The sequence below is a fragment of the Microcebus murinus genome, chromosome X (genome assembly GCF_040939455.1).
Source record: "Microcebus murinus isolate Inina chromosome X, M.murinus_Inina_mat1.0, whole genome shotgun sequence".
Lineage (NCBI taxonomy): Eukaryota > Metazoa > Chordata > Mammalia > Primates > Cheirogaleidae > Microcebus > Microcebus murinus.
The window spans coordinates 37,339,061-37,483,239 of NC_134136.1; the positions used below are offsets into that span (position 1 = coordinate 37,339,061).

General features: G+C 40.0%; 1 protein-coding gene across 1 annotated transcript; it reads right to left on the reverse strand.

Annotated features, from left to right (window-relative positions):
- Positions 1–19,006: 19,006 nt before the first annotated feature.
- GUCY2F (guanylate cyclase 2F, retinal) lies at positions 19,007–120,449 on the reverse strand. The gene is made up of 20 exons (XM_012751368.2): positions 120,229–120,449; positions 111,977–112,791; positions 101,536–101,837; positions 88,919–89,273; positions 87,429–87,513; positions 83,088–83,184; positions 78,753–78,884; positions 69,966–70,055; positions 54,652–54,828; positions 51,944–52,100; positions 46,253–46,402; positions 43,073–43,221; positions 40,645–40,808; positions 39,681–39,873; positions 35,855–36,029; positions 32,354–32,452; positions 28,869–28,963; positions 22,739–22,827; positions 22,210–22,298; positions 19,007–19,097 (listed from the first exon to the last, which is right to left on the reverse strand). Exons 2-19 carry the CDS (start codon positions 112,704–112,706, stop codon positions 22,211–22,213), a joined length of 3,327 nt encoding a protein of 1,108 aa, XP_012606822.2. The 5' UTR covers positions 112,707–112,791; positions 120,229–120,449; the 3' UTR covers positions 19,007–19,097; position 22,210.
- Positions 120,450–144,179: the final 23,730 nt, after the last annotated feature.

Below are 144,179 nucleotides of genomic sequence, written 5' to 3' on the forward strand. Positions count from 1 at the left end.
AACATTTGGCACCATTGAGCAAGAGGGAACCCTATTCTTAAGATAGAAAATAGGAAAACTCCTTTCTGCTAGGGAAGATTTAAAAAAAAAAACCCACACTAAATGAGCTACAAAATTGTTTCTATTTCAAGGGTTTGTTGAATATCAGCATCTGCTCAATCAGGATGCACTTAATACATGAGCCTGATCTAAGACACTGGAAGTGTTCTCTCTCAGCATTGCTTTGTCCTTCTAGATGGAAGAACACCTTCAGTGAGAGCTAAAGATGAGGTTTCTTCTTGCCTGAAACAGGAAACATAGAGTACCAGGCATCTTGGAGTTGTTCTGATCATTAGTCCACGAAATCTCTACACTGGCCTCCCAACCTATGTTCCTCCTATCCATTTTGTCATTCGTTTATTCCCTCACCCCTGACCTTCCAAATCATTTTCTCTGCCATTTCCCTCTTGAGAGCACAGGACCCTTATCTGGGTCTCACTTTGTATACAGTTTCAGTTACCCGTGGCTAACCTCAGCCTGAAAATATTAAATGGAAAATTCCAGAAGTATGCAATTCTTACATTTTAAACTGTATGCCATTCTAAGTAGCATGATGAAATCTCACACCATCCTGCTCCATCACACCTGGGATGTGAATCATCCCTTGTCCAGCATCTCCATGTAGTCTATGCTCCCCACTCATTAAGCTAATTAGAAGCCATCTTGGATATCAGATCAAAAAAGCATAGTATACATACAGGCGTACCTTTTTTTATTTTGTTTCATGTTATTGCACTTCGCAAATATTGTGGTTTTTACAAATTAAAGGTTTGTGGCAAGCTTGCATCAAGCAAGTCTTTCAGTGCCATTTTTCCAACCACACGTGCTCACTTTGTGTCTCTGTGTCACCAGTTTTTAGCAAGAAAGTGCTTTTTAATTAAAGTGTGTACCTTGTCTTCCAGATATAATGCTATCACACACTTAATAGACTACAGTATAGTGTAGATATAACTTTTATACGCACCTGGAAACCAAAAAATTTGTGTGACTAGCTTTACTGCAATATTCACTGTATTATGACAGTCTGGAACTGAACCCTCAATACCTTCAAGGTATGCTGTATAGGGTTTGGTACATTTCAGGCATCCACCAGGAGTCTTGGAACATATCCCCCAAAGATAAGAGGGGACTGCTGGATGTGTGTATTTCTAACTATATATGACTGATATATGCATTAGTCAGAATAAGATAGGCTGTGTTACAAATAGGCTTAAACCCAAGTGATCTGGCACAACTAAAGCCTCTTTCATATACACATAAAATCTAATGCAGGTCATCAGGGGCTCTTCTCCAAATTGGGTAACTCTGGGATGCAGGCACTTTATGTTCTGTGATGGCATATCTCAACATGAGGCTCCATATTCTCTGCAGCAGGGGAAGAGAGGGCCGATGATTCCTGTGAGATATTTTAAGGGCCAGGCTGGGGAGTAGCTTACATCATTTCTTCCACATCCCAATGGCAAGAATGTAGTCACATGGGCCCCATGTAATTACAAGGATGGATGGGAAATATAACTTTCCTGTGAGCCCAGGAAGACAAAAACATAGGACTTGGTGAATATATAACATCATCTCTGCCAGAGTGTGTGCCTGTGGTTTTGTGCTTCCTTTTTCATCTTGATGTTATCAGTCACATGGGGGAGTTTGTTACCTCCCAAGCCATACATACAGAAGGATGGATAGAACAAGATAGCAGTGGACATGAACGTTACCCCAGAGCTAAACTAATTAATAGGTTAGAGAGTGGCACCCCCAAGGCCACAGTAGCATGTGAATCTAATTTGTGTCTCTTTCTTCAACAGTAAAATGAGGATGTAATGCTTCTCTTGCAGTGCTGTCAAAATTAGAAATACCATATACCAGACACAGGCAGGAAAGGGACACAATGAGGAAAGTCTTTACTTTGCCCCATGAAGATTCATGGCCCCCATAGTGCTTCCAGAGGCTTTCAGGCCGGCTTCTCCAGGATGTAATGAGGCTTGGAGCATCTTACAATGAGCTAGCTAGCTCGTTTCACCTTGCCAAAACATAATGCAGGAAACCAGTGTTAGGAAAAGAAGGGGTGTCCTAAGTGTGTGCTCATGTTTGGAGGGGTTGGGAAGGGACCATGCTTTGGGAAGTCCTCTGGTGCGTCTTTGCTCTATTTTAGAGCTGTACCAGATTGTTGCTGGAAAACCCTCTATTTCTCTGCCCATAGGACATTTCTGCTTTTGGCATACCCTCATGTTTTAGAAGGAGAGTAGAAGGAACCATTCTTCCATCTTCTTGCCTTTTTGACTCTGAACCTTCCTATGCTATGTTTTCACATCTGACTGTTCTGGAGAACTAACCAATGTCACCCCAGACCAGCCAGTAGATGCTTCCATAAGGCTGAGATTGTTAGCTCTCATGCAGACGAGAACTTTCCAAAAGGCAATGTGTATACCAGTTCCAGTTTGTGACCATGTTTCCACTGGTCTGTGTTGAAAGTAGATGAATTAGGGCAATGCAGTGAATTTTTTACAAATTAAATCCAAGTCCATTCTATCCTTTCTACCTTTTTGGAGTTAAGATGTCATTTTTAAATGAACGATGGTGTGTGTGTGTGTGTGTGTGTGTGTGTCTGTGTGTCTGTGTGTGTGTGTATAATTTTATTAATCCATTCATGAACTGATGGGCACTTGGGTTGATTCCATATATTTGCAATTATGAATTGTACTGCAATAAACATTCAAGTGTGGGTGTCTTTTTGATTAAAAGTTTTCTTTTCCTGTGGGTAACCTAAAACATTTGTATCCCCTTAATATTTTGAAACTGAAAAAGAAAAAAATGAAACAATGGAGATTTTTACTTGTATGGGTTTTTTGTTTGTTTAACAAATAAAATCTAGCCACCTATGCTATTCCAAAATTTAGTGATTTTTACTCTTCCATAACATTCTAAATTCTGAGGAGCACTGGAATAAGATACCCACCCTGTCTCCAACAATATATCTGCCACCTCTCTGGGCCTTATTATCTCTACTTGCTGGTTATTTACTCAGCTTTGCTTCCTGTCCTGAAAGGTAAACCTTTAGATGCAAGGAACACTGCCAGTGTCAGGTATTAGTGATGATAATGCTAATCACTGCTCTGTCAAATGCTTAATGAGGTGCCTAGGGGAAGGCACACACACCATGTATGTTTGTTAATGGAACTGTGGGTAGCCACAGCATTATTAATAAATTAATTGTCTCATGATGTGAACCTCACACACCCCTCAGGCTCATCTGTCTAGTCATGTCCAAGATGAAAAGAAATGATTTGTTCCATTGGGGACACTCCAAGGGAATTTTACAATGGTAGGGGGGAGTTACAAAGTTGCTCAGGTATGTCAAAACATCATGCTATATACCTTAAATAGATATAATTTCTATAAAAAAAGTTTTTCAAAAAAGAAAGTTGATCAGGGTTTTTATGACCATTGTCATATTCCCACCTCAATGCACTTCTAGTTTGTATAAAGGTAATTTCTTCTCATGGTAGAGCTGGAAAACAAGACAAATACCAAGCCCTTAGAAAACTGGGACATGAAAGTTATAAGGCAAAAGGACTATTCCCCTGACCCAAAGTCACTCATCTCTGAGTGACTTTGAGTCACTGACTTTGAGTCAGCGGCAGCCACAGAAGAGAATGAATGACATGCCTATGGTCTGATGAGATAGAAACAGAAGTATGTGCCCTGATGTTTTCGGGGTTAGGGTAAAATTAGGGGGCTTGACTATATGTTTTTGGCCCCTTCCATTCCATGCATTATAGGCTGCCCACTACAGTGATCTTTAGACCTTCTGATTAGGCTAGGTCCTTTCTGAACAAGGCAGCGTATTTTGTAAATTAGTGAGTATTATAACTTCTTGAGTTCTACAAACCCTAAATACAACCCTAATGTGTTACTTGGGGGTTATCCAGTTTGAAGAGGAAGGTGTGGCATTCCCCCAAGAAACACTTCCCACTGTGCAGCAATTTTAATGTAGAATAGAAAGGCTGAGATTCATAACTTCCTCCAGTCCTTGGTAAAATACAAAATTATTCACAAGCTTGCAAATAATCTGACTCTATTGACCCTGGTTCTGAGAAGCAGAGGTCAGGGAATGAAAATCCTGGATTCTTCTAGTCTTTCAGTTCTTTATCTTATTGCTGGGGTTTCCACTGTCCTTATCAGAGGCTAAATGCCTGACCTGCACTCTTGCACTGCTTCTTCACTGGTGACCCAAGCAGGACAACTTAAGTTACAGCTCATGACATTTCTGAGGAGATGGTAGGGAAAGGTAATTAATGGTGCAAGGCTAGAGGGTGCTCTGGATGGAAGAGTAAATGTAAAGATTTTATACATTCCATAAATCTTTGACTCACAGCTCTTCATCCCTTCAGAAGCAAACTGCCTTGGTTAACCCCTAAGCCATGAATCCATCATATGTGTGTTATTTACTTTGGTTGCATCTGGGAATCTTCTACTAAGAGCTTTTGATTGACTAAATTGACAAACTTTATTAAGCTTTTTTATTTCTGAGGCCAGAGTAACACAAGCAGAAGGCAGAAAAATAGCCAAGAAAAGTTCAATTTTCATCAAAGACTTTGGCCTTTTACCTTCACCAAGACATCATATCTCTCAGCCTGGCATGGATGTTTGGCTTCAGCCACAACCCAGGAATTCCCAGGGAAGCTAGGAAGGTTCATCCTGGATCTAGGCTGCTCGGTATATTTTGCTGGAGTAGAGATGTCTCACATACATCTCAACAAGCACCCCAATGATGGGCAGCCAACTCATTATCTATGAATATATTGCCACTTCCCAGTATGGGCCTCAAAAAGTCATGCCACCCAAGGCTTTTTCACCTTCCCTAATTGCCCTGTGGTCTGAAGCATCTTGCATTATCAAAATTCAAAATAGACTTTTCCTGGAATTTTTAATGATCTGGCTGAATTTCCTGAGCATACAGTATATAGAAAATTGTCTGGAACTATACATACCAAATGTTGTACAGCATTGATTCCTGGGATGGAGATCGGGGGATCAAGGGGCATCTTTCAAATTTTAGTCTATATGTCTATGTATTGTTGAAAATCTATCAATAAATATGCATGACTTTTGTAATTTAAAATATTTTAAATAAGTTAACCAGTGATTGTAGATTTGGTGCCAGTTTAAACTGGTTGACAAGAGGGCAAGCTAAGGTCATAAGAGACCTAAAAGGAAGAGGTGCCAAGAGCACTTAGATCTCAGAGGCAGGAGTTGGTGTGGTCAGCCTGAAAAAAAGCAGTGAAGGTCCCTTCCAGGTTGAGCAGGGGCTAGGAGTTGCAGTTTGCTCCTAGGGGTACTGATGGATGAATTTGCTTCACCATCAACACCTCACCCTCCATCCCTAGAAACAAAAGTTCAAAGTGGTGAGTGGCCAAGCACAGCTGGAATGGGGTGAGTTGTGAACAGCATGGAGACTGAAAAAATCTATTTCCTGCCCCCTTTTCCTTGTCTCAAAACCTACTCTTAAGTTATCTCAGACTCATAGGCTTTAGAGGACAGAGGACTCTTCAGGCGTTCCTCTTTTTTTCTTCTTTATTCATAAGGCAGCCTCCCCTTCTACCTACCACCACTCTACTGCCTTTAAAGCTCAGAATCCTTCTTGCAGTGTGGGGTAGTCAGTCTCATTTGGGGAGTTAGCCAATGGCTGTGCAGTCAATTCATTTGAAACTTTGGGGGAAAGCAGATTTGTTTTTATATTTCATCAAAGTAACCATGCCAGACTGCAATCCCTAAAGGCATGCCCAGGTGATGGATGGAAAATGAATAAGAGTCTTTGTATGGACAGACTATAGCACCTTTCACATAAATTTAATTCAGAGACTTTATCAACAGCTTGTTGTTTAGCTGTATTGGATTTGGGCTTGGAGTAGGTGGACACCCGCCAGGACACCAAGATATCTGGTGACTTCTGATGACTTATTCAGTGTGTGTCTGTAGCAAGCCAGAGGAGGGAAGAACAGGATGCTAGGAAAGAGGTCAACTGCTTATTTCCATGGGTCTAGTGGTCCTGGGCCATTTGAGAGACTGACAATTGATCAAATCATGAAGGACTGAGGGGCCTCTAGCTTGGTTCATGAGATAGCTGAATCCAATGGGCAATTGGTCTGAGTCCATGTCTCAAATGTGTATCCTGTCCCCAGGACCAGTGCAAGTTTTGGCTAAGAGAATCAGTTAAGATTCTGGCCTCAGACTGGCTTTTTGAGCTTTAGGCACTCTCTTCCAAGGAGTGAGATTGGCTAGGCCAATTGACAAGTAGCTTATTTGCTTTTGGTCCCCAGGCACTTATCTTAATTTAGGAATATGAGAAGACAACATGATGCTTACATGGGGTTAAGCCAGTGAAAATGGTTTCTATCATAATACCTGGCTTCAATGGTCTTGTAGGAAACATACACAAATCTAGTACATTCTTCTTTTCCAAGGACTTCCGAATATATTATCTCTTTTGACTTTCACAACATAATACAGGTAAAAAAAAAAAAAAACAAATAGTCCCATTAGATCAATGAGGAAACTGACCCCCAGAAAAGTAACATGATTTGTCCCAGATTACAACAAGTTAATCACAGAGCTTGCAGTAAATCTAAGATCACCTAACTCCCAAAATTATCTTCTTTGGACTATGCCAGATTATCTTATGACATGCTTTCCTTTTTTTTCCAAATATTTATTGATCACTTACCACATGGCAAGCATTATTCTAAGAACTGGGGATAGGACAGTGAACAAAACAGTCCCTGCTCTCAGAGCTTACATTCTTGGCGAAGGGAGATACAGTCAATAAACAACTAAACATAAAGGTATAATTTGTCATGGTGTTGGGTGCTATAAAAAAGAAAAGAGAAAAAGTGAGGTGGGTGCTATTTTTAATAAGGTGATTGCAGAAAGCATTCTCTATTAAGGTGACATTTTAGCAGGGACCTGAAAGAAAGGAGTCAACAAATTAAGTGGTGGCAAAGTATTTCAGGCAGAGGGAATGGCATTTGCAAAGGCTAAGGGAAGGGTATACGTGGTGTGTTTGAGGAGTAGAAAGGAAGGCAGCGCACATTTTATAGTGACATCCACACACATCCTATTATATTTCAAAGAAGACAACACTCTTCCACCTTAGTCTGCTACTGATGCTCTCTCAAAACATGCACATGTTTGCGGGTAATATGACCCATAGTCTTCAGATGGTATGGCTGAATTGCTCAGTCAAGGCAGAGGTAGGCCCTCCAAACAGAGAGAAGGACTCTAATTCTGGGATCTCAGTGGCCCCATTAATCAAGGACTGAAATTCACTGGACTACATGTACATCAATTCAGTTCAGGCTCAATATTAAGATTATTTTGAAGTTCTGTGTTAGTTTGGGTTCAATCATTTTAGAAAATACACAACATCGGCTCCAGTTTGAATCATTCCACTGTATGTTAAGAAAAAAAAAAAAAACCAATAACAACAAACATTGGTTCAGGTCACCGTTCAGTGAGAATATTTGGCTTCAATTGGTCTGGGGTTAAGGCTGTTAAGCAAGAGAGTGTGGCTAGTTCTAGTGTTTGGTTCCTGGTTTGGTTCCATTCAAATTCCAGTCAACATTCAATATTCACCAGGGGCCCCTTCTGTAAGCAGAGGTAGACCTTGTTGAAGCACTGATGGTATCAGTGATGTGAAACTTTTTTAAAACAATTCATTCAGTAGATAGTTTTCCCTCTGTGAAATGTTTTGAAACAAAACTTTTTTAAAAGGCTGAAACTTCAGTTAATAGCAATGTGATTTAATGGTTTGTTTTTGCTTATTTCATTTTAAAATTAGAGGGAACTTACTTCCACATACCATGCCAGACAAAACCCAGAGAGCACATGCTCTGACTCTGGTTGCTGAATATGCTTGCCCCACCCCACTCCCACACTTCCATGATCTTCAGCAGCTAGCTCATCCATCAAGTATCTGTTGAACTAAGCCTCAAAGCTAAGAAACTGTTTCCTCAAGTGGGAAATAAATTCTCAGAATTCAGAATTCCAAATAGTCCAGTGCCTTGCAAAGTCTGCAGTGAAAATGTTATTTCAGTCTCCTCAGATGATTTTATATCGTGTGACTATAGTAAAATGATTATAGTAAAATGAGAATGAGCTTTGGAATCAAGATGAATCTGGTTGCAATTCTGCTGACCTTTGTGGCCTTGAGCAATTTGCTTAACTCCTCTGAGTTCAGTTTTTTTGGTTTGCAAATTGAGGTTCATAATAGTACCTGCCTCCCTGGACTGTTGTGAGGATTAGAAGAGATCGCGCATGTAGTCTTTGCTGTGTAGCAAGTATACAGTGATAGCTTTAATGATGATGATGAGATTATCTGCTAAAGAGAATAGATTAGCAATTTCCTGATTTGAAACTGACATGCTGCTAACTGACTCTTCAGAAAATTAATGATGCCTGGAGTTAATAGCCAGAGTTGATGTTTATTCAAAGGATGATGAGCTAAAAAGGAAATGAAGATTCGGAAATTCCACCGTTACTTGATTTCTCATAGATAGACAATCCAGATCATTTCAGCACCCCTACTGCAAACAAAAAATCCACTTTGGAGATCATTTATCTGGTTTGGCTTCTTCTCTGGATCTGATTAACAGGGTATTTGCCAGATATCTTTGCCATATGTGTCAGCCTTGCCTTGATTCCTTGGCTCTTGACATGGGATTGGAAGAGAAGCAATAAAGAAACTCAACCCTTGCCCATCTGGCACTGCCTCTTTAACATTATGATGAAAAAATGTCTAGAGAAACTTCCAAGTATATGCCAAGGATTGCCAGGCTGTATGAATACCCAACTGGTCTCACAGAATGCAGATTAACCAAAGAGTTACTCCAATGAGTAACAACTTGGATAGAATCTAGAAGGCAGCCTATTCTAAATTGTTCTATTGCAGTAGGCTAGGTAGATGGTATATTAGACCTCTGGTTAATAGTCCATTTTACTGGTTAACATTCAACATATTAAATCATCCTTCCAGAAGCTAAGCTTATCTCTGTATAACTGGCCAGAAAGAGAAACAGGTACAACAGGTCAGAACTAAAGTTCCCCTGAAGCTGATGTTTTCATTGCCTACAACTGACTTCTAGTACATTCAATTCTCTCATTTCCAAGATAGAAGACACCACTCCAGTGAGCATCACAATTAAGTGAATTAGCCCTCATTGATATAAATACAACATGGATTTTTAAACTCAGTTAACCTAATATCATAAAAGCATTATTTTAATAAGTTAAACTGAAAAAATATTATCTAACAGATTTGACAGTTCTTAGTAGATATTTGTCCTAGTTGTAACTTTTCATGGTCAACAGATTTGAGTCATTAAGGGAGACTCTGTCTCAAAAAAAGAAAAAATGATTTGAGGCAGAAGACTTGGAAACTGGTTGGTCGATATGTGATTCTAAACTGATCATAGATTGGCAATTTCAAGCCTCTCTCCCATGAGGGAGGAAAAAGCTGAATAAATATATTATTCACATAAGCATGTGAATAATATGCTTACTTCCTTGTAAGGTCTAAAGACTAAGTCCATTTAGAAAGTATAAGTCATGAAATTCTTAGCAGCGTAGACTAAATAATCAAAAGTTGAGGCCTTTCCTTCCTACTGATGTGATATAGCTAACCAACTGAGCTCATCCAAAAAACAGTTTGTGTAGCTTTTTCAATTGATGCCAAAGAGGAAGGGAGAAAATGCAAGTTCGTGGAGCAGGCTAGAAATGATAGTGAGACACGAAGACCTAATTAATCACTAATGATTCATCAGCTTCATAATGGAAAGGAATCAGAATATATTCAACTGAATTGCTGAAGTTATTAAGGACACTTGGTGCATTTTCAGTAGTGGATATTCTGCCGGCAACCAGTGTTTGAATTTAATAGCAACTATGCACCTGAAACAAGGAGAAAGGAAGTTCTAGTCCCAGTTCTGCCAGTAGCCAGCTGTGCAGACTTTGAGAGGGTACTTTCTTTTCTGGGATTAGTTTCACAGTCTGTGAAATAAGAAAGTTGAACCAAATGATCTTTGAGGTCCCTTTCAGCTTTGAAATTCTATGAATCTATTTATTGGACCATAAAATGGAACAAGGTACAAAAACTGAATATTTGAAGGCCTTTGGGTGGGACACTTGGGTAGATGACTAAGGATGTATATCATTGTTATCGGCCACTAAGCTTGTCCTGCTTTTTTATTAATACATGCCAGAGCCTTTGCTAAGTGCTTGAGACATCGTGCCAACGCTACTATGAATCACTGAGTTATTCTCATTGCTGTGTTTATGCCAACTACTGCTCTCCATATCTATAGTCAGAGTGTATATCCCATCTGGTTTCGGCATCTCATTACTTATATGAAATAGCAAGGTTACAATGATCACTAAAGTGATTTACTTTGTTAATCTATGAGGAATCTTAAAGAGACCTAAAAAATTTAGGCATGGTATATATTTCTTTACCTTTTCTGCAAGGTTCAGAAGTTGGCATTTCTTTAACTCTAAAGTTAGTACTTTAGGACCATAAATGACAGGATAAAAATGTTATCCCCACATCTTTAAAGTGCTTTCAATTCAATTTTCTCTCTTAACCAGAATTCCTGTCAACTGAGATGAATGTTATAATCAATTATCAAAATATTTACATTTTGCTTTAGAAGTTTGGGTTGGATTTTTATTTGAAAAGGTGTTTCTAATTCTTGGGGACTTCACACCATAAACCAAATCCAATTATCCATTGCCTAATGATGGGACTACATTCTGAGAAATGCATTGTTACATGAGTTCATCATTGTGTGAACATCATAGATTGTACTTACACAACCCTAGGTATAGCCTACTACACACCTATGCTATTATATGTGGTATAGCCTATTGCTCCTAGACTACCAAACTGTATAGCATGTTACTGTACTGAATACAGTAGACAATTGTAACACAATGTTAAGTATAGTTAACCCTTGAACAATGCAGAGGTTGGGTGTACCAACCTCCCTGTAGTTGAAAATTCCCATATAACCATTGACTATCCCAAAATTTAACTACTAACAGCCTACTGTTGACCAGAATCCTTACTGATAACATAAAAAGTCAATTAACACATGTGTTGTATATTATATATATTATAAACTTTATTCTTACAATAAAGCTAGAGGAAAGAAAATGTTATTAAGAAAACGATAAGAAAGAGAAAATATATTTACTATTCATTAAGTAGAAGTGGATCATCATAGAGGTCTTCATTTTTGTCATCTTCACATTGAGAAGGCTGAGGAGGAGGAGGAGAAAGGAGAGATTGATTTTTCTGTCTCAGGGATGGCAGAGGTAGAAGAGGTGGAAGGGAAGGCAGGAGAGGCAGGCAAAATCAGTGTAACTTTTATTGAAAAAAATATGCATATAAATAGACCCATGCAACTCAAACTCATGTTGTTCAAAGGTTAACTGTATTTGAATATCAAGACATATCCAAACATGGAAAAGGTACAGTAAAAATGCAGTATTTTAATCCTATGGGACCACCATTGTATATACGGTCTGTTGTTGACTGAAATGTCATTATGCAGCACATGACTAATGAAACTTCACCAGAAAGGGTAGACTTAGGGAAGCATTGGGAAGTCTAGCCAGACTCTCCTTGCTCCCTCTCTGCATGCTGAAGATGGCATCTCTCAGGAGTCCCAGCGCTTCCACCACGCTCACTGCCTTTTCTGACCACACTTAACCACCAAGTTTTGCTATAATTAACTATTTGTTATCAAAGGTTTTTATTTCCAATTCCTTGTGGGAAAATCTAGTCTATAAATTGGAGTGAAAAAGAAAGTGATTTAATAACAAAAGGGGGTGAAATTGAGTGATGCCGGTAATCCATCTGTCCATAATGAAGAATAGACAAAACTTTCATGTCATAGTGTGATGGGGTGAAAGTTATTAATGTGTATATGTTCACAGCCTTCTCCCTCCCCCAGGGCATCAAGGAGAAGATTCTGGAAGATTCTCACCATTCCAACCTCTCCCTCCTATCTTTGGCAAAACTGATCTTTGTTCTTTTGTGGTGCAGAATCAAGAAGAGATAATAAGAACACATGAGGCACAGAGAGGAAGGATGTAGGCTACAGTCTAAGCCAGTATACATAATAAAGTGCTCAGAGACATGGGAGTAGAAAGAAAAGTGAATTGTTTAACCTGAAGGTCAGGAAAAGTTCGGGGATGGTGATGGATTGAAGAGAGATGCTCTGGAAACCTGTGGAATATGATGCAAAAAAAAAAAAAAAAAGCACAGTAGAGCAAAGGGGTTTTAATGAATTGTTCTAAATGCACTTCATGACTTTTGATTAGTGCAAGAATATGAATTATTTTAAAATTACTTTTGGTTGCTAGACTATGTCTTTGATCCAGACACTACTCTGACACTGGTCAAGGAGGGTCCTTACTCCATAAAAATTTCATTAATTTCACAAAATCATCTTTCTCTGAGGTTGAGTGCCTTGCCCCTGTCGATATGCAATGACACTTCATAGCAGATCTGACAAATTGGCTTTTCCCAATAGCTAACCACAAAAAACCTCCTCGGGGCCTGAGCCCTGGTGAGATGCAGTCTGGTGGCAATAGCACTATCCCTCATCCCTGACGTTAGGTTAGAAATGTAACTTTCCCCAATGCTTTGACATCAATTTTCTCCTCTTCTATCCCCACAGCATCCCTATGAGGTAGGCAGAACTGGGATGCATATTTCTATTGTTCTTTGCCCACAAGTAATTGGCAGAGACAACAAATTCACCTTGAGACAGCCCTCAGAGAATTCTACAATGAATTGTCTGTGATCCAAAAGGATCACTTGATACAGATGATACTTGAGAGCAGAGATAAAGGTCATGTTAACTGTCCATTCTTCTAGGTTCTCTGTGTCTGGTTGCTATATTAAGCCAGATCAACAGAAAACAACTTACCCAAACCATAATACCTAAGCTTCCTGGGGGAAAAAGATCCTTACTGGCTTAAGATTTGATGTTCTATAGTCTTTTATTTCTTTTTGAAGAGGAAGAAAAGACATTTCAATTTGAAGATGATGTCTGTATCTTTTGTCAAACCACATTGTCCATTATAATAAGCGATATTTATTATACAACGACTTACATGATAAATTCCTCCTAGAATTCAGTGGCAGGAAAAAGAGATCTGTCTGGGCAAATGTACTCATAGGTATTTTTTATTCTACAGAGAACCATACAACTCAAGTTTTGTTGTTTTCTTCCCTTTTTGCTTTAACTGCCAAAAGACTCAGAGTGAGATTTAGTGGTCAAATACAGTGATTTATCATGAGGCTCTCTGAAGCTTCTAGTTCTGTTTCTTATAACTTTTTTCTGGTTTTTTGTTTGAATTGACCTGTTCTGATGTGTTCTTAACATTTGAAATGTAAGGGAATTGTAGAACCCAAAATTTTCAGAGTGGAAAGGATTTTAAAATACCATCTATCCCAACTCCCCATACAATGCTCAAAATATTATCTAGTCTCTTCCCATTACATGGTCATTTAGTCTTTGTTTGAATATCCCTAATAACAGAGAACTCACTATATCTGAGGTGCAAACATTCATTTTCGGACAGCTCTGACTACTAGAAAGTTCTTCCATATGTTGACCTTATGTCTCTAATTTCCATTATTTGATCCAGATTCTATCTTCTGAGGCAATATAAAACTAAGCAAGACCCTGTTCATCATGGTATCTCTTCATATATATCAAGAGAGCCATCATGCCCCTCCTTTGTCCTTTAGTGTCCATTTCTCTTGGCTAAGTATTATGATTCATAAAATTGGTTCCCCTCAATGCCACAGGTGAAGATCATAGTAAACAATAACTGGACTCTTTTCAATGTACAAATGGAGAAAGTTTTTGCTACCAAAAGTCAGTAACCATTAAGAAAAAAAAGTTAATCAACTATGTCATAATAAAAATGTGACTTAATTTAGCTCTTTATAATTTTATGAAGGGAGTATAAAAGCACTTTACTACTTTTCAGATAGAAAGCAATGTATGTATAGGGTATCCCAAAAGTCTCCATACAAAGGTAAAATTCAGTAAAATTTTGTAATGAATATTTTGTAAATAAAGGTACATTTAGCTATAATTTCCCATTTTCCCTATGTATGGTGAATTTGGGGACACCCTGTATATATGTGATGAGAAAGGTGGTGATGGTAGATAGATAGATGTATGGGCATACAGTAAAAACATTAAGTAAAGAAAGAAAAGAAATGAAAATGCCCAGAGGAAAGACACACACATACGGAGACATAGAAATATTCATTATTTATTCAATAAATATTTATTGGGTGCCTCTTTTATGTGTCAGGCACTGTGCAGAGTATAAAGATGAATCAACATGGTTCCTGCCCCAAAGAAACTTGTAACATTTTTTTTCCTCTAAAGTGTAGCAGGGATAACAAGACAAATACACAAACAGCTATAAAACAAGTTAATATTACATATCCATTAAAGAAGTACAGGTAAAATTATTATAGGAATTCAGAAATATGGACATAAGATTAGCAAGAACAAGGGAGGCTTATAGAGGAAGTAGTATTTGACTAGACTTTGAAGGGTGGGGAGAATTTGGACATGTGGTGGTGGGAGACAGAGAAGGAATTTCAGGTGGAAGAAACAGCATGATTAGAGGCATGGAGTCAGAAAAGGTGCAGGAAAGAGCAAGTAATAGATTTGGGTTAGAGAATAAATTGTAAGAAGAAGGGTAGGGAAAGCTAAATTGGAACCTAAATAAGGAATTTACAAAAATAGAGGAACATTGAAGTTTTTGCAATAGCAAAATGACAAAATCTGAACTGTGATCCCAGAAAAATACACCTAAATACAAACAAAGATATGCACACAGAGGAAAAAGATTACTTCTCTGGAGTGACGTAACCAACTTGTTACACGCTTTTGTAATACTATCACTAAAAATCATTTAAGTAGTGTTGCACTTTCAAATTATAGGCATAAATGGGGATATTTCATATATTAGTGTTTGTCCTGCGGGGTCAGTCACTTAAGTCAACCCAATCTGACCAATGAGGCAGGTTCTACAGAGTCACAACCATCTTTTTTCATTCTATTTCTCCTTACTATGGTGTCAGTACAGTCACCTATCTGAAAATACCCTGAACCAGAGTATTCCTGCCAAGGCTGTGCTTGTACATACTGTTAGGAAACTTATCTGAGGGTTTCTAAGAAGTAGTATTCCTAAGGGTCAGGGATCTGGGATTTTCCTTGATAATTCAGATCTCTTTCTTGATTTAGTATTAGCAGTTGCTCATCTACTAACTAGATAATGACTTCAGAAAAATGGCTTCTCCTCTCTGAACTCCCATATTCTCCTCCATACTGTGATAGGTGGGGTTGATAGTTTCCAAAAGACCCTGCTGATTCTCTAATTCTACTTGTATATTTGTTTGCTTGGAATTAGTCACCTTTGAAAAATCTTTAGTGGCATCTGGAGCCACTCTAATTTGCAGTGAGCCAAAATGCATGTATAGATTAATGGTCACCCCTGCTCTCAGTGTCTCTTTGAAAGAGATCCATGATTGCTTGGCCTACAGCAAATCCAAGCTGGAAGAGAGGTAAGATAGCAGGGTTTTTACAAACTAATCCAGGACAAACCCAAACAACACACAAATAACAGATGTGTCATGTTTTGCAAAAGGTAACTCATGTTTATATCTATGGTAGACCTATCAATCATCTTTACCTGAAAAGAAGGCATAGACCACAGAAGGGGTGAAAGAGGATTCTATTGCACAGCCTCCCTTATTTTAATGGGTTACAATCAACCAGCCAGCTGGGAAATGAGCTTGATTAGGTCCATCAGCTTTGGTGAGAAGGGGTTAAAGTAAAATGGTCAATCCATTGTGGCCTTTCAGCTAATTAATGCTTACTTGATTCAACTGAGTGCTTAAGTTACATACAATTGTTTGATGTCACATAGATGTGACCACCCAGTACATAAAATATTACTGTTTGGCTGTTTGCCACCTCCCACTCCTTGCAAGTTGATTCTATTTGGATTAAGGACAAGAATGTGATTAAATGAGTAGCTTAGTAATAAAGTTGTTTATACTAAGTATAAGACAAGGTAGGCAAAATGGGAGTCCTTGGAACAATACTTCTTGGTAGACTAGCTTTATGTAATAAACCAAGTTACGGCCCTCTGATGAGGTAGATAGCCATCTGTTATCTCCTCCTGCTTCACTATGCCAAGTGAAATAAAGAACGAGTGGATCACTGACAGCTGCCCACAATCTAAATAGATTCAGCATCTGCCATCAAAAATATGAATAACACTGCCAACAATAAAATAAAATAATAAAATAAAAGCAAAGTGGGCTAATTTGAGAATCAGCTGACTTAAGGTATTCTTTGGCTGGGTGGATGCTATAATAATATGCAATAGTCTGTGAAGTGAACCCAAACAGGAAAGGTAGAATAAAGGTCTAAAGGGATTTTAAGCAATTCTAACTTACGTTGTGCCTTTCTGTGTTTTCTAAATTTTCAACAATGAATATATATTGCTGTAAAGATCTGTGGGGAAAAAAATCTAAAGAAAGGGACTTAAATAATTCCCCATGGAATGACCATTTTGTTAAGTTACATTTGTAAAGTACAGTAAAACCTCAAATAAGCATAAACCCAACTTGCAGTTCAATTGCATTTGGTTTTCTTTTTCCAATAGTACATTTTAACAAGATGCAAATCACAGGAAAGCAGATATAAGGGATGTGATGGAACTGATTTAAATATGTTTGGAAACTTTGTTTAACTTATTTTCTAAATATTTCATTTTGTACCAGGAATATAAGCTACTTAAGAAAACAGCTGTGAAGAAGTTGTTTTGGTCCCTCTTAACTACCAACTCAAACCGCTGTGCTTGGTAGCAACAGGCTAATAGAGAAATAACCAGTTGTATGTAAGAATCAAATAGTATCTGACAGTAGGGAGTGTTTTTCTTGTGCACAAATAATTGAAACGCTAAGGCAAATTGAAGAAAACTTAGTTTTGATCAATGCAGAAGGTCTTAATAAAAAAGAATCCAAGAATGGATGGAGTAGTTTTTACATAGGGGCTCATGATAAAATCAAGCAAAGGAAGATGTGACCATGAATAAGACAGGATTAGTAGGCTAGACAAGATATACTTGGTTGACATGCTAGAGTAGAGAAATACCAAGGAGGGAAAAAGGGAATAGGATTAGATGCAGACCTAGGGATCTCTCTCAGTGGATCTTGCTTAACAAAAGATTTTGGCTGAGCAGTCCTTATTTTCCAGGTCCAATCTTGGGGCTATAGTTCCCAGAGTAAAGAACTACACTATTTTGGGAGGATATTGATCCAAGGTTCTCTGTAGCTGCAGCCCCAATCCTTCTCCTTTGCCCACAACTATCTTTTTATACTCATACAAGAGGACAGTGCTACCTCCCCTGGGAGAAATGAAGGCCTGTTTCTTTGAAACATCCCTTAGGAACTTGCCTCTCTCGAGAAGTTAAGTCTTAAAAGCTCAGCTTTTGGCTGAGACCGTGACACAAGTAGAGGATGATATTCTGTCTCCTTCTCCTCTACCATGTCTAGAAAAAGGAATTAGAAACTCAGCTCAATAAAGTTGAAAGGCAACTTCAGCCTTTTCTACATCTCTACATCCTCTTGAACAGCTTTGGCATAGTAAATGGACCACCTGAAGCTGAGAGAAGTTAGCTTCTGTTAAGAGATAAGTAGTCCAGGGGGCTTTGACTGAAGGTTGAGGTAAAACTGCTGGGAAGAGCTTTTGATTCCAAGCTCAGAATCAGGGTGAGTTGATAATGGAAAAATTAAATATTAGTGAGAAAGGTATCAAATTATGCCTTAGGCATTTCTTTCTTTAAAAAGGGTTGTTCTAAAAGAATTAACTGCTTTACTGGCTGATATGTTTGGGCTCAGCTGTTTTAATAAAGAGATTATTTTTTATAATAAAAGAAAGGAAAGGCTTGCTTAACTATTTTAAACATGCCTGTGTCTTAAGCCTTATTGCTTTGGTCCATGTGACTGTGGCAAGCCACTGCCAATAACCCCTTGAAAGTGGAATCTGGAAAACTAAAAACATAAAGTAAAAACAAATGTTCAAAGGGATTTATTTTAGGGGAAGGGATAGGGGCTTGAGAGGCAGGGTGGGCAGAGGAAGGAAGGGAAAGCACAAAACTTGAAGGGAATTGCTCAGTTCATCTATGACTTTTATATCTTTTATCCCAACAATATCTTTTACATTTACTCCATCATGCTGAGCATATGACCCTGAGGCTCAGTGAGATGCTCACCTAGCAAGGGCAATTCAATTATGTTGCCTAACTTAGACAGGAAAAGAGACCATGACAGTTTTGGAAAGATTTTGGATGATAAGCCATAAGAAAAAAAGAAACTTCTTAGCCCTCAGTTATCCAAACAACACAATGAACCAGACTCTTCTCCCCCCTATTCTCTATGCATTCCAGCCAACTGAGGTCACAGTGGACTGGGATTCAGATGTATGTTTGCTGGAAGATTTTTTTTCCTGGCACTAATCTCATAGTATCTGAGTTATAAATTATACTCATTAAATACTTTCTAGAGATTCAAACAAAACGAGAAAGAAAACAAAGTGCCTCCTACTTTTCTCTGTGAAAAGAGAGACCTTCTTATCTTAGTCCAAGTTGGGCCTGCTATTTTGTAATGAATAAACTTGGAGGTGGTTCTCTACCCTTCCTTAGGGTTCACCTCCATTGCAGTTTACATTCAAATGGCCTTTTTGGTGATAGCTTGGTAATAATAAGCAAAGTTTATAAAAGTAACTTCCCAGGGGCCCGCTTACACTGGAATTAGGCTTGAATAACTCTAGAGATTGGTCATCCTCCGAGATGTAGTCATTCACTTATTTCTTGTATAGGCAGAACAATTTGTTGAACTGAAGTTAGCTTTCCATTGCCTCACCATGAGAAGATTCAAATCTTGGAGCCCTTTGCTCCTGGGTGGGAAAAAGAAAAAACAGTAAGCATACCTTCTCTATCTTAGGTCTTTCACAAGGTTTCAATCTGAATGATTCCAAGCCCCGCACCACCACTCTACTCCATGAACAGCTTGCAAATTGCTAAAATTTCCTGGATTGTTGAACAAATAAATGTTATTACATGTGTCAGGTTTGCACAATTAGATGTTGCTATTTATAAGAGTTTTTACAAATTTAACAAAAAAGAGGGCATGTTAATATACAGGTGGTCCTCAACTTACTAATGAGGTGTGTTCTAAACATTTATAAGTCGATGATTTGGAACTTGGAATGCCTTCCTCCATGTAATGGTGCTATATGTGTGGTGGTCAGGTTTCTAGCCAGTCCACAAAGGCTGATTTAACCCACATGGAGTAGAGTTATATTATAGCTCTGGTGGGGGTCCTGGGTCCTGAAAGCAAAAGGAAAAATGTGCTTTCTCCTCATTCTTTGAGTCCAAGGAAAACTCAACGAAAAAGTTTAAAAGAGGTGAAATCCAAAGTGACTTTTGCCCTTAATACTTGTTTTCACCTTTCTCCCATCTTCCAGGGATCCACTGGTCTTATGTTTTCCCAAGCCCGCCACTACAACCCTCTATTCTTCAAAACTGCCAACTTCCTCATTTCTCCTTGTCCCAATCAAAATGAAACTGCCAAGTCCTTCTGAACAGCTAGCTCAGTTCACTTTCATTATGATATGAGTGATTAATCGCTCCTCACCCTCCAAAAGGTGCATTATGATTAAAAGAGGGGACTTAGCCCCAAATTAATCATAGTTGGTGAAATTTTAGGGAAAATAACCAGATGAAGGGAAAGCCAGGTTTGAGAAGTGGTGGATATTTGGGGACATGAAGTAGGAGCTACCAGGACAACACCAGGGCCCTGCCTGAGAGGCGGCCCCTGTAATCATTTGACCAAAGTTGTGGCCCCTTTCACAGCATCTTTTATCTTCCTCCCTATCTGACCCCTCTCTAAAGGTTTCAAGTTTTTCCCCAACATCTCCCATGATGGCAACAGCAGGTCAGAGGCTTATATGTATTGTAGGTCTTTTGTAAAGTTGTGTCCCAGTAAGTGTCAGCCTCTAAATTCACAAAAAGTAGGAAACATTCTGGAATGGGTGGTGATGCTGGGCGATATCAGCACAGGATATTTAATGATAGATAAGTGAGGTGTCTGGGAGCTCTTGGATTTAGGACAACCCTTCTGAAATCTGTCAAGGGTGCTCTTTTTGGGGATTTTTGTGATTTGCATAGGCCACCAAGGTCATTGTGGTCAGTTAACATGCTGATTAAAACATAAGTGCTAATAAGGCCAGGACCAGAGGTGGAATCCTCTTTGGGGCCAGCAACTTCAATCTGTTCCATATACCAATAGCTCATAGAAGCCAGCCCTCTGTCAAGGGGATCCAGATAAGTGAATTTGTAAACGACCTAAGCTACATCCATCTGCATGCCAGGAAAGCACTACCAAGCACACAGCCAGTGCTAGTGCATCAGTTGCAGTATCTTCTGCTGCAAAATCCGACATGTTCTTAGGAATGCATAGGTTCTTGTACAGTGTCTCCAATGCCTACACTACCCCACCAAAGGAAAACTCCTTCAAGAGCTTCCAAACCCTTTCCTGCGGAAAGGGGAAGAGAGAGAGAGTCTGTGTGTCTGGACCTCTGGATCTGTGTGTGTGTCTATGTTGGAGGGTGTCCCTGTACTTCCCTATGCACAGGAAAGAATGTTCCTGGAAATTGGATGACTTTGTGTCCCATCTGCTTATCTGCTTGTGTTGGTCATCAGGAAAGAACCAAGCCAGGCTCCAGGTGGCAGGGAACCAGAAGGTGATGCAGGAGGCTGCAGAGGAGCCACATGCTCATCACGGAAGCTTTTCTGATGCATGAATGTTTATGACGAGTACAGGCCACCAGTGATTGTTGTAGAAATGAAGATGCACTGGAGTTTCCTTCAGACAGAAACAGTCACAGAGTTGACAAAGTCATTAGAAGCTAGTGGGAGAATACAGAGTATGTGGATGTCTTTAGTAGTTGCTGCTAGAAGTGTGATGATATGATTATTCTAGAACATGCTAGAGCAGCAGTCCCAAACCTTTTTGGCACCAAGAACCATTTTCATGGAAGAAAGATAATTTTTCCATGGACTAGGAGGGGAGGCATGGCTTTGGGATGATTCAAGCACATTATATTTATTGTGTACTTTGTTTCTACTATTATTACATTTAAATATGTAATGAAATAATTATACAACTCACCATAGGTTGGGGACCCCTGTGCTAGAGAACAAGGGAAAAAGAGTGTGTGGAGATTCCCTAATGTTTACCTTAGAATCTTGTGATTTCCTAGGATATGTGGAGGGAGCAAAAGGTTGCAGGGTCAAAGTTTCCATGGAAACAGAGAATAAGAAAGCAAGATAAGGAAGTGAAGAGATACTGAGAAGAGCCCAAGGAAGCAATGGATTCCTCAGAGACAAAAATCTGGGGAGAATTCTTGGTCTTGCTTCAGAATTATACCATCCTAATGGGAAGGAGGGATGCGAGAAATTATCCTGAATCCAAGCCAGACAGTCAAGGAGTAGCCAGTCTTATTTTGGTTGGCAATGCTGATCTTAGAAGGGATCAGGCAGTGCTTCTGGAGGAATGACATAAGTATCCCCTCCGAGATGGTCTTGCCAGTAGATCCCAGGAAAAGGGGATAGTCACGATATTGCTGTGTTGCCTAGATAGATGTAAGTCTCTAAAGACCTGATGTAGTTCACCATGTGGCCCAAGTGCTCGACAGTGAAAGACACAGGAGCACCCGCCTGACAATTAAATAGTAAGGCCAGCCTTGTTAGCATTCAAATGTGTCATCAGTGCAAGAGACAAGGGTCTCTCGGGCCAGGGCAGCCAGCTTCCCAGAGGTGCAGCTCACTCTGCAACAGGCCTCCCTCAAACAAGGTTTTTGCCCACCTCAGTGGAGCTTGGAAATCCCCCAGCTCCATCACACTCTGCCAACAGGGTGTAGGCTGAGACTGGCATGCATGCCAAAGGGAGCCCCAGGTTTGAAAATTTGGCAAGCTCGTGTGCTCTGTTTTCCTGCTGGCCATTACCTTATGGCTTGTTTCTCACCAACTGCCTTTCTGCTTTTCTTCTTTGGAAGGCTGCTATCTCCATTGGTTGTAGGCCATGTCCCAATTGCCTGCAGGGCAGAGGACACACCAAAATTAGTAATCAAGAGTGTGGCAAGGCCGGGCGCGGTGGCTCACGCCTGTAATCCTAGCTCTCTGGGAGGCCGAGGCGGGCGGATTGCTCGAGGTCAGGAGTTCGAAACCAGCCTGAGTAAGAGCGAGACCCCGTCTCTACTATAAATAGAAAGAAATTAATTGGCCAACTAATATATACAAAAAATTAGCCAGGCATGGTGGCACATGCCTGTAGTCCCAGCTACTTGGGAGGCTGAGGCAGGAGGATCCCTTGAGCCCAGGAGTTTGAGGTTGCTGTGAGCTAGGCTGACGCCACGGCACTCACTCTAGCCTGGGCAACAAAGCGAGACTCTGTCTCAAAAAAAAAAAAAAAAAAAAAAAGAGTGTGGCAGAGCAGGGCACAGGAAGACTACAATTAAGTGTGAACTTCACTTACCCATCTTTTCCCATTGGTGGGGGCACAGGAAGGGGCTTCGTGAAGCCTTTTTTTCCAACCAGCCAGAAGGTCTCCTCTGTGCCTTTGCCCTTATTATAGAAAATATGGAAAATCTTAAGCATGTTATAATCAATTTTCCAAAAGAATTCCTTCTGGTCAATAGGATAAAGGCATTGTGGCTTGCTCAGAAATTGCCTCTGCTTTCCCCTTGTCACCTCTCCCTGAATTCCTCCTTTCTACAGGGCTTCCTTACCATATGTATACCTGAGGCTCAGGCAAGCTCCATAGTTCCAGCCAAATAAAAGTGAACACTTTTCCAGATGTTTTTGTCTACTGTCACCACACAGGTCCATCTTCGGGAATGTGTGGATGTCTGGTGTCACAGCAACCAAACATCTGGATGCTCAATTGAAGATTTTGTTTGTCATTTTTGCCCTGATCTTTTGGCATTAGGCAAGCCATCATCTTTTGTATCTAGGGTACATATATTCAGAGTCTACTTACCCCCACACCCTGTCATCCAACAGCTCTCGCAAAACCCAAAAAGAGAATAGAAATGGAAAACAGGCTGTGAAACTTTGTTTTTAAGCCCAGGGCATCCTGGCTGCCTTGAGACGTCTACATTTCTACAGTGTTCTTTTCTTCCTGCCAAGGGATTCATACTGGTAGGGTGAGACCCCAAGGAGGTACCCATCTATAGTCTAGTTAGTTGGTTGTTAAGAACCAACTATAGGTCTGAGAAGAAAAAGGGAGCTGAAACTCAAGCTAGTCACCCCAGAGCCTGAGCAATGACCTCAGAGGAGCCTAGTTTTCTGCCTCTGTTCTGCCCTCCCCTTTCCAGTAAACCTTCCTTTCAACATGCTTCTCTCTTCTTCTTTCAATTCTCTTTTGTCTGTCCTCTCATTCCTTCCAATTCATAAGAAAAAAATGTGTTTACTAAGATGGAGAAATGTAATGGGATGTGTTTCTAACTCATTAATCGGAAATATGGTCTCATGCTCAGCAGCTCTCATTTGGAACAATTCAAAATTGTTTAACTTAGAAATTCTAATTAGATTGGCCCCCTTTAAATATCAAATCCAGTCTTCTCTATTTTACATTGTATATATTTATCCCTTAATAATAATGACAATAACCATAATAATAATTAGCACATTTGATTGGAGAATCTCAGAGCATTTTGCAAATATTTGTTTCAAGGCTCTGAACATGCCCTCCATGAGGCAAGTAGAAAGAGAATACCACTATAGCCCACCCTCCATTAGCTGGTAACCAACTCTCCTTAAACCTCAAATAATGGGATTATTTGGGGCCACTATGCTTTCAGAAGAGTTGAACAACTTGAAAATATATTCCATCACTCATTCTTCCATTTATTCCACTCTTCCTATAACAGGGCTGGGAATACAGAGATGGCTCTGTCCTTAAGGAGCTCACAGTGTAGTTAAACAAAAACAGCTATCAGGCAATGTTTTGGGTTCTAAACACATTGAGCCTAACTCCTCTGCCTCCAAAGATCGCTTTTATTTTCATAGGACCTAGTATAGTGTCTTAATCAGAGAGTTGCTCAGTAAGTAATCAGACTGTTCTATTAACTAGAATTCTCAACCCTTGTGTACTTGGAATACTCAAGGTATCATTGGATTTCATTTTGGTAAAACATACTGTTAAAGTTTAAACAGAGAGGATCTCCAGCCCCAGCCATAGTCGAGTGTTTGTCTTGAGATCTAGAAGCTATCACAACAGCATGCGGGATTCCGAAGGGAGCTTTGTGGATGCCAGGATTGTCCAGAGATTTGGGTGGGTCTTAGGACACACTAGGATGCCAAAACTAATCATTGCAAAAGAGGACAGAAGTGTTATGGGCTTAGGCAAATTTCCAAATCAAAGAGTATGTAGGGGAGCTCCAGGGGCTCTCTGAGGCTTTGGAGCTCATCCAAGAGAATTCTTAGAATCCTAGCTCTCTATTTACCCAATCCACTTCCACAATTCTGTTGAAGGGAGGGAAAACAAGTATGGAAGAAACTAAAGCCTAAAACAAACCCTTTGACCCAATATCAGTCCCTGGGCAGTCCCAGGGATCCCCCAAATAATAGCATCTTAGTTTGGCATGACACTTTTAAGACACTTTGGCATCTCCTCTCTTATTTAATCCTCACAAAAATTCTGGAAGGTAAGTTTATTATTAATCTCATTCTGTGAATAGGGACACTGAGGTTCTTGGAGATTAAATGACTTGTTAATGGGCAAGCACAGCTGGGACTTGAACCCAACTCTTCTACACTCCAAATTTTAAAGGCTCTTCCCTCCACATCACATAGCTTCTCCAACACACTGGAGTCAAAAGGCAGGTCTAGAGGCCAAAAAGCAACTGTTGGGAATTTTAAAGCTTGTGAGATTAATGAGCTTCCTGATAACCACAAGTCAGAAGAGGCCTCTATGTGGACAAACAAAAGCTCAGAGAGAGGATGAAGTTACTTGTCCAATGTCATACATTGACTCATTGATGTGGCAATAATCACAGGCCAGACCTTCTGACCTTCATGAATCTGTCAATACAACCTCATTATTTCTTATCTCAATTGCCAATGTGTGTGTGTGTGCATTTGTGCACTTGTGCGTGCACAAGTGCTCCTCTGTGTGTTAGGGATTGCGAGTAGGGGTGGAAGAGATTGAGGGAAATAAAACAAATACTAATGCTTAAGGAACTGAGAATGAAATACTATTTAACCCCAGAATTCAGAGATAAGGTCAGAAAGTGTTCACCCTCTAGAATGTAAATTAGTACAGTTATTATGGAAAATCATATGGAGGTTCCTAAAAAAACTAAAAATAGAATTACCATATGATCCAACAATCCCACTTCTGGATATTTACCCAAAGATTTCAAATCAATTTATCAAAGAGATGTCTGCACTCCCACATTCATTGCAACGCTATTAACAATAGCCAAGTTATGAAATCGATTTAGGTGTTCATCAACGGATGAATGAATAAAGAAAATTTAGTATATATACACAATGAAATACTATTTGGCCTTTAAAAAGAAGGAAATTCGGTCATTTGTGACAACATGGATGGAACTGGGAATATTATGCTAAGTGAAATTAGCCAGGCACAGAAAGACAAATACCAGATGTTCTCACTTATATGTGAAATCTAAAACAATTGAACTCATAGAAGCAGAGAGAAGAATGGTGATTACAGAGGCTGGAGGTGGGGAGAATGGGAAGATGATGGTCAAAGGGTACGAAATCCCAGCTAGCAGGAGGAATATAGCTTTTTTTGAGATCTATTGCATAAAATGGTGAATACAGTTAATAATAGAGTATTGTACATTTCAAAATGGCTAAGAGAGTACATTTCAAATGTTCTCATCACAAAAAATGTTAAATATTTGTGATCATGGATATGTTAACTAGCTTGATTTAATTAATCCATATGATTAAAAGATCATAACATCACTTTATACCCCATAAATATACACAATTATAAATTGTCAATTTATAATAAAAATTTTTGGTTTTTTTTTCTTTTTTTACCTAATTTTTCTTTGATTCCATAAGCTGTGACATTTTTATAATAAAAATAGTTTTGAAAAAATTTTAAGTGTCCACCTCTGGCAATAACAATATAAACAGGCTGAGAACAATCATTTGAGAAAGTCTTTCCAGAATGTAAATTTACCTAAAGATCCCTGGTAAATACAACTGATGAACCTAGATATATACAAAAATCTCAGCAAGCAAAGAGCTTCAAACTTGGCATGAAAATAGTGACTGAAACAGGACTCATGTAAGAGAAGAGGTAATAAAATGATTTATCACTCACTAGCCCATCAGGAGAGAAATGTTGTGAAAGCAGAATTGGCCAGTTAGGCATTGATAATTTGTTGTCAGTGGAGGACAAATGGAGGTTGCAGTGGGCAGAGAGACCTAGCTTCTCATCTCTAAGTGAGTCCTCTCCCAACCAACCTCAGCTTCCTAATATAGGTCTCTTTCTTTGTACCCCCACTCTACCCAGTTACCTCAACTGCCCTATGTTCTCTTCTCTCATCAAAGCCACATCTTTGATTCCACTAAGGAAAACAACTTCATCAAGGAGATAGGGGAAGGGAGAGTGTTGTTACTGGATCCAAACCTTGAGCCCAAGAGAAAAGGCTTTAATGGAGGAATTTCAAGCATCAGCCAGATGGATAGAAAGGAGGTTTCTAGGCATCAACTTTGAAATCACACCTAGCTGGCCATTAAATGTGGTCTTTCTGCCCCATGAATTGGAACAACTCTTGCTTCCAGCAGCAGAGTGGGTGAGGGGTGAAAATGTTAAATCGGAATTTCTAAAGTGTGCTGGTGATACGGTCTTATTGGGGAAATACTACATGTCCTCAATGGACTAGAAACTTCTTGTCCCCCAACCCCTACTGTGCAATGTGTAATATACCTGCTTCTGGTAGAGAGGCAGAGGGTACAGAGACAAAGGATCTCCTCTCCTCTCCAGTCCTTTCATTCAGACTTATTTCCTCTCCATTTCCTTCTTCTCATTGTCCCTTTCCTCTGGGGCTTGCTCTCCACTTCGCTATCAGTCTCTCCCTCTCAATTTCTCTTCCTTATCCCAACAACCAAGGTCCAACATGGCATTAGGGAAAGGCTCTTCCTCCAACTTGCTGCAATATGTTCCCAAATTCCCTGGGCTAGGGGAAATCATGAAGCTGCAAAGCACTCTTTCGAACTAAGTCCTGCTTTCGTACTTGAAACACCCAAAGATGTGAGTGCTCCTGAATGGAATTTGTGAGGCAATAAAAACCATGGAGGTGGTGGCACATTTCTCCTCTTTCAGTTTTGAACATGGCACCTCTTCACCTTTTAACTGAAGAATCTGTGCCCAGCAATACAGAGCAAAGTGCTTCAGGAAACCAAGCTGCATTTGTCTTCCTCTGCTGAAAAATAACAAACTGTATAGAGGGATCACAAAAGCCTTGGGCAATTTGATTCACTGCCCGAGTAATATCCCTGCCCCCATCATCTCACTGAGTTCTCTGCAGAGGTGGGAAAGGAGCCTACGTCCCCTTGGAAGTGACTCATCCTACTTGCTAAAAGATGTTAAGAATCTATTGGAAAATACAAACTAGTACTAGCCGGAAGAGAAAGCGATCAACTAGAATTAAGCCTTCCAACCTTTAACTTCTGAAATGTAGTTACGTGTAAATTGCTACCATTTATAGAAGGCATAGCAATGACAGAAACAAATCGTGCATCACTCAGTGCCCTGACTGTGCCTTGCCTAAAAATAATCACTGAGAAAATCATGCAGTTTGGTGTCATAGAAAGGGCACTAAACAGGAAGTTACACTTCCTGAGTTTTAGCCTGATTCTGCTATCAATTGACCCTGCTCAAATTAATTTCTCTCTCCAGGCCTTGGTTCTTCATCTGAAAATGAGGGGGTTAGATTGTTAGGTCGGTGGGGTCTCTCACAATTAGGCCAGCCAGTGGTCTTGGGATCATCCAGAAAGAGATAAGGAGAATCCAGTGGAAATGGCAAAAAAAGAGAGAAAATTACTGTAATCCCGAATCCCAGATCAAGTGATAGCCCTAACAGAGAGAAAAGGTGATACAAAATGTTTGTCTTTCATAGAAATTGACTTTGTTACTCCTGGTTCCTGGAGAAAGAAATATAGCCCCTCTGAAGGTAGTGAGCCAATGGTGTGGATTAAAAGAAAGGGTTACCACTGAGCAGGTTGAATAGAAAACCCAAATTCACCGATCTGTGACTTATTGAATGATGTCTGGGACTGCCAAAGAGTAAACAAAACAGAAGTTAGAAAATGTAAATAATACTGCAGCTCACTGGAAAGCCAAATTCTGGATAGTTCTTTAGGAGAAAAAGTTGCTACTCATAGTCTGAAAATGCAGGAGGAACCTCAACAACCCTCCCCACTTGAGCCATATTTTAAAGGGAAGAAAACAGAGGCAAAAGGGAACAATCTTTTGTGAATCCCAAATGGGGCTAGAGATCTGCCCAAATTACAGCTCTGAGTCTCAGACTCCCAGGTAAATTCTCTCAGCAGACCATGACCTCTCCACAAGCAGGTGTGCCCAAGTAGTTTGGTTCAAAAACAAAAGGACATTATACCTTGAGCTCTGTTCTTCCTCGAAGCTCCACTTCATAGCCCTCATTCAGAGTGTGAAGAATTGTAACAGTGCTGAGGCTGACATGAATGCGATAAGCTATAAAAGAAGGAGAGGCATGACTTTGGCTTAATATCAATGTACTAAAAATGGTCCCACTTCTAAATGAACTAGACCCTAAGCAAAGTCCTGAGAGAGAGCCTTAGTTATGGTTTCACAGTAGGAGAAGGGGGAGTGATGGCCTTCCTCACCAGGCCCAAACACGGCACTAGCTTTAGCTAGCTGTAGCACCTATCAGCCTCCTAGACACTCTCAGATGAAAGGCCATGCAATACAAAGGTGTTGATTTAACTCCAAGGTCGAGATGGAGAAACCAGTAGCCACAAGTGTGCTCTCAGCTGAAATGTGACCTCCTCTGAGGAAAGTTCAGCTTCAGCAGCTTCTCTCACAGGCTGCTACTACGGTTGAACTCCCAAGCTTCACATAATCTTACTTAACAGGCAAAAGGTTATCTTTTCCATATACAGCCTTACAACTATCTCTCAATATTGCCATACTTAAAATCAAATATCAATGAGAAATGTCCCAAGACTTCCGTCAACAAACATTTTGTGGAAACTGTACATTCATAGCTGACCTTTGGATGGGTGCATCTCACTGTGTACACACATGAATGTATTATTTGTCAACCAATGATCCCAACCTGGGATAAGAGCTTTATATTGGGAACTCCCACTTTAAAAGTTTATTTAGAACCTAAGTGTAATTCTTTTTTTTTTTTTTTTTTTTTTTTTTTTTTTTTTTTTTTTTTTTTTTTGAGACAGAGTCTCACTTTGTTGCCCGGGCTAGAGTGAGTGCCGTGGCGTCAGCCTAGCTCACAGCAACCTCAAACTCCTGGGCTCGAGTGATCCTTCTGCCTCAGCCTCCCGGGTAGCTGGGACTACAGGCATGCGCCACCATGCCCGGCTACTTTTTTATATATATATCAGTTGGCCAATTAATTTCTTTCTATTTATAGTAGAGACGGGGTCTCGCTCAGGCTGGTTTTGAACTCCTGACCTTGAGCAATCCGCCCGCCTCGGCCTCCCAAGAGCTAGGATTACAGGCGTGAGCCACAGCGCCCGGCCCTAAGTGTAATTCTTTGATGAAGAACAACCACTTGTTGACTGAGGTAAGAACCTTGACCTTCTTCAAAACTGTCACCCTATGAAGTGAGGCTGTGCTAAGGTTGAGTCCTAAATAAAAATCCAAGACTTGTTTTTACACCACATGCTTGAGAAAATCATTCTTTTAGAAGCTGATTACAATCTGAGTAGGGAGGCATGGCTGAAAAGAACTGGAAGAAATTTCTGCCATGTGTACTCACAATGACTTTACTTCTCTTGACAGCTCAGTACCGTTGTTTGTATCTTTCTCATTAACTCATGGTCACCCAAAGCCCCTGCTCAAAAAGGGTTGTCCTATTCCTGAAAGCCACATGCATAGCCAGTGTATCTCTAGGCAGCCCTATATGTGCCATGCCACCAGAATCTGGCATTCAGGGAGTCTTTCAGTAGAGTAAGCTCGCTGGTGGGGATCACACAGCTCAAAAGAGAGAGAGAGAGCTCATTCCAGTTGTGTGGTAAGAAGTGGTACGATCTTTTATCCAGTTGTGTGATAAGAAGGATCATTCCAGGGCTAGGTCACTAGTCACTTCCATTCCAGAATTTCAGTGAAGTCAACTGGGCACAAGGGAGATACTGATGAAATTGACCTTTTGTTAATGGACTTGTGACATGTCCTGATCTCATGTCCAACATGAGGTTAGAGGCTACCTCTTTACAGATCTTCAATCAGTTGTGGAGTTTAAAGCCATATTTGGGTCACAGACATTAGCTTTTAGAAAATCACACTAATCAGCTCCTTTCATGCAGGGATCATGTGTGTATGCTTCTTTGTATGCCTCACAATGCCTTCCTTGCACAGTCAGTGCTTAATAAACACCTGCCGTGGGTGGTTCACTCCATTTTATTTGTCCTAACTGATCACTGGACAGGTGCTGCCTAAATCTCAAAATTCATTTTGTGCTCTTAACTCTATATTTCCAATGTGAAATGTGTGGAGTTTTCTCTGGTGCAGACCAGAATATGACTTCAGCCTTCTATAAGCTTACATCAGTCCAGAGCACTGTGCCAAATCTGCATTGCGGTTCCATGATCAATTTGACTTCATCTTGGGTTGCACTTCAAGAGCAAAGTCATATGCAAAGTCATATTCATGCAGCAGTTCCTGGATGACTACTTCCATGGCCTCTGCCATATCTGTGGAGTTGGAAGACTTTCCCAGATGTCAGAAAATTTATTCTGACAACAGCTTCTAAGTTCCATGCTGCCTCCTTAATCATGGCTGCACAGGCTAGATTGACTAAGACTGGGCCCATTGTGTAAGCCTGTTTCTACACATGAGTGATGGGGAGTGAGGTCAGGCAGGGCACCACCCACTGTGATATAGGCCACCATATCATCAGGGACTAGTTTGAGTATATTGCTGAAGTTTGGGAAGAACTTGTTTTGCCTAGTAGTTGCCAAAGCCAGGACTGCTAAGGGCTTAAGTGGTTTCTTTTTTTCTTTTCCTTTTTTTTAAGTATAAAATCTATGAAAATTGTATATATAATTTAATGTTCTCTATGCTTTTCCTATAATAGCATGAAAAAAATGCTTTGTTCAACCATGATATAAGTAAAAGGCACATTTTGATTCTGACATTGCCTTGGTAGTGTCAGTAAATAACCAAGGAAGAGTTGAGCCAGCATCTTGCCAGGAAGAGACAAATATCATAATGGTTTGTACCATTTTTTTCCCTCAGAGAAGTGGGGAAAGAATGATATCTTTGATATTATGCTAGTTTTGATAGAAGCTAAGGGTTTTACATACAGGCAAGTTGGAATTAATTATTTCAGAATTCCAAGCTCCTTAGATTGAGGGATTATTGCTAACTAAGTTCTAGGGGGCTATTTGATGAAGCCAGAACTCCTGGGGTCCTAACTAGCTCAAAAAGAGGACTAGAGCAGCAAACAGCAGCCGATTGGGAGGCAGCTGGCTTGAGTGTACCTCCACAAACTAGCTGAAAGACTGAAAATGTCAGTCCCTTACCTAATTCTTTTCTCAACATGACTCCCACAAACCCGCCAGCCTGGCCAATTTTTTCCTTTACCCAAAAGACGTTTTTAGTTGTTTTGATCAAATTGACTGGCTGTTTCAGTGTTACTTAGCTACAGCTTCAGTTCTGCAACAAGAAAGGTACATGTTCAGTCCAACATCACCCCCTACTGGTTTGCCATCAGAGACCAGGAAAATGTGTGATAAATCTTAATCTTCTCAAATTATCTTTTATTTTTCTTTAAAACATTAAATCATCAAGTACCCTGCTCCCTGTCACTTCTCTTGAGGAAGAATCACTTTCTCAATCATAGGATAGTACCATCCCATCCATTCCTCAATAGCTACTCACGTAAGCCTGTTGATTCCATTCGAGAAGCTGTGTTCACAGTGTCTCCAAACAAACAGTATCTGGGCATGGTGAGGCCCACCACTCCGGCAACAACAGGCCCTGTAGAGTAGCAGGTGATTGTAATTGTAATTATGGTCAACAAGTCTGTGCCCAATGCTAATAGAGGAATGTTGCAAAGGGGAAGGAATGTAGCTTTGTAAAAGAATAACAGTGGCCATCAAATAGCCCTGGGAATCTAAAGGAAGACTATAATAAGTAACTCTTTGCCCTACAAGAAAACAAATTTATAACAATTCAGACATGACTACCCTTCTGATTTATATCTTTGTTCCAAGTAACGGTTACAACCAAGATGCTTATATCTGTCAACAGGGACAAATAAACATCAACCCAAACCAGAAAAGCCTGAGCAGGGACTCAGGATCCAAATATGTTTGTTGCAAGGGAAACAATGTGACTCTTTCTTGTCACAACGTTGGAAGAAAAGATATCACAGGTCCGTCTGTCTCCCAAACTGTGTGTAGCAAGAGAATTATTGCTAAGACAGTTAAAAAATCTGAAAACAAATAGAGTTGACTTTCTATTATCTGCATTAAGGGTGTGGAAGAGCAGTATATATAGACAATCCAGGAATATTTTCTATTTCTTTTGAGAATGTTTTTCTTATATTTTAATATGGCTGTGTTAGGTTTTCAGAGTAATTGAAAAAAATTTCAGCAGCCATACTGAAAAGTCAGTCTGGGAGTATCTAGAAAATTCTTCACCCTCACTTTTCTGGTCTTTGTTCTGTTTCTATGTTTAAATTTTTCAGCATTATCTTTTTGCTATTTCCCGAATTAAAGAAAGTAATTGAGTATTTTGTTTCAACAAGTTCTTTTTGCTGAGAATAAAAATAAGATCTACACAATTTATATTCTCATTCTAATTCACTTCTCATTCAGAAGCATTCATTGAGCACTGATCTAGGTACAGAGGGGAATAAAAAAGAAATGTTAACACATGGTCTCAGCTCTCCAGGAGGTCCTAGTCTCATAGTAGAATAGAAAGTAACAAACAGGAAGCAATTAAGCAGCAACTGGAGACTATGTATGGCTGAAGCAAGATAAACAATACAGGAAGAAGTGCTACAATAGTTTAGAAAACAAGGGGGGGGTGTTTACTAGAATCTGACTCAATCCAGAAGGTCCAATGGAGAAGGTAAGATTTGATCTGGGTCTTCAAGGATGAGTAGGATTTGAATAGGTAAAATTCAAATCCTAGGTAAAAAAGGAAAATAAATCAAAGGCTCATGGTTGGGATTGAGCATGGAATTTTAGGAAACTCTCAGAGAAAGCAGTCTACCTAACTCAAGTGGCTGGGGAGAAACTGAAAATAAGGTTGAATTAACTAGGTTGTACAAGATGGATGACCTTGAACCACTAGAGACTTTTGAGAGCAGAGAATAACATAATGAAAAGGATTTTTTCTTCTTTTATTTTTTTTTTCTCAGATTGGTGTATAGAATGCATTGAAAGGAGAAAAAATAAAACCAAGGAAACCCTTTAGATGGCTGTTGCAGTAATCCAAGCACAAGGTACTCGAAAGGAGCAGATGATGGGAAGTGGGTGCCAAAAAGAGGTGATAAAAGAAACATTATGAAAGAGAATATTATGAGACCTTATGAAAGGAGAACCAACAGATGTGGCTGTCTGATTGACAGCCATGAGAAAATTGGCATGGGCTTATGAGCTTATACTGGTTTGTGGGGAAAGATGACTTAAAGTTTTAAATATATTAAATTTTAAATAATAGTAAATCATACAAGAAGAAGTATGCTGAAAGGTGTTGGAGATGTGAAACTGGAGTGTAAACGAGAGAAGAGGACTAGTCTTTAAAACAAAAATATTGAACGCCAGCTATGTGCCAAGCACTCTGGATATAAACACGAGTAAGATATGGTTCCTGCCACTACGGAGCTTAAACTCTAGTGGAAGGAAAGACGCGAAAACACAGATTATACTGATGACTGGGAGAAGGATGAATGGAAAGAGGCAAGAGTGAAAGCAAGAAGATGCCATTACAGTGATCCAGGCAAGAGATGCTGGTGCCCTAGGCTCAGGTTGTGAGCATGAAGGAGAGACAAGAGCGATTCAAGAAATATTTAAAAGGTGACACATTCAAGACTTAGTAATTTATTAAATGTTGAAGATCAAAATGAGAGAGGAGTCAAGGAGACGGACTTTTAAGACTAACTGGAGTAAGTGAGTCAATGATGGTACCTCCAACTGAATAAATACAGGAAGAGGGGGAAGTTTATACAGGAAGAAAATAATTCTGTTTTGGATGTGTTGCATCTGAGATCCACATGGAACATGCAGGTGGAAATGTCAGCAGGAAGTTGGATATATAAGGCTGATGTTTAAGGAAGAAGACTGTGCTGAAGCTGTGGAGTTAGAAGTCATCAGTACACAAGTGATAGTTAAACCATAGATATGAATGAGATCACCCAGGAGAGTATGTAGGAGGAAAAAACAGTGGATTGGGACAGAACCCTTATACCAATATAAGGAACAGAGAGAGACAAAAGGAATTATTAGACAATGGAAGCCAGGTTGGAATGGATTGAGAAATAAATTAGAGGTGAGGATGTGCAGAGAGCAAGGAGCTCACCAGACTGAGAGCTTTGTAGAAAATGTGAGAGAACAGGAACAGCTAAGAGAACCAGTAACTGAAGCAAAGAAGCAGCATTCAGAGAGCGAAGAGCGTGTCATGAAAGCCAATTGAGGGACATTTTAGGGAAGCTTGTCATGAATGTTAAATGCTGCAGAGAGGTAAGGGCAGGCAAGGGCCGGCAAAACTGGTGAGGACTGAAGCCAGATTGCAAAGTTGCTAAGGCAAGAGTGAATAGTGAAGAAATGGCACAGTGAGTGCCATTCTTTTAATAAGTTTTGTAGGAAAGGGATGAAAAGGATAGGGGAAGAACAGGAGACTAGAGAAGCATAGCAAAGAGAAAGAGATGGGAAATGGAGAATGATGCAAGAGGAGCTAGTAGGTGAGATACCTGTGACATCGTGAGATGTCTGTCAAGATACCAGTGAATGTGTGAAGCTACATGGAAAGGATACAATGAAGGAGGGGAGCTTGAAGATAATCAAGCAAGAGGGGATTAAGTGTAGGAGAAAAAGACCTCAGAAGTTAAGATTTTAGCTAATTAAATGAATTATCCTAAATATAACATACACCTGTTGATCTTGCAGCATAGTCAAACGTGGAAGTGTTGGCTCTAACCAGAATAGTAGACAGAAAGGGTTTCGTGCCTAGAAAAAGAGCTGCTTCCCACTGTGGTAGTGCAGGTGCTGGGAAGACAGCAAACTTGGGTAGGCATAAAGGAAGCATGCAACTCTGGACACGTGGATAATCAGCAGCCAGAAGTCAGGGAGAGCAACCTTTTCTTCCTTCCCTTTCTAGTCTTCCTCGAGGCTCATGGGAATGTTTTCTCTTGGTTTAATTGGTTGTGGTTACCTGAGTGCAGGCCAATTCGAATTCTGACTGGCACCTCTGGCATGTGACGCATCTTGAAGGTGCCCACGGAGCTCAGGATATCTAGGGACATGTTTGCAATCTCAGCTGCATGCCTACTGCCATTCCTCTTTGGGAGGCCTGAAGCCACCATGTAGGCATCTCCAATGGTCTCCACCTAGGAATCAGAGGAAATAAAAATTAGCAAGTAGCTTTTCTTTTTTTTTCACAGAGCTTTAAGGGTATGATGGAGGCCAGATTGTCTAACTATAAAGTGAGGAATGAGAGAGAGAGGCTGTCAATGGTTCATAGGTCTGGCTGTATGTTAGAATTACTTAAGGAGCTTTATTAAAAGTACCATCATCAGCCGGGCATGGTGGCTCATGCCTGTAATCCTAGCACTCTGGGAGGCCGAGGTGGGAGGATCACTCGAGGTCAGGAGTTCGAGACCAGCCTGAGCAAGAGTGAGACCTCGTGTCTACTAAAAATAGAAAGAAATTAGCTGGACAACTAAAAAAAAAAAAATATATATATATATATATATATATATATATATATATATATATATAAAATCAGCTGGGCATGGTGGTGCATGCCTGTAGTCCTAGCTACTCGGGAGGCTGAGGCAGGAGGATCACTTGAGCCCAGGAGTTTGAGGCTGCTGTGAGCCAGGCTGACACCACGGCACTCTAGCCTGGGCAACAGAGCGAGAGACTCGGTCTCAAAAAAAAATGATACCCATGTCTCAGCTTACACTTAGAGATTCTGAAATAAGTATAAGTACTTCACGGGTTCCTGACTGACCTTAGAAACATATCAGGCTCTGAGAAATTCCTGGGGAAAGTAAAAGGGAAGATTTCTGGGACTGTCCCTAGTACGTCCCTGGGGGAGCACCCTAGGAGAAGGAGCCTATGATGCTCCCTCAGCCAACATCTCTCTAGAGGATTTGGGGCAAGTAAGCCAGGGCAGCCTTAAGGTAAGTATAGGGGAAGGGAAAAGAAGAACAAGGAAGCGCCTGTTCCCTTAGCTGCTTTGCATTGCTAATGTGCTGAAGTTAGTTTTGCAGGCCTATTGGATATGAGAACTGGGTCTTTTCCCACCAGTTCCCACCTCCTCTTCTACTGCTAACTCCCCGAAGGGCAGCAGTAAGGGCCCTCAATTGCTTGCCAGGGGGCAGTTCGAGCTAGACACCTGGAAATAAAGGCCAATCTGTGTTCCTCATCTTCCCCACAGTAGTGTGCTCATTCTTTTAGATGACCAGTAAGTTGAAGTTTTTCAGGTAAATCTAAAAGATGAGTAAGCTGAGAGGACTTTGATGAAATTTGCCAGCCAGACTTGTGCTACTCCAGGTTTGGATCCAGCTTAATTTCATGTTTTCCTAGAAAACTGCATTCACAGAATGCAATAGTTAAGAGCATGAAACTGTGAAGTCATACTGCCTTAGTTAGAATCCCACATCCAACCCTTACAAGCTGTGTGGCCATGGGCAAATCACTTAGTTTCTCTGTGCTTCAGCATCCTCATCTGTAAAACAGGGATAATGACAGTACCTACCTCGTAGGGTTTTCTAAGAACTAAATAACTTAATGTATGTCAAAGCACTTAAAAGCTGTCTAGTGGATGATAACATATATTAAGTGCAAGCTATCACCATCATCATCATTATCATCACCAAATGAGTATATCTTGAAACCAGCCTTTGGACTGTAGGTATGATTCATAGAAAGAAGTTTAGCAATCAGCAAGAGGCTCTTCATCATGGTTTTCTATATAGCCAATAACAATGGCCCGTTACACCTATAGGACTTTGTCCCTCAACATGCTTCCATCCAGGGTCTCCCTTTCCTGGTGCAATGAGGAAAGGATTCCTGCCCTTAAATAAGCATGCCGGCTTGCACAGAGGAAGAAAAGGTTGCCATGCAAATGCTATGTGGGAGGAGAAACGGAATGGCTGGCCATTATCAGAGACTAGTGGTTGACCCTTCAGCTTTGATGAGTTAGTCACCCAGGAAACCCCAAGGATATGGATGAGGAGATTAGAAAAGCAGAGAACATGGGCATACATGGCCTTGGTGTGTAGACTGCTGTGGGGAATTGTGGGTGGCATCAGCCAGCATTAAGACAATAAAAGGGAAGAGGGGACTTAGAAAGGGATCTGGTTGAGATGGGGGGTGATGGCAGAGAACCAAAACTGAAAACAAATCACAAACATCATAATTCTGTAGCAGCCTTCTCACTTCCACTTCAGATTATCAAGTGCCAGGGGAGGTGATTCCAATTTTACAGGTAAAGGAAATGAAAATACAAACAGGTTTGGTCATTCACTGCTGGTTCAATTTTTATTTCCTTTGCACTGTGCTGTTTTTAATAAACAAGATTGAAAAATTAGATTCCATATTTAGATTCATATAGCCCTGTTCTGTCGTGAGAATAGCTCACTAAATCCCCACTGCAACCAAGAAGTACCAAAATATCTAATGGCCTCATTGCTAAAATCCCAACAATTATCTGAACAGAATCAGCTGGATTGATTAAACCAGTAGCTGTGTTACTGCCCATGCTGAATCATCTTTGATTTTAGTTTCAACAGAATTAGCTTTCAGTGATTTGTTTTTCTCTTCAGGCTGCTTGAGTCGAACAAGTCAAGACAGGTAGTTTGATTCCATGGATTTTTCCTTCACCGTGGTTTCCATGTATGCTTCTTGATTAGCTTGCAGCTCCTGCTGATTGACAGGTATGATGTCTATTTCTGAACCCTATTTAGGTGGCTTGGCCTAGCCCTGAGGCTCTCTACCTGACCTGAAAGGGCCCTGTCTAATCTGAGATAAACATATTTCCCTGTGTTTGATTTGAGAGCTGGAACATTTCAGACTACTGTGAAGGATCCAATGAATGGGGCTACTCATTCTCCAGCTCTACCTTGAGTCCTGGGACAGAGGAGCTGTCTAAAGTTTGGGATGCCTGAGGCATCTTTCTCCATCAATAAGACAAGTATCCATGATGCAGACAACATGAAATGCCCCTGCAACGTTATGAGATTTTTAGTCATTTTTTTGCCTAGAGACAAGACAGCATATAAAAATAAGAGTAAGGAAGCATGATACCAAAATGAGTGAATGTAATCGTCTATTCTCTACTCATCTTCTGCAACTTTTGACAGAAAGAGTAGAAATTCACAGGCTGGAGGAGTGGGGAAAGGTGGTGGCAGGGGCTTAGTCATAATTAGTCACTTCCCTAGACTTTAGACCAACCAATAGGAGGGGCCTTTGGTTACGCGGTAGCAATCCCAAAGAGCCTCAGGTCTAATAGCTCCCTGGTGTAATACCAACTTCCTTCCTGTGGAAAAACAGTACCTAAGGGAGGAGAACAAATTTTAACAGCATATGTGAGCTCCACACAAACTTTATGAAGATGAACTCTGTAGCAGTCACCAACTATGGGAAAAACACCAATACTGCTCCTTTATCCTCTTCAGTGCCTAGCATGAGACTGCCTACACTATGGGTACTCAGCCACTGACATGCAACAACTCTTCTGGCCTCAACCTCTTCTTCATCCCAGCTCTAGAAAAAAATCTCAAAAGAAATATGACTGGCACAACAATCTTTTGCTGGGTTCAGAATTGTTGTTTTGTAAAGTGGGAAATAATATGCATTCTATCTGGCTTTTGTTTCCAATGGGATACCAAGGAAAGAGATGTACCCTTTAAATTTTTTATTTCTAAATAACAACATTCTATAAAATTGCATCCTTCAATTTTAGAATACACGTAAATGAGCCACATGTAAAAATTTCACTCTGTTATATATTTCTCTGCTAATTAACCTACCTTGTAGACATCATGACTGCCAATGATCGCATCGAAGAGTGTATACAAGTCATTCAGAAGATCCACCACCTCAATGGGCTCACTCATGGCTGAGATGGTGGTGAAACCCACAATGTCGCTGAAGTATAGGGTGACCAGGTCAAAGCCCTCAGGTTCGACTGTGCAGCCCTTTTTGAGAGATTCAGCAACTGATCTGAAAAGCAGACACAGCTATTCCTAAGAGGACACTGGCCTCCCTTCATGCCACATACACCGGCTAGAACACAATTATTCTAAAAATCACAGCCAAGTAAATGACGAGGAAGAAAATGTCACCTAGATGAAAACATTAATTTGTTCATTTATTCTGCAAAGATGTTTTGAGTGCTTACAATGTGCCAGGCACTATGCCAGGTGCTGGAATACAGCGATGAACAGACAGACCAGGTCCATGCCTTCGTGGAGTTTTTTCATCTGTCTATACTTCTATCTCAGCCCCCTGGGAATGTTCCCAGGCGGTTGCCTTTTCATGAGACTAGTTTGCTCAATTGCCTCCAAGACGATCATGTTACAACATGATAAGGCGCCCTGAAAAATCTGGAAATTGTAGCAACAGATAAGGTTTTCAACTAAGGGAGGAAAAGACCTGGAAAAACAAACGGGCTACTTTCCTCTAGGTGCTTAAAGGACTGCCTTCTTTTAATTGGTCAACCTCCTGGCAAAGTCACAAAGTGACAGAAAAACCAAGGCACCAAAAACTTAAATGGCCAGCATGATCCACAGGTAGTGAAAAATTAGGAGGTGTACTCTGCTCCCTTGGTTTCCAATTCTACTTTGATTTGTAGGTGTGACTCAAACCCAGTAGGAGGAGAGAGGGAGCAGAACAGGGGGTGGGAGCAGTTAGTTGATGGGTAATTTTTTTTCTTTTTTTTAAAATAGAACACACTGTTATAAGGATTCACACTCCTCAGGTGTTCACACATACGGTGGTAGCATCTGTGTTAGAAGCTTTTCCGTTTTCTGTTTTTCAATTTCCAGCTCTTCGGTCCGCTCCCGGATCAAATCTTCTAAGTTGCTAGAATATTGCTCCAACATCCGAAGCATAGAATCAATTATATTGGTCTTCTTCCCTTTGTTGAAAGTTTTAAACTGGAAGTAAAACAAAAAAAGGAGCCAGGGAATGCTTACTCCCCAAACTCAGAGATGATGGAGCAAGTCCCCTTACCACGAATCTTTTCTTCTAAAATGCCAGTAGGGGAAAGGTGAAACCACATATAAATAGGAAAAGTCATCACTCACCCTCATTGTCACCCTGGCCCATTCACAGGGCTCTTCCCCACCCCAGCCCCAGTAGCTCTTCCCCTGCCCTTCTGATTCTTTCAAGTCTGAGCAAAGGTGCTCTGGGCAGGCTCCTTCAGTTCTAAGACGCTATCACATGGATAGTAGCCACTTTAAAGGCAACAGAATTTGGTCTTGAGCCCAGGCAGGTTGTGGGTGGGGTAAGGGGAAAGAAGGCAGGAAGTACTGTTTTACTCTTCTAGATACTCAACCTATTGAATCATCTTTATCCTCAAATACTACTGTGTTGCCAGTTCTTGGACAATGGGTGGTTCCTTGACCTCTTAAAGAGGGTTCAAGATCCACATGATAAGATGGACCCCTATTCCTTACTATGGGGTCCAAGAATAATTGTGTCCCCTGGTACCTGTTCTTCAGGTCAGTCAGGGTCATGTGGAACTATTCAACTGGTTTTGACCCATTCTATGCCCTAATCTATTAGAGGTGGCTGCATGCCACAAATTTTCAATACACCTTCTTGGGACCTTATCCACCTATAGAAACAAGGAGGTTGGCATAGTATTAGAAGGATGAGTGGCAACCTCTCCATGCTGCTATATTCAGCATGCATGCAGCTGTGCTCACAGTAATAAAAGACTGGTGCTGGTTTTGCTAAGCAGACACCTACAGTTCTGTCCCAATGAGCCCTCTTATACAGCAGGGCCACACATGATTCACTTAGCACCCAATGTCCCAAGGCCAACACTAGCAGTTTCCTTCTGAGCTTGGTTCACATCTACATGTCCACCAAAGTCCTGGGGATAAATTCAATAGCCAGTTCAGATCCTTTGGGCTCCTCCAGCAAACCTCCCACTCCTCCTCCTCTCACTTAAGCTTTATTAATTGCAGGAAGTTGGGAGGCTAGCGCCTTGTCATCAGACAGTCTAAACTTCCACTGAAGCATCTTAGTGAGGGCAGCCCCCGCAATGTCTTGTTTGAAAGTCGCATGATGTGCACTCCTATCTATCACCAGCTTCTCTGCTGCCTTCTGAAATAACATCTCTAGCATCAACACAAGGGCAAATGCTTTTTCTCCTGCCTCATGGTAAGTTTTTAGAAATCTGACCTTCATGGGTTTTTTTTGCCTTTTCCATATTATTGAACACCGGTTCAAGTGTCCTTAAGAAACTCAGCCGGGCTGGCTAATGGAGGCATTGTTAGCTGGGGACACGGATGACTTCATAAGCAGGGCCCCTCAGGCTTTCAACCCAACTCTTTCTCTTTTCCGCCTCAAATACCTGCCACTCATAAAGCATCTCGGTGCTGTACTCTGGCCAGGTTCAAAAGCCTGTCTGCCAGAGCTGACACAGCACTCAGGGAGAGCCCCCTCAGTTTCAGTGTCCCGTCATTTCAACAAAGCTCTAAACTGCATGCCCCAACATAGGAACTGCACCCTAGCTTTCTTAGCAGGGCTCATTCTGTCCATTCTTCCATGCCTCCTTCCAATCCCCACCTCTAGGAAAAAATCAACCTCGTTAGAAATTCAATATCTTAAGGAGAGAGGTTATCAGTTTTCATGTACCCCACTGCCTCAAGTAGCTCCCTGGGAACCTAAGGAATCTCCTGATTTTGCACTCCCCATTTGCACTTTCTTTCATCTTGAACATTCTTTCAAACGTCCCATATTTTTCCTGACCCTCCAAAAACAGCCTGGTGTCACCTAAATGGTACACTCACCAGAGTTCCCTGGGATCTCAGCAATCACAGCTCTGCGCGGAGCCGCATCTATTCCATGACACCCATCTTCTAACTGCCCCAGTGCCATTGCCTTGCAAACGACAGGTGGTTCAATTCCATCTTTGAAAGATTGGTTAGAACAAATTGCAGATGTTCTGGAGCAGAGGTTCAGACAAACACAGAAGAGCACCAGAACGAGCACTTGGACTCCTGGATGATGTGCTGATCAGGCTCTAGCACCAAGGCTCCGAAGTAGACATCCCCAGGCTGCTTCTCCAAGAGTCATGTCTTACCCTGTGCAAGAGGTTCCTTCCACAATATGGCAAGGACCCAAGGAGTTAGCCTTAGGTAGACTGGCTTGCGGATGGTTTCTGAGCAATAAAATTCAGAGTCCTTACCTGGTTAAATATTTCGTCAAAAGTTGGTCGCTGTTCTGCAGCCTCAGCCCAGCACTGCTTCATCAGCTGGAGACATTCTGGAGGAGCGTGCTCAGGAGGAACCACTGGTCTGTACACAGGAGGAGTTTTCTTAAGCCTGTGTATTATTTCTGTCCAGATGCAATAAGAGAAAGGTTTACAATTCATGGAAAAAGCACCAAAATTCAGTGGAGATAACTGAGTTTTAGCCAAGAAAGGGGTGGGTCAGGAGAAAACACAGAAGGGCCATCTCCTTTCCTTTCTCCTTACGTGGCCTGAATATTGATTGTATCTGGGCAAAAGCTGCACCAGACTATTGGGGAGGGGTGAGAAATTAATCAAATGAACTCTTGATATCATTTAGGCACAGCTTTATCCTTCCTCTTCTAGGTTTTAGATGCAGCCTATGTGATGACAATTCTAATGCTGTAACTTCAATGACCTGACTCCCCTCACCCACCCCCAAATCATCTCTTCCAATCCCCACAGTACACCCACTTAGCCTCTCTGCTGACCTAGGCCCAGCCCAGGTCCAATATTTGGGCCCTGCCTGGCCTCTAGACAAGGGAAATTAAGAATTGCAATAAACAGTTCAAGGCCTCATCATGATCCTCCTGGTTGCTGGTCTATGAACTTCATTTTTTAGTGGAACATTTACTATATACCAGACTATGGGCTGAACACTTTGCATACATTATTTCCTTGGATTCTCACTGGGGGGGGGCGGTAGGCACTCTTATTTTCATTTTACAACTAGGAAAACTGGAGAATAGAGAAAGTAATTTGCCTGAAGTCACAAGGAAATGACAGAGTCTGAATTTGAACCAAGGCAGTCTCAATTTACTACACTGTCCTGCTTCCAAATGCCTCAGACCTCAACCTGGGAGTTCCCAAACTCCCTATTGAGACCCAACAGGCATTAGTGACCAACGGCCTAGATCAGCCAGACTGATATTTTCACAAAGGGAGAAAACTCCCTGGCAGCAGGAGAAAGTCATTAGCCCTCAATATCCCCAGCAACCCACACTGGGCCTCCAGCTGATCTCTCTGCTTCCAGCCTAGCTGTCTCCAAACCATTCTGAAAACACAAACCTGGCCATGTCACTTTCTTGCTCAAAAGGCTTTTATGATTCTCCACTACAAGCACTTTAACGTGGCCCCCAACAATCTCTTCAGGCTCATTTCTCATGCTCATTCCATTCCCTGCCACCCCAATTCTAACCTCCACGTCTTCACCCAAACCTTGCTCGCCCCACCAGTGTGCCTTCCCCACCCCTGCATTGGTTATCACACTCCAGCAGTGCTGCTTCATACTCTAATAAGTGCCCCCATTGCCTCCATAAAAGAATTTCAGCTGTTGCCTCTGACTTCTCAGCTCCTTGTGACATCCCACCTTCTGCTCCTTTGACCCAGGTCAGCCTGTACCAGTAATGGTTTCTCCACTGCAGCATCCTGCTCTAGGTGCAACAGATTCCATGAGAATGAATCCCTTGGAACATGGCTGACATCCATTCTCTGACAGAGGGAGTCCTTGTCCCTCTCTCAGAACACTATCAAGTTGAATGGGTCACCTCTCTGCTTAAGCACACCGTGATTCATGCCTTTGAGGATCTTACAGCCCAATTGAGATAAACAATGACAAACAATATCAGTGCTCTAGTGGAGATAGGCACAGGTGAGCACAGAGTGGGCACCTGACCCCACACTGAAGAAGTCAGAGAAGGCTTCCCAGAGGAGGTTACATGAGTTGAATGAGGTAAGGTGGAGAGAAGGTGAGGAAGGTTTAGCTATTGTGAACAGCATGTATGAAGACACAGAGGTAGAAGAGACCAGGGTGCTATCAGGGCACTGCCAGTCACTTTGTTCAGCTGGAGTGTAGAGAGTGACAAACGATAAGCCTAGAGATGTGGCTAGGGGCCAGATTGTGAAGGGTCTTGTATGTCATGTGAGGAGTCTCAGCTTCATTTAACAAGTGACAGGGAACAGTTGGAGGGCTTTAAGTAGAAGAGTGATGTGGGACCCTGAGTGGTGCAAAGGATAGCTAAGTGGTTTTTGTTTTTCTTTCTTCTTCATTTTTAAAAGCTTATATTTTAAAAGAAATCTAGACTTCCAGAATAGTTGTAAAAATAGCAAAATTGCTTGCATACCCTTCACTCAGCTTCCCCTAGTATTAGTAACTTACAGAACCATAATACAAAGGAAATTAGCATTTGTATAATACTATTACTAGAGTTCTTATTTGAATTTCATCAGTTTTCCCCTAATGTCCTTTCACTGTTCCACAATCCAAGTCAAGCTCCCATATTGCATGTAATTGTTGTCTCTTATTCTCTTCCAATCTACTATAGTTCCTCATTCTTTTCCTGTCTTTCATGACTTACATACTTTGGATGAGTACTGGCCAGTTAGTCTGTAGAATGTCTCTCAACTGGGGTTAGTCTGAAGTTTTCTCATGATTAGATTGAAGTTATGCATTTTTTCTTGGTGAGAATACCACAGAGGTGCCCTTAGTGCATAATGTTAGTGGGGTACATGATATTGATATGCCTTATTATTGGTAATACCTTATCACTGGTAACCTTGATCACTTGGTTAAGGTGATGTCCACAGAACCCTCCATTTGTAAACTTAACTATTTTTCCACATGTAATTAGTAAGTATCTTGTGGGCTCACACTTTAAGAATATGCAGATATCCCGTTTCCCCTCAAACTTTTGCCCACTGATTTTACCATCCATTGGTGCTTCCTCCCTGATAGCCAAGTGTCTTGATGGGACATGAGGATGGAAGGCTGTGGCATGTCACAGGGAAGGAGTGTGAGGACTTTGGCATCCAGGAGCATCGGGAGGGGTGTTAAAATACTTGGCAGGAAGTGTCTCAAAAGCATAAAGGATACCACAAAAAAGCAGAGGGATTAATATTGGTCCTATAGACCCTTGGTTTATGTCACAGTTTGAAAAAGGACCAGCTTTGGGTGGGGGAAATTTCTTCCAGATGCCTAAAGCTGTCTGGTTCCAAGTTCCACCTGCACACAACATGGTCTGCTTGCAGACTAGCAGGCTGTTAGCACAAACACTTCTCTGGCAAATCACAACAGCTTGGGTTAGCCTGCTGATCTGGGTTATGGTGGGCCCCTGGGGCCCTTTTCTCACCTCCGCTTACCTTCGGCAGACAGATCCATCATGCAGAATGGGGTGCCTCGGACCATCACTTCTTGCATGATGATGGCAAAGCTATAGACATCTCCTGCAAAAGAACCTAACCTGCTGCCCCCTGGGGCTCTCAACAGTTCAGGGGCCGTCCACAGCAACTCTGAAAAGAAAGCATTGTGTAATGAATGCAGGGGGGATTAACTGACAACATCTGCAATGCCCTTAAGGGCTCCGAGGGTGCTGTTTTATTGACTGCTTTATATTTTTATTAGACAGACTGGCATGCCAGCCCCCCCACCACCACCACCAGAGTCTGAATCTATTCATCTAAGGAATTACATACAGAGAAAACATACTACTCTCTCCACCCCAGGACCATGCAGGCAGACACAGCAGAGGTGTGGGGAAAGGCAGGGAAGCTCCAAGTAAAGAAAGTGGTGCTTGCTTTTTTGCTCTCTCGAGAGCCTGCAAGGAGCAGTTGGCAGGTTTCCAGAGAAAGGCAAGTGCACTGCTAGACCGGTTGCCATGGATTTGCTGTTTACTGAGATCTATATGTGTCTGGTAATTTGATTGTGCCGGGACTCAGGGATTCACAACTTGCTTTCTTCAGGTCTTCTCTAGCAGTGGTCCCCAACCTTTTTGCCACCATGGACCAGTTTCTTGGAAGACAATTTTTCCATGGACCCGGGTGGGGGAGACGGCAAGCAATGGGGAGTGGCTGTAAATACAGATGTAGCTTCGTTCACTTGCCCACCTGCTATGCAGCCTGGTTGCTAACAGACCACAGACTGGTCCCAGTCCACAGTCCTGGGGTTGGGGACTATAAGATTAGAGGATCCCCAGGCCTCCTCTGTTCCTTGCGGTGCAAAAAGGTGCAACAATTCCTTCAACTCAGTTCTGCAAATATTTACTGAGAGTCTACTATGTACCAGGCACTGTGCTATATATGGGGAGGTGTCAGAGGTGAATCAGACCTCGCCTTTGCCCTTGAGTTCACAGACCAGTGAGAAAGATAGACATGTGCACCCCTACCTGCAATGCAAGAGAAATAGTGATGAGGGCCGCTGTATAGTACAGGGAAATGAATCTATTAAAAGCCAAAACTGGACACCCACTGTGTGCTCTGCTGCATTTCAGGGAGACAAAAGATTCTCTCTGCTTTCAGAGTGTATGACAGACAGAATGTAAGAAATTTTTCGGGGGGGGGTACCTTGAGCAATATATAAAGAAATATACTTTAACAATATAAATAGAGTAGTCAAAAGTCAGGGGAAGGTGTTTTAGGTTGAATCATATGAAATTGCCATTTCTGTGGGTCAAATATGGTTGGATATTGGCAATTTCATCAGGGTCAAATTAATAAAAAATGGAGCTGATCAAATTAATCCAGGAAGGCTTCCTGGAAAAGTTAAATCTTAAATGTGCTTGTTAAGAAGGTCAAGGATGCAGCTTTCTGGAGCTGAGAGGGTAAGGGCTTTGCAGGGAGAAAGAACAGTATGTGCAAAAGAACAAGAGGCAGAAAGGAGCAAATTGCGGGTGGGAGGGGTGGTAAGCAGATTAGCTTGGCTGAAGAGAAAGGCTCTGTTAAGGAATAATGAGAAATGAGAAATGGGGTTGATGAAGTGGGGGAAGGAGGTGGCTGGAAGAATGGGGGCAGAAGGTGAGAAGCCCTGAGAGCCAAATGAAGGCATTTGGAGTGAATACAAAAGGCTGTAGGGGTGCTGGAGTTGGGGAGGGAGTTGATGAAAGCTGTGTTGGGGAAGATTAATCTGGCAACCTGCACAAGCTGGATTGAAGGAGAGAGGCTGGAGTCAGGGAGACTAGCTAGGAAGTTATTGCAGCAAGAGCTGCAGCGAGGTGGAAGGGGCCTGCATGGGGGCAGAGGCGACAGCAGCAGGACCAGGAACCAGATACACTGGAAGGTTACAATGGAGAAGGAAGTGACAGAGCTGCGGACAGGCTCACTGTGCCTTGTGAAGGAGAGGGCATTGGAGGAAACAACAGGGTGATGTCCAGATAGGGAGGTTGGAGAAGAATGTCTGCTAAGGGTGAGGGTGTCAGAGGAAAGTGATGGCTAACTTTTCATCTTGTTAAATTTTGGGTATTGGGAAGGGAGCCCAGGGGACAAGTTTCTATGATTCAGGAAGGAGGGCGAAAGGTCAGAGATTATTATAACTTTTAATGAAACCCAGGAAGGAGAAACCCAGTCTGGAAATTCTTATTTTCAGCCAATCCTGATCAAAATGGTGGAATAAGAAATTCCAGCCTCAACCCCTCATCATGCACCCACCTTCTCTCTTTGCTCTCCAAGTGCCCCCTATTATCCCCCCACCAGCCACCACTGACCCTCCACCCACCTTCCACCCACCCCCATGAAAGTCTGTGACACACTCACTGTAGTGGTTTGCTCTTATGTCTCCCTGCCTAGGAGGACTGCTATTTACAAATAAAACTGAAAAGATTGAATGCTACTTTAGTCAAAGGAATACATTTCTGACCATGAGGTTTCAGGCACCATGGTTTGGGGGCATGGAGAGAATGCAGGGTTGGCTATTTGGGAGCAGGGAAAATGGTATGCAGCTACTTCTTCCTGGCATCCTTTCTCCCTGCACATTTAAAAGCACAAGAAGGGAAAAGAGGGCAAAACTCTCTGGTAAAAAGCTGGGTGATTAAATACAATCATTACCAAATAGTATTTTCAGAGAGCACTTACATGTATGTTGTTAATGGCTAAAATGAGGCTTTTTCTGCACTATACTTATATAATTGAGAGTGGGCAGTAATGAATACACTTACAACCCACCCCCATTTCCTCATCCCCTCTCCAGAACCAAGTAAGAGCCACTAGCTCCCATTAGACTTGAACTCTCAGAAAACTATAAAAATTACTTTGGCTTGTTTTGTATCTGCCTGAGCCAGTACTAACTCTGAGCCTTGCTATGGTGATAAATTTGACTTTGAAGAGCTAGTGTGGTATAGTATAAAAGAACACAGAACTGGAGGTCAAGAGACCCAGACTCAAAATCTCAGGTTGGCCACTAAGTAGCTCACCTTTCTTAACCTCAGTTTTTCTATCTGTAAAATGGAAGTTGAGCCAGATGACCTCCAAGAACCCTTCAATTGTTAGGTTCTATTAGTCTTGCCATCTAAGGAAGGCAAGTTTCCTTATTTCATTTTATTTCATTCATTCATTGATACTGATTCAACAAATATTTATTCTGTCGGGTACTGTGAAAGGTGCTAAGGGAAGCAGGCCAGTTTCCTGCCCTCACAGAGCTTATAGTTTGGGTAGGGGGAGAATTAAATAAGTAAGACTAATGAAGTATGGCATTACAACAAGGATCAGGACCCTAAAATATCATAAAGAGGGCAACTTAGCCAAGTGTAGGGGGTCATGGAAAGCCTATTGAGGCATTGGTACTTAAGTTGAGCCCTGAAGATGGTGTAGAATTTAGCCAGACCCAGATGAGTGCATGACAGAATGAGAAGGGAAAAGTGTCCCAGGCAGAGGACACAGCATGTGTGAAGATCTAGAAGTAAGGGAGAGCCTGGTTTAAAGAAACAAATGGAAGTAGTTCAGTATGGCTGGAGCGTAGAGCCAGAGGGGGAGTGGTTAAGCATGCGAGGTCAGCAAGGCCCAGACCACGCAGGGCTCAGCTCATAAGCCATGTAAAGGAATTTGAACTTTATCCTTAGAGCAATGGGAAGCCATTCAATGGATTTAGGCACAGCTGTAACATGATCAGATTTGCAGTTTAGAAAGCTCCCTCTGGCTGCAGTGTGTGAAGAATGAACTGAATATCCAGGTTGCCAATGAGATGATAAGAGGGAGAGACAGAGACAGAGACAGCCCACCAAAAAAAAAAAAAAAAAAAAAAAAAAAAAACCAAAAGAGAAAACAAAGCAAAAACACAACAAAACAAAAACAAGAAAGAAAACACTGCAGCTATCCTTTATCCACCCAAAGACCAGATTTTCTTAAGTTTGAATGTTGCCAATCAGTGAATTAAATGGAACTCTGGGAAGCTGGGTATTGTGTTTTAGCTTTAATAGATGACTAACTTTGACAAAATGCTAAGGTCTCACCATCTCTGCAGCATAGGGGCTAGGCTTTAGAAGCTCTAAATCAAAGTCCTTGAAGTGCTGCTAAGTAGCTGCACGATTTGACCAAATCATGAGTCTCTATTTTCTCATTTGTAAAAATGAGAAAGTTGGGGTAGATGACTCCATAAATTTTAATATTCCACATGTCTTGTAAAGAGCAAAGATGATGCTATCAATGACTGAACTGTCTCTGCACATGTGTCTCTCTCTTTCGTTCTTCTTTCCTCTCTTGTAGTAAAGTCAGCAGTTTTAAAACTTATAATGCTAATGATCCTTTTAAGAATATGAGTACATATTGTAGCTTTGTATCTCTCCCTTTGTCTCTTTTTTGGGTTGTCTGTTTCTCTGTCTTTTTTTTTTTTTTTTTTTTTTTTGGTCACTATCTCTCTTCTTCACCCTTGCAATATTGGTTAAAATTTTTAATGCCCAAGTTTCCTATATGTATTTAACCCTATTCATTACTCTCTCCTTTTTCTTCCTCCCTCTCTTCCATCAGTTCATTCACCCATGGTTCTTACTCATCCACCCCCATCTCAGATTTCTCCTATTTCTTTGACCTGTTATGACCCCTACAGGCATTGTTTAGTGCTGCCACTGGTGCGCTAGACAAGACAAAAACACAAAATAGACGTTACAGGCATGAAAATTGATGGTATGATTGGAGTTATCTTGTCATGCCCAATTAAATTAAAGTCAAGAGACCAGGGGAGGGGAAAAAAGGCACTTGAGGCACAAGCAGCTGCTGAGGGATTCTCTCTCAATCTGCTTTAGCCTTAAGACCGGTTTTACCTAGTACCTGCTGAAACAAACTGCCCGGACTCGAAGACTAGTTTTACCCACTGTCGCCACTCACCAATCAGAGCTTGCCAGCTCCCAAAAACTTTCCTAGTGCCAGTGAGTTTTCTTTCCAAACAATATATACCATTTCTTTTTCTAATAAAACGCCCAACCTTTCTTTGTTCTTTGAATATACCAAAGACAACCTCGGTCTGTGTTTATGCCCTGAATTGCAACTCAGTTTTCTCAAACAAAAGATTTTGTTTAGAGATTGTCTCTACATTTTTATTTGACTTTGACGCAGGCATGTCTACCTATTTACTAGAAGGGCACAGTTTTGTCTGAAGCCATCCCATACAACCTATAGAGCATTTATTTGCTGAGAGCTCCCTCCTTGTTTCTTCCTCTCTGACAGAGATAGTGCCAGTATGCTCTAGTGACATCCTATTTTAGAATGTACTTTGTGGGGGTCCAGCTGCCAAATTACCCTCCATTCAATTTTAAAAGTATTTATTGAGCACCTACTGTGTGCCTAGCTCTCAGCAAGTTTTTCCAGGGACTACTGGGGTCTCCAAACAATACAGCCTAATCCTGCCACAGCAGGAACTGAACATTATTACATCGGCTTTGTTCAGAAGGCTAGGCTGGGCCCAGGCTACAACAGGCAGATTTCATTCAAGTCCCTTGGCTTGGAAATAAGGCTGGATTTTCAACAAAAGTAGGGTGTTGAAATCAGCCCGAGGCTTTAATTCAGTGCATATTTTCATTTGAACTTTGGAGTCACTTTGTGTACATCAGAGGGGTACAATTCACTGCTTACCTTCTGCAGAAGGTTCCTCTTCAGAAAGTTTCAGCATTTCTAAGATTTCGTTAAAGCCATAATCTGTCACTTTTAGTACAAAACGCCCATCTACCACACAGTTTCGAGACTTTAGCCTCCCATGAGTAAACTCTCTGTGATGTAAGTACTTCATGCCCTGCAGATGATACAACAGGATTTACTTAGCAACTTATTTAACTATTTTGTGCTTTTAGTGCCACTTTCTGAGCTTGTTAATGGCATAAGCTATTATGATCCAAAATTCAGCCTTTTTCTCTTATATGCAGGCAAAGCAGACTTTTGACAACACGAATTGGTTTTCAGGTCCCTTCTAGCTCTAAAAAATTTTATGCTTTGATGAAGAATCATATCCTGTGTGTACTGAGACTTGTGTTACTGGCAGATGTATTGACATTTCAGACACAGAATGGATCAATACACATATAATTGCTAGGAATTTGGAGATTCTGATTTTCCCCAAAAGGTCTAACCCACGCTCATCTATTATTGGCAGGCATAGAAATTGGTACAAACTTTTGGGTGGGCAATTTGGTTATAGCTATGCAAATCTAAAATGTGCCTACCCTGTGACCCAGGGACTCTACTTCTCCTTCAGAGAAATGTTTACATCTATGCACGAAGAGACAAAAAGAAGAATGTTCATTGTAGCTTTACTCTTATGATAGTGTATAATTGGAAATACACAAATATCAAGAAGGCACTGGCTAGATTGTGGTACAATCCATACTGTGAAATATTCTGCAACACTTATAAACAATAAGATACATCTGTATGTAATGACATGGAAAGAATTTTAAGCCATAAAGTAAGTGAAAATAGTAAGTTGCAGAGCTATGTGACAGCATTTATATTTTTTAAAAAGTCATCTATAATGTATTTAGTAAATACACATGAAATGAATTACAGGGTTAGTTATTAAATTGTTAGCAGCAGTTAACTTTGGTGGTGGGGTATGAAGAAAAAGGGCTGAGTAGATGTCAGTATTTTTCCAATACATATTTATATCATTTGATTTTTAAATTTAATTTCATATATTATTTTTGTAATTAAAAATAGACAACCAAAAAGAAGAAGAAAGCTGAGTACTACTGATATCTGTGCTTGTTTAGCTGCCTTCATATGACATTCAAATGTGATCTACCAGGTCTCTTGATCAGATGGGTTTAATCATTCTGCATATAAATACATCCATATAATAGAGCAGTCATTTCAGAATTGTTTATGCTGAGAATCCTTTTAAGTATCTTGCTCTATTTTACAGCCTGACACCTATTTGTATTTGACTGCTTTACATCTTATGCTCTCAGATAGTATGCACTCTTCAATATTTCTAAGCAGAGTCTACAGTGGGCAAGATTTCCCCCAGGTTGTCTAATGCTTGGATTTCATTCCTCATGGGCCCAAGAGGACTGTCATTCAGAGGCTTCTTCCTTAACTCAGTGGGCTTTGCTTATAGGATAAGTAGAAGGAGTACTGACATAGAAATCAGGAGATTTAAATTCTATTATCAGCTCTGCCACTTAATAATTGGTTGAGAAATATTTGTTGAGTACCTACTATGTGTGCCAGATACTATATAACAAAGTGTACCTCATTTAGCCTCTCTGAGCCTCTGTTAAAAGGAGGCTAATTACACCTATCTTAACAGGGATTTGGAATGAGATCTTTCCTTTTCAAGCCCTCTGGAAAAGGGTTAGGCCAACATACAGAAATCAAGACTGTGATCAATATGCAAGAGGCTCATGGCTGGAAATTCTGGAATTGAAAAGTACAAACAATGGATGTGGTGGCTCACATCTATAATCCCAGCATTTTGGGAGGCTGCAGCGAGAGGATCACTCGAGACCAGGAGTTTGAGACCAGCCTGGCCAACATAGCAAGACTCTGTCTCTACAAAAAATAAAAAAAAATATAGTGGCACACTCCTGTAGTCTCAACTCCTCAGGAGGCTGAGGCAGGAGGATCACTTGAGCCCAGGAGTTCAAGATTACAGTGAGCTATGATTGCACCACTGCATTCCAGCCTGGGTGACAGAGAGAGACCCTGCCTCAAAGGAAAAAAAAGTTCAAGATGGTATTCATTACCCAGATCAGCTCCATAAAAAGGGACATACATACAATTTGTATAACATTCCATGGAGTCCATTGGCTCCCCTGAAACCTATCCATGGACTCATCCATGAACCCCCTTGGGCGTCAGTTGTCTTTAACTCAAAGAATGGAATTGCTGCCTGATAGAACCAATAAACATTTTTCCAGTGGTGCCGAGTTCCACATCCACATCTATATGCAAAGACCCAGCACCTTGTTCTAGACGGAGCCACCTTTTAGAAGATGAAAGCTAGGAGGTAGGGTTAAGCAGCACCAAAGAATCTAGAAATGAGCACCAAAAGTACTCATCCACAAGGCAGAGAAATGGGATGGAAGAAAGGATAGCTTAAGGCAAAAAAGTGCCCAGTGGCAATAGGAAGTAAAAAAATTAAGTTGGCCCTCAAATTGGGGGTTTAGGGAAGGCAAACCCTTTCTATATCCATACCTTCTAAAGATATGAACAAAAGGACTGTGCAGGGGGCAGCAAACCCTGGGAAGGAAGGTGGAGGAGTAAAATGATCTGAGAAAAAAAATCCCAAAACATTAAAGTTCTAATCTACAGGGAAAATTCAAAATTTCCTCAGTTTTTCCATTAACCTTGATGAGATCCAGCAGGAGTGATGATTTGAACATCCAGTCGAGTTTCACATCCTGATTTATCAATATGTCTTCTAGGCTCCTTCGGGAGCAGAATTCTGTCACAATGGCAAACATCCCCGAATCATAGAAGAAGCCCAATAAAGGGTTAATGTTCTCATGACGGAGGTCTTTCATCTGGAAATGGGAGGGAGAGAGGAGTGTCACAGTTGTCCTGTCTCAATTGGGGACCAAAGTTGAGGGCACATAACCTTCTCTTCACTCTTCTTATGACTGGTGTCTGTGGTTGGCAGAATTGTGATTCCCAGGATCTCCAACCCCTAGCAGTACTCCTGTGATTGTGTTATCTTATGTGGCAAAAAGGAGATTATCAGGGTGAGTTCAATCTTATTACATGAACCCTTAAAAGTAGAAGAAGATGGCAGAAGATGAAGTCAGAGATATTCAGAGTATGAGCATTCAACACACGATTGTTGGCTTTGGAAGATGGAGGAAGGAGGCTACAAGCCAAAGAATGTGGCCAGCCTCTAGAAGCTGGTAACCACCCTTAGCTGACATCCAGCAAGGAAATGGGGACCTCAATTCTATGAGGTCCAAATGGGAACCAAATTCTGCTGAAAACTTGAATGAGCCTGGAAATGGTTCCTCCACCAAGCCTCCAGATAAGAGCCCAGTGTAACTGACAACTTCACTTCAGACTTGTGAGACGCTAAGCAGAACACCCAGCTTAGTCTGCATAGACTTCTGATCTACAGAAATGTGAGATAATAAATTGGGGTTGTTCGAAGCCACTAAGTTTGTTTTAATTTGTTATAGCAGCAATAGAAAACAAATGTGATGGACAAAGAGGGAAATTTCAGAAAGTGAGATCTCTTTTGACATACTTACGTGAATGTGGAAGCTGCAGTTTTCTCCCTAATTCCTTTGGGACTCTCTAGAATGGAGCTCAGTGACCCAAGAAGATTAGTACAGTAAAAGGTAGAATAGGTTGTCTTTCTGTGAATATTCATCTACCCAGCACCCATTAAAATAACTTCTGTATATAAACATCAAGCCAGAACTTACAAAATTTGTTTCAGAAGAAGCATCTAGAATTTTGGCTACAGTTTCCATTTACATCCATTCATTTTTTTTCACTGATGTGAAAAGTTTTTAGTATGTGCCCACAATGTCCAAGGCACTGGCCTGCACACTGGAGAAGCAGAGATGAACAAGATGAAATCACTGTCTTGAAAGAGCTCACATTCAATGAGGAGTGATAAACAAGTAATCTGACAATTATATTTTACTATGAAACGTATTCTAAAGAAAGGGAGCATGGGATGCTGAGAAGACTCACATGTTAAATATCCAAGTCGATCTGGGGTGGTCAAAGAAGTCTTCCCTAAGGAGGTAATATCTGGACTGTCTTGAAGGACAAGTAAGAGTTGACTAGGTGGAGGTAACATGATGAGAGGGGCTGAGAGTGAGAGCATGTTATATTGAGGAAGCTGCAACATGTTTATGGTGGCCAGAACAAAGTGCAAGGAAGAGAATATGAAATACCAGGCTGGAGAAGTATACAAGGAGCCACATCCCATGGGCCTTTGAGAACGATGCTATGGAACTTGAAATTTATATTATGGACATTCAATACTTGCCCTCTATAATTATTATTAGGGGAATGAAAGAGAAAAAAAGGCTCCATCATCACTTCCAGATTTTCACTTAGATTCCTGGGTAGGTGGTAATGCTATACATGAATATAGGGAATTCAGGGATGGCATAGGAAGTGGATGTGCTGGTGTCTCATCCACATCCCCCTTTTACCAGGCATCCCCCAACCATTATGAACTCTGGCTGATAACACAGTTACTCCATTTTCAGGAAAACTGTTCTGGAGCCCAAGCCAAAGGTAAGACACCTTACCTGAGAAGCTAGACCCCACCCACAGACCTCAGGCAATAACTGATTGACAGGGATGGTACAAAAGTCCAGCTCCCTAGCCTCAAGGTGGGACTTATTGTACAACCTGTGCTCCAGCATTTCCCCATGAGATCATACTGTTGCTAGTCTCCAGCTGAGACCAAATACTTGCTTAGCTTTTACCCCTACCCTATCCTGCTTCCCTCACTCTTTTCTCTTGAGAGTATTCTCTTAATAAGTAATTTGAACAAGAATTTCCATCTCAGTCTCAGCTTTCAGGGAATCTGACCTAAAGACAAGTTAGGAAAACAAATTTGGTGGTGAGGAAGACTGATGATAAATTGAGTTTGGGACATACTAAGAATGAGTACTTATATAACAACATGGTGATACTGTTTCAAAGACAGTTGCATATTCAGGGTTTAGAGCTCAGGAAAAAGGACTGAACAGGATAAATAGATGTGGAGTTTGTAAGCATGTAGACTGTAGATGAAATCAATGGGAATGGATGAGATTACCCAAGGAAAGCACATAGAATAAAGAGAAAAAGGAAATAGCAGCATTTAGAGGATGAGAAAAGAAGAACAGCCTGCATAAAGACTCACAAGGGAAGCCAGAGCAGTGGAGAAGAGCCTATTTAGAACAACAAAATTAATAACACAGGACAAGTTTCAAGAAAATGAGATAAATTCCAGAAAGAATTTCAAGAAAGTGTGATAAATAACAGAGAGGTCAGGTAAGATAAAGAAAAGTGTCTGGTGAATTTGACCATTAAGAAATTAATTACAGAAACTTACCATACAAATATATTTTCCCAGATATATATATATATGTGTATATGAAAAAATATATACATATATATGTTAAGAATGGTAACAGTGTTGAATGAATAGAAATGGGCAGATCTGAGGTGTATTTTGGAGCTACAAATCAGATGACTTGTTGGTGTGGGGAGTGAAGGAAAGAATGAAATCAAGGATTATTCTATTTTGAGCACTGAAAGGATGGCGAGCCATTTATCGATATAGGGGGACTTAGAAAATAAGCTTGCTTCTCTAACAAGGTGATCCAAGCCAAGATTAAATTACCCCTGGTGGGAATGGCAGCTATTGACCTTCAAGGTTGCCTTCTAAGCATAAAAGCCTGACACTCATAACAATTCTCCTAGTCCACTGCAACCTAAACCAGTTAAGGCAGCTATGGAAACTCAGCCCACACATAGCAAAGTAGGCATCTTCTTCTAAGGTTCTATTCTCTTATAAACCAAGAAGCTAAAACTACTAGGCTCTGGAACTCTGTTGGAAGACAGAGTATGAAGTGGTTATATCAGAGACTGCTAGCTGTTCAAAACAAATCTATTTCCTTTTCTTACTGGGCAAAGAACTAATTCACATTTTCCAGCTTCTCTTGGACTTAAATATAGCTATATGTATCAATGGAATTTGAAAGGAAGTGATATGTACCATTCCTTGGCTAAGGCTTTTAAGAGGCAAATATACTTCCTCCCCCATTATTTTCCCACTTCTATGGATAAATGTAGATGATGATATGGCCCTAAGACATGGCAGAGCCAAAAGATGGTTATAGCGTGGGTTCCTGAATCATCATATTGGATGAGAGTCACCTGCCTAGCAAGAATTCCCACCCACTTTGTATTCCTATTTGGGTGAGAATTAAACTTCTGCCATGTTTGAGGCATTAAATATTTAGAGATCTATTTGTTACAACATCTAGCATTACACTAAAAGTCCTAGCATGAGAAAATTTCAGATCTAGATCCCTGCCAGATCTTTACAGTCATCTGTCTTCAGCTATAACCAATGCAGAAGATCCTATATAGGAAGCAGGTAGATACTAAGCATGTCCTACTAAGATTCTGGACAACCGCAGGATGCAGAGAATGTTTGGAATACCTGCTTTAGCAAGATGCTTTAGGAAGATGAACATTTACTGGGTAGATATGCACTTTATCTCTTTCATAATACCTTGCTAGCTGGCTACCATCAAATATTCAAGAGTGCTGTCTCTCAAGATTTTTGTTAGCCTCGTATCTGGCATGAAACTCTTAAGCATATAATCACCAGAGACACCTGCTCCTGAGTCAAACCACTGGCCTACGTTACCTTAAAATGCTTTTACGCATTTGAAAATGTTCCTGAGATGTCATAACACCAGAATTAATCTCTACATGTCCCTCTTCCACAACAACTGCAACACCATCCTAGGAGTGTCTATGGACACCTTTATGAAAATGTAATTTTCTACATTAGTACCCACCCCCCAACTGTATCAGCCATTGCTACCTATTTTGGTGACAAGATTTTCTACTTCCATGGACTAATTGGTCTGTTTCCTGCATTTTATTTTCTTTTGTTTTGTTTTGCCATAAAGAGCTATTGTTCAAGACCTCCTATTCCCTATATCAATCTACCATTGTCTATCATTCAGAGGCCAATGGTCATATAGAACATATTAACCAGATACTAATGGAAGACTTCTGATGCTGTATTTCCCACCAGCAATATTTTATTCATTTAACAAATAGTTTTTGAGTACTTAGTTTTGAGTGCCAGACCCTGAGCTAAGGGCTGGGAACAAATGGTGAACAAAATTATTATATGGATCCTGACTTCTTACTTTAATCAGGTGTGTACACTCAGAGTTTCTAAAATGTATTATTCATAATGTTCAGTAACCAACCAAAAGGCCTTAGATACGCAGAGAAATAGGAAAGTGTGACCCATACTTAGGGACAAAAAGAGGTAAGTAGAAATCAACCCTGAGATGACACAAATGTTGCAATTATCACAAAAGGACTTTAATACAGATATTCTAAATATATTTGAGGACTTAAAAGACAATATATGCAAAATGAATATACATATATAGAACATCAGCAGAAAAACAGAAATTATAAAAATTAACCAAATAGAAATTCTATAGCTGAAAAATATAATAACGAAATGAAAAATTCATTATGTGGATTTAGGAGATGACAGAAGAGTAATGAACTTGAGAGAGAAATAAAAATACCCCAATCTGAAGAACAGAAAGAAAAGGAATGGGGAAAAAATGAATAGAGTCTCAGGGATCAGTGGGACAATATAAAGCAGTCTAACACATATATAACTTGAGTCCTGGGAAGATGTAAGAGAAAATGTAGCAGAATAAAAATATTTTGAAAAATGGTAGCCAAAAACTGCATGAATTTGGTAAAGGACATCAACTTAAAAATCCAAGAAGCTCAATGGACCCCAAACAAGATAAATACAAAGAAAGTAACCTAGATACATCGTACTCAAACACCTACAATCCAAAGCCAAACTTAAAGATCCAAGAAGCTTAGTGAACCCCAAGAAGGTTAAAAACAAAACAAAAAAAAACTTTGACATTTAATAGTCAAACTCCTGAAATCTGAAGATAAAGTAAACTTTTGAAGATAGAGAACAAACAGCCCACATTACACCCAGAGGAATGGATAATGGCTGACAGAAAACAATGGAATTACATGTTTTAAATGCCAAAAGAAATTTGCTGTTAACTCATAATTCTGTATCCAGTGAAAGCATCGTTCAAAATTGAAGTCATTATCAAACAGACAAAAACTGAGAAAATTCATCATCGGCAGACCTACAATACAAGTAATGCATAAAGGAAGATCTTAAGGGTAAAGAGAAGTAATGCTGCATGGAAACTTGGCTTTATTAAGAAAGAATGAAAGTTATCAGAAATAGCATGTTGATAAATAAAACAGAATATATTTTTATTTCATTCTCTTAATTTCTATGAAATACATATTAATGTTTAAAAATATTTTAACACTATATCACGGGGTTTATAATAAATGTGGAAGTAATATATATAACAACAATATAGCAAAGAATAGTAGGATAGGTAAATGGAACAATGTTGTTACAAATTTCCTGTGTTTTATGTAAAGTAATACAATATTAACTCTAAGTAGACTGTGATAAGTTCAAGATGCATATACCAATTCCTAGAACAACCACTAAAAATGAAAATAGTATAGTTAAAATGCGAATATAGGAAGCAAAATGGGATATATAAAAAATATTTTTAGGCCAGGCGCAGTGGCTCACACCTCTAATCCTAGCACTCTGGGAGGCCAAAGCCAGAGGATTGCTTGAGGTCAGCATTTCGAGACCAACCTGAGTAAGAGCAAGACCCCATCTCTACTAAAAATAGAAAAATTAGCTGGGCGGAGTGGTGTGAGCCTGTATTTCCCAGCTATTCAGAGGCTTAGGCAGGAGGATCGCTTGAGCCCAGGAGTTTGAGGTTGCTGTGAGCTAGCCTAATGCCATGGTACTCCAACCTGGGCAACAGAGCAAGACTCTGTCTCAAAAAAAAATTTTTTTTAGCCCAAAGAAAGCAGGAAAGGAGGAACAAGGGAACAAACAAAAATATAGGTGAGTCAAATAGAGAACAAACAGCAAAATATAAGACCAAAAATCCAACTATATCAGTAAGTACCTAAAATGCAAATGGCCTAAACATTTCAATTAGAAGGCAGAGATTGCAGAATTGGGGAAAAAAGCAAGAACCAAATGTATGTTGCCTAAAAAAGATGACCATTAATCCAAAGACACAAATAGATTGAAAGTAAAAGGATAGGAAAATATAAACTATGCAAAAACTAATCAGAAGCTAGAGTAGCTATATTATTATTGGACAAAATAAAGATCAAGAAAATAAATATTACCAGAGATAAAGAGGGGCATTTCCCAATGGAGAAAGAATCAAGACATAACAATTATAAATTTATATGCACAGTAGTGTGCTGGAGCTGGTTCATACTAGATCACAAGAAGCAGATTTTGCATATTTCATACCAACTCTGTGTTTAGTAACATCACATGGGTAGCCCAAAATCAGTCACATGGAGGTATTTATAGCACAGAAATCAGAAAATGCTCCAAATTAAGAAATTTTATCAGAAAGCATGTTGTTAAACATTTACTAACACACCAATATAGTATGTACTTAATAACCGTGCTTCAAAATGCATGAAGAAAAAAACCTCACAGAATTAGAAAATAAGAAAATTTTAATAGTAATTGATATATTGATAAAAATGCAGTAAGGATATAGAAGATCTGAATGACACTATCAACTATCTTGACCTAATCAATATGGATAGAACTCTGCACCCAACAACCATACAATATACATTAATTTCAAATGCAGGTGGAATATTCACCAACATAGAAGACATGCTTGGCCATAAAATATTTTTTGACAAATTTCAAAAGATTAAATTTACAGATTATATGCTTTGATCACAACAGAGTTAAATGAGAAGTCTATCAAACATATCTAGAAGAGCCCTGAATATATGGTAATTAAGCATATGTTTCAAAATAATACATGCACAAAAAAGAAATTAACAATGAAAATCATAATTATTTGAAACTGAAGGAAAATAAAAATACAACATACCAAATTAGTGGGATGCAGCTATAGCAGAGCTTAAAGTGAAATATGTTGTTTATATTAAAAAAGAAAGAATGCTTAAAAATCAAGGGTCTCTGTTTCTTACTAAGATGCCAGAGAAAGAAGAACAAATTAAACCAAAAAGTAAATAGAAAGAAGGAAATAATAACAATAAGAGCAGAGAGAGATCTTAGACGTAAAAAGCCGATAAAAAGTAAAGAAAATTAACAAAGTCAAAACTTTGTTCTTTAAAACAAAGCAATAAATTTGATAAATCTCTAACAAGACTGAGCAAGAAAAAAAGAAAATGTACAAGTTATTAATATCAACAATGAAAGAGGCCGGGCGCTGTGGCTCACGCCTGTAATCCTAGCTCTTGGGAGGCCGAGGCGGGCGGATTGCTCAAGGTCAGGAGTTCAAAACCAGCCTGAGCAAGAGCGAGACCCCGTCTCTACTATAAATAGAAAGAAATTAATTGGCCAACTGATATATATATATAAAATTAGCTGGGCATGGTGGCGCATGCCTGTAGTCCCAGCTACTCGGGAGGCTGAGGCAGGAGGATCACTCGAGCCCAGGAGTTTGAGGTTGCTGTGAGCTAGGCTGACGCCACGGCACTCACTCTAGCCTGGACAACAAAGCGAGACTCTGTCTCAAAAAAAAAAAAAAAAAAAAAACAATGAAAGAGGTGATATCGCTACAGATCTTACAGATATTAGTAAGATAATAAAGGAATTTTTGAACAACTTTATATAAATAAAATCAACAATTTAAACGAAATTGACAAATTTCTTGCAAAACTTACTAAAAGTAGTACAATATGAAATAACAATCCTAATAGTCCTATATTCAGCAAAGAAATTGAATTTGTTTTCAAAAACATCTCCACAATCCCAGCCCAGTGGCTCACACCTGTAATCCTAGCACTATGGGAGGCCGAGGCGGGTGGATCGTTTGCTCTCCGGAATTCGAGACCAGCCTGAGCAAGAACAAGACCCCGTCTCTACTAAAAATATAAAGAAATTAACTGGACAGCTAAAAATATATAGAAAAAATTAGCAGGGCACAGTGGTGCATGCCTGTAGTCCCAGCTACTTGGGAGGCTAAGGCAAGAGGATCGCTTGAGCCCAGGAGTTTGAGGTTTCTGTGAGCTACGCTGACACTGCAGCACTCTGTCTCAAAATAAATAAATAAATAAAACATCTCCACAAAGAAAATCCTAGGACCAGATGATTTTACCAATGAAATTCATTAAAAATTTAAATAATAAATAGTACCAATCTTACAGAAACTCTTTCTAAAATAGAGGGGAGGAGGAGGGGCAGGCAGAGGAGGGGAGGAGAAAGGCAGAGGAAGAAGGAGAGGGAGGGAAATAAAATGATAAATTGGACTTCCTTGAAACTAAAAATCTTGCTCATCTAAAGACATCATTAACAAAACTAACAGACAAGCCACAAATTGAGGAAAATATTTTCAAAACAAATACTTCATCAAAGACTTTATCTAGGATATATACAGAATGTGTATAATTCAAAATTAAAAGACAAAAATAATCACAAGTTTTGAGAATGGGGAAAAACTTGAACAGATACTTCACAAAAGTTATACAAATAAATCATAAACACATGAAAAGGTGCTTAACAACTTCAGTCATCGAGAAAATGCAAATTCAAGTACAATAAAATACCATTTCACACACACTGGAAAGGCAAGTAAGTATCAAAAAAAAAGACAAATGTTGCTGAGAATTTAGAGCAACTGGAACATTTCTGATGACAATGTAAAATGTTATAGCCAACTTGGAGAACTATTTGCATGTTTCATATAAAGTTACGCATACAACTTATTCTATAACTCAATTATTCTATTCTTATATATTCACCCAAAAGAAGTGAAAATATATGTTCACAGAAAGGTGTGTACAAAAATCTTTCTAGCTGTCTATGAAAAGATGCTCAACATCACTCATTATGAGAGAAATGCAAATCAAAACCACTATGAGATATCACCTCATATGCATTACTATGAATGCTATTAACAAACAGAAAATAAGTGTTGGCAAGGAGTTGGAAAAACTGGAACCTTTGTGAAGTGTTGGTGGAATTGTATAATGTGCAATTACTATGGAAAACAGTATGGAAGTTCCTCAAAAAAATTAAAAATAGAACTACCATATGAACCAGCAATCCCACTTCTGGATACATATCCAAAAGAATTTAAAGCAAGGTCTCAAAGAGATATTTGTACACCCATGTCCAAAGCAGCATTATTTGCAATCAGCAAGAGGTAGAAGTAACCCAAATGTTTATCAGTGAATGAATAGACCATACAATGAATTATTATTCAGCCTTTAAAAGGAAGAAAATCCTGTCACATACTACAACATGGATGAACCTTGAGGACATTATGCTAAGTGAAAGAATCTAGTCACAAAAAGACAGATATTGTATGATTCAACTTATGTGAGGTATCTAAAGTAGTCAAACTCATAGGAACAGAAAGTAGAGTGGTAGTTACCAGAGGCTAGAAGAAAAGGACAAGGGAAGTTGTTTCATGGCTATAGAGCAAGACGAAAAATTCTGTAGATTTGGTTCACAACAAATTTGCAAGACGAAAAATTCTGTAGATTTGGTTCACAACAATGTGGATATACTTAATACTACTGAACTGTACACTTAAAAATGGTTAAGATGGTAAATTTTATGTTATGTGTTTTTTACAACAATAAAAAATTTATAATTGCCTTATCCAAAAAACTAGAAGTAAGCTAGATGTTGATCAATAGGACGATTATAAACAAATTGTGATATATTTATAAAATGAAATACTACTAGGAAGGCCAGGCGCGGCAGTTCATGCCTGTAATCCTAACACTCTGGGAGGCCGAGGCTGGTGTATCGCTCATGTTCAGGAGTTCGAGACCAGCCTGAGCAAGAGCGAGACCCTGTCTCTACTAAAAATAGAAAGAAATTAATTGGCCAACTAAAAATATATAGAAAAAATTAGCCAGGCATGGTGGCACATGCCTGTAGTCCCAGCTACTCAGGAGGCTGAGGCAGAAGGATCGCTTGAGCCCAGGAGTTTGAGGTTGCTGTGAGCTAGGCTGATGCCATGGCACTCTAGCCTGGGCAACAGAGTGAGACTCTGTCTCAAAAAAAAAAAAAAAAGAAAAAAAGAAATACCACTAGGAAATTTAAAAATGAACTACTGATATATGCAAAATTATGAATTCATCTTAAAAAGCATTATGTTGACAGAAAGAAGCCAGGCATAAAAGATACTATATCATTTCATTTATATAAAATCGAAGAACAGAAGAAAATACTAATTTATGGGTTAATAGATATCAGAACAGTGGTTTCTTCAAAGACAGGAGAATGACTGAAAGGGGGACAAGGGAACTTTCTGGGGTAATGGACATATTATGCATCTTGTTTGGGAGAATGGTTACACAGATATATGCAATTGTCAAAATTCATTGAACAGAATGCCTAAGATGTATACATTTTATTTATGTTAATTATACCTGAATAAAAAATGTATTTCATAAACACAATCAGACATTATGCTAAGTGAAATAAGTAAGTCACAAAATGACAAATACTCTGTGATTCTACATGAGTAAGATACCTGAAGTAGTAAAATTCATAGAAAAAAAGATAGAATGGTGTTTACCAGGAGGTGTGGGGAAATGGAGAGTCATTTAATAATAATGGGTATAGAGTTTAATAATGGGTATAGAGTTTCAGTTTTGCAAGGCGAAAAAATTCTGGAGATATGCTGCACAACAACGCAAATATACTTAACATTGCTTAACTGTGTATTTTAAAATGGTAAATTTTGTTATGTGTATTTTACTGCAATTAAAATAAAAATTTTAAAAACACAATGAGATACTTCATCCTAGTGGGAGATGATGGTAGCTTGGACCAGGATGGTAATAGTAAAAATACAGAAAGAAAAGGGCATTAGGGATTTAAAGAGAATGGAGAAGCTTCGATGTATGGGTTACAGAAAGTAAATTAACCAATGAAGTATAATAGAGTTACAAGATAGTATAAAGGTACATTAAAGATAAGAAACCATGAATTTATGGTGAAAACAACATACCTTATTGCATGCCACAATATTTGACTGTTCGAGTGCAGGCACAAAGAAAGTTAAGAGTTGGGATCATACAGAATTAGAATTTTGCAAGTGTGTCTGACCAAAAAGATAGAAATAAGAATGTATTCAAATGATGAATTATGGAGTCTAAATTGGAAAAGAAAGACTTGGGGGCTTGAAGAAAGCAGAGGTCAGTAGACTAGAAGACTTGATGGAGTCAAATATAGGCATAGTTGGGGAAAAAAGGAGGTTGTAGTCAGAGAGTATGATGTTTGAATTTATTATTTTGGCGATGAAGCATTTTCAGTGGCAGTTATAGATGATGAAAAAGCCCAAGGTATAATGGTAGCAGTGTCTGGCCAAAGAAGAATGGAAGAGAAGATTATTAATATTAGAGATGATACGGCAAAGCATGAAATAGCCAAGATGTATAGATGTCTATGGGGACGTTGATGTCACCAGCATAATGGCAGGTCTTGGCGTAGAAAGGAAGATCATGAGCCATATCCCAAAATATTCATTACATCAGGGGAGGAGTAGAGTACCGTAAGAGGTGATGGAGAGTGTGCTAAAATTGAATGGCAGTAGCCTCAAAACTTGTGTGTGTGCATGAACGCACGTGAGTGTGTGTATGGGGGTGTGTATGTGTATGTTTAACAAAGGGAAGGGGATCATTGTTGGAGAAGTGTCATCAGTGAGCGAGGAATTCAATTCCACCCCTGATCCTGAGGTAATGAGGCACAATAACAGCCACAACTAGAGAAGAAATGGCTATGGAGAAGATAATATTCTCAGTAGAGGCTCTAGATTGATCCAAAACTTTTTTTCCCACAAAACTAACATTTTGTTTCATAGCAACAGAAGTTTCCTCCTCTTCATGTTTCTTAGAGAGACAAAGAGAACCTTGAAGAACTGAGAATTGCCCAGGAAGAGTTCCAGGATTCTCTCCATTTGTCTTTGGAGGAGCAGGGGGGTATGCTAATCAGTTCCAGATGAAGGGGAACAACATGAGAATGAGAGACAGAGCCTGATTGTCTTGCATACACTTTTGCAAAAGTTGGAACTCTAAAAGATGTTGAAAATTATCAGCCCTTGGGCCTTCTGACTCCAGCTGTTTGCCTTTCAAGAATATTGATCTCTTTGTGGACTGTTTCTTTCTATACCTGGATCACCAAGATCTGCTTTGCAGTCCTGCCCCTGGTACCCAGTCCCATCATTTCAAGATCATGAATGCACATAAATAGTCAAGGCAGTGATGGACTCACAATGGTAGTATGGTCATATTTACCTCCAGCTTCACAAAACCATTAGAAAGGAATCAGGGGCTTCTACGTGGTAAATTCTAGAAAATTGTGGCCTTTTTTTTTCCTGTACCTGACATGGCCACACAAGTCAGTGAAGGGAACACACAAAAAGATGTCATGAGGAGGATGGGAGGCAGTTTTCTCACTTGTTGGAGAAAAAAAGTTACACATACTGAAAAGGAAAAAACTAAAATGAACCCTGTGGCATTGGATTAGAATTAGAGGCTTCGGTATGAACTTATGGTTTTAGATAGAAAGATAGATAGATAGATAGATAGATAGATAGATAGATAGATAGATAGATAGATAGATAGATAGATAATAGATTATAGATCCTAACCAACTGAATAAAATAAAAATTCATACACACATACTGATATAAATGAATGAATAAATAAATAAATTGGGGAGAAGGAAAGCTTTTTCCTTATAATAAAGTGCCAACCAGTAAATGTAGAAAGAAGGCTGGAAATAGAAATTCATCAATGGATGCTAAAATTAGTGGGTAAAACTTCAATAAAGAACAGGATATTTACATAGACTCAAAGTATTTCCCCCCAAATTATGTATTAATCACAATGGGATAAATACAGTAAATCTCCAGAGGAGAAACTTGGTAGACATCACCTATGCCAAATAATCAAGTTAACATCACCAATAATGGGATGATTGACATTGTGTGCCTCCTGATACAGTGTACTGAAAAGGACACATCAATTCTGTAGTGTTCTAGCTGAAGATGCACAACCTAAATCTAACCACAAAGAACATGGAGCAAACCCAAATTAAGGGACGGTCTACCAAATAACTGACCCGAATTCTTTAAAAATACCAAGGTGAAGAAAAACAAAGAAAAGTCTGACAAACTTTCAGATTAAAGGCAACTAAAGAGACATGACAACCAACTACATTGTGTAAATCTGGATTGGAAACTGACCTGGGAGAAATTAGCTATATTGTATTAAAACCATTGACAAATTAGAATATGGACAGTGGTTTAGATAATAGTATTTTATCAATGTCACATGTTCTTATTTTGATCATTATACTGTAGTTATGTACAAGAATGTCTTTGTTTGGGGGAACACACTGAAGTATTTAGAGGTAAAAAGGCCTAGTATCTACAGCTTACTTTCAAATGGTGCAGAAAAATAATGTACATGAATATGTAAACAGGTAATAAAAAGCAACTGGGTAAAATGTAAACAATTGCTAAATCTGGGTAGGGTACACAAGAGGCCCTTGAATTATTCTTATAGCTTTTCTATAAGTTTGAAATTATATCCAAATTAAAAGTTACCAAAAAAGATGTCATGGACACACTCTACCTTGGGTCAATACCTATCTTCTTATTTCCATACTTCTGGTATATCAGCTTCACCAGGTTTGGCCCTGTTTTGGTTCCATATTTTGGTTCTAGCTTTCTGTTTAGCATCCTGGATCATCAAACTAGTGTGGAATGGCCTATTTTAGCTCTGACCTTGGTTCCCTTTCTGGACCCATCTCTCTTTATCTTCCTTTCATCTCCAGGCATGAAAGTCACATATAAGAAAAATATCAAATCACAATATCTCATCCTGACCCCCAGGGCATGTGCTGTCCTCAATGGGCCACATCTCTTCCATTTCTTTTGTTTTTTCACTTGTACAGTGTTCTCGATGTAGTAGGTGCCTCGTTCAGATTTGTTGGAATGATTTAAAATTGTCTGCTTCATATATGTGGAGAAATATATGATTACCTTCTAAAATCCCACTCTCAAGAGTCTGAAGGAACCCAAAACAGTATCCACAAATCTTGTTTGGACTCAAAGTTCAAGGAGGAGCCAAGATTTTAAATGGTATGGAAGGGATCATCAGCATCCCTGTCTTATCTACAGGCTGCTTCCTTAAGTCAACCATCCAAGGACTCTTTGAACAGAATTAGTGTGATTAGAGAAATAACCATTTTCAAACAGAAATTACCAGGTGACTTGTCCAGATCTGAAAAATGGGGATTTTGAATGATGATGGTATATTTACTTGAAAATAATCATAATAGCTACCATTTTACAAAGAAGCTATGTGCCAGAAAATTTGCAAGATGCTTTGCGTGCTTTGTCTCTTTAAATGATGGAGACTCAGACTTTTGGGGGGAGGGGGGGAAATGGGCATTTATTGAAACCTTGACATCTGTACCCCCATAGTATGCCAAAATAAAAAAAAAAAAATAAAAAAAAATAAAAAAAAAAATTATCATCCCAATCTAGGAAGTAGACATTAATATACCCCTTTTACAAATAAGGAAACTAAGGCTCAGGTACTGTAGATGACTTGCCCAAGTTAATATAGCTCTTAGGTGGTAGAGCTTGAGTTTGAATGCTTCATGTCTCTTTGACTCCAGAGCCCATATTTTTGGCATTGAATCACATGATCATACCAACCCAATAACAACCTTGCAGTTACCCTGCACTGATTTGTTAAGAGGTCTTCCTCCTAACAGCTGGAGTTAGTTACTTTGGAGAATAGATTGATTTTTGTGGAAATATATATAAATGAGAGTTTCTCATACCATTTCAAACACATCACTTGCACTTGATTTGATGGACTTAATGTCTCCAAAATCTCCAGGGGGAAACTTTTTCAGCCATACCCAGTCACCCTAGAAAGAAAAGATAGAGAATAATGAAGAAACTTAGTTGCCAGAAGCTTTAGAACAATGACCCTTCTACATGAACAGTTTATAGTTACACCACCAACCCAAATAGACTTTGTCCTCCTCTCCCACCCTCAACCTCCTGGACATTCTGTTTTCTGGACTAAAATGAGGTCATACACAGAAGTTAAAGTTAAAAATTCCAATTACTCAAGACAGGGAAACAATTGCAAGTGTGCAGACTTCAGAAAAGGAATGATACCACTCTGTGCAAAGCCTTCCTTAACTAACTGCCGAAAGTGCTTGGTCATTTCACTTATTCATAGCTACTAAATGATGTAGCACCAGGTTCCCTGCGATTAATGGTGATGGTTGGTGGTTGCAATTCCCACTGCCTTGAGGCGTCTGTGGAGGGAAATGTAAGGTGGGAGACTGGGAGATATACTGCAGCAAATATTTCCTACATTTACCTTGATCCATTTTTCTCTTGTGGGATGGGCCATTTGTGTGTATGTGGGAGGGGGTGCTCTTATGCTTTAATCATAAACCATTTGACTTAAATGCAGATTAAACATTTTCATTTGAATGCACAAATGCACTACCATAGTAATATGAGTAATCTAGGCTCCTTCAAAAGTCTATTTCCTACTTATTAAGTACAAACTGCTATTTCTACGGCTGCTGTCAAGTCAAAAACAACAATTATTTTATTGTCTTCACTTCAGCACCAGTGCCTGATAGATAATTTTCTTCTATGTGCATAGCCTCAAGGATTCATCAGTCATCAAGCTCTATTTAGTTTCTGTCCAACCTAAATTTTTTTTAAAAACAGTACAAATATAGATTCCCTTTTCTCCATAATAGTAATAATGCCTTACATTTGCACAACGGTCCCTACTCTTCAAAGTGCTTTCACATCTATTACCTATAGCCTGGAGATTCCATTTCAGGCTGCGCCAACTTGTCATCGAGTAGAGATAATAAAGCAGAGAGCTCTGAGCAGTCAAATTCCAAGAATAAGGAATATATCCAGCTGTGGCACTGCATCTGGAAACCTGCTGGGAGCAAAGGCTAATGGGAGCTGCAGGCTTCTGAGTTACTTGCCCTCATTTTGTGTCAGCGTCTACTAACCAAGGAGCTCAAAGCCTTTTAATTAGGAAATGCCTCTCTGAGACCTTCCGCTGCTAAACAGAACTGCACTGGCCAAGCTCAGTGCTCACAGAGCTCAGAAGGGTAGCCCAGGATCAATGCTTGCCTGAAAGTATGGTCAAGGCATTTGCCCCAGCAATTCTCCAAGTGTGGCCCTGAACTAGCCGTGTCAGCCATCACCTGGGAACTGGTCAGAAAGACCAATTCTCAAGCCCCACCCAACACTTACAGAATCAGAAATTGTGGAGGTGAGGTCAAGCAATCCGTGTTTTCATAAGCCCTCCGTGTGATTCTGATGCATGTTAAAGTTTGCAACCCACCACCCCAGTCCTTGCCTTTCCCCTTTCCCACCTCTGTGATACTCCCCTCATTCATACCCTCTTCATTTACCTCTCACTAAGTTTCTGTGATCAAAACCTGCTCTCAGCCAGGGATCTAAAACTCATTCATAGAAGTCAGGAGGGACTGACACAAGTGTGAAGTTCTACCCTCCAGAGGACTTTGTCCTTTAGAGGGATCAAATCTTAAACTGAAAGAATAAAAGTCTAACTGGTAATTTACAAAATCAGCCAATGTGTGGGGAAATACTGGTGGACAAAAAAGCCTTCCCAGCACCTTTGCAACTATGTTACTTGGCCCATGGTCACTGCTAGCTGCTACAGCACCTTTGTGCTAATTAGAAAAGGGTGCTTTCTCTCAAGTTAAAAAAAAAGAATTAGTATGCCAGGCGCTGTGGCTCAGGCCTATAATCCTAGCACTCTGGGAGACTGAAGCAGGAGGATCCTTTGAGCTCAGGAGTTCGAGACCAGCCTGAGCAAGAGCAAGACCCTGTCTCTACTAAAAATAGAAAAAATTAGCTGGACAACTAAAAATACATAGAAAAAATTATCCAGGCATGGTGGTGCATGCCTGTAGTTCCAGCTACTCAGGAGACTGAGGCAGGAGGATTGCTTGAGCCCAGGAGTGTGAGGTTGCTGTGAGCTAGGCTGACACCACGGCACTGTAGCTTAGGCAACAGAGTGAGACTCTGTCTCAAAAACAAACAAACAAAAAACGAATTATGTGAGTATATTATTGTACAGCCTGTGGCAGCCCTGTGATGCTCGGCAGCAGGCACACAGGCATGTATACACACAGGCATGTGCCACCCTCTCATTTACTGACACATGCCCCAGACACCAGGGACACATTCCACTAGCAGCATGGATACTCCACACATCATCAAGCTTTACCTGTCAAGTGAGCCCTCTTTGTCAAGTTTGAAGTTAAGCTGTTGGGGTGGGAGTGTGAAACTGGAATGGGACATCTAAAACTATTAAGCAGAAAAGAGAAGCATCCTCAAGCAACTTCTGGGGCATGGTTGAGATAGTACATACACAGATATATATATATATATATATATATATATATATATATATATATATATATATATATTTGCCAATGATTGTGTATGTGCATAGTCAGGTGTGCCAGTATAGATGGAGATGTGAGAAGGCTCTTCCACCACGCCTTTCCAGGATTAGAAAGGGAAGTCAGAATCTCTATACCCACTCCTGCACCACTCACATATCAGTTAGTATATGTCTACAATGTGAATAGTGTCGTGTCCCCATGCAGTGCACAACCTGAACATCAATACTAGGAGTCCTGACCCTGCCCTACACCTGGTACTTGATACCTTCTTCCTAGAGTTAGCCCCATTGCAGACATAGGTTAGCCTTCTCTCTGGCTTATTAATTGCCATGAGCAGCTAAGCAGACCTTTTTCCTGCCAAATCACCAAATGTGAGAGCTGGAAAGGGTCTTAGGTATCCCTAGCCCAATCCTTTAATATTTTGATAAAGAAATTGAAGCCTGAAGAGATTAAGTGACTCGCCCAAGGTCAGAAGCCTAGGTAGTAACAGAGCCAGAAACTGAACCAAGGTTCCCCATCTCCCACTTTGTTGCTCTTTCTTCTCATTGGGCTTTCTTTGGTTTGGGAGATTTGTGTGTGTTTGTTTTGAGATTTAAATAATTCTCACAAACTTTGCAAGCAAATTTTTATTGAGTCTGTGTGCGTCCTACTTCATGAATAATGAGAAAAAGGGAGGAAATGGGCAGGTTTTATCTTCACCACACATGCACTATTTGTTTTGGTTTTTTCTTTTAAAAGAGAATGATAAAATACTTCACTCATCACTCACTTTTTAATTAAGAACAAGAAACATCAAACTCTATTCACTGAAGTTTTTAGAAGTAATTTAAAGTCCATCAGTTTTGAACTAAGGCAGTGGTGTATTAACTAAGAGGCAAGAGAACTAGATCCTAGACCTGGCTCTGCTTCAAACTCAACGGTAACCTTAAAGAAGCCACTCAATTTGCCTGAACCTCAGTTTCCTCACTGATACAGCTGGACTCACTAGATGGTTTCTTCGGTCCTTTTCAGCTCTGATGATCTATGAGTCTGTAAGGAGAAAGAAAAGGTGGTTGGTGGAAGGGAGAGGGGGAGAGAGAGAGCTATAAGGAATATAGACTGTGGGAAGACAGAAAAAAAAAAGGTTCTGGGAAAGGGAAATGAATGGGGACAGAGAGAAAGGTGAGACAAAGAGGAAAACACGAGGAAAGGCTGAGAGGCAGAGAGGCAGTAGGAGTCAGAAAATGAAGAGGGAAGATGAATTCAGTGGATTCTCCCTGCGTGTCTCAGGGTTACACTGCTGCCCACCTCACCCCCTCTCCCCAAGACTATGGCTGCCAGAGCAGACCATGACATGTCCCCACTACATCTGTCATTCACAGCTCTTTCTGCTCAGCAGTTGGCTCATCTGGCTTTCCTTTCACATTTCAAAGGGTATCTGTAAAATAAGTGCTGGTTTTCTGTGCAGTTCCTAAGGTTATGCATCCGTGTGTACAAAGTGTGAATATGTGTCAGTGTAGTACAATGTTATGGCATGTCCTAGAGAAGCCTATCTTTTGCTGTTAGATATCTGCTACCCTAGGAACATTATCAGGAAATTCCGACTCTTCCAATAACAATTACTAGAAATTGTTAATTTATTTTAAACAGAGACTAGATAACGAGTCTTCTTTATAACACTCCTAACAGAGGACCATTTCTGAAGGCACACTGGACTTCTTTGTTTGATCTGTTGATTCAATTGACTTATATTCCCTCCCAGAGTCCTCTTTAGCCCTCGCCAGGCAGTTTTCTAGCCTCAGCTGTCTTCCTTCACACCCTGCCATCAGCCTAATCTTGACTTCACCATGTGCTATTATTCTCACTAACACCCTCCTTTTGTGAAGATAAAGGCCCCCTTTGGCCTCCACAGTTCAGAAATACTCATGATCTGATCGACCAACAGTCATTCTTGGGACTAAGCTCTCTGCCTCCTTCCAAAATGAGAAAATATCTGACAGATTCTTAAACACCAGTTATATACAGATGTTTATTTTTTCTCTTCTCAATTCTACACTATAACCTTCCAACCCCACCAAATAAAACATACCACAATTTAACACATAAATTCTTCCACTGAATCAGAGACTCATAGCATATCTGAGCCAGAAAAAGCCTTAGAGGGTCTCATAGACCAACAATTTTCAACCGTGGCTGCACATATCAGAGAACTTAAAAAAAAAATACCAACACCTGGGCCCCATGTCATACCAACTGAATCAGAATTGCTGGGGGTGGTGCCTGGGAATAGGTAATTTTTAAAGCTCCCCAAGGAGATTCTAATGAGCAACCAGGATTGAGAATTTAGTTCAACTCCTCACTTTACAGATTAAAAACCAAGATTATTGAGATTAACTTCAAAATCTTAGAGGTGTCAATACATTTGTAAAGCCATCAGCTCATTCCATTTGACATTCAAAAGCTATCTGATTACCTTATCTTAGGTCTTTGAGAGAATAGAGCTGCCAATTCTCCAATACCTCAAGTTTATATTTGAAGCAAATCTCCTCTTCGATTAAATTAAGAAAAAGGCAAGCTCCAGAAGTTTCCTGCCACTGATTTAAGTCAAAGCCCTCAGGTACACTAAAACAATGTCAATCTTGGTTTTCAAGGCCTGAGTCCATTTTTGCTGCTATAACAGAATATCTGAGACTGGGAAATTTATAAAGAATACTTTATTTTCTCATGGTTCTGGAGGCTGGAAAATCTAAAATCAAGGCACCAGCAGGTTTGGTTGTCTGGTGAGGTCTGTTCCCTGTTTCCAAAATGGTGCCTTATTGCTGCACCTTCTGGAGGAAAAGCCCCACCTTTTAATACCATCACATTGACCATTGAGTTTCAACACCTGAATTTTGGAGGAGACACATTCAAACCATAGCATTTCACTCTTGTTCCCCAAAATTTTGTGTTTCTCACATGCAAAATCCATTTATTCTATCCCAAAAGTCTTAACTCATTCCAGCATCAACTCAAAAGTCTAAAGTCCAAAGTGTCATCTAAGTCAGACATGAGGAGACTCAAGACACCATTCATGCAGAGGCAAATTGCTCTATTGCTCTCCAGCTGTGAACCTGTGAAATCAAACACGTTATGTACCTCCAAAATACAATGGTGAGATAGGGACAGGACAGATCTTTGTATTCCAAAAGTGAGAAATAGGAAAGAAGAAACAGGTAACAGGTCCCAAGTAAGTCCAAAACCCAACAAAACAAACAACATTCAATCTTGAGGCTTGATAATAATCTTCTTTGACTCCATGTCCCAACTCTTGGACACACTGGAGTGGAGGTTGGGCCCCCAAGGCCACAATGGACCCTCCTTCATGGCTTAGCTGGGTATAACCCATGCACAGTTCTCATGGGTTGGAGTCAGGTACCTACAGCTCTTCCAGGATGGCATTGCATTCTGGTGATTCCACAGGTCTGGGGTCTCAGGGGAAGCCCTCTTTCCACAGATCCACTAAGCACTGTCCTCATGGAGGCTCTCTGTGTTCGCCCTGACTCCATAGTCCTGCTGGGCATTGCCCTAGTGGGAACCCTTTGCTGTGGGCCTAACCCTGTAGTTCCACTGGGCATTATTCTAGTAAGGACTCTCTGCAGTGGCCCTGCCCCAGTGGCAAGTTGCTGCCTGCATTCCAGGGTTGTCCAAAACATCCTTTGAAACCTAAATGGAGAGAACCATGTCTCCATATCTCATATCTGCAAAGTTAGCACCATGTGGATACTGCCAAGATTTATGGATTGTACCTTCTTGAGAAGTGGCCTGAGCCATGCCTGGGCCCAGTTGAGTCACAGCTGGGGAGATCCAGGAGCAATGCACCAGGATGTGGAAAACAGAGACTTGAGTCAGTCCTGGGCAGCAAGCCCTGAGATCCCACAGGTGTCCTGGGCCCTTTCAGTACCCTGGGTCTCTCCTTTGAAACTGTTAAGCCCTCAAGGCACTATACTCTTATTTGAAACTGTTCAGCCCTCAAGGTGCTGGCACTCTGGGCCTGTGATGGGCATAGCAGCCTTGAAGATTTCCAAAATGACTTTAGGGTCATTCTCCCATTGTTTTGATGAATAGCATCTTGCTTCCCTCTATCCATACTAACTTTCTTATCAAAATTTTTTGGCCATATACTTGGTTTTCTCTCCTAAACATGCTTTTTAATTTAATCTTTACATGACCAACCAGGCTGAGAATTTTCCAGATCTTTACCTTGTGCTTCCCTTGTGGTTATAAATTGTCTTTAAATCATTTCTCTCTTCTCACATTTTATTATAAGCAGTTAAAAGAAGCCATGCAACACCCTGAATGCTTCGGTGCTTAGAGATTAATTCCACTAAATATCTTTGTTCATTGTGTGCAAGTTCTACCTTTTATAAATTCCTTGAACATGGATATAATTCAGCCAAGCTCTTCACCAATTTATAACAAGAATGGCTTCTTTTCCCATTTCCAATACCTTATCCCTCATTTCCACCTAAGACCTCATCAGACTGGCCTTTATCATATATATTTCTACCAACATTGTGTTCACAACCACTTAAGTAATCTCCAAGAAGAATCAGAATTTTTGTACAGCTCTTTTCTTATTCTAAGCCCTCACCAGAATTGCCCTTAATATTTCATTCACAGAAATCTAAATTTTTTTCTAGCATTCATTTCAAAACTGTTACAGCCTCTATTCATTACCCAGTTGGAAAGCTGCTTCCACATTTGTAGGTATATGTTATCGTAACACCCACTTCTCTGGTACCAATTAGTCCATTGTGCTGCTATAACAGAATACCCAAGACTAGGTAATTTATAAAGAACAGAAATTTATTTTCTCACAGTTCTGGAGGCTGGGAAGTTCAATATCAAGGCACCAGCAGGGTTGGTTGTCTAATGAGGGCTGCTCTCTGCTTCCAAGATGGAGGAATGTTGTGTCCTCACATGGCAGAAGCACAAGATAGCCAAATGCTGCATGAAACCTCTTTTATAAGAGCAGTCATCCCATTCATGAATAGGGACTCATGAGTAGGGATCCCTAATGGCCTAATCACCTCCTAAAGGCCCCACCTCTTAATATCATCACATTGGCCATAAAGTTTTAACATCAGAATTTTGAAGGGAACATATTCAAACTTGAGCAAGTCTCCTGTCAATTATTTATCCAATGGAGGAGAGTATTCACTTGGAAAATCCAATGTGGTTGACAATCTAAAATCTCATTCTGTACGGTTTTGGACTTTCCTTGTAGTTACTGTTGAAGTTGAGAGTGTTTGCTGCTTTTTGGAGTATCTTCAAACAAAACAAAGAAACCACACTGGGCAGATCTTACTTAGGAGGGGCAGAAAGGCAGTCTAGTTCCTCTTTTACCCCCTGCTTAACTCTTTCCTGCTGAGAAGAAACAGCTCATCTCTCCAACTGATGCAAGATTTGTTCTGGTTGCCAAATTCCAGTATCATAGAACAAGGGGTATGGGGTGGATTCTTAAACCTTGAAAGACAGAAACTTCAGTAAAATAAAAAGGATCTCTATTTTATGCAGCAGAAAGTAACCTATTACTCTAAGAAGCAGAACAGGCAAAGAGAAATAAATAATGAATAATTTTAAGTTTCAATAATATCAGAGGATAACAGGTGCAAGAAGAGCAACTAGAATTTGAAGAGAAGGGAACCCCAAACCCTACCTGTACAGGCATGTCTCTAGACATCTTATCACAAACAGTAGACTCAGGAAGTCATTTCTTCTCTTATTATCTATATATCTTTGGAAATGAGTGACGTGTTTAAGTGTTTGGGTCTCAAGGACATTTTTTACGTGCATAGTACATACATGGAGTTCAAAGATCAATGAAGTCATAGGTAAATAGATTAGTTGCTGAGGAAAAGAATTGTCAAAAATGTCCACCAGGGGGGGAAATGGGCATTTATTGAAACCTTAAAATCTGTACCCCCATAATATGCCAAAATAAAAAAAAAAAATGTCCGCCAAACAAGTCCATAAGTAGACACAGACAAAAAAAAAAAAACTTGAAACACTTGCCAAAAGCCTCAATATTTTTGCCCAAAGACTAGTTACTAAATCACTTCCTCCTTTCCTTATTTTAAAATCCAAGAAGGCAGCAGATTAGATAGTTGTTGAATGTCTTACCTCATAAATTGCTATGTTGGAGTTTTCATAGGTAGCTGGAGTTAGACTCCCTGAAGAAAAGGAGAGTCTTGGGGACCTCCCACTTTGGACCTCTGAGGTGATCTGGAAGCTTACACTGGCACGACTTCCTCTCTGAGAAAGGATTAGAAAAGAAAGGTTATGAACAAAAATACTTGTGATTTGGCATAGAATATTGACCTATGATATAGATACTGTGCTTATTGGTTTTCTCTTTTTTATTACTAAGAAAGTAGCTCTATGAGTTGAACCCTGTAAATAAGAGATTGAATGATTTTCTCTATCCCTCCAAACTTTTTTTTCTTTAGCTCAGGGATGGTAACCTTGCTTAACCTCCATATATCACCAAAAAAGGTAAAGATTTGTAAGTGCTTCCATCTCCTAGAAGGGATTAGAGTTGTAGAAGTGGAGGGCAAGAAAGAATACCTGTCATAACTGAATCTAGGACCCTCATTTTACAGACAAAAAACTGAGACCAAAAAAGGTAAAATAAGTTTCCCAATATCATATAGCTAGTCAAGTATTTAGTTACAAGGAGGGTTGTTTATAAAAATCTAACTTTTGAAAATATCAATAGCAAAACTAGGATAGAATCCCACTCTCCTAACTCTCAGGACTGGCTCATTTTGTTATACTATCCTGAATGACATCCTTCTTTGTGCAGGTAAGATTTATGGCAGAGGGTATCCAGAAAGCAATAATATGGTCGAGAGTGAGTAGATCATCTGCCTATGATTTATGAGTCTGATGGTTAAGTAGGCCAAATTCTCTATTGCTTGATTTGTTAACTTATACACATAAGTCTAGTAAGAGAGGGCTGGGAACCACCCAGTAGTATGACAAGAAGAAGAGTTATCTGCAATCTGCGTTAACCTTTAAAATTGAACTTCTATAACTTCAACTGAACCAGTAGACTTATTTCACATGAAGATATAATAAATCAACAGGTTCTTCATATTCTTCTCCATATCTCCAAATGTGCCTTTCTTAAAATTATAGCAATTCAGAGCTAGCAGTTACATTTGGTATTATCTAGGCCAATGCTCACCCCTACCTCCAACACTCTCATTTCATAATGAGGAAACAGAGGCCTAGAGGAATATGTAAGGGCTGAAACAAGAATTTTGATGTTATATTTTCTGGTCTTGTGCTCCTTCTACCATATCATGTTCTGTTTCACTCTTGCTTGCCAATAAAAATTAGTCTTTAGTACTTTCCAACACTCTGCCCTTAATGGTCTTTGATCAACTAAAGACCACTAGTTGCCTTAGCCTTGAGTTAAGCTCCTTCTACCAAGACTATTGCAGTTGAACTTCCAAGACAATAATAAACTATACCGAGCCCCCAATATACTGAAATCCCAACAGCTCAAAATTCAGACAAGATGTAAAACTTGACTCTTCACACAACCCTTGCATCAACTTGAACTCTCCCCAACAGAGCAAGGCCAGGGAGGAATCTACTTCCCTTTCATTCTTTATTTTCATATCTCAGCAGGAGCACCTAGATCTGTATATTGAGATATAAAACTCTCCATGAAGGGCAAAGGAGAAAGCGAGAGAATCTGCCAAAATCCACATAGATATTTGGACTTCAGCTTCGCTTTCTTCTAAAAACTTCCTTTCTTAACCTGACTTCTCCTGACCTGCCAATTTTTCTAGACTGAATTAATTTTATATTCACCAAGAGTTTACACTTTCAGACATTCCATTTGGATGGAATTCTTGGCTTGGCTTCTTGACTGATTAGACACAGCCAGCTGCAAGTTTGTGACTACACAGCAATTAAGGAAAATGTATGCTTCCCCTTTTTCCATCAGAATCCCTGATACAAGCCAAATGCCAAAAGGGATCTGGAGGCCAACAGCTATGTTCTCCTAGGGTAATGCCATCCTTTTCCACTTGGGCCAAAATAGTGAAAAAAAATTTCCTATAAGGCCTATAAATCTCTGCTGCTATTCATTTTTCCTACTCTTATGGCAAAAAAGGGTGATGATTGTGTTTTTACTTTCATTACGTCAAACTTTATGCACAAATGAAAAGAGATCTATCATCATGAGCAAGATTTTAAAACCATAGGCACTTTGTTCATCTGAAGGTAGCACTACTCAGCTATTTATGGTGATTTTGTGAGAACTGATATGCTTTAGTCACCCAAATGTAGTTTATATCTCAGTAAAAATGTGATGAGGCATAGGTGGAAGTTTTACAGACTACACTGGACTACTGCAACATCTACACAAAAAAGGCTAATTCAATTCAAAATTGAGCTATATTTATTGTTTTGATACATCAGAGCCAAAACGCTAGGCAATTGGCATGAAATGTAATGTCATTTTGACATGGATGCCACTAACGAAGTAGGGATTTAAAAATAGATTTATGGTTTTTGACCAAAACTTTATTATATTTTGCTACATTTAGACAATAATTTCTATCTAGTCTTCTACTTTTACTACCCATCACCCATTTCTGGATAAAATATCTTGTTGCAGAATCGAACATCTTTTTTTCGTACTATTGGGTTATGTATTGGGATTGCTTCAGAGCTTATTATTTCAGCATCTATGGTTTCTATTTAATGTAGGAAATTTCATACAAGGGCATATTGAGTATGGCAAATTCAGACAAATTCTATCACCATGAGTCCTAGGTTCCTCTGGTGGCTTCAAAAATGGAGACTAATATCAGTACAATTTTATGGCATGAAGATGGAGTATAGCTTCCAGCCACAGTGATAGTTTTGACTTTCAGCAATACATTTCCAGGAAGATGTTATCAACCTTACAAAAGGATCTGATGATTTAAACAAGTAAGAATTAGAGTTGTAATTGAGAATTAAATCAAACAGCTGAACAATTCATTTGACTCCAACTGCACAGGGTATTACCATGCAAATCCATTCTCACCCAGCCAACTAATTAAACATACCTTTCAGTGTCACGTTTAGGAAAATGACAAGTTTGGCCACTGAGGTAACAATTAGTTCTCAAGTCTGGTCCAGTTGTGTAGCAAGAACAAATGGCACACGGGGATGATATAATGTGTTTACATATTTTTCCTATATCATGCTGTCAACACACTAGAATATGCAAAGACTAGTCTCTTCTCCAAGCTTCTGTTTATGCTGTTTCCTCTACCTAGGATGCCTATAAGGGCCAGGCATGCGATATAAAAAGGTGAAGTTCATTGAGTTTAAGACAATATAGAGTGATGGGAACTGTATCAAACTGCAGAGAGCATGGCTCTTCTAAAAAGAGCAACTACTTCTCAGCTGCATCCAATTGCCACAATGAGACCCAAGGTTGCTAGATCTTCCAACCTCTAAAGAAAACTCAGAAATCCACATTTTTATGTGTAATTTCACAATTTCAAGATTCTAACTAGTATTTTTTTATAATTGTGACGGTCAAACAAAAAAATGGTTACCAGTTTGTGACCTGTGACCCAGACAAATCCTATCTTTAAGGCCCAGCTTTGATGCTGAGTCTCTGAAAAACCTTCCTCCAGTGATCTGCTTCCTCTGAAGTCTTACTGCATTTCTAGTGTCTTTGTGCAATATGACACCTATCAACTCTCTGATGCAGTATAATTTGTCTCTTTAACTTGATTATAATACCCTTGAAAGCAGGGACTACATGTGATCTCTCATAAAACCTAGCCCAGGGTTAGGATACAGTAGCAAGCCCTTAATGAAGATCACTAATTACAACACAATCACAAACAGAACAGAACTTTTGGTGAAACTCAACTCTATTTCACTAGTGAATGAATTCACCAAACTTTTATAAGCACCTACTATATCATAAGCACCATGTCAGATGTTGTGGGCTAACATTAAAAAAAAAAAATGTACCTCTGCACTTGAGGAACTAACAATCAAATGTTGAGTCCAAATATATAAGAACTACATGAAGTCAAAGCTAAATTACTGCTTAAAGTGCACTGCATTCACTTCCACAACACTGTTCTAAGGTAGTGCTATCTAATAGAAACATAACATGAGCCACATTTATAATTTTAAGTTTTACAGTAGTCACATTAAAAAGCATAAAAAGAAACAGGTAAAATTAATTTTAATAATATACTTTATTTAATCCAATATATCTAAAATATCATTTTGACATATAATTAACATTTTTAAAATTTTAATGAGATATTTTACATGTTTTTATACTAAGTCTTCTAAACCCACTGTGTATTTTGCTCTTATGGAACATCACAGTTCAGACTAGCAACAGGTCAACTGCTCAATAGTTACTTGGGGCTTGTGGTTACCATATTGGACAGGGCAGCAAAAGAAGGGGCTATACCTTACCTTACTGCCAAAATGGGGATTGATAAATGTTATATCCTCCAAAGTTAGTAGAATTCTGTTGGGTCCTTTAATTAACTGGATTTTATTTATACGACGCCTGAAACAGACACGAAATCAGAAGGTCACATGAAGACTGGATGTTTTTGCAAAGCTAGGGTTAATTTGACCTTAGATAGCAGTTAAAGAAGATACATGATAATTGGGAAGATAATCACACAGGAATTTTTACCATAATACAAAAGGAGGCAGCAACCCTGGCTTTCATAACTTCCAGAGTTATAAAGACCAAAAGAGAAAAATGAAAATGCTCTTGGAGAGACACTGAAAGAGAGGGGTGAGGGTGCTGCATGGGATTTGTATCTTAGACTAATAAAATGGTGATCCCACATCAAGGGCACATTCAAAACAACACCTCTGAATACTTTTAAAGAACTCAACAGCCTTTCTTATATGCCAGAGTATCCATCCTAATAATATCAGGGCCAAAAATCATTAATGGCCATTTTATAGACAAAAACACATTAAAGAAACAAAACAAAATTAGGCAAATTGTGTGAGATCCCCTTGCCTGAGGCAGAGCTGGAACTTGAATCCTTGGTCCCTGGCTGTGGGCCCAGATTTCTGCCCATAAGACCACTTGTCTTGCACAGTTGCATCTGTGCGTTGCCAAAGCAACAGGTTGAAAAGTGGAAAAATTCAATCAGTTGGTTGCTTTGTCTACATGATTCCAAACAAGTGGGCTGACTGAGGTTTTTTTTTTTTTTTTTTCCTTTTACTGAATTGGTCTCTTGTCTGAGCATTACTTAGACACAGTTTAAACCTGATTCTCTCCAAACATGCCCATTAATTTGCAGTGAATGTAATTATTTTCTACAAATCAATTACTAGACACTTAAGAGTTTATGATGTCTACCCACACAGTCAGGTCGGTCTGACTGGGCAACTTGAAGATATGGAGGGAACCTTGAATCAGTTGGTGTGGTCTCTTTGTTCTGGTTTGTCTTCGGAGCTCTGACAACTACAATTTGGCTTCTCTGTTTCCATACCCCATAAATGGTCACTCGGTGGAATGTATTAAAGCCAAGAGCCACAGTGGAGAAAACAACCACTGAAATGCAACTTGACAAAATGCTTTGTCAAGTTGTTCTACGAAGTCTACCATGTCACTGTAGCTTTAAGTACCAGCAACCCAGTCAGTTTTTCTCACTGATTTCACTGGTTTGTAAACAAACAATTAATGTGTTTCTAATTGTCTGCCAACAAATATGTCCCTTATCACTGTGGGAGCTGCTGCCCTGCAGAGAAAATTAAAAGAGCCCCATAGTGAATTCTTGGGTAGAACACATGAATCTTTTGGCAAAGTAAAGCATCACTCCCTAACTTATCTGTTTCATATGTGTAGTGAATTGTCTTAATGCAGGCACACCTGTAAAAATAATCATGCTACAGAGTCCACTCTAGTAGAAAGCAAACTGGACTCTCAATCCAGAGACCTGGGATGCAGTACAAATTCTGTCATTAATTAGCCAGGTGCAGGTGACCTTGGATAAATAATTTAACCTCTTCATGCCTCAGTGTCCTTATCTATCTAGCAGGATAATAGTCCTCACATTTCTCGCTTTATAGAGTTGTTTTGAAAATCAAATGAGATAATATATTTGAAAGCGCTCTGAAAAGCGTGAAGCACTATGAAAGTATAGGGGCTCATTATTATCATTATGATCATTAGTATAACAAAGCAGGGAGAGCTTTATAGAAAGGCGATGCAATCTGGTTCGGAGGAGTAGGGAGAAAGGAGGAGTTCAAAGAATCCTTTGTTTTGGGGTGGTTGGGTTCTTTGCACATCTTTCTTTCTGAAAAAAAAAAAAAACTTAAACAATCAAAACACACAGAAAAGGAAGGAACAAAGAGTCACTCTCCTGCAAGTAATCACCATCTATTACAGAATCTCATCAGCCGCTCAGCTCTTTTGATTGCGCCCGTGGTGGGCAGAGAGAGGGAGGAAGGCAGCAACGAGGGGGCATCTTTTGTGCTTTGTTAGCTGAAGAACCAAGGACCAAGTGACTCTGGGAAATGATGTACCTCTCTCCCATCTCTGCATTTTCTGTGACCGCTTGAAGTACCAATTGTCTCAAACTCATTTTCCTCTCCAATCATTTTCCTCTCTAATCATGTCCCTCTCCAATCATTTTCCTCTTCAATCTTCGCCCTTCAGCCCACCAACTCCAAACAAACCCCTCCCCTCCATGTTTTTTTTTTTTTTCCTTTTTACCTTCCCTTTCCAAGAATTGCAGACTGGGCTCAAAGACTCAAAGCCCAAAGAACCAGTCCATTCAGTGGGAAAGACCAGTGAGAACTGTCATTTGGGAGGTTGACAAATAACATAAGCAGCTGAGTGACTCCATTTTCCACTTTGCCATTGGATGTTTTCCCATTGGGTAGACAGAATCTATTACTACTCAAATCTCTCTAGAGGGAGAAGCTTTTGGATTGGATGGCATTTATTTTCACTAATGATGTTAATTAAATACTTTATTCTTTGGCTGCAGCTAAATTAAAGATATTAAATTTCTTCTCTTAGCAGGAACATGTCACAGTTACAGAAATTAAAAGAAAAATTTCCCTTGAACTAATGTCTTTATCAAGTGTGTTATTTATTTATTTATTTGTTTGTTTATTTATTTATTTATTTTTGAGACAGAATCTCACTCTGTTGCCCAGGCCAGGGTGCCGTAGCATCAGCCTAGCTCACAGCAACCTCAAACTCCTGGGCTCAAGCTATCCTCCTGCCTCAGCCTCAGTAGCTGGGACTACAGGCATACACCACCATGCCCGGCTAATTTTTTGTATATATTTTTAGTTGGCCAATTAATTTCTTTCTATTTTTAGTAGAGACAGGGTCTCACTCTTGCTCAGGCTGGTTTCGAACTCCTGACCTTGAGTGATCTGCTCACCTCGGCCTCCCAGAGTGCTAGGATTACAGGCGTGAGCCACCGCGCCAGGCCTCAAGCGTGTTTTAATGATTCATAAGCTACGTAATATGCTGTGTGGCTTTATCAAATTTCTAACACTGGGGAGACTGAATAATATTAGTTTTTCACAGCAATGCCAACATATTAAACACTAAGAATAACACCTGTTATGGTTTCAATCCAGGATTTCACAGATTCATTAAAATGTCAGAGCTGGAAGGGCTCCTAAACATCAACTGATCCAATTCCTTCATTTTACAAATGAGAAAATTCTGTCCAAGAAAGGTTAAATGGCTTGCCCAAGGTCACACAGCTATTTAATACACTCTAGACATTTTTTCTTGAAACTCACTAAAATAGGCCCACTCCTTTCCCTACCAATACATGCCATATTGTTGTGAGGACTGCCCTTACAAAGAGGTGACAAAGGTGTGGTTTGCAGGGTGAAAGGGGTAAAGAGCAACGTTTGTGAGTGATTTCATTTTTCACTTTCTCCCAATTGTTCTAGTATGGAGAGGGTCCAACTGTTAAAATGCAAAGTTTACAAGAAAGAGTTAACCCATTAAGCCATCTTCAGCCACTTATTCCTGATTCTGAAATAGCTCATTAGATTATTTGGTCACCGGTTAAGGGATCTGAAAGAGGAAGACAAAGCCTTAATGATAATGATGATGTTGATGATTAGATAGGACAGCTTTTGTCCAAGGAAGAAAAACAGTAGAAATCTGGAAAGTGATACCTTGGACAAAAGGCATGAGTGTCAAAGTAAGGATCCAGGGCTCCCCACAATCAGCAGGACAGTCTCGTGTGCCTGGGAAGGGGGTGAGATCTAGCATTTATTGAGCACCAACTATGAGTCAGGTACTGTTCTAGGTGTTTTACTTATTTTAGTTTATTTAATCCCCACTACAATCCAGTGAGTTAGCACCATTATTTCTAGAGGTTGGATTCTGGCCAAAGTCTGCCTAAATTATTGGAATTTCTTAAATATCCCAACTCCGTTCCCTACCAGTACATACCATTTGGGGAAGGAGATGGTTATAGGAGACTCTGCCAGGGGAAGAGGGAGCACAGATAGGAAGTAGATGGGCCCTACAGTATAGTTCTCTTATTTCACTATTGTGTTGAAAGCCAGATCTACTCACAGGCAACAACACTGACAACACAGCTGAGGAAGTTATTCTTGGCATCATGAAAACACTTCACTCTAAATAGGGCCGGTAGGGATGGTAAATCACTATGGAAAAAAGAAAATCAGTGGGTCATGTAATGAGGCAATTGTACTGAAACATGACTTCCTGGAAATCAATATTAACAAGGCTATTATGGGCTTGTATTTTTTATATACCAAAAGAACAAAAAAATGTACCTTATAAAGTAAGCAAATCCATTAATAGTCAGCAGGGCTATAAGCAAAGCAAGGCAGACCATCATGGCAAAGGCAGGGTCGATGCCTGCAAAGAGCGAGAGGAAGAGGAAGAATGGCATTATCAGAGAAAGGCAGTAAATAAAGGGCACCACAGAGTGACTCTTCATGCTTTCTGGTGACTCTAAAATCAAGCTGCATCTACCTAACCTAATTCCATTTTTCTATAGCACAGTCTGTCTTGTTGACTTTATGGACACAGAAAGCAATTTCACTGTTCTGAAGCAAAACCACTCACCACTCTGACAATAACAAATCACATGAATTAAGGCTGACCAGGGTGTTTCTTTGGAGGAAAAAATCCACAATTGGAAAACTTTGAGTACCTTAATTTAAGTTGGACATCAATAGAGTTCTTGAGAATAAATATGTTATCTCACCTGTGAAGGGTAAGTATTATGTTGCCTTCATAAAATGAAAGACCTTTTTAATTCACCCAAGCCCACCGACCTCATGAGTTATAGATGAAAAACATAGTACTTGTCCCTCAAGGATGAGGGTGAGTCAGGTTTTGATAATTAGTGTTTTCGGCAGCATGTAAATTGGCCTTCGTAAAATCTAAATATTTGGATAGATTACTAAGATTTCAGAGGGAAATATATAATGATGTAAGTGAAGAGGTGGTTGGGTATGTCATGTTAAAGCAAAATAGAAAACAAAGCCCATTTCAAATAGATGCATTTGGTTTTGGAAAGGTGTGGTGTACACTTGCATAATAATATGGGTCCTTGGCAAAGTTCCCCTCTGGATCTCAGAGATTTAACAAAGTTTCCTCTCTTCCACAAGCTGGAGGAGTTCCACCAATCAAATTGCAAGTATTTACTGGATGTCTACTGTGTTGGGCAGTTAGGGGGCTTAAGAATTATTAGCTCTGGTCCCTGCCCTCAAGGAGCAATATATTTGGGAGTGGGGGGCAGAGATAAAATCAATACACAAGAAACAATTGAAAAGCAATTTTGTGCTCAGCTGTGAGGTACAGACTTTTACTTCAGTGGGAGTTCCAAGAGGTGAGGGTATAGACATAGTATTTCTGTGATAGTGGGACCTGATTTAGCAGGATTTGGATTCATCAAGGGACAGGTAGGTATTTTTTCTAGCAGGGGAAATAAACACAGGTCATAGCCTACAAAAGACCAAGAAGAGAGCTAATGCCTTCTTTGGGAAGTAACCTCTTTGGGAAAGAGTGGGACACTTTTAAAAACGAGTGATGGGGAGGCTTTTAAATGGTGGATGATTATTCAAGGCTGCAAAGTACCTCTCATTGTTCTTATTATTTTAAATTAACTAGATAGAATGCCAAGAAGTTTATATCACCTGAATGTAAATGACTGATTTTATGAGTGTTTCAATATTATAATATGCCTTCTTCTAGAGAGGTTCCCTTATAACCCAAGCTGAGCCAAATTGACTACTAGTGATTTTCCATTCCTTACCTCCTCGGCAGATCTTCCCTTCTGCAAACCAGCATTTTGCATCTGCTCTAGGGGGCCTTCCACCGGGGAAGTGAATAGGGGTCCCTCCGAAACGTAGCAGCTCCGTTTCCATATCCACAGTGTAGGTGCTATGAAGTTCCCATTCTTTCCAGTTGGTGTCCAGGATTACATATTCCGAAATTCCATTTCCATTTGAATCTGTCCTTATCAACTGGTTGAATCCATAGAACTGCATGTTTCTGGAATGCTGAACCAGGCTGGCAGCACTAGCCTGTCCATTTTCTTTCATAGCATTATTCATGGCTTGTGCGATAAAGTAAATTGAATTGTAGATGGTTCCAAACAACGGTGAAACCTATTTTTAAAAATTACAATTATCTTGAGCCCTAGTCGCCCTAGAGCAATCTCAGCATATATTCCAAGCCTGTGTTCATTATTATGGGTTGCACGTCTGAGTGGAGTAGAGCTATGAAGACCCAGAGGAAAAAAAATTGTTTCTCAGGACTCGCTTGGTTTTTCCTCTGAATTTTTCTGTTTTTCTCCCCCAGGCCTTCACATCTTTAAATATATCAAATATGACAATTTTATGAGTAAACCAAGTCATACACAATAGAGTTTTATGCTCCTAAACTAAGAAAGTGATTTAGAGTTATAAAGGGCACTTAAAAGCAAGTATGGAATAAACTAGGGAAGTTCAAAGAAAATATAACAGATTAATTACTGGTGCACTATACATGCTAAAATCATTTTGCTGGCACTACTAGAGTGGTAGGTATGTGTGGAAAGGTTGTAAATAATGAGTTTCTATAGCCTGTATCTGTGTTCTGTCTTAGTTCAAAATGTCTATTTTTCTAGACACATGTTCCTGAGAGAAAGTGAACACTTGAATCCAGTTTTAAACATATACCCCCCATAACACACATGCGGAGACACGCACGCACACACATACAGACATCCACACTAACACATATACACCCACCTATATAAAGCCGAAGTTTATAGTATATAGAGAATGTAGGACTTCAGGAAATCCTACATCCTATTGGTGTGCAAAGTGGCAAAGCTTCAGTGAGAAGCTACCGTAAAACGGTAAGACTGCTATAGTGGATGGTAACACTACACCCGCTAAATAAATAAGGTAAAAGCAACAATATCTAAACACTATGCCTGATGCATTGCTCATTAACCTTTTAACTTTATTTTTGGAGCAAACCTTGTATCTTCATTCCAAAAAGGCAGAGAGAAAGAATGAACAAATCCTCCCATCTCTAAGCCTACCCCCACACACACCAAAACCACCACCCCCACACTCATCCAGCCATGGCTTCATGGTTTTCCATAACATTTCACTTCTAGGATGGAGTTCAAGAAAGCTACGGTCATGCCATTTTACTGAGCTTCTGGGAAAGCTGATACTTGCTACTTTGGTTTCGCAAGGTCTAGAAAGCTAAACTCCCACTTTCACCTGATCACAGAGAGGAGGTTTTTAAATTGGGTGAATTGTTTTTGTGTTGGAAATATAAGTCAAGACGCAAAGAGGTATAGTAGCTGGCAAGACACTGTCATGCCTTGTTAATGTAGAGCAGGGGGTTGTCAACCCTAGCTGCACATTAGAATTATCTGAAGAGTGTCAAAAATATCAATTCCAAACCAGACCAACAAAAAGAGATACTTTAAGTATGAGACCCAGTAATTAGTATTATTCAAAGCTCTCCAAGGATTCTGATATGCACACAGGGTTTAAAAACAACAGTATAGAAGACAACACACTATTTTGTGGTCAGTTCCCAATGCCAGGATGTTTGGGCAAGTCACTTATCACCTTTCTCTGGGCTTCAGTTTTGTCCTCTGTGAAATGATGATACAGAATCATGTATGTCTAAACCTTAGAAGTCATCTTGTCTAGCTATCTTACTTTATAGATAGGAAAGGGAGACCCAGATAAGTTAAATGTTCTGTCAAGTTCACTCACCTAAGCATAAAATAAGGACTAAAACCCAGGTCTCCTATTTCTTAGTTTAGCATTCTTCATTGGAGATGTTCTCTGTGGTCATTTGTGGTTCTAAACTCCTGCAAAAATTCCTAACTCCTGATCTAGTCTAGGGACCAAATTTAGTTTGCAGTCATTTTGATTTGCCCTGTATAAGGGCTCTTCTTCATCTGTATGATCTCTTCACATTGGAGTGCCCCACAGCTCAGTCTTTGGTTCTCTTCCCTTCTCTTCCCTTCTCTTCCCTTCTCTTCCCTTCTCTTCCCTTCTCTTCCCTTCTCTTCCCTTCTCTTCCCTTCCCTTCCCTTCCCTTCCCTTCCCTTCCCTTCCCTTCCCTTCCCTTCCCTTCCCTTCTCTTCTCTTCTCTTCTCTCCTCTCTCTCTCTTTTTTGAGACAGAGTCTCACTCTGTCTCCCAGGCTACAGTGCCATGGTATCAGCATAGCTCACAGCAACCTCAAAATCCTGGGCTTAAGTGATCCTCCCACCTTAGCCTCCCAAGTAGCTGGGATAACAGGCATGCACCACCATGCCTGGCTAAGTTTTCTATTTTTTGTAGAAATGGGTCTTGCTCTTGCTCAGGCTGGTCTTAAACTCCTGGCCTCAAGCAATTCTCCCACCTCAGCCTCCCAGAGTGCTAGGATTACAGACATGAGCCACCATGACCAGCCTGGTTCTCCTCTCTATATACACTCACTCCCTTCATGATCTCTTTTGTTCTCATGGCTTTAAATACCGTATCTATGCCATAACTCTCAGATTTATACTTCCAGCTCAGACCCCTCTCCTAAATTCTAGACTCATATAGTCAACTGCCTACTTTGATATCTCTACTTGGATGTTAAATTTGAATATACTCAAAATTGGACACCTGATCTTCACCACAAATCTTCTTGGTCCATCTACAATGAGTCTTCCCCAGTTTTTGTTAAGAGCTACTCCATTCTTCCAGTTATTCAGGCCAAAAACCTTGCCCCACATAACAGAGCTAACTACTAGCAGAGCAGAAATCAACATCTCAGTCTCTTGGATTTTATTCCTCTGATCTCCCTTTACCACTCTGCCTCAACATGCACTCTGTAGAAATAGATCATGAATGAATGACAAGTGCTGCCACCAAGGCATCCACATTTAGTTGCCTAGAACACACTGAGGTCTCTTAAGAAATTTTCACTAATTCCCCCTCCTGACATTCTCAGACATTTGATTGTCTTTAGGATTTCTGCAGGAGCCTGGCTATTTTCTAGGGCTTTGGTAGGTTATGACAATAAGTGAAGGATGGAAGGTGGAGTATAAAATCAATACTAGTAAAACAAATGAGTGAAAAGCCACAGGGCAGCAAGCTCCTGAAAGCTGAGAGAATACTAGTATTCTGTTTTGAGAGGCACAGAGCCTTCTGGGAAAGAAACTGCATCTACCTACAGCCAAAAGCAAGGATTGGAACTCAAAAACAACACCCCTGCCTCTGGGTTGACCCATTACACTGGGTTTTCAGCTGGCCAAGCTGTGCTGCCCTTTGTGCTCTCCGATTAACCCGTTAGAGCTAACTGACAGCAACTTCCCAAGATAACTGAAACCTAAAGCCTGTTCTTCAGGATTCTCTAGCCTTCACCACATATCTCTCTCTCACACACACACACACAATGCCCCACTCTCATTCTGAGGGCTTGGATTTGTGTTCTAGTTGGTTTGAGTTCCTCTTTCACCCACTGTGCCCTTCAGTAATGGGAATTTTCTTTTCCCATAAGTCAAAGTCATGCTCTGTTAGTATCAATCACAAAAGGTCTCTAATTGCACTTGCTGCAAATAATGAGAAAGAGAAGACATAGATGATGGGACACGGGAAGAAGGGACATTCTCCATCACACTCTGTCCTGGCTTCTCACTACAGCTCCAAAGAAGTAAGACAGGATTGGCAGGAACAGGTCAGACAGATGACCTTGTTGACATAATAGCCCAGAAGTGTGAGACCACTGATGACTCAGTCTATTGTTTTTGCCTGCTGTACAGACGTAAATCTGAATGAGTTGTTTAATTATGAATAAATGAATGATGATTAAATCATATCATTGATTTTTATTCAGTAACTTTAGATGCTGTACCCTAGACTTTTACCCTAGGCTTTTTAGAGCTTTCATCCAAGAAAATAAGGTCTGGATCAGAAGCAGTGATATCTGAATTTGTTCAATTTACTAGGTCATGCTCTTGTTAAGTTGACTATCATCAGTTCATATTTACTGTGTTTGAGAAGACACAAAACTGGCTTTCAAAGAATTTTGTCCTTAGAAGTGTACACTAAAACGTGGCATGGAAAGCCATCACTTGAGAAACAAAATGGCAGCATCACTTTTGAACAAAAAGCCAGGCACATACAGAGATCAAGAAATGAAAGGGTAATTGAATTCCTGTTATTAAAGGTGGTACCTCCAATAAAGCATGATCTCAACCTTTGGACTTAGTCAAAAGATCAATCTATTTGATGTGATGCTCATGAACACAATGCCCTTATTTTGTATAGAATGGAGTACAAAGACAATTGTACACACTGTGAGCTGCAGGGCACCTTTTCTGACAACCTGTCTGGCGGGCCTCATTCTGGAATGCTCCAATACTAACCACATCCTCTTCAACCTAGCATCCCCCTGTCAGGCACCCATATTTAGAGTAATGGAAAAAAAAATAGGTATAAGGAACATAAGGTTCCCAAGATTGCTAAGAAATTCAGAGGATTTCCTTTGCTTCACCAAATAAGACTAAATTTTTGAAAAAATATCCAAAATGCGTGCTCCAGCAATATGCATTTGTAGCCAATAGAATTTCATTGAAAACAAGCATTGGGAATACAATGAAAAGGGAAAATGCAAGCATCAGAACCAAATTCAGAAGTCTAATTTGTGCCAAAATATAAAGGTACAAAGTGATAATCTTTGTCCAATCATCCTGAGACCAAATTAGGAATTTTGTCACTGGTGTCCCACCTGCTAAATCCCTCTATTTTGGTTTACTGTTCTCTTTTCACAGGTCCTCATAAAGCCCTAGTACCTCCTATATCAGAGGAAAACAAGCCAGTAAATCTATTCAAATCAAGGTATTAGTCACTTATCAATGTTACTTTGTTTGAATAAAGCATTAGCATTAGATATTATAGCACAGTGAAATAAAACACTACAATAAGCCTAATGTGTGGTTAAATATTCAGGTTCTGATAGCAAACTTGGGTTGAAATCCCAGCACTGCCACTTGCCAACTGTATGACCTTGAGCAAGTTACCTTGAGCCTTAGTTTCTTCATCCATAAAATGTAGATATTAATATCTAATTTGTAGGCTTTCTCTGTGGATTCAGTGGGATCATTTATGTAAACTACCTGGTACAGAGTAAACACTGAATACACAGCAGCTGTTATTGTTTGCATTTCAGAAGAGGAGCACAGGGCTCTGGTAACATCATCCTGGAAGTATAGTGTTTCAAGTCCCTTATCTCAATCTTGAACTTGTGACCAATAAGTATTAGAGTCCCAGTTTTAGACTCAATGTCCTTAGCACCCTGAAATGATAAAATTGCTCCCCTTCATTAGGGGAAGGTCTTGTTTCTATTTTGATCTCCATTATCCCCTGCACAGTTCTTGACCCATGGTAATAATAACCATAACAACTTTTATAATAACAATAATAATAATAATAGTTAATGTTTATTGAAGGGTTATTAGATACCAGGCAAGCTCTTCAGTGTATTAATTCATTTAATTCTCACAACAACCCTGTGAGGTAGGTACTTTTATTATTCGCAATTTAAAAATGATGAAAAGAAGACATAAAGAGCTTAAGTAAACTTAGGGCAGTCTGCCTTCAAAGTCCATGCTCTTAACCATCATGTTATATCTGAGCTTAATAAATATTCACTAAATTAATATTTACTAAATTAAATATTTACTAAATAAAAATTTACTAAATTAACTAAATATTTACTAAATTTATTTAGTAAATAAATATTTACTAAATTTACTATGGTAAATTCACCAATAAAAGAATATCACATGCACCCTTTTGTGACTTCTTTTTTCCTTCATGACTTTCCATGAACTTCCTGATTAAAGATAGTGAAATCAAGATTATTTTATTCATTCTCTTCCTCCTTTCAAACATCAATCTCAAACAACAAGGAGAACAAAGAACAGAAACACTAAACCTCCATATCTAATGGTATTAGGAGACATTTGTAACCCTAAACCACAAAATATGAAGATGGAAAGCTGCTACATAAGTGGTAACTGATTTAGCAGAGTGGAGGGCAGCCAAACCTAAGTACCTGCAGAAGGGAATATTGATAAGAAACAAGCATGTCTACCCCCTCAGAATCCTGGAAAGGCTTAGTAATTAGAGGCACTAAGTACTATAGAAGTGGGGGAGAGGGTGAACACTGAAAGAGGGAGAGCTCTTTGAATGTCTGTGTAAGGAGCACTTAGACATCTCCCATTCACACCTCTACCAAGAAGAGCAGGAAGTAGGTTAAACTGATTCAGAGCAGCTCCAGAGCTGGGACATTAGACACCAAGAAGTTGGAAGTGAGATGAGGCACCAAACACAGTGATGAAGTTAAAGTCTTCATGCTTAATGGTGAGAATCCCAGTCTCATTCCCTCAACATTGCTTCTAGAATACTGGCAGATAGGATTAGGACTCCCAAGAAGGAGATTGGAGGACTCTCTCTGAAGAAAGTGACTAGCTCAAGAGCCAAGACTTACAGATATTGACCAAAACAAACAAACAAACAAACCAAAAACAACTGGTTACCCAATTGCCCTATACTGAAGCCCACTGGTCAACAGACCCATCATGCAAACAAACCTTCAAATCTGCCTTTTAGAGCTTCGTTCTCAAATATGAACAGACAACCATGATCACCAGATACCTAAGGAAAGCTTCCAACATGAAGCAGAAAGACCAAAACAAAGAAACATGAAAAATTAGGAACTGGGGGGAAAATAGAGATAAAACAGAGAGAAGAAGAAAACTGTAAAGAAACTATAATGATTATCCTCAGGGAAATAAGAGAAAATACTATATTGATAAAACAAAAGCTGGATGCTATTAAAATAAAATAATCAAACAGCAAGGATGAACTCTTAGAGATTAAAAATATAACTAAACTGTATTTTAAAAATTACTAAAACAGTTAGAACACAAAGATGAGAACTTTCCCAGGAAGGAAAAGTAAAAGCAAAGATATGGACTATTCAAAAGAAATAATAGACAATTAAAAGGCCAACCCAGGAAATCTTACATGTAACTAATAGTATTATTTCCAGCGAGAACAAAGACAATGTTGATGAAGAAATTATCAAATAAATAATAGAAGAAAATTTCCAAGAAGGACTGAGCTTCTAGACTGAAAGGCCCCACCAAATGTACAGCATTATATATGTCAAGGAGTCAGACATCATCATGAAATTTCATAACATCAGAAATAAAGAAAAAATCTTAAAAAGCTTCTGGGGGAATAGAGAAGAATGAAAATAGGTTGCATCAAAACATTAGGAATAAAAATGACATTGGTGTTCTCAACACCAACAGTAGAAATTAAAAGACAACATATCCTGTCTTCAAAGTGCTGTGGGAAAATAATTTTTAACTCAAACTATCAATCAATAGTGAAGATATAGAATGACAACTTTTAAGACATGCACAATCTCAAAATTTTGCCTCCTTTGTAGCTGTCTCAGAAACTACTAGAGGATGCGCTCCACAAAAATGACAGAGTAAAACAAGAAAATGGGAGTCATGAGATTCATGAAATAGTGGAGCCAGCACAGAAAGAGAGAGAAAGGGAATTTCCAGGATGATGAAAATGCAGATCCCAGCAAAACAGTCGTGCAGAAGTCTTAGGAAACAACACATTTAGACTGGAATAGAAGGGCAGAGAGCCTCTGCAAAAACAAATGAAATTGAGAAGGGATTTAACAGGCTTTACCAAGTATAAAATTGTTTTGAGAGGATTTTACAGCCTTATCAGAAAGTGTGGAAAAACTTAGAAATTCAAATTAAAGTAAGCAAATTAAAAAATAAAGTGATTATTAACTCCAGTAAAAATTAAAAGTTATACATGACATGAATTATAACTATAGTATATCACATAGATCAGCAATTAATGACATTTTACATAGGCACAGTATTAAAAATACTAAATATGGATTTAGCTAAAAATTGTGGAATAACCATATTGAGGGTTTGAAGGAGGGTAAGGAAGTAAAAAAGGGCTAAAATTCCTCCTCAACTATAATAGGAATGCAATAAATAATGCCCAAAATGGATTAATCAGGAGACACCAGTAGCACTATTGTATTTAGAAACATACAAGTAAATACCAGACTAAAGAGCTAAAAACCATGAAAGTGGTGGCTTCTGATGAAGGATAGGAATGAGGCCTAGGGACTGCTTTGCTGTTGATACAAACCTTTTAGCATTTTCTGACCTTTAAAATTATATGCATGCATCACTTTAATAGTTTTTTGTTTGTTTTACTTTTTAAAGAAACAAGCGTATAAATTAAAAGATGTTACAAACCACTGCTATAGGTAATATAGCTTATATATAGAAATTTCAATTTCATTGAAAGTTATTGGGCAAGAGAGAAATACAGCCATCTTGCTAATGCATTTCCTTACTGTCTCTCTCGGTAGAATTTAAGTCCCATAAGGGCAGAAACAGGTGATGTGCTAGTAAATGTTTAAGAATAGCTCTATGAAGAGGAAAACAGCTCTTATTCATAGCGTTTGCCAATTTTTGTGGTGTATATACTACTACCATGCCTGATTTCAAGCTACCAACGTGGTGCCAATGAATGCAGGCTTGGGAAAAGATGTACACAATCAACTTTTGTGAACTGGCTCCAACACATCACCAATAGAAACCCTGTCTGTCTTTTTACTATTCTATCTGGAGTTCAACATAGTACCTAGCACATCACAGGTGCTCAATAAATAGTTGTTGACCTGTTAACTGAATAGGGGAAAAAAAAAAAGCCCAGGGGTAGACAAACACTGAACTACATAACTTTTGTTTTGTTCTGGTCTTTTTTTTTTTTTTAGACAGGATCTCACTCTGCTGCCCGGGCTAGAGTGCCATGGCGTCAGCCTAGCTCACAGCAACCTCCAACTCCAGGGCTCAAGCAATCCTCCTGCCTCAGTCTCCCGAGTAGCTGAGACTACAGACACACGCCACCATGCCCAGCTAATTTTTCTATTTTCTGTAGAGACAGGATCTTGCTATGTTGCTCAGGCTGGAATTGAACTCCTGAGCTCAAATGATCCTCCCACCTTAACCTCCCAAAGTGCTAGGATTACAAGTGTGAGCCACTGTACACCTGGCCTGAACTACATAATTTGATCTGAGAAGATACCATTTAAAATTCTAAAAGCAAAATAATTTTGAAAGCTGGAAATATTGAGAGACCTTTGCCAGTAATCAGAATCAGAATACTTCAAGAGAGTAGGAAGCTGAAGTCAGATTGTAACTTAGATTCTAGGTCACCATCAACCAATAAGGTCATCCTGGCCTCAAAGGAGAAAAAGTAGAAAGAAAGATAGCTGTGAGCCAGGCACTCTGCTAGTCACTTTATACATATTACTTCATTTAATCTTCACAATAATCCCAGAAGATATAACTCACTAACCCATTTTATATGTGGGGAAACTGAGACTCAAAAGTCTAAGTAACTTGCCCAGGGATACACGGCTAGTAAGAATGAGAGCTGGGCTTTAAACCCAAGTTTGCCTAATTCCTTATCATATGCTCTTTGTGCTATACCGGCTGCCTTCAAAAATATCTTTGAACAAGGGAATTTAGGGAAAACAAGGTTTTGTTTATTAGAGATGTGAAGATAATTGTCTCAGCCTTCTGTAGTATTCTTTGGCTATGAAGGTCCAGCCTAAGCACCTGCAAAGTGGGGAGTCGAAATGCATCCAAACAGGCTTTTTTTTAATAGGCTCTGAATTCTTTGTTGTAGCTCACTCTATTCCTTGTCTAAAGCAGAGTGCAGGCTGCCTAGCAACCAAGCTAATGGCGTCTTTTTTTTGCCTTAATTACCTTATGTTTTCCACAAGCTCAAATGGATTGGAGCAAATATCAAGAGTAGGTCTGAGTTTTTTATATCAATATAACTGCTCACATATATGAACAGTATGCACACACATATAATGCATGTATGCGTGCACACACACACACACACACACACACACACACCTCCCAGCCTCCCTCTATCCCATGATTAAAGTAGAAAGATGAATTAGGCTGTGTATATATGACACCATATCATTGGCTAAAAAGTACAAAAATTCACCATCTGGTTCCTTGCCTATAAATACAACATCAAACAACTGGCTTGACTAACCATTCTTAGCAATTTGAGGGATTCTTGCAATTCTCAACTAAATTGACCAGTTGTTTTCAGTTACGTGTGTGTGTGTCTCCTAAAAGTGAGTGATATTCATCATAAACTTATCAGTATTAATAAAGTTCGAATCCAGCATTGTTAATATCTCTGCTAGTCACTTTTTTTTTATTAGAACAAGAATCACCAAAATCTTTGCTATCAATCTTCAGGACACAAAGAGATATGTAAACCTAAGTTTCCTCTAAATCACTATGCAGACAGAGAAGCAGCTGACAGGATGAAGAAATAAAGGGAGGATAAAAAGAATATGAGTATCAGACACAATCAGCTGCCTATCTGACAGCTTTCTTCCTTGCTAACAAAATCTCAATTTTGTTCACACTTTTCCAGCAGCTATATATTTTGTTTACACTTTTTAATCACAGTGGTCACATTTCTCTTTCCAGATTATTGCTTTAGGCTTGGGTATGGGACACAATTGATCAAGAAGGTATGAGGAGAAGTCTGCTTGGGGAGCTTCTGGAAAAGATTTCCTCACTCTTAAAAAGAGATACAAGAGAAGGACATTTCCCATTTTCATCTCTGAACATTTCCACCTGTATATGATGTCTGGAATTTTGGCAGCCATCTTGGGACCAGGAGAGAAACCAGCACATGAGGGCAAGCTAGCATGCTATGGCTTGTAAAGTGGAAAGATGAAAAGAACTTGGTTAATTGATGACATCATTAATCTGTTAAATTAACTGACCCTAGGGACCCGGCACAGTGGCTCCCACCTGTAATCCCAGCACTTTAGGAGGCCAAGGCGGGAGGATAGCTTGAGGCCAGGAGTTTGAGACTAGCCTGGGCAACATAGTGAGATCCTGTCTCTACAAAAATAAATAAATAAAAATTAGCTGGGCATGGTGGGATGTGCCTATAGTCCCAGGTACTTGGGAGACTGAGGTGGGAAGATCGCTTGAGCCCTGGAATTCAAGGCCAACCTGGGCAACAGAGCAAGAGGCTAGCTCTAAAAACAAAAAAACAAACCCTAGATCACCCCTACCTTCGAATTTTGAAAAAGAATTATTACTTAGGTCATTTTGTATTGGGCTGTCTATTACTCATAGCCAGAAGCAAGATGACTAATACAGTATGCTAGCAAATGCCAGTGCTTTTAAACTTACATGTGTGTCATTCTAAATACTTCCAAAAACGCCTACTTCGTACATCTGACCTCCAAACTCTAGAAACTCCTCTGTATTTTTCTAATCTAACTGATTTCTTTTGCCTTCTCACCTTCCTCTTATATTCCTTGTATTCTTTCTCTTTGTTTTTGTCTTTGCTCTCCATTCTTTTCTCTACTATCTTCCCCTCCCCACCCTTTGGCTTTCTCTAAGCCTTCAGTGGCTATGATTGGAAGCTGGAATATATCTATATATACATTCATCTATACATATTTAAATATTATTTGTTGTATATTGGAAGGACTTCTTTCCCATTCCAAATTATTCCTTTCATATAGAGATAGGTCTCCCAGCAAAAAAATTCCTGGCCTCTCTTCACCCACTTATTCATTCCTCCCTACAAAGGAGGAATGACTTGATCTGACTGGTTAGTTTGGAAGGAAAACTAAGTATATGTATCTTATCTTCCTTCTCTGGGAGTGGGCTACCTACAGGGAGCATGTGCTCTGCTATTCTTCTCCAGATAGCACATTTTACAAAAGACCTGCCCTCATGGTGCAGGACTACAGTGGTCCAGTAATGCCAATGACCAGGTGGAGAAGTTTGTTTAATCCTCAGGTTCAGTATGGGGAAGCTCAAATGCCTACAGGTAGAAGCCACATCCTCTAATACCAGCATTATCAATAATAAAGGTAATAGTTTCCTATATACCAACTCTTTTATCTCATTATTGAATTGGTTCTGAACTTGAGTCCCAAATAGGACTTCTTTTCATTAGTCCTCCTTGAACAGTACCAGTATATATTAAAGTTTTGCTCCCCTGTTCTTAAATATATTTATTCTTCATAACTGTATGCTGTCATTGCGGGCTGCTTAAAGATAAAAAATAATTCTCCAACAATGTGTCTTTGTTTTATATATGTTTTTTTCAAACTAAAGGTGTTTATAAACTTGTCTATGATTGCCTGCTATTGATTGAGCTTCCTATGGAATAGAAGCTGTTGATAGGAAAATTGTTTACCATAATGATGTTGTGGATTCTCAGCTCATGATAACTTGAGAGTTTGCACTTACTTGATCTGACTCCAGCTTCTCAGCAATTTCACCTCTAGCTGCTGCCTCCGTATAGGCTTGATAGAAAGTCTTTTCTTGGGATTCCACTGTAATGGTCAACACAGCATCATAGGCTTCCCGAAGCTTTGGGTTCTTCCTCAGGACCTGGTAGGGGGTGTGCTTATAAGGTAAACTGTAGAGCAGGGCATCATAGGGAACAAAGACATAGGTTCCATCAGTCATTTTCAGATCATGAGCCCATTCCAAGAGATGCATCTGAGTCTCTCCTCCAATCAAGGCTGAATGCATACACATGATGATTACTGAAATCGACAAAGTGAGGAAGTTATGGCAGCAATATGTTAGTAAAATCCAGTACCAACAACTACAGATGGGACAAATAAATAAATGTTTTCTAACAAATTTATAAATAATGTACATCTTAGTCTTCCAAGATGAACAAGATGTTAAGGTCCTAAGCTAAGGCTGAGATATGTTCAGGGACTCTGGATTGGGCATAGGGACAAGAAAGATGTGCCTATAGGCTGCAGAGCCTAATACTAGACAGGAACAAGAACTAGTATAACAAATGGGAGGTAGCAAAACAAAGAGGCTTTGGGATTGGAAGGCCTAGGTTTATATCCTAACACCACAAGTTATTACCCTTGGGTAAATTACTTAACCTCTGTACCTCACCCATAAAATAGAAGTAACACTATGTACTTCATGGGGTGGTAGTGGTGATTGAGGAAAACAATTCATATTATGAGCTTAGTACATAAGCACTCAATAAATAGTAGCTACTAGCATACCTAAGAATAAGAAGGCTAGGAGAGGATAGGAGATATTACCATAAGCACTATTGTTTTTTTATTGTCCATCTCCTATAAAGATGCACTCCAACAGATTTTGACCAACTGCTCTCACCCTTACCAAGGCCATTATAGACAATGAAAGATACTAATTCACACTCATCTGTAAATGCTCCTATAGGTTGAGTATCTCTTATCCAAAATGCTTGGGACCAGAAATATTTCATATTTTGGGGAGGATTTCAGAATATTCGCTTTATACTTACCAGTTGAACACCCCTAATGCAAAAATCTGATATCCAAAATGCTCTAATGAGCACTTTCTTTGAGTGTCATGTTGATGCTCAAAAACTTTTAACTTTTGGAGCATTTTGAATTTTGGATTTTCAGATTAAGGATACTCAACCTGTAATATTATTATGGGTGATATGTTCAACTTTTTAAAATCTAACTTCCCTGTAATTGGAATTAATTTTCGCTCAATTTAATTCTTCCTAGACTCATGAATCTATGCTGTTTGGCAAGGCTATGCTAGAATAGAGTGGATTAGAGGGGGCCACGGTTGAAGAATGGCAGCTAGTTCATGAGACCGAAATTCTTATATCCAATTTCTCCCTTGGCATGCTAAATGAGTTTAGTTTAAGCCCACTTGTGCTTCAGTGCCCACATCTTTAAAATGTAGATTCCAATGCATTTCACAGGTACGTTGAGTAGTTTAATTAGATAATGCCTGGCAAGTATTCTGAGCTCCTTGTAGAAAGGCAAAGGTCCTATTGCCATTGTTAAAAATTAATTATATATGCTTACACGGAACCTTTAATCTCAGGAACTAAGTGTGCTTAACTAAGTTCAATGACTGGTCTTTGGCATTTACATATTGCTTCATCTATTTTCAAAAAAACCTTCTTTACACTTGCTAAATACTTCCAGAAAGTTTCCCCTTTGAGCTAGAGCTGGTATCTTCAGTTGTTAAGGTGCAACTAGTAAGTTATGAAGTTGACTTACGCACGCACACACAGCATAACTTGAGTTTTGAAATGACCATTAGCTTTTTCAAAATAATTACCCTAAGAGGTTTTACATACATTCCGATGCTCAAACCTGCCTTAAAATTCTCTAGGGATATCTTTGGAGCTAGTTCATGAGCCACACAAAGAATTCAGGCTCACTTGTTCACAATCACACATTGTATATAGGAAAATGGAGTGCCGGAGAGGTCTGACAAGGCAAGAGTTGGATTTATTATAGAAGGAGAAACTAGAACTGAAGGCCCCTCACTCTCTACATTTGGCTATACCATTAAGCATGAACTGGTTTGGTCAAATTACTCCAGTCACAGGTCCATTGAGGGGGGAAAATGAATTAAGTCAGGTACTTCAGGTAGTTGGCCAGTTTGTCCAACAGTTACCCTTGGCAGATGGGTTAGTATTACTTAGCATCGTTCTTCTACAAAAGCAGAGATTAAATGACTTGATCAAGGTTATACAATAGAAGTACAATTCCATTTAATTTACTTAAAAGGATATTAAAATTACTACGTGGGAAATGTTAAATAGAACTAAGAGTTTTGTGTTAATTGAAATACAGCAAATATTTTAACATACACTATGTGTAGTGGGTGTTATGATGGTGTACCACCCAGATACACACTTCAGGACTGAAGCACTCATTCCACTAGCTGCTAGGGATGTTAGCATCTGATAGCTGATACATATCGGAGAATTTCCCCTAGCTGAGGAGAACCACCTCTTCCAATGGAGTACGCTGGGGCTGGCTGGTGCTAGTTCACAAGAGCCTGTGGTTAAATTTTCAGGGATTTTGTGAGCCAGTTAACATCATGTTGGTAGCTTGAAATTGGCCATAATGGAAGTAATTACACAATGGAAATCAACAAACACTACAAATCAGGGCTTTTTTTCCCCGGAAGATCTGGCTGTTAAACAATTATTACCACACACTGTATCTCTTTCTCTGGGTAAGCCTGCACTAATGACTATTCAACATGGAGGTAGAATGGCCCAGTCTCCTTATCTCAATGCTGGACAACTCTGAAGAGTCATATCAGCTCCAGAGCTCCCCTTGGGACTAGTCAATGCCTTTGTTGTGACTACTGCAGTTCAATTCTTCTGTCTGCCCAGTGCTACTGCCTTGTGTCTCTAATAGGGGGTGTCCTTGAAGGCATTCATCCAACAAGCTTCCTGCACTCACAGCTCCATCTGACAGACTGTTTTCCAGGGAAACTGACTGGTGACACTGGGTTATAGCCCCCACCTTACCCTGAACTGACTTCTATCATGGCACTTACAAAATCTATTGCCCTTATTTATTTATGTCAGCTTCTCCTATGAAGGTAGCTCCTTGAGGCCAGGAACTGTGTCTTATTTATCTCTATATCATTGTACATGTTACGCACACAATGAATGTTGTTAAGATGAATGTTTGCAAACTAATAGATTCTTCAAAGAGGAGAGGTTGTACACTTGGGTATTTTTTGTGTGTTCCTTGAGATGTGAGACATGAGCATATTTGGATTGTTAAGATGGAGAAACAATTGGAAGCGATGTTTGCTGGGTAGGTAGAACTACCATGCTGGTCTTTAATGTCATTAACTATGCGCAAGACCTTAACCTCAACCTGAATCCTTCCCCTTTAATTTTCTTTCATTGGCCCACACTGATGACATTTTGGACAAAGGATCCTAGCCAAGTGTGGTGGCACATGCCTGTAGTCCCAGCTACTTGGGATGGTAAGATGGAAGGATCTCTTGAACTAAGGAGTTCGATACTGCAGTAAGCTATGATCATGCCACTCACACCAGCTGGGGCAACAGAGCAAGACCCTGTATCTATTAAAAAATAAAACAGTAAAAAAAAAAAAGGTCCAAATTTTTATAACTAAGAAGACCCTTTGAGACCAACCAGCTTAATGCATCCTCAACATTTTATAGATGAAGAAATAGAAACCTTGAGAGGGAATGATCATAGGCTCCTCTATTTTTTGTATGGCAAAAACTTGCCATTGAACATGATTAAAGTAGAAAGTATCAATACTGAATTTAAACAATAGAATCTTAATTTAATAGATTGAGTGCTTCATCAACAAGGATTTGTAGATGGATCTGGTCTACAAGATAATTTTACTAAATAGCTTTATTATCTTAAAATTACATTCATTAAAATGGGATTTGACCTGTAAGTTGTTGTCAGGAACGGATTAGCGTACAGAAATCTTAAATCCTAGACAAGGCCCAGGTCAACAGGTAGCCACTGAATAATACTAATTTGTAAGTTTCCATCCTGTCAAGCTACTGTTTAGTCAAAACAAGGACCAAGAAATACACCCTCCTGAAATCACATCTCTCTAGGATATGATATTGTCACTCTCTCTGAGCTACCTGAGCCCCACTCTAGCCATCTGGCAGCTTTATCTTCATACTATGGCACTGACTATGGCAGAGGGTCTAGGACCTTCTCTCTCACCCTCAATGCCAACAGAAGAAAATACAATAAAACTCCAGAGAAGCCAATTCCCAAGTTATTCAACTCCTGTTTCTTGTCCTGTATTTAAATACTCTAATATTTCTTTGAGATAGAAGAACTGTGTTTCTCAGAAGACAAACTTCACTTTTTTGTTCTTATAGTTTACTGACTATGGCATCCTCCATGGAGGAAACTGGACCTAGACTAACACATTGTGAGATGGAAATGGTTCCACTAGCTAGTGTTAAAGACATCTTTAGGAGCCATATTCATATTTGTGAGCCCTCAATATCACTCTCAATCTACAGAAATCCCCATTCTACTGCCCTTGCTCTTCACTGTAACCCTTTCATGACATTTCCTGCCACTGACATTCATTTTAACCTATATTGTTTTAACTGCTATTGAGAAAGGGGAAGGAAGGCAGGCCAGAGGAGGAGGGGGACATGCAAGTTTATCCCAAGTCTCACATTCCCCCAGGACTCACCCTCATCTGGCCAAATTATGAAAGTAGATTCACACCCTCTTCCTTTCAGTTTTCTCCTAACCAGTCTATAAAATGGCTGTTAAAGAAGAGGGTGAAAGGCTTGATATGTTTCTCATGCCCCAACCCCAAGTGTGATTTAGTGCAGGCAGCCTTCAAAGTACACTTTAAGATCACTACACTACATGATGTATGGCTATCTCTATCAGCTGAGGATACCCCACACATTTTCGGTCTTAAGTCCTGAGGCCACGACTTACTTAACTACCACCAATGTTGAACTGGTCCAAGTAACTCAGCATGATGGAAGACACATTTAAGGTCTCTTAAATGCAGGCAGCTCAGATGTTTAGAGATTTCCTCTTGTGCTGAGTCTTCAATAAATTATTACTGATAGTGGACTCATTCATGAAAGCAAATTGTCCTTTTACCATTTATATTTACTTACATTTATCTATACCAAATTTCCTATCAGCACTAAGCCTCCTGGTCATACTAGGATCAGGATCACTGTTACTGCTGTAGAACAACAGGGTGGACACCTGGTACCTTGAGGCGCTTAAAAGAATTTCATCAGTTGGCCCAGAAGTGAAGAAAGAAAAACAGAAGGGATGAATTATACACCATATACAGAACATAAGATCTCAAGTGATTATGCTTCAGGAGCAGATCTCAAGTGGACAGGAGGCAGTAGAGCATAGGTCTATCATTAGACCAGTGGTTTTCAAAGTGTGGCCCCTGGATCAGCACCATCAGAATCACCTGAGAAATTGTTAGAAATGCAAATTCTGGGGCCTTACCCCAGCTTCCTGAATCAGAAACTCTGAAAGAGGGCCCCACCAATCCGTGTTTTAAAAAGCCTTCCAGGGGATTCTGGTATTAATACATACTTAGATTTGAGAGTCTCTGCTTTAGACCAAGCTGAATACATATCCTGGCTTTCCCATTCACTAGCTATGTGACATTAAATAAATTATTTAACCCCTCTTAGCCTCAGAAGTCTTATCCATAAAGCAGGTAAACATTAATTGGCCTTATTTTATAGGGGTGATGCAAGAATTGAATGAAATGGTCCATGCAAAGCCCTTGAAAAATTGCTAGCACATACTAAACTCTCAGTAAATATTAACTATCATCATTGCTGTTATTATTATTTCTCTTATGTATAAGAATCTTAGATAGATGGGAAGAAGATATCCTGTCCCTTGCAATATGATAGCAACCAGATATCTAATTTTGGAAGAACAAGAGAAGGCCAATATGACTATGACATATTTACTTAAGATCATATTATAATGAAGTGTTCCCAATTTGGAAGGATTTAAAGGAAGTCCCAAATGGTCCAACATCATGGTAAGCCCAAATTGAAAGCATTTCACAATCAGCCTAGCATAGGGCTAATAGGCAAAAAGATGTGGAGAAAACAGGAGGGCTTGGAACAGCCATTTGAAAAATTCTCTAAAGAGCTGTAGGCAGGGCCTCCTGCTACCTTTTGCAGGAATTAGAAAAAGAATCCCTTCTGGGTGAATGCAATCCCACGGGTGTTCTGCTTGGCAAGTAGATGCTCTTTGTGCCATTGGACAAAAACCTTCAACAGGGCTCATGGTTTAAGGAGCAGAAAGTGGACTGGATTTTAGTCTTCAAGCCCAATCAGCTAGATTGCCTTGTGCAGGACACAACCTACATAACCACACATAGCAGTCCTGACTATAAGTTGAGGCCTTTGTCTTTGAATAATATGTCTCCTATTTGAGTTTGTCAGAAATAAGGAAAATCAGTAATCTCAAGGCTTAAGGGAAATGAGTTGAGAATCTGGGAGAGACCAAATCCCCCTGCTCTGGTACTTTACCCATTATTTGGTGTTTATAATGCCTACACCTACCTACTTTTTACTGTGAGAGTCACAGATGTCTTAAAACTTGAAAGAAAACAGCCATCTTCTGGATAATCCTAAGGATTAAATGAGATGATCTATGTGCAAACAGCTTGTAAACAAACTGTAAAGAGCTGTTTACATGTAAAGTCATCTTGTTGTTGCTTTTATTGCCTCTATGGTAGGATCTAATAACACTTCTGTTGTTTCCCCTTCCAAGATCCTGCAGCTATTATTATTGTTATCATTATTATTATTATTATTTTGAGACAGAGACTCACTCTGTTGCCTTGGCTAGAGTGCCATGGTATCAGCCTAGCCCACAGCAACCTTTTGCTCAAGTGATCCTTCTTCCTCAGCCTCCCAAGTAGCTGGGACTACAGGCATGCGCCCCCATGCCCAGCTAATTTTTTCTATGTATATTTTTAGTTGGCCAATCAATTTCTTTCTATTTTTAGTAGAGACGGGGTCTCTCTCTTGCTCAGGCTGGTTTTGAACTCCTGACCTTGAGCAATCCACCCACCTTGGCCTCCCAGAGTGCTAGGATTACAAGCATGAGCCACCACGCCTGGCCATATTATTGTTATTATTACCTTTACTATTAAGTATATCATTGCCTTGGTGTTATGTAAGCACAACTTAAACAGGTTTCTGACACTCTAACTCCAGTAAGGTACCAGTAATATTCCTAATTGGAAACATTAATCTATAAGAAGAAAGGTGGCATACCAGCCAGTAATAGGCTGCTCTTCTCTCCCTTCCCTCCGCATCACCACCATCACTACCACCGCCACTGCCACTGCGACATGGCAATGCCATCACTGTTATCAGATCAGGCAAAAACAACCTTCCAACTATTTTTATGACCTCCAAATATTGTCCAGCCCCTCCAAATAAAGGGGGTCTCTTTGCACTTTATTTTGTGCATTACAAAGGGTCCTTCTCTGAAGATTTGCTTTGGGATCCACAGTGTTAAAAAGTAGTCTCACCATAGGCAAAATAGGGTCGAGGTCAGGCCCTGCCTTCCTCAGCCCTTCTCAGCTGAGATCATACAAAAAGCTTAGTGCCATTTTAGTCCTTTTCAGTCAAAACAAATAACAGTCAGGACTACTTGGCAGCCTCAGTCTCACCAGTTGAGAAAAACTGGAAAATTAGCTAGAGATTTGGTCTGGTATGTGCTGTGCCTGGTGCACTGCAACCTTCCTTACTGCTATGTTGGCTTAATCCCTACTCATTGTCTTCTGGCTCAGTTTCTCACGCAGGTAACCGGTTTTCTAAGGGGACCAGAGATATGCCCTGAACCCTATGCCACTTGGCTAGAGAACCCTGATAATCCATTTTTGTTCATTCTCTGGATCTTGCTTCTGCCACTGCATGGGGCACTGTTTGCAACAGATGATCAAGGGGACAACAAGGGCAAGGTCTATCGTACTTTAATATTCACTCCCTTTCTATAACCCCTACTGCCACATCTCACCCACCAGTTGGCATGCCCTCAGATGCCAACACGTGGCTATACCAAGTGTGGCTACCATACACTCCCTTGAACACTGTACATTGAGCTCCCGAGGTTGTACTCAGGCCATAGCCCAACGGACAGCTCAGTTTACCAGCCCCCATCTCCACCCACACTCTGACTCATGTCACTGAGGTCCCAGCATGCCTCATCTGAATCTGCCTATGTTTTGTCAGAAACCAGAGGAAAAATCCTGGAGTGCAGACCTTTGTCTTCACTCCCTTTTATCTCTCTGTCTGAGTCCCTCCTCCACTTCCTGTTGCTGTCCTCGCTACTCAGGGACTTCCTTTGCTCCATAATCAACCTCTCTAGGTTCCCTCCCACCCAGTCTCAAAATTTTCATTCCCTTAGTGGGCTGATTCATACTGTTAGAAAGGAAACAATCTAACTAAACAAATCTGACTAAACAAATCTGACTAAACAAAGTCTATTAAGACAAAAATGACTGGTAACTTAAAATGAAGAACATTTATTTGCATTTTATTATGTTAAAGCAGTAGTTCTCAACTCTGGCTGCACTTTACAAGCTCCTGGGAAGCTATTTAAAATATTAAATACATTTGCTGAGGCCCCACCACAGACCAATTCAATCAGAATCTCTGGAGGTGGCACTCTGGCACTAGTCATCTTGACAAGATGTCCAGGTAGTTCCAGTGCAGCCAGAGTGAGAACCCTTGACCTAAAGAAATGAATCTCTAATTTTTTGTAATAATATGTACATTTGCTACCTCTCTGCCTCAAAGGGGTTGTGGGTGGTGAGCACTCAATCCTAATTCTTCTCAGTATGACAGCCCAAAGAACTTTCACAACCTGGATTTATTTAACATTTCATGGTAGAGGCCAAAATGTCATTGCAAAGTATACTATTTAGAATGGGTGGGATGTGAAACACTCATGGAATGTAAACTTGCAGGAGACACTGGGCTTCACGAAGATTTGTAACATATTATAAAGTTATGACAGTAAATATGTTAGCCTGTTTCTGGCATGGTTCCTCCCTGGAAATGGTTTTATATCTTTAAAAATAATTCTGTGCTCTACTTTGAAAATATCAAGCTCTATTATGAAGTAATCAGAGCTACACTGATTGCTTAACATTACAGGATCTTATAAACTGGAGCTGGAAGCAGACTACTGTCATTGTGGAATTAAAAACTCCTCTTGCCCTCATCCTTCCATAATGATCATAATTAAGGTCCAATATTGGAGACACTTGAAACTGAAAATGGGCTTCTGGTTAAAGGCCAGGCCTAAGATGGACTGTTCTCTAACAAGCCCATTGTTATGTTAAGGAAATGACTGGGACCAGGACTAATCCTAGCAGTAATCAGTTTGACAAGTAGTTTCTGGAGCTATCCATCCTAAAGTGAAGGAGTGACTGCAACGGGGAAGAAACAGTGTTCTCACAAATCACTGCCACTTCCAGAGGAGGGCAAAGCGGAGATTTAAAAATTGGAATAGAAAAAAAAATCAAAACGAGGTGTCACAAGGGCTTGCCCTAAGTGTAAGTAAAAGAGACCTGATTCAAGAGGAGCAGGAAGGGGCCCCCTTTCCCCCAAAATCCATCCCACTCGTCTTGGGGATGGTAGCTTCAGTGACTCAAGTCCTTTGCTTTGCATTTTGTCCATAGTTTCTGTAAGAATCATCTTTGAACATAAAGCTTCCCTTGAAAGGGGAAACATGTTGAAATTTAGGCAGTATTTTCATTTTAATATGCTTTCATTTATCAGCTAGGTGCCCTCCATATCAACTAGTGGTGTGTTGTAGAAAAAAAAAAAAAAAGCCCTGCTTTGTGAGGAGGGGCAGGGATGGTCACGTTGGAGTCCGAAGAAGAAAGTTTCTAAGTGCCCCACAAGGGCATGGGCACCTATGAAAGAAAGTACCCGTAAGGTAGTACATGGTAAACCTCTCCTCAGTGACTAGAACAAACAAAAATGAAATCCTAAGAAGATCCCCTCCCACTTTGGCGGGTCTGAAACTACCAGGGTCCTAAGGGCAGAGAGGGTGTGTGGCCACAGTGCTCTCAATGCCATTTTTCCACACCGAGGTGCTGAGTGCAGGCACTGGCGTCCAAGGGCATTTGAACCAGAGAGTTCTTTGTACCTTTATTCAGTCCATAAAATAGGCTCTGTCGAAGCAGTACAGTCTCGGGGCCTGTGTGTGAGTGAAAAAGGGCAAACGCATAAAGATCTGGGAAGGAATGTGCTATCGTAGGGTGTGAGGGCAGGAAACCTTTTGGAGATTGTAATATCTTTCGCTGGAGCCACATTTAAATCTCGGCTCGGAGAAAGCACTTACTGCGAATTCGGTCTGCCTGGCGAATCCGCTGGAGAGCTTTCTGAATGCTTTGGCTGTCTTGTCCTGTGGTCAGGACGACCCCTACAGGTAGGCCGTGGCTCCGAAGAGCACTTGCGACTCGATTGGCTGTGTGCACCCAAATGTCTTCATCTGAAGAAATGACTCCAGCATGAGCCCACTGGAAATATTTCATGACAGTTACAAGCACCCGGATGGGAGAAGGGAGTGTCCGAGAAAAGGTCGGGTAGCTATTTTTATTGTCTAATTCATAATTCACACAAGCCCAAGAGAAAATCCCTTTGTCCGAGCTGTTTCCCAGGAGCGAGGCTGCCTCACAGTAGCCTGGGTTGGTAGGTCCAATAAATCCTGAGGCCATCTGGTGGTGGGAAATGAAACTGGAGAGAGCCTTCGAAGTCTGGCAGTCTTCGTTGAGAATCACGTATTCAAAAGAGTAACCCAAGTCCAAAGATGGGTCCCGGTTAATTCTCTCAATGGCTAATCGAGCAGCAACATCAGGCAGGGCCTTTGAGAACAAGGGATCACAAACCCAAGGGCCCACCACCCCTATCTTGTAGGGGAGTGCCCACACCTGCTGCAGGAGGGACGGGAGGGCCAGGAGACACAAGCACCACAGGAGCTTGGAGGATGCAAGGCCATAGTGTCCTGGCAGTCTGCTGGGAGCCGCAAGCAAGAGCATAAGTTGAGAAAAAGGCCAGGGTCCCAGGAACATAGCCCTCCTGCTTCCAGCCAGCTAATGATGAGATACTGGAGGGTTATTCTGCTCTCCCAAGATGGGCAGTGGTGTTTCCAAATGCCTGTCAATCAGAGGAAAAGGTTTGTTACCCACATTATTTCTGAAGCTTCCAGAAATATCAGTTATGAAAGAATGGCAAAGGAAAGGCAGTCCCCAAACTGGAAGTTCCTTTCCCCCTCCCTGACAAAACTCCTCCTCTTCCTGCACTCCTTATCTCAACACCTCTATCCACTATTGGCCCACTTGTTTCAGTCAGAAACCTGGGGATCACTGATCCCCCTTCTTCTCTGCTCTAACATTCAATCTATCACCAGGTCCTATTAATTCAACTTCAGTAGTAGCTGCTCACCTTACAATGTTGTGAAAATTACATGGGTTAACATATAGCAAGTGCTTATCACAGGACCTAGCATGTCATTAGCACTATATTAGTCATGTTATTATTATTATTGTAGTTTTAAATATGTCCATTTTTTTCTCCCCCATACAGCCCTCTTGGAGAAAGACAGATGTAAACATGTAATGACAATGCACGGTAAAAAGTACTATGATCGAGGTAGCTCAGATAGAGGAAGACAGAGAGGATCACCTAAACCCAGATTTCAGGGGAGGAAAGGAGGAAGAGGGAGGTCTCTCTGGGTTGAGTATTGAAGAAAAAAAAGAAGTTAGCCAAGTGAATGGGGTTGCATGGGAGGTTGGGGCAAAAAGCCTTCCAAGCAGCAGAAGGAACAACATGCAGAAAGACCCAGAGACAAATATATATATATATATATATATATATATATATATATATATGAATTGTGGAGTAAAGAAAGAAGACAAAGGACAAAACCCTGAGAACCTGCAACACTTAAAGGTCAGAGAGAAAGGAGGTCCAGAAAACAGCAAAATCCAGGAGATAATGGTATCTTCAGGGAATATGAAACTTTGAGGATGGAAAGTGTTATTGGTGTCAAACTCCACTGAGAAGTCACATAAGCTAAAGATAGAAATGTGTCCTTTGGATTTGGATTCAGAAAGTAAGGCTGTAAAGTTGAGGGACCACAATGAGTAAAAAATAAATGAGAATTAATGAAGTACAGTCAGCAAGTGTAGAGAACCCTTTTAAGATGATATATGAAAAGCCTTTCTCGATCTGGCCCTTACCTTTGTCTATAACTCCATCTCCCACTATATACTATAGTGAATTTCTCTTAGTTCCGTCACATCATCTGTCAAGCCTAGGATTTGGAAAATGTCATACCCTCTGCCTGGAATGTCTTCCTTTCTCTCTCTTCCCATGCTCCCTTTCTGGGTTCTGAAGAACTCTACCTTTAAGACCCAATTGAAGTGTTCTTTACTCTATGCAGCATTAGTTAATACCCTCAGGTTGAGTTCATTGTTTCTCCATCTATACCTCATACTTATGCTCATTAGAGAAAGTATCTCTCTGATTCTTCTCTATTTCTGGTCCATGTTGTGACAAGGATAGGGAACTGTTTGATATTTCTGTACTTGCAGGACTTCATACTTTCAACCACAGGAGTGATCAACAATGAGGACAACTCTTTGGAGAACAGAGCCCACCATACTGGGAGCTCCTAGAAGTCCTACATATAGCACTATTGCCCAGCCAAGTGTCCAACACACAGTAAATATCAGATGAATGTTTGTGAAATGAATGAATAACACATTAAAGTTGGCCCAAGGTCAGGAATAACCTCTCTAGACATAATGAGAGACATAATTAGTTGCCTGGGAGAGATGTTAATGAGGAAAATCCTTAGTATATCCTTAATTCTAATCAAAGATCAAAATAATGGGATGGCTCTCTTCAGGGCTGCTAATCAGCATTGGCATGCACTGGTCAAGCCCAACTGGATGTTTATTGCCAGCAACAATTCTGCCTGTGCCAGCTCTGTTGGTTATTATCTTTGATTCTCTCTCCAATTTTATGAGAAACCCCGACTCCTCAAGAGACCAATCTGAAGCACACCTAGTTAGTGGATCTTAAAGACTCACCACAATAGTATGCCCCAATGTTTTTAAACAGGTGAAAGCTAGTTTAAATGAAAGTCAAGAAAGACATGGGAGAGGAAACATCTCACAAAGCAACATGAGCCAGGGGCTGAAAGTTGTGTGGGCTATGGAGAGGCAGGTGGGGGCATGGGGCAATGAGATTTCCAACTTTGCTTTAGGGGTAGTGAAAAGATGGCTCTGGGCTGATTATATGCATAAGAACCTCAAATTTATTCTAGACCCTCAAAGATAATCTAGTCCAGCCTCTCTCCCTGCAAATAGGTCTATTCTGTGCACTGACTATATTGAAGATATGAGAGTAAGATATAGGATAGATGAAATGTGAACTTCATCTTCAGCCTTCAAAGAGCTTCCAAGTCAGTACTACAAGCTGAGCTCTGGTCAAGAGCCACATGATTCTCTTCCCACCGTCCCCTACCCCCAATATTTGCTCTTTCATGAAAATTTGAGAGCTACTGCACTCTAGGAGAAACCCCTTTTCTCGAATAGTATGGGAGAAGTCCCTATTTCTAGTTTGTATTGTGACAAGGCTATTGAGCTGTATGACCTCTCTGTCCTTATAGGACCTCACTGTTTCAGCCACTAGGAGTGGGCAGCAGTGTGGACAGCTGTATATGGGGAACAGAGCCCTACTCACGGCGACAGGGCAAAAAGCCAAACAACTGCCTCTTCTCCCACAAACCCACCAATTTGATGGGTTCTTTCCCAGAAGCTGGACGTTTAATCCAGAAATTAACACTTGGATTGACAAAGACTAAGATTTACTGAGTTCTTGCTATTTGTCAAACACTAGGCTACACTCTTTGCATGTATTACCTTCTTTTAAAAAATGGATTAAAAAAAAAACTCATCACAGCCCTCTGAAGTAGGTATTATCACCATTAATCACAGATGATGAAACTGAGGTTCAGAAAAGGTAAGTAACTTGCCTGCGGGCTGCACAGCCAGGTAGACTGGGGATTTGCATATCAGTTGTTTGAGCACTAGTACTAGAATGCCTGCAGACAACCCCTAATGTATGAAGTGAAAGAGATCGCAATTAATATGACTTCTATGCTACTCCAATTGAGTTCGAATGATTCATTTGTGGTTTAAGGAAATCCTAGTCCCCCAAGAAAGACTAAGTTAGATAAAGTGGGGGAGGGGCAAAGTAAATTGGAAGGAGTGACCAGAAATTCATTATCCAACCAGAAAAAATTTACCACTAGTGTTTAAGCTCAGCCCTGGGACTGTGTACGCAGGGCACACTGTTGCACATCTGGGAGTGGGATGCACCAGTCACATTGTATTCTATACGAAGCTAATCCTAATGTACCAGAATGTAAGTCTCAGGAGTACACCCTTTGGCATATTAGCTCCGATTCTCAACTCCCTAGTCTGCAAATGAGAGTAAATTTAATTTAAACTTTTGAGATAAAGGATTAAGCAAATTAGAATGTGAAGCACGCAGTTGTCTTTCAGTAAATACTGGTTCTTGCTTGTTGTTTAGAAAAAGGACTGCATTGGAAATCAGAAGGCCAGCGTCCTGGACCCAGTCCTGCCACTAACTCCCCACATGACCTTGGACAAATTGTTCTCCCCTCTTGGTTTCTCTTTTTTCCTTCCTCAGCTGGACTAGAGGAGCTGCAAGTCTCTTTCTTCTCTGATGTACATTGATCCTGGGAATCTGTACTTCGTCCAGGCTCTCAGTTTTCTAAACGTCTGCACTGCTAAACTGCTTTCTGAGTTCATTCAACATTCTCTAGCCTTCGCTGCTCTAATTAGCTTCTTGCTGGAGTTGGATCCCCCCAAGTGGTATGCACATACTTCCATCTGGCAGATCTACTGCCTGATCACTTTTTATTTTGGACTGAAATCTTCTATCAAGCACCTACAATGTGAAGACCCCTCTCCCCTACAATACAATACAATGTGAAGACCCCTCTCCCCTACAATACAGTTCCCAAAACCATTGATTATGGATCATCATTATTAACAAACACACATTGAGAACCTTGTCCATGCTAGGATTGTAACTACAATATATATATATATATATATATATATATATATATATATATATACCTGCTCAAAAAATCTCACCAAGGGGCCGGGCGCGGTGGCTCACGCCTGTAATCCTAGCTCTCTGGGAGGCCGAGGCAGGTGGATTGCTCGAGGTCGGGAGTTCAAAACCAGCCTGAGCAAGAGCGAGACCCCGTCTCTACTATAAATAGAAAGAAACTAATTGGCCAACTAATATATATAGAAAAAATTAGCCGGGCATGGTGGCGCATGCCTGTAGTCCCAGCTACTTGGGAGGCTGAGACAGAAGGATCGCTTGAGCCCAGGAGTCTGAGGTTGCTGTGAGCTAGGCTGACGCCACGGCACTCACTCTAGCCTGGGCAACAAAGTGAGACTCTGTCTCAAAAAAAAAAAAAAAAATCTCACCAAGTAAAGCAATCATGTATCCCTGGAGGGACAACAGAGCAATAATGTCCACCAACATGGTTCATATGTAAGGCCATGTTTGCAAGTTCCCTGCGTGCTTTTGCTCACCATCATATCTCCAGTGCCCTGCACAGTGCCTGACACATAACAGGTGCTCAACAAATATTTGTTGAATGAATAGTGAATAGGAACCATGGGGCACAAATAAAATACTTTATATTACTATGTTCTTAAAAAGACTATATTTTAGGCCTGGGTCAGGACCCACCTTTGGCAAAATTATCCAATAGGTAAAGTTGGCCTTCAAACTTCTAGCCCAGTTCTCTCTGCCCTCTCCATTAATGGAGAGAAAAACTACTCTAGAGAAAAAAAATCTTTAAATAATTTGCACTGATATGTAAATGAATGATAATATTTGATACTTTACTCTTCCCCAATCAATGGTGTTTGTTTTCTAATAGGGGGTGTAGAGAAGTTTATGCCAAAAAATTGATCTCTAATATTATCATTTCAATTATAAGCATTGGTTACAGGTAGGTAAAGGGAGCGATCAGCTATCTAGTCTAGCTATAAGGCTAGCATTTTTATGGTATTCAGTTATTAAGTATGAAATGTACAATTTCCTTAAGTTTGACAGTTGATATCTCTAACATTTCACTTTGACACTTGTTTTTTTTTTCTATTGTGAAGGTACTTCCTAATTATTTCAAACTTATGTTTTGGCTTGTGATTATCCCTCAATATTTTTTAGAGCAATTTTTGTGAAACCATGGATAAGTCAAAAATTCGTGTTAGTTGTGAATATGAGTTCCATTGTGCAACCAATACAGTGCAGACAGCTTGAAATATCATCAAAGTGTTTAGGGAGGATGTGGCACAGTACATCGATGGTTTGAGAAGTTCTGTTCTGGTGATTTTAATTTTGAAGGTGAGCCATGTGGGTGACCTGAGACCAAGGTGGATTATGATGAGCTGAAAACTATAGTAGAAGTGAATCCATCTCAACCTCTGCATGAATTAGCAGCAAGGTTTGATGTTACTATTCCAACAATGTTGGACCATTTGAAACAAATTGGCAAGGTAAAGAAGCTGAACAGATAGGTACTGCATGAATTAAATGAGCATAGAGAAATCGTCTCGAAGCTCGCCTTTCTTTGCTGTCACAACAAAAAAGCAGACCATTTCTACACCATATTGCTAAGTGTGATGAAAAATAGATTCTTTTTGACAATTGCAAGCATTCAGCACAATGGTTGGGTAAAGATGAAGTGCCAAAACACAGTCCAAAACCAAATATTCATCAAAAAAAGCTAATGGTGTCTATTTGGTGGTCCAGCACTGCTATTATCCACTACAGCTTCATGAAACCTGATCAATCCATTACAGCAGATGTCTGCTGCAACCAGTTGGACAAAATGATGAGGATGCTTCTGATTAAGCAGCTGAGATTGGTCAATAGAGACAGGCTAATCCTCTTGCAAGACCACATGTCGCAAAAACAACACTGCTCAAACTACAGAGACTGGACTTGGAAATTCTCTGTCATCCACCATATTCACCAGCCCTTGCACCAACTGAATACCACTTCTTCCAGGCTTTGGATCACTTCTTGCAAGGAAAAATATTCAATTGTCAACAAGCTGTGGAAAACGCCTTTTGTGATTTCATCGCCACTCACTCTCCAGATTTCGTCGCTGCTGGCATAAACAAGCTACCCTTAAGATGGCAAAACTGTGTTGATAGTTTACGTGCATACTTTGAATAATTATACTGCTTCTTGTTTGAAATATAATACACTGCACTTTTGATCCGAAATCATACATTTCATGTTTAATGACCTAAACAATTCAGGTTATTCCTCCTAAGCACAATGCCTGCCCCATCCCATATTCTAAACAGTTGGCTTTTTTTCTTAGCATTTCTCAAGATTATGCATTTGCAACATGGGTCCTTCCTCAAGCCACATGTCAGAAAATGCCCCTTACCATTTGTTCTTACTTCTTGTTGCTCCTTTCTCTTTGTTAACTGCAAGGTAAACAACCCCAAAGCTAAAGGTCTGCTCTTACATTCTTTCTGGTATCTATCTCATGCATTGGGTGGTATTTCTAACTCTGTTAGAACTCCCTGGAGAACCAGAAAGTTCTATGTTGCTGTAGGATTTAGTCTTGATCTCCCAACTCAAGACTTTACAGAAAGAAATGTATTCTTTAAAAAAGAAGAAGAAGAAGAAGAAGGAAAACAAGGAAGAAGGAAGGAAGGTAGAAAAGGGAGGGAAGGAAGGAGGGAGGATGCCCTAAGCCTTCACCTCTCAATTTGGATTTAAAGAAAAAATTACAGAGCTCTTGTATAAAACACATTGTCTATTGTCTTCAAAACAAGCCAGCCGAAGGCTTCCTTGAGGTTAGAGGGAAATGTGGGCATAAATAAAACAAAGTTTGAAGGTATGAAATTTTGGAAATAGAATATTACTGACCCGCAGTTGTTCTGGGGCCGTTGCCTAGGTAACCCAGGTACTAACACCTGCGTGGGATCAGGCTTCTGTGGAAAGCGACTAGAGCATAGGGATGCATCATTTCATTTCAGGTAGCTTTCACGATCTGGTGGGAAGCCTGGTTTCACAAGAAAAATGACTGTTCTTTAAACATGTACAAAGAAAGACTATGACAAATAGCTCTGAGGGAAGAAGTGGTTCCTCATCCTAGCTTGCCAAGTTGAGGACTTCAGTGAATGATTGATTGATCTTTGCAGTTATAGCCTGAATCAAGTTAACAGCTGATACAAGACAACATCAGGAAGAAATAAAAAAGAATCGTGATAGAAACTAAATGAAAGCTTGGATGAGACTTTGAGCCCGAATCTTGACTTAAAGTGTCTTGAAGGCTCTTTCCCCCTCCTTTCCTTCTTTCTTCCTCTCTTACATTCATTTCTTTTTTTTCTTTTTTACTACATATTGCAGTAAAACTAATGTAACTCAGTCAGAGTCTGAGCTCACAAGTGGGCTGTGTTTTTTCCCCATTACAATCTTTTTTATAAGCAAAAGCTGTCAACTTACCATGTAATTCACCGCTCAAATGTCTTCAATTTCCCGCCTGCGCATGCAAATTTCTGGCATGGCTACCTCAGTGTGTCCATTTCCATGCATCCTTTATGCGTTCATAATCCTGCCAAGGACTCTAATCTGTTGATAAATTCCATTAATGGGGTAAATAATTGAGAGCGATAGTAAACCTTTTTTCAATCACTCTTCAGCATCCCCAGTCCAAGTCCTGGATTAGGATTTAAAATGACACTTCTAATCCTTTAAATTGATCCCACCTGTAGCAGAGTTAGTGTTGACCTAAATGCAATGACCCAGAGATTAACAAACAATTAGAATCCTCTAGATAAATGCATCCACAGGCTACTGTCTTCTTCTACCTTTCAAAGTCAGACTTACATATCCTTGGATTTTGCCTCTGTGTTCTTCCTTTTTCCCTTCTAATAATCACAAATCACTTTTTCTCCAGGACAACTCTAAATGCCAGAAACTTCATCAACCGTGATTCCAGCCCAGGATATGATACCAGCCCATCTTTCATATGATTCAGGCTGGCTACCTGCAAAACTCAAAGTAGGTGACGTTTGCCTCCTTCTTCTATCCCCCTTAATTGCCTTCTCTGACTTTCCTTCCAAGAGAGACCCCTCCATCCCCCCACACCTCTGCACGCACACACTGACACCACCCCATACTTTAGATCTACCCCTTTGCCCTTATCAGTCCCTCTCTGTCCTGGGCACTATCTACTCAGGACCCTGTTCTGAATTCCCAAGGTAAGAAATGAGGTTTTAATGGCTAAAAATGACTTCTATTAAATAAGGGTTACTATATGATGGACACATTTTTTAATAACAGCTTTATGGAGATATATTTCATCTACCATAAAATTCATCCGTTTTACATGTACAATTTAGTGATTTTATTAAAAGTATATTCACAAGATTGTGCAACCTACACCATTTTCCAGTTCCAGGACAATTTTGTTAACCCCACAAAAAATTCTATACTTGTGTAAAAGTCACTCCCCATTCCTCCCCTCCTCCCAGCCCCAGGCAACCACTAATCTGCTTTCTGTCTCTACGGACTTTTCTATTCTGGACATTTCATATAAATAGAATCATACAATATGTGGTATTTTGTGACTGGCTTCTTTCACTTAGCATACTGGTTTCAAGGTTCATCCATATTGTAGCATGAATCAGAATGTCATTCCTTTTTATAGACCAATAATATTCTACTTTATTAAAGATGCCACTTTTGTTTACTTATGTATCAGTTGATGGACATTGGGGTTGTTTCCACTTTTTTGGGCTTCTTTTATGAATAATGCTCCTATTAACTTTGTGTAAAAGTTTTTATATAGACATATTGTTTTCATTTATCTTAAATATCTACCTAGGGAACTGCTGGGTCATGTGATAACTCTATGTTTAACACTTTTAGGACTTACAAACTGTTTTCCAAAGTATCTGCACCATCTTACATTCCCACCAGCAATATATGAGAGTTCTTGTTTCTCCATGTCCTTGCCAACACTTGTATCTGTCTTTTTATTTTAGTATGGCAGGTATTTTTCTATGTGTATTATCTCACTTTATATTCATAACAATGATGAAGGTAGATATTATTCTTCCCACTTTGTAAATGAGGATACCAAGACTGTGATGAATTAGGCAATAATAATATTTATTGAGTGCTGATGATATGACAGGTATTTTTGAAAGCCTGATCTCCTGTGATCCTCACAGTGACTTAATAACATTTTGTGGCCATAGATACTATTTGAATTCCCAGATGTCCAGAGAAGTTAAAGTAACTTACCAAAAGTCACACAGTCACTAGTCAACAGAGCCAGAATTTGAACTTAGACGGTCTTGATTCTAGTAAGTGGTAAAGTCAGAATTTAAACTCAAGGCTATTTTATTTGGCTCCAACAAAGCCCATGCTTATCCTTGATACATTCCACTAATACACGCCTTGGGCTATCCCTCCAAAGGCTACTTACACTTTAACAGGGTCTCTGGGAAAACACAATAACTAGTAAAGAAAAAAAAATCCCTAATTGTAGAATTTCAAGTGACCTGATGGAAATACTGGTGCAAATAAGGGCCGCCTAGCCTTCTTTACCTACTGGTGCCTGGTACCACGAGCGACTCCTGCAGGTATTTCACAAGAAGGTTCTGATGAGTACTAGGATGCTCAAGGGACCATCATTCAAAGAATGCTCCAAAATCCTGAATAGACAGACCTGAGGTTCCAAAATTATAGGTAGGAATAGCTGGAAGTTAGCATACAAACAAAACTTCTAAAGTGAATTTGTTTCCACAAACACTTGTCTCTCTCTGTATTATTAGTAATAGCTAACAAGTATTGAGGATTTACTACGTGCTAGGCACTGCTCTATGGGCTTTACACATACTAATTTATTGAAACATCACAACAGTGCTATTGGGTAGGTATTATTAGTATCTGTATTTTATAGATGAGGAAAACTGAGGCAGAGGAAGATTGGATAACTTGCCCAAGAGCATACAGCTACTATGTGGTAGAGCCAGACTATGAAAATCAGTGGTCTAACTTAAGAGTCAAAGCTTTTAACCACTGTCTTTTAAAAGAAATCATGGTGTGGGACTCATTACATTTTTCCATACACTCAAAAATCCCCATTGGTTCTCTAAGTTTCAGTTACGGTATACAATTGACCCTTGAACAACACGAGGGTTAGGGGCATCAATACCCTGCACAGTCGAAAATTCTTATGTAACTTTTGACTTCCCTAAAACCTAACTACTAATAGCTTACTTTTGGCTGGAAGCTTTACTGATAACATAAATAGTCGCTTAACACATATTCTGTATGTTCTATGTTTTATATACTGTCTTATTAAAATAAAATAAGCTAGAGACAAGCAAATGTTATTAAGAAAATCATAAAGAAGAGAAAGTGTATTTACTGTTCATTAAATGGATGTAGGTCATCATTAAGGTCTTCATCCTTGTGTCTTCATATTGAATAACCTGAGGAGGAGGAGGAGAAAGAAGATGGGTTGGTCTTGCTGTCTCAGTGGTGGCAGAGGTGAAAGAAATCTGCATACAAGTGGGCCCACTCAGTTCAAACCCATGTTGTTTAACCACTTAGGTATGAGCGTCGACTATAGTCGACAGCCACAGATGAACGCGCATAGCCAAGTGTCAACTTTAATTGACAGCCAAAAGCTTTTACTTTTACAGCTTTTATCTCTGCAGTTGCAGTGTGTAGTACGTTCAGCTAATAAGTTACTACAAATCTATGTCCTTTTAACAAGTCCTTAGTAGGAGTTATTATAGTTATTTTCCTAAAGCTGCCTGTAAAGTAAAACAAGCTTTCAGTGCTTTAAAGCCTTCCTCATCACACAAGAACAAAACGGATTCGTCGTCAATGCACAGCACAAAATACCCTGTGAACTATGAGTGCCGGCTGTGGGCAAGCTCTCGTGGCCAGTGAGCACTGTACCAAAGTGGTTAAGGGGCAATGATAATTAATGATAATTTTAGAACAGAAATTCAAAACTATTTGGAGTGCTCATGAGCCAAAAAATATACAGATACTTCGAATCCATTCATGAGTAGGAATCATTCCTACAGATTTTAGGGATCATTTCTACAGACCTTTTAAAACCACTATATCAGAAACATCAGCTACATTTTTTATTTTTGAGACAGAGTCTCGCTTTGTTGCCCAGGCTAGAGTGAGTGCCAGGACGTCAGCCTAGCTCACAGCAACCTCAAACTCCTGGGCTCAAGCAATCCTTCTGCCTCAGCCTCCCAAGTAGCTGGGACTACAGGCATGCACCACCATGCCTGGCTCATTTTTTCTATATATATATTAGTTGGCCAATTAATTTCTTTCTATTTATAGTAGAGATGGGGTCTCGCTCTTGCTCAGGCTGGTTTTGAACTCCTGACCTCGAGCAATCCGCCCCCCGAGGCCTCCCAGAGTGCTAGGATTACAGGCCTGAGCCACCACGCCCGGCCAGCATCAGCAACATTACCTATTTCCCCTCAGTGTTCTCATTGATCTATAGCACCAGAATGTTCATGGGATTTTACTAGATATTGTTGAAACTCATGTCATTTCCTGCTCTACATTCTCAATATCAAAGCCTAACAATTTACAGAACTCGGTGCCATGGAATGAAAGGATTCAAAATGGCACCTTCTCCCTCCACAAAACTGTAAAGTCACACATGACTCTAGCTTCCTTCTTAACTTCAACTGCAAAGACAAAAATGTGATCCCTTTACATTTAATGATTTTTTTTTCCTGTTAAGCACTACCGCTACCTGGAACCCCCAATTACACACATCATTGGAAAGTTGCAAAGGCCTTAAGTGACATTAGCACAAATCTTTGGATTCCTTTTGACACTGAGACACAGGGCTAGGGCATGGGCTATAAAAATAGGTTCAGCATAGCGTATTCCTAGTTAATCATCCAGAACAAGGTTTGTACAAGTAGCTTCTTGCATGTGAAAACCTGGGGAGCAAGAAAGGTGAGCAGAGACAAGTGAGAATAAGAAAGGAAAACTACAAGAAACGATGTTACACAAACTTCCACATTTTGCCTGATTCCAATGAGGGCTCTGAACTGAGATTCTCAACCTTCCTTTAATTGTTTCATATAATGCTACCCGACTGAAAGTTCTTTTGTGAATTCAGTAGTAATAGCAAAGCCCTCTCTCTCTAATGTTTATAATGCTCAACAAGATATATATTGGTCCCTAAAAGTAGGATAGCTTTGGGCAAAAGGCCATATAATAATTTCCAGTTATTGAGCATCTCCTCTAAACTGGCACTATAAGTGTATTATTTCATTTATTTCTCACAGCAACCCTAATAGGTAGGGACAATTCTTATCCTCACTTTACAGATAGAGAAAAAGAGAACACCCAGAGAGGTTACGTGCCTTCGTCAAGGTCACACAGCTGGTAAGTGGTGGAGCCATGACTTCAATTCAGGCAGTATGGGTTAGGGCCTGGCATGTAATAAATTTGCATCGGGATGCAAAGAAGTATTTAAGGGTATTTTGTATGTGTATCTGTGTGTGTGTATATATATATTATATATATAATTTTTTAACATATATATGTATGTATATATTTGTGACATTATAAATGGCTTTGTTTTGTTTCTCCAGTTTTGTGTGGGTCCGTGCAATCCTGACCCAGCTTTCTGCCATATTCAGCCAAGAAAACTTGACTAGAATAAAGTTCAGTGCTGCCCTCTAGGAGTCAGCTCCCAGACAAAAATTAAAGTCAAGGTTGTAATGATCCCACATAGCCATAGGATGTCACTATTATACCATTATCATCAAACTCCCCTAAAATCAATTTTTTTTAAAAAAATTAATATAAATGTTTCACAATCGTTGTAAAAATATTTTAGAAAATACAGAAAAGTAAAAAGCAGAAAAACATTTTGTTTTCATTGACTATTGTATTTTTTTCAAAATTATAATCAAGCCAGGTATACAATTCTGAAAACTTTTTTTTTAATTGGACATTAAAACAGCTCATTAAGGATATAGGATTTGGAGTCAAACTCACCTGCCTTCAAACCTCAGCTCTACCTTTCTAGCTGTGTGACCTGATGTTAGTTACTTAAGTTCCCTAAAGCCTGGGCTTCCTCGAATGAAATAAATTATGACAAATTGAACTACATCCCAGTGCTGTTGTGGGGATTAAAAAGGACAATGCAAATTAAATGTCTAGCATACGATGAGCACTAAAAACATGGCATTTCTTAACTAGACTATTTCTTTTTTTACTTTTTTAAATTTCAGCATATTATGGGGATGCAAATGTTTAGGTTACGTATATTGCCCTTGCCCCACCCGAGTCAGAGCCAAGCGTGTCCCTCCCCCAGACGGTGCACATCGTACTCATTATGTATGTATATACCCGTCCCCTCCTCCCCCTCCCATCTGCCTGACACCGGATAAATGTTATTCCTATATGTGCACTTAAGTGTTGATTAGTGAAACCAATTTAATGGTGAGTACATGTGGTGCTTATTTTTCCATTATTGGGATACTTTACTTAGAAGAATGGATTCCAGCTCTATCCAGGAAAATACAAGAGGTGCTAGATCACCATTGTTTCTTATAGCTAAATAGTACTCCATGGTATATATATACTACATTTTATTAATCCACTCATGAATTGATGGGCACTTGGGTTGTTTCCACATCTTTGCAATTGTGAATTGTACTGCTGTAAACATTCGAGTGCAGATGTCTTTTTTATAGAATGTCTTTTGTTCTTTTGGGTAGATGCCCAGTAATGGGATTGCTGGATCAAATAGTAGATCTACTTGTAGTTCTTTGAGGTATCTCCATATTGCTTTCCACAGAGATTGTACTAGTTTGCTGTTCCACCAGCAGTGTATGAGTGTTCTTATCTCTCCTGCATCCACGCCAACATTTATTGTTTTGGGACTTTTTGATAAAGGCCATTCTTACTAGAGATAAGTGCAATCTCATTGTGATCTTGATTTGCATTTCCCAGATGATTAGAGATATTGAGCATTTTTTATATGTTTCTTGGCCATTATTCTGTCTTCTTTTGAAAATTTTCTGTTCGTGTCCTTTGCCCACTTTTTGCTAAGGTTGTTTGATTTTTTTCTTGCTGATTTTCCTTAGTTCTAGTTATCAGCCCTTTAGCAGATATGTAGCATGTGAATATTTTCTCCCATTCTGTAGGTTGCCTGTTTGCTTTCATGATAGTTTTTTTGGCTGTGCAGAAGCTTTTTAATTTGATCAGGTCCCATTTATTTATTTTTGTTATTTATTCTGATTGCCTTTGGGGTCTTCTTCATAAATTCTTTGCCTAGGCCAATGTCTAGAAGAGTATTTCCAACGTTTTCCTCTAGAATTCTTATAGTTTCATGCCTTAGGTTTAAGTCTGTTCTCCACCGTGAGTTGATTTTTGTGGGAGGTGAAAGGTGTGGATCCTGGTTCAGTCTTCTACATGTGGCTATCCATTAACTAGACCATTTTAAAACCATGCTAAGCCCATGGCACTCTTGTTTTTGGAGACCTTACCTCGCATCTTATTATGTATACTTTGACGTGTATCCACCCCATATCCTATGTTAAATATATTTTTTGCTAAACAATCTAAGTAATTTTAAAGTTTTGCTTTTGAAATTTATTATTAGTTATACTTCTTAGGAGAGATTATATATACTCAAGAATTCTTACAAGCCAATATAATCTAACCAACCATTTTTCCAATGTGTTGAAATTGTTCTGAATACAAAATGTAATGAACTATAAAACTGATATGTTACATTTTTCAACATTTACTTAACTTTTATGGAATTTGATTTTTCAGTTATCTTCATATTTTGAAGCCAATAACTTATGTCAATCTTCAAAGCCCTTTGCAGGTCTTTGAAAATTTCATAGGCCTTAGGCATGGTGCCTATAGTGCTTAATGGATTAAAATAAAAGCCTCTGGCTAACATTATTATCACAAAATTATTTCACTTACTCATTATTTTTATGGCTGCAGATTATTTAATTTTGTATATGGTCCAAAATGTACTCAACCATTCTTCTATTATGATATAATGAGTTGTTTTCCAATTTCTCCTGACTATAAATGATGCTGCAATGTAAATCTTTAAATATGAACCTCTTTTCAGTATATTAAGATTATTACTTTAGGATAGATTCCCAGAAGTGGAATTACTGGGTCAGAGTGTATGAATATCAATAATGGTGCTTAACATATGTGGTCTAATTACTTTCCAAAATATTGGGACCAATTTATGCTCTCACTGATAGTCAATAAAATAAGTTTGCTCATTGTATTGCCCTTTCACCAGCTTTGGGTTGGTTTAAACGTATATTTGTCAATTTCATAGGCCAAAAATTGATACTTGATATTAATATCCATTTGGGGATTACTAGTGAGTTATTTAAAAATTCTTTTCTCAGAATTTGGAGATACCTCAAAGAGCTAAAAATAGAAATACCATTCGATCCAGAAATAGCACTATTAGGCATCTACCCAAAAGAGCAAAAGACATTCTATAATAAAGACATCTGCACCCGAATGTTTATGGCAGCACAATTCACTATTGCAAGGATGTGGAAACAACCCAAGTGCCCGTCAATTCATGAGTGGATTATTAAAATTTGGTGTATATATATACAATGGAATACTACTCAATAATAAGAAACGACAGTGATCTAGCACCTCTTATATTTTCCTGGATAGAGCTTGAGCCCATTATCTAAAGTGAGGTATCACAAGATAGGAAGAATGGGCTCCGCATGTACTCGCCATCAAATTGGCACTGACTGATCAACACTATGGTGCTCATATGGTAGATAGTAATATTCTCCAGAGATTGGGGAGTTGGGGGGGGTAAACTCACAACTAATGGACATGGTGAGCTTTGTAGAGGGGAAGGGCATGCCTCTAACCCTCGCTTGGGTGAGGGAAAGACGTAAAATGTAACCAAAATGTTTGTACCCTCACAATATCCTGAAATTAAAAAAAAAATTCTTTTCTCATAATTTTGTAAGCCATATGCATTTTCTGTTTTACAAATCATCTCTCTGTCTCTTTCCCTGCTTCTAAGGTCCAGTGGTAGGCAGAAAATATTTCAAAATTAGTGTTTCACACAGCCTTATACAGAAGTAGGTAATTAGTAATATTATATAATACTTATAGACTGTGCCAATACTATAATTGATTTACTCCACTTCCTTTCTACCTTGGAATCTCCTGCAGCTAAGATTTTTCATGTGTATTAGAAACCACCAAGTGGATGCACTTATGTGAAGTTTGACAGGTAAAAGTGGGCTGACAAACTAGAAAGAGTAGTCCTATCTGTACATGGGAGGTTTTTCTGCAGTGTTCATTTTCCACCTTCCTAGCTATCAAGAGGAACTGAGGGGCTACCCCAGCAGAGGCAGCAACAGTAGCTTCTTGATCTGGTTTCTAATAGTTGGATCACAGCTGTTGGATGTTCTTTGTTTAACTCCCTGGGTATTCAGAAACAGCTGCAGCAGCTACAGAGGTGAAAATGGCAGGTTCTTGATTCTGGCAGAGCTCTAGGGGTAACATCAAAGGCAGTAGTTCCTCTGAGGTTTTGGTACTGTATTTTTCTGGAACTATGCTTGTAAAATAGTTCCAGCCTCTACTCCGCTCCTTTAGACCTTCCAGCAATCTTGTAGGCACTCAATTCCCTGTTTTAAATTTCTTCCTGTAAATTGTTATGAACTTTTTGGAAAGTAATCTAACTGTATATATTATAGTTTAAAATTTTACATTGCCTTTTACCCAGCAATCTCACTTGGAAAATTTTATTGCATGGAAATAAAAGCACTAGTACTTATTATCACAAAGACATTTATTGCACTGTTATTTTTAGTGGCGGAAACAACCTGGAGACAATCTGAATGCCCACAAAAAGGGGGATGGTTAAATTCATTATATAATATAGGCACTGTGGAATATTATAGATCAAACTAAAAAAATAGAAAACCAAAACCAAAAAGTCTGTGTATGTATTGACTTGAAAGTATGTCATGACATATTTTTTTTTATTTTTTTTATTTTTTTTTAAATATAAGCAGGAATACAGAATGTCATGACATATTTTTAAAAACAGGTTATATAATTCCATTTTTGTAATTAAAGAGGTAAGGGGCATTCCAACCTGCTTATGATACTTAGAGTGGCTTCTATTTTCTGCCCTGAACCCTGACTGATACACACGCTGTTTTCATCATTATCATTAGCCATTAAATACTTGAAGTGTTGCAAACATCTGGTTTCCAGTCCAGTTATGGACCACATAAAGGAGATAAACATATAAGAAAATTCTTGGAGGCTCAATACATACTAAAATATTGTACCACACAGGGACTTCTGCTTTGAGACGGACTAACTTGTAGCAGACCAATGCTATTGCTGAGAACAACTTGAAAAATCAGGTGAAATACTCCCCCAAAAAAATTCCTTTTTGAAGGCATCAGGGAGCTAGAACTTGAGAGGTGAGAACCCAAAAAGAAGGGAAGTTCGTCCAAGCAAGCCCAACTTTCTGCATGCTGTTTTTCCTTTAGGATATTTGTCAATGCTTGGTCCAGACTCTGGGCAGAGAGTGGCTCCTAAGAGGCAGAGAAGCTAAATACAGCCTTAGGTAATATCACAGGACTCAGGAGGCAAAAGTTTGAGTTTAAAGTCTGCCAAGGCCAGCTAAGATTTAAGCAGCCATGATCCTAGAGAGGGAGAGAGGAAACATAGAAAAGTGAGCCTGAGGCAGGTTTTCCTCTCCTGGAAACTGCCAATTAAGTTCACAAAGCAAAAGATTAGAAGCCAAGTAGAGTGGTGTTTGGGAAGGTTTCACAGAGATGAGGAAACAAATTTTAGAATTTCTCAAAGAGGAATGTCCCTAGGAAATATCTACAACTGGTTCTCACTTGGGACTCTTGGAGAGGTATGTCCTAGGAATGTGTAAACTAAAAATAGATTGAGTCCAGCAAACACTGCAACCCAGCCTCAAGTCAGCTCAGTGGCTAAATGGATTAAGAAGATAATTTGTCCTTCTGCTGCCTGGCAGGTAATAGGGTGAATCCTCTCTGGAGGGACATAAGATCATGTAGAGTCTATCCAGACTTTAATGCTGCTAAAGAAAAAAAAAAAAAAGATCATGTAGAGTCTATATACTTTTTCAGGTACAGAGTCTGGCATGCAGTAAAAAAATAAGTAAGGTACCAACAAACAGCACCAACAAGAAAAAAAATCAGGCAACAGAAACAGACTCATAATGACCAAATTATTACAGTTATATGACATAGACTATAAATATTTAAGAAAACAAAGGACAACATGGAGAATTTTACCAGAAAGCTAGAATCTATAAGAAAGAATCAAATGGAAATTCTGAAATTGAAAAATACAATAACCAAAATTAATAATTCAATAGATAGACCACATAAAGCCTAAGGTTTACTGCTATCATGTAGGATATGCCAAGCATATTTTATTCCCTTTGGAAGACTCCTCTGCCCCACTGTGTGTAGCATTTGGACACTACCCATCAATATGCCCTGCCCTCCTCTGGTCAAGAAAGAGGTGGGCAAAAGTTCTAAGTCGAGTCAATTGGATTCTCCTAGGAATTTGAATCTTGAGCTGAGCAATTCAAAGACAGAAAACAGAGATGACTCACAGTGCCAGTAAAGCCCTGGAAAAGTAGCCCATTAGTTTCCTCTATCTAGATCCTGGAAGATGCCTTGATTTCCATCTTTTCTGAAATCGGGTCGTTTAGTTTTTCCTTCTGTGAGCTAACTCATTGCCTTCCAAATAAATTCCTTAGCAAGTCAGCATATTAGTATGGGTAAGTAATACAACCACTTCCAAATGTCAGTGGCTTAAAAATGTAAGTCTATTTCCCATTCATGTCCTATGCAAAGTGAGTTAGCAGGAGGACGACAATGTTCCATAATTACTCAGGGCCCCAGACTCTTTCCAATCTTTGGCTTTGATCTCCTCTAGCTCTTAGGAGTCCTTTGCATTCAACTGACAGAATCAAATGAGGGATTTTTTTTTAAAGGTAGTAGCACATATCCATTCTGTTCACATTCTATTGCCCAGCATTCAGGTACATGGCCACACCTTGCTGCAAGGTGGACTAGGGAATGGAATTTAGATGGGTGTTTAGAAAGAAGAGGGGAACATTGATATTGGTGAGCACCTGCAGTCTATACCACAGCCAGGGTCAGTTCTGTTACTTGCTACCAAAGGACCATAATCAATACAGATAGGATTTTAACAGAGCTTAAAGAAGAGGGCAAGTCAGAGAGAGGAAATAGTGTAAACAAAGAGAACAATGCATCATCTGGTTTGGCTGAAGTATTGAATGTATGATTGGGAGCAGTAGGAGGCCAGGCCAGAAGAGGTAGACAGAGTCCTGAATGGCAAACTGAATTATGTATGCCAGGAGTTGACAAACTATGGCCCGTGGGATAAATACAGCTTGGTCCTGTATTTGTAAGTAAAGTTTTTTGGACCACATTTACACTCATTTAGTTATGTACTGTGTATGGACACTTTTGATATACAATGGCAGAATTGAGTAGTTGAAACAGAGAGCATATAGCCCACAAAGCCTAAGAATATTTAGTATCTGGACTTTTATGGAAAAAGTTTGCCACCCTTGCTGTAGGCAATTGGAAACCATTGAAGGGTATTGAGCAGGTGAGTAGCATGTAAGGTTACTGTGGCACCACTCCACAGAGGTACATTGGAATGTGTGAGCCAGTTGTTTGGTTTGGGTTGAGAGGGTAACTGGAAAGAGAGGAGTCAAATAGACTAATTAGGAAACTATTACAATAGTCTAAAAAGTAATAATAGTAGCTACTGTTAATCAAGTGACTACTACTTGACAGGCACGGTGATATGTATTTGGTGAGCATTATAAGATTTAATCTTCACAAGAACCCTGTGAACCAGTCACTATGCATTTTACAGATGAGAAAACTGAAGACCATGGTAGTTACATTATTTCTCAGTCTCTTTTCTGGCTCTTCCTCCTCTCCCCACTCTTGGGGAGCAGTGTTCTGCATGCTAGTTAAGAACATAGCTTCCAAAACAAGACTGCCTAAGTCCAAATCCCAGTTTTACTATTTGCTTTCTATCTGACCTTGGGCAGCTACTTAACCTCTCTGTGCCTCAGTTTCCTCATTAGTAAAATGGTGGGAAAGATCAAAATGGTACCCTCTAGGGTTTTGGTAAGGATTAAATGTGTTAATTACTGTATGTCATGCACTCAGGACAGTGCCTGGCACTTTAGTAAGTCCCATGAATACATTTGCTATCATTTTCCCAACCTCTAAATCTTGGCATGTCCCAGGGCTTCATCCAGGACCCCCTTTTATTCTCTAACCATACTTCCCTGATGACCCTATCTAAAGTTTCCTTCTCCCATGACACTTACTTTCCCACTACCCTGTTTTGTTTTCATAAGGACATAATCTGAAATTATCTTATTTGTTGTTTTGTTAATGTATTTATAATCTATCTTCCCCACTTGAATGTCAGCTTCATGAAGGCAGGAACTTAGGCTTGTTCATTATTGAATCCTCAGGGACTAGAACAGTTCCTTCCTGGCACAAAGTTGATGCCCAATATATAGTCATTGAATGAGGGGATGAATTTAACCAAGTAAGTAGCAGCTATACAATTGAAACCCAGGTCTGACTGAGGTCAATGCCTATGCCCTTCCTCACCAGGCTGTACATACAATATAGTAGCCACTAAAATAGAGAGGAGAGGGCAAATTAAAGAAACACATAAGAGGTAGAATTGACATAACAGCAACAGATTTGATGCCAGTGGAGGTGGGAGTGGGGGAGTGTTGTAAGTCAAATATGATTTTGAGATTTAGGCCCAGATGACTATAACAATGGTGTTTTAAACTGTCTTTTCTCTGAGTAAAATAGACTCTTTTACTCGTGAGAAGAGGACCCTTATCCCCGGCATATTTTAGAACTGAATTAGAGACACAGCAGGAGGCTCACGGATTGGGGAAAAGGGAACAAATTCCAGTTTTGGAAATGTTAACTTTTAAGTGGTACAGTTGGGAGATGCAAAGGCAGAGTGAGTTGAAACTGAGAAGAAAAAACTGGGCTCCAGCTATAGATTTGGATTTCATCAGCTTAGAGATAATAGTTGAAATCCTAGTAATGGACTCTAAGTAAGCACCTGCAGTTAAGGGAATTGGAGGAGAAAAGGGGCAACATAGAGTGAGAGGAAACAAGGAGAAGGGCCATGGTAGGGTCCCAGCAAGAAACATATGACACATTCAAAATAAGAAAATTCAAGATGGGTTTTAACAAAGGAATTGTTTACAAAGACGTAGGCAGGGTGCAGCAAAACCACAAAGAATACCACTGTATACTGGAGATGTTAAGAACTCTAGGTTGGAAGGAATGAGTGATTATCAGAACTCAAAAAAAAGTCGTGTAGAAAGGACCACTCTGGAAAGAACTGTGATGGGCACAGCCAGCTCTAGGTAACCCTACAAGAAAGGAGCTAGGTAGAATAAGTAGCCTAACCTTACTCTTTTCTCTTTTTATAACATCCTGCTATGTTCCTCATAGACAAACCTAACTATAAACTAACTAAAGGACAAGGAGGCCTGTAGATTATCCATAAATTAGGTCAGACTCTCAGAGATGAGAGCAGAGTGAAAAAAAAACAAAGTTAGTGAGTGGATCTGGAGGAGCCAGGGGTAGATATCTAACACAGTCCACCCTTTGTGCCCCACAGTGTCCACTTTTGTCCTTCATCTAAATGAAGAATGTGTTTCCCGAGCACAGGATAACACAAAGACCCACCAGCTACTGTGTGATCACAGGATAATGTCAATTCAGTTGTATTCCCACCTGAAACTCAAAATACCAGTCACCACTAGTGCTCTTCACATAAGGCAGAGGTGACAAGGATAAGATTTTTAAAAGTAACATAAAACAGCTGCTATAATAGCTGTTTTGTAACTTACTTAAGTAATCAAAGCTGCCTTCTCCCACCACCCATTTCATATTGCCCTTACGTTCTGCCAGAATCCAGGCTAGATAGGGCTCATTCGTAAACTGGTGAAAATGAACTCTCAGTAGGATATGAATTCTTTGTGGTCTTATGTATATTATTGGGTTGCACCATTGTTCTTTTGACCAGTATTATTGGGCAAAGGGGTATAGTATACAACCCAGTTAATCCCCTGGGTTCCAAATATAGCTTCTTTTCTCCCATTGTGTAGGAGCAACCCAATTTTCCCAGCCAATACACTGAGCCCTCCTCTCCTTGTTGGTTTCATTGTATAGTGTCTCCAAAATAACCAGGTGATATCTTAGCTCCCAATTAATTGAAAACACGACCATCTATCCTGATGCAAGCACTTCTCTCTTAGGCACTAGGACTCCAATCACACCATAGTCAAGCTTGGAGATATAGAAAGAGAATATTCTTTAATGTTGGATATTATGAGAAGGGCCACTCCAAACTCTACTTATTGGTTCTCATACTTATACATTCTGGCCATGGATTGATGCTTTTAAGCATAAATGGTCCCATAGGACAACACTCCAACCTCACAAGGTATTGTCTCTCAGATGCTGCCATACCTGAGCCTTCTTCAACAGGCCATTCACATTCTATCAAGGAAGCTATTTCCAGATAATGGGGTATGTGGTAAGACCAGTGAATTCCACATGTGTGAGCCCACTTTTGACTTCCTTTGTCATAAAGTGGATTTCTGGTAAAAGCAATTTGGGGTAGGTGTCAGGATTCTCTAGAGAAACAGAACCAACAGGATTTGTATATATAAACAGGGAAAGACTTGTTTTAAGGAATTGGCTCATGTGACTGTGGAGGTACAAGTTCAAAATCTGCAGGATAAGCCAGCAGGCTGGAGACCCAGGGAAGAGTTGTAGTCCAAATCTAAATACAATCTGCCAGCAGAATTCCCTCTTGCTCAGGGGAGGTCAGTCTTGCGTTATTAAGGCTTTCGACTGATTGAATGAGGCCCACCCATATCATGGAGAGTAATCTGATATACTCAAAGTCCAACAATTTAAATGTTAATCTTATCCACAAAGACAGTTTCACAGAAACATCCAAAATAATGTTTGACCAAACATCTGGGCACCATGGCCCAGCTAAGTTTTTTTTTTTTTTTCTTTTTTTTGCCCCAGCTAAGTTGACATATAAAATTTACCATCACAATGGGTTACCCTGGCATAGATTAATCATTCTCTAAATCTATTAATGATGGTGGCTGGGCAGAAACCCTGTGAGCATTAAAGACAAATCTATACTGGAAGACATGTCTATTTCTGTGTAGACAAAATACTATCCCCTTCATAATGGATGAGGTCCAATGTTATCAACCTGCCACCAGGTAGCCAGCTGGTCCTCCCAGGGAATAGTGCCATATCAGGAGCTCAATATTGGCTTTGCTATTGGCAAGATAGACACCCAGCAGTGGTAGTAGCTAGAATCAGCCTTAATTAGTCTTATGCTGCTGAGCCCAGGTTCAACCTCTAACCCTGCCTGCATGTTTATTCTGTTCATGGGTCCATTGTGCAAGCACTGAGGTGGCTGAAGAGAGAGACTTCCACAGCTTGGGTCATCTTTCTCACCTGATAACTGAGAAATCTCCTCTGGACTAGGTTCCCTCTTGTGGGCACTTAAATAGGGCATACTTATCTTCACACTCTGTGCCCATTCCAGGAGGTCCACCTGTTTATCTTTCCCTAGATCTCCTGTCATCAGTTGTCCAAATGTGTTCTTTTCAAGTATGTATTTCAGCAAATGCATACCTCAGGTCATCTCTCTTTCCCCATGAAGTGGACAACTAAGTGCTCCACCTGAAGTTCAGTTCACTGGGAAAAATTTCCTTCTCTACTGTCTTTCGGAACCACCCAGAGGGGCTTGCAGTACAGTGGCCATCCACTTCCAGCTAGTGGTGGCCTATTGTGCAGAGCCATGCCTAAATCAGGCCTGTATAACATTTTCCTCCCTTAACTGATATCTCAGTCCATTTTGTGCTTCTAAAGCAGAATACCACAGACTGGGAAGTTTATAAAGAACAGAAACTTATTCTCTCATAGTTCTGTAGGCTAAGTCCAAGATCAAGGCCCCAGCAAATCAGGGACTGTACTCTCTGTTTCCAAGATGGCACTCTGAATGCTACATCCTCTGGAGGGGAGGAACACCATGTCCTCACATGGCAAAAGAGCAGGAGAGAGAACCCACTCCCACCAGCCCTTTTTATAGAAGTGTTAGTCCATTCATGAGAGGAGAGCCCTCATGACCTAGCCACCTCCTATTAGGCCCCACCTCCCAACACTGTTCCAACACATGAGTTTTAGAGGGGAAAAAAACCTTCAAACCATAACATTCCACCCCTGGCCTCCCAAAATTCATGTCTTTCTTACAAACAAATACATTCATTTTATCCTAATAGCCTCAAAAGTCTTAACTTGTTCCAACATCAAATCAAAAGTCTAAAATCCAGAGTCTTATCTTAGTCACATGATATGATTTGGATGTTTGGCCCCTCCAAATCTCATGTTGAAATTTGATCCCCAGTGCTGGAGGTGGGGCCTGATGGGAGGTGTTTGGGTCATGGGGAAGATCCCTTATGACTGAGTTTTCTCTATTAGTTCATGCAAGAGCTGGTTGTTTAAAGGTGCCTGGCACCACCTCCTCTCACTCTTACTCCTGCTCTCACCCTGTGACACGCTTGCTCTCCTTTGCCTTCTGCCTTGATTGGAAGCTCCCTGAAGCCCTCACCAGAAGCAGATGCTAGTGTGATTATTCTTGTACAGTGTGCAGAACCGCAAGTCAAATAAAGCTCTTCTCTTTATAAGTTACCCAGTCTCAGTTATTCCTTATAGCAATGCAAAACAGACGAACACATCAGATATGGGTAAGACTCAAAGCATGATTCATCCTAAAGCAAATTTCCCTCCAGCTGGGAGCCTGTTAAATCAAACAAGTTATTTGTTCCTAAAAAATAATGGTGGGACAGGCGTACGAAAGACATTCTTATTCCAAAAGGGAGCAGGAGGAAAGGAGGAAGGAATAAGAGGTCCCAAGTAAGACCAAAACCCAGCAGGCTAAATAGCATTAGATCTTAAGGCTTGAGAATAATCTTCTTTGACTTCGTGTCCTGCCATTTGAAAATACTAGGGAGGGGTAGGGCCCTCAAGGACCCTGGGGCCCCGACCTCCACAGCTTTGCTAGGTGCAACCTACATTGCTCTCACGGGTTAGAGTCAGGTGCCTGGAGTTCTCCCAGGCTGGTGTTCCACACTGTTGGTTCTACAGTTATGGGGTCTTGAGGGCAGCCCTGCCCCCATAGCTCCACTAAGTATTGCCCTATTAGGGATTCTCTGTGGCATTTCCACCATTGCAGCAAGTCTCTACAATGGTCCTGAGGCTGTTCAAGACATTCTTTGAAATCTGAGTGGGGGAAGCCTGCCTCCACAGCGTGTACATTTTGTGCTCCTACAGAATTGGTACCACATGGGTCCTACTGAAGGTCACCACCTACACCTTCCAAAGCAGTGGCCCAAGCTGCTTCTGGACCCACATGAGCCACAGCTGGGGTGGATGAAGAGTGCTGCACCAGAATGCAGGGAGCAGAGACCCTACCTACATAGTCCTGACCACCCCCTCTCTTTCTCTTTCAACCTTTCTGCCCTCAAGGCCCTGGCACTCTGGACCAGTGATGGGTGTGGCAGCCTCAGAGATCTCTGAAATGTCTTTGGGGTCATTCTCCCATTATCTTTACGAATAGCACCTGGCTTCTTCATATGTGTACTAATCTCCTTATTAAACAGTAGTCCAGCCATTCCCTTGGTTTTCTCTCCTAAACATACTTTTTTATTCTTTACATGGCCAGGCTGAGAGTTTTCCAAATCTTTGTGTTCTGTTCCCCATTTAATTATAAATTTCATCTTTAAATTATTTCTTTCTTCTCCCATTTCACTGTAAGCAGTTAAGAGAAGCCATGCAACAACTTCCACAAATCTCTGCTTAGAGATTTCTTTTGCCCGATATCCTGGTTCATCACTCTTAAATTCTGCTTTCCATAAAACCTTCAGGTATGGATACAATTCAGCCAAATTCTTTGGCACTTTATCATAAGGATGATCTTTCCTCCAGTTTCCAATAAGATGTTCTTCATTTCTGTTTGAGATCTCATCAGAATGGTCTTTACTGTCCGTATTTCTACCAACATTCTTTTCATGACCACTTAGATAATCTCCAAGACTGAGGCTCTCTGTATAGCTCTCTTCTTCTGAGCCCTCACCAGAATCAACTTTAATGCTCTGTTTATGGCAATATGGGCTTTTTCTAGCATTCCCTTCAAAACTGTTCTAGCCTCTACCCATTACTCAGTTCCAAAGCCACTTTCACATTTCTAGGTACTTGTTATAGCAACACCCCATTTCTCTGGTACCAATTCCTGTCTTATTTCATTTTGTGCTGCTATAGTGAGAGCAAGTACCATGAAGTGTTCAATCACCTGCTCAAGCAGATGCCTTTCAGAGCTGTGCCCAATCTTGTATTATATATACCACTCCATTTTTATGGCAGAATACTGATGAATATATTCATTTTATGATTTGCTGAATCAGTTCACACATCCAGTTTATGATGGGAAGTTCAGGTTATATATTCTTATGTCCCATAGTCAGGAATTCAGTCCCTGCCAGGGTCTAATAGCAAACTAGGAGCTGCTTTTCAAATAGAGAGTTGTGGTCAGTCAAGGAGTGAGTAGAAATAAGTAATTCAAAATCTAAGCTGTTAGAACTCTTAATTATTTTGAGCCTTAAAGGAATGTGAATTATGGGCCTTGAGTCACATGACAGACAGCTGTAACCTAGGCAGCTGTAAATTTTTGTTTCTATGATTACAGATTAAGCCTTTTCTCTTACCTGCATTGTTTTGTAAAATGTTATAAATGGTCTGTAGAGTGCCAGGCCAGAGAAGACCCTGTTCCTGGCCAATGTTGACTTTCATTATAGATTAACCTCCCTCTTACCTTTCTCACACAAAAACTTCATGGCTATCATATTGCCTTAAGATGGAATGTTAAATACATTCTTTTACATTGGAAAAGAAATGAAAAACAGCTATAAAGAAAAGAAAACAAGCCCCATGGAAAAGAAAATAAACTGTAACTAATTTATTTGTTGTAATTGGTAAATCACCCTTGTATGGAAAATGATGTAATCCTGTTAAATTTCTTTTTCTTCTTCCTATATAAACAAGAATTTAGCTTTTAACTTCAGAGCACTGACCACATTTCTCTGGAGTTTGGGCATCCTGGAATGGCCATTCCCAGATTTTTACTTGAATAAACTCTTTAAATCTCAATTCTGACCTTTTGATTATTTCAGGTTGACAAGTGCACGGACTTACTCCAAATTTTTAGAGTTTGCAATCTGATATTTTTATTGGTGATTTCCAGAGACTTCATTTGGAAACTTTTCCACAGACCCTTCCTTGTAATCCTTCTACTAGTCATAAGGCCAAAGCAGCAGGACAGCTTGCCCCATAATCTGGACTTCTCTGTACCTTTCCCCAAAATGGCATCTGACTAAACATGCTCAAATGTAGTGTCTTCAAAATCCAAACAAGCCCACCAAGCATCGAGCCTTTTTCTTTAAGGTGGGCAGTGCAAAGTATAGCAACTTTTCTTTCGTTTTAGAAGGATATCTCAAGATGTTTCAAACTGGATCCATAGAAATTTCACCTACATGGCAGGATCCTAAACTATCTTCCACCATATATATGAATATGTATCACTAAGTTATCTAGTTTTATTTCTACTTCCTGATCATTGAATCTAATTAGTATAATATTGTCAATTTAATGGAGCAGAGTGATGTTCTGTGGGTTATCAAGATGGTCAAGGTCCCTCCAAACTATATTATTACAGAGAACAAGAAAATTAAAATAACTCTGGGAACAAATAAAGATACACAGTCATTGCTACTTTTGATTTTCATTACTGAGAGGAATAGGAGGGGGAAGCATTTGCCAAGTCAACAGCTGCATAAAATGGGCCAGGAACTGTGCTAATTTGTCCTAGTAAAAATACCATATTCAAAACTGCAGCTGTGGTTGGCATCATCACCAACCACAGCTGCAGTTTGTACAGATTAAGTTTGTAGCAATTTTCTGTCATTATCCACAACCTATCTTACTTTTCTACCAGTTAATCAGAGTAAAATGGAGATGTGTTAGAAGTTACCAGCCCTGCATCTCTCTAGCTTATCTCTGCAATTCCTGGAGAAATATGGTATTGCCTTTAGTTTATTGTCTTCATGTAGAATGAAGGGAATTTTCAAGGGCTTCTAATTGGCTACTGCCTACCATGAGAAACTTCATCCCTCAGGTCAGTGAACCAAGGTGGGGATGCTGTAAGTCACTAAATATATCTATTTATAGTATATATTCTGTGGCTATGGAAATTAACCACAGAATGGATCTCTTGTCCCAATGTATCAAAGCCAGTATTTAATAGATAATCAACAACTCTGGTATAGTTTCTTTCCCCACTGCACAGTCACCTAGATACATGGCTGAAGGTCCCTCTGGGGAAGGCTTAGGGAAAGATTGGCCATATATACCCATGGATATGTTGCAAGATACTTCTTCCAAGGGATCCAACCACATCCCTAATAGAGAAAGTCCAGGTCTATTAAGAAGCTTAAGTCTAAGAACTGGGTAAAAGGCTATGAATCACCACTGTAGTAACTAAAGTTAGATTTTTATCCAGCAGATCTAAAATGTTTCCACATATATAGAACAAGCAGTATTTTGGTAAGCTTCCCATGTATTTCATTTTGAGGGATTCTGTTACCAATTAGCCACCACCACAGTTCTCTTCATTCCAAAATACTCTGGTTGCCATACTGCCCATGTGGCTTATTGTGATAATTGTACTCCATTTGTTTCTCATAGTTAAGTGCCACCACCTGTGTTGTACCATTCCTACAACCCATTATTCCCAATGTGATCAGGAATCTAACTCCATTGCAGCATGGACTCCTTCCTCTACAGTGCATAAGGGAAGTTCAAATATTTATGTCTCCTTAACTAGGCTATCACTGATACACTGAGACCAAGCTTTGATTAGCCATCCTAGTGGACTGCTAATGCCAGTCCCAAGTACAGACATGCAACATGTAACAACATTCTGAGAAATCTTTCATTAGGCAATTTCATCATTATGCAAACATCATGGAGTATACTTAGACAAACCTAGATGATATAGTCTACTACACACCTAGATTATATGGTATAGCCTATTGCTCCTAGGCTACGCACTTGTAAAGCATGTTACTGTACTGAATACTAAAGGCAATTGTAACACAGTGGTTATTGTGTATCAAAACATATCTAAACCTAGAAAATGTAGAGTAAAAATATGACACAAAAGATAAATGGGGGAGTCCCGGAGATGGCAGACTAGAAGCAGCCCATGAGCACACCACTCTCAAGGAAAAGATTGTAAATTGCAGGCAGATGCCTACCTACAGATAGCTCTTATTGGAAGGAACAAAGTGAAACCTCAGAGAAGTGATGCAGAGCACTGGGAGTGAAGGAGAATGTGATGGGGGCAATTCATTTCACAAGATTGAAGGGATCTGTGTGGAGTCATCTATACATGGGGGAGATTAGGATGACAGAGTGCTGGGGCACCACACTCACCCCGCTGCTACTGTGGCTGAGTTATGAGAAGGCTCCCTTCACTATCACAGAACTCTGTCTGGGCTGACCAGGGAGCTGCCTAGAGTCTGTGCAGAGTCATAGCACCAGAGAACAGATGCAGTAAGGATCTGGTGGCTGCTCATCCCTGGTTTCTGCAGCTGACGCCATCCTGAGCTCTCAGGTGCACAGCACCAGGTCTGCATGAGACTCAGCTCTACAGCAGTAGCATTCACATCACATCACCCCCAACAGGCTGCGGAGGGAGTGGACTAAGTGGATGCTCCCCTGAGCCATATCCTGTGACTGGAAGCCAGGCATTCCTGCCCTCCAGTGTGGTGGGAGCTGAGCAGAGTTGTTGCCTTGGGCACTAGAAGTTCAACCTGGGAAGCTTTGGATGACTGCCTCAGAGGAACCTGGAGGGGGTGGAGAGAACTCCATGCACTCTGAGCTGCTAGAACTGACCCCACCCACATGACTTGGCATCCATAGTCCCCAAGCTGGCAGAACAGTCCACCTGTGTGGACCTGCCTCTGAGCCTAAGTTCAGAACAGCCCACTGCCCATAAGGCCCTGATTTGCAGACCCAAGTTCTGGCTCTGAGGCTCTTGTGCCAGAGCCCAAGGCTCTGCCCCTGTGGCTCCAGAGATCCCACCAGGCCTGGGAAAATGTCCCTGAGATTCCAGCACTGGATCTGGACCTCAAGACCCCACCCCTGAATCTCCACCACTGCCACTAGGCCAACAGAACTGCCTCAAGGTTCAACACTCTGCCAGGGACCCCCAGCCTCGAGCCACCATTACACCTGGACCTGGTATAAGCAAATGTGCACAGCCCAAGTACCCATGACCACTGCCTAGACAGCCTCACCCACCTGCCACTGTCACCTCTACAGGGAGACCTCAGGCAGAGCAATACCCACAACACTAGCCTTCATGGAAAGGGTCTCACTCAGGCCCCAACTTGAACTTCCTACAACAATCTGGGGAAGAACCCACCACCCTGCATGAAGATCATCCAATACCAGCTTGAGGCAATCACAGGTGAACAGGACAAAACAGAAGAGCTGTACTACAGGCTTTTAGTGCACATGCCCCTCCCCTGCTGCAACCACATTTCAGGGTAGAAAAAAGCATGCCATCTAATTAAGCAAGAAAGTTCCCAACAAGGGAGAATAGGTGCCCTGCAAACCTATTAGCCCTGAGCTGAGAAAAGAGCATTCAAATGAGAAGAAACTTCAAAAAGAACCCTGGAAACATGAAAAAAACAACAGTTTGACACCCCCCAAGGGATCACAAAGGAGCTACAGTAGTGGATTCCAATCACAAGGAAATTGCTTAAGTGACAGAAATGGAATTCAGAATATGGATGGCAAATAAGATGAATGGAATTGAGGGGAAAGTTGAAAACCAACAAAAATAAACCAAAATATATTTCAGGAAATAAATGAAAAATTCGCTAAAGAACAAGGCAACATAAGAAAGGATATGATAGAACTTAAAGAAATGAAAGACATTTAGGGAAACTTCAAAACACAGCAGAAATCTTCAACAACAGACTGAACCAAAGAGAAGAAAGAATCTCAGAGCTTGAAGACAAGGTTCGCAAGTGAACCCAGTCATTCAAAGAGGCAAAGAAGAGAATAAAAAAGACTGAGCAATCACCAAGAGAAATATGGGAT

Excerpts from the sequence above, each read along its gene's own strand:
- GUCY2F (XM_012751368.2), bottom strand. The coding sequence starts at position 112,706 with ATGTTCCTGGGACCCTGGCCTTTTTCTCAACTTATGCTCTTGCTTGCG. Across the intron at positions 70,056-78,752 it reads CCAACATAGCAATTTATGAG|GGTGACTGGGTATGGCTGAA; the intron begins GTAAGACATTCA and ends TTTTCTTTCTAG. Across the intron at positions 40,809-43,072 it reads TTGACGAAATATTTAACCAG|TTTAAAACTTTCAACAAAGG; the intron begins GTAAGGACTCTG and ends TTTTACTTCCAG.